This window comes from Gordionus sp. m RMFG-2023, chromosome 4 (genome assembly GCF_954871325.1).
Source record: "Gordionus sp. m RMFG-2023 chromosome 4, tfGorSpeb1-WG-v2, whole genome shotgun sequence".
In the NCBI taxonomy this organism is placed as follows: domain Eukaryota; kingdom Metazoa; phylum Nematomorpha; class Gordioida; order Chordodea; family Parachordodidae; genus Gordionus; species Gordionus sp. m RMFG-2023.
This window is the reverse complement of record NC_088778.1, coordinates 15,781,848-15,912,326: the sequence shown is the minus strand read 5'-3', so window position 1 is coordinate 15,912,326 and position 130,479 is coordinate 15,781,848. Positions and strand designations below refer to the sequence as shown.

Genomic DNA, 130,479 nt, shown 5'->3' with positions numbered 1-130,479 from the left:
TTCATTTTTCATTTGGATAGGCACTACCAAATATATTTATAATATATATTTGAAAAATCGTTATTTTTGGAAAGCCTCTATGGCCTAGTACGAAAGAGCTTGGTTTACTTATCCCATGCTCCCGGGTTCGAATCCCGGGATTATCATGTTTTTTTTCTTATTCTAACTTGGTGGTTCCATCCTTGGGGGGATAATATATAGAAGGCCGGACTCGACCACGTGATTCCGTATTAATATATTAAATAATAAGGATCTTATTACATTTTAATAAATTTTGGTCGCTATTTAGCAAATTAGGTTGGTATTTAGAATATTTCCATACATTCACTTGGTAGTAAGCATCATTAACCGCAATTGTGTTGTTAAAAATTTATTAAAAATATAATTTAAGTTAAGAAATTTTGTTGTAAATAAATTTATTATTGAAAAAGGAAGTCCAAAACTAATTTTACAAAATTGAAAAAAGTAACCAATATTTGCATTTGTCTATCGATGTTGAATGTCTCATTCTCTAAATTGTAGGTCAAGCATATTAGTTCTAAAGGAAAATTATGTTTGTAATGATAAAGGATTTTGGGATATGAATAAATATTAGAAGGAAGTTAAACGGCAAGAATCAAGCGCTTATTTGGAGTCGATGATTAAATTAAAAACATTTGCCAAAAATTAAATTGGAAATATGATTCTTTCTTCAAAAAGAATAAACTTATTGTAGAAACAGTATTAATCAAAAATCGATTATCTAATTTATCATTGATTTCAATTGAAAAAATTATTTAAAATTTTTTTAAATAACCTTTACAATTTACAGAGACCTGCAAGCCCGTTTCTAATCCCAGCCCCCCGGTCTAGTCTGGGTACACGGACCGTGCCTAAAAAATTTTTTAAAAAAAATCCGGGTCGAGCTGTGCAAATAGTACTTTTGAAGGTCTCTCATAATATAGTACATGAACAATTTTTTACTCAAAAGCAAAGACAAATTCGGCATATTTATAAATCTTATAAATAAAAATAAAAAATGTTTTTCTGTTTCCTAGTAGTGAACTTGATGCTTTTCCACTGTCACTATATAATTTTTAATCAAGATTTAATACGTTTAAATCGAAATATAAAATGAATAAGGTTGTTAATTCAAAGAAAATACTTATGTTACAGTCAGTTATACAAAATATAACAAATCCATTTGAATTGGAATGTTAGAAATAAAATATATGAGATCATTACAATTTTGAATTTCAGATTAATATTAATCCTTGATATATTTTTAATATATATGTGCATAAAAGGTTTTAATAGAAATTTATAAATAGCCAGAGTGACTCAGTAGTTTACAACCTCTATCTTATATCATGGTTTAAATTTTTCAATCTTCTCCTTTTTCTATCGACGGTCTATTTTTAAGACGAATTTAAATATTAGATGCGTAAGTTTAAATCGAAAAATATATTATTCTTATTCTTAATAGTAATCGATTTTCTAATATTTTATTTCACAACAAAAATTTTTGAACAAATATTTATATCATAAATAATAATAAAAATAAATCTTTCTAAAATAGATTTATTAAAAAGCCATTCTTTCTGGCATAACGTTTTTCTAATTATAGCCTATTTTAGAAACGTGCAATTTCTTATAATCATATTTATGCTTATAAAATGGTAGGGACCCGGAGTGAATAGGAATAAACTGCCAAACCGTTAGAAACCTTTATTGAGGGAGTAAAGAACCTTTATAAATGAGGTTAACCCGATTTGAACCGGCTTTAACAAAAATAATTTACTTTTTTTGTTTACATTCTTTCTCTTATGGTATTATATATTTTAATATATCCACGTCGTTTTGAGGTAACAATCTATTTTTAATTATTAAATTATCAAAATATTTGTTTAATATCCATATAAAGGGTGTATTAATTTTTTTCACTCTTACTTAAATTGATCCACAATATTTTAAATGCTACTTATAGTATTTGAGTCATATTTCTATTTTCTCTATTTTAGTATGCAAAATATCTAAATAGCCATGTGAAGATTTTTAATTTAGTTGCATTTATTTAATTAATTAAGAATAATATCACCACCTACCCAAGAATAGTTTAATAGAAGGATCATTTTTCCCATATACATTTCAAAATGACCATTTTAAAAGGTTATGATTTTATATATAATTTCTAGAAATTTGGCATTTGAATATATTTTAAAGTATAAGTTATTTAACCTTATTTATATAAAAAGATTTTGTGTTTATTGAAATACAAGTATTAACAAAGTTGTTTAAATCTGTATATTATTTCTTAGATGTTAATTTTAAAAAAATGACAGTACTTATGCGCGAGAGTACTTATTGTAAAATGTCACAAAAATTGGGCAGCAGTTCCGTGCGATATACTGCAAAATGTAATAAAAATCGCAGAACTTTCGTGCGACAAAGCTAAGTGTAAAAATAGCCCTAAGGTCACTTACAGATAAGAAGACTTTACCAATCTCTCTTTTATATTCAGCCGATTCATTTAAGAAGACTTTGGTATCTTTTTTCTATATTCAGCCGCCTTACTTAGGTGGACTTACTACTTCTTTTAACCCTTCGCACTTTTAATAATATATAAAGATGACACAAAATTTAAAGTCTTAATAATGTGTTTATTGATAATATTTTTCCTTACAAATTATATTAACAAATAACAAATTTATATATGCGGCAGAATAACAAAAATAAGATAATGATTTAATAATTTTAAACAAAATAATATAATGATGATTTTACCTTACTTTATGTCTTTTTTTATATCTTGCACATTTTGAAGAGTAAATATAGATTTATTAATAATTTTCTCTAATCATTAAAATAAAATATATTTAATTTGATAATGATGACTTGACAAAATAACAAAAAAAAAATAACAAAGAAATCGCAAAATTAGCTTCCCAAAAAAAATATTAATATATAAATGACAGTAAGTAATTGTACATCTTTAACAGTGTTGTTAAAATAGCGCGCTACTTTTTTTAGTAGCGGTAGCTATAGCGCGTTACTTTTTTTAAAAAATAGCGATAGCGGTAGCTCGCTATTAATTTATAAAGTAGCGAAGCGCTACTTTCAATTTTACATAATAAATACATCTAAAAATTATTAAAATATATTTTTTATAAAATCTAAAATTATAATCCTTTTATTTAATTTAATTTTGAAATTTATATTTAAAAATATACATTATTGTTATATATTAGATATAAACAGTTGTTAAATAGCAATCTGTATTTAATTTATATTTCGCGCATTCATTAAATTATATATTTTTGAAATTCCGTTATTGATATGTCCTTGCTTTTATCTTATTTTATATTTTATATTTCATTTTACATTTTATATTAAGCTTTATAAATCTTATTATGTGTGAGATTGTTGAAGATATTGAAATTTCTTTGGAAAATGAGCAATATAGATGATCCTTTCCCAAAATTCAAGAAATACTTTAACCTTGAAGAAAAAATTAATACTGGATATCGGTTTCGGTGCAAGATGTGCCGCAGAATTATCTCTTCAAATCATACGAGCAGCTTTAATTTGAAAAAACATTTAAAGGTAATATATTAAACAAATTTAATATCAATGTGTAGGCTAATCTTTAATTTTTAAAATAAATTAAAATCAAAAACCAATCATTTTTTTTTATATATTCATAAATTTTATCTAAATTATTTAAAACATAAAATAGTTATTTCAATTATTTTTATGTACTTATCTCCTACATAATTTTTATCCATGTATTTTATAATTTTAGACTGTGCACACTTCAAATTATAAAGAGATTGAAAAATATCTCAAAAGTTTTGGGGTAATGGAAGAAGATAAACCCACTTCCAAATCAAATTTAATACAAACAAAATTAACCAATTTGGATTCATCAACACCTGGTGTATCCCAAAAATTGGCTGACAAATTCATTATGAACTTTATAATAGATACAGTTCAACCATTATCTTTGGTGGATAATGATTCTTTTATAAAGATGATAAACACTTTTTCTCCACGGACCAAGATATTTTGCCGGCAGACATTGATGGCAAGAATTTTGGAGAGCTTTAAGGAAATGAAAGAATCTTTAATTTTAAATCTATCAGATGTCTCCTACGTCTGTACAACGGCAGATTGCTGGACTCACAATAGAAGGTAAAAATGTTTATTTTCTTATTTATAAAATGTCATATTTTTAAAGCTTATTTAGGAGTAACTGCACATTGGATTGATCCTAAAAATCTTAAACAAAAATCTGTAGCGTTAGCTCTAAAGAGAATAATTGGCTGTCAGACTTATGACATTCTAGCCAATATTATTGCAGAAATCCATAGGTCTTACAAAATTCAAAACAAGGTTTGTAAGATGATTACGGATAATGATAAATAATATTATATTATATTTAACCATTTTAATTTTTTAGGTTATGCAATATGTTGCTGCCTCACTTAAAATCTTAGAAGGGCAAGATAATATGAGCATGGGATATTATGTGCCCACACTGAGTATATTAATTACCAAGCTCAAAAGAATCAATAATCTAAAATTTTTCCAACCACTGGTAGAGTCTATGCTAAAAGGCATTGAGAAAAGGTCAAAACTTTATTTTTATTTACTATTATACAATTATATAAAATGAATGATTTATTGCTTGATTAGCCATAATTTAAATTGGCTTAATTTACAACACAATCTATAATATTAATATATATTATTAATTAATAGAAAATTCAAAATTAATATATTATTAATTACCTTGTGTATAATAATTATATTTTTAAAATTTTTATTTACCATAATTTATTGCTATTTTAATATTTTTTTTATAAATGAATCTAAATCTCAGATAAATTTAAATTTTAAAAATTAAAATGGTATTCTTCTTTTTTTATAATAAATACAATCGCTTTATATAAATTAGATTTCCAGATCTGTATGATGATGATAATGTAATAGCTGCTATCGTTCATCCTAGTTTCAAGTTAAATTGGCCTTACATTAATTTGACTGAATCTAAATGGCAACTTGATAGGCTGATGGTAACGTTAAAAAATGGCATGCCTAACCACGATACTATAGCAAGATCGAAACCGCAGCCTTCCATAGACGATTTTTTTGAAATAAATAATAATAATAATATTGAACCTCTAGATGCTTTTTTTAAATCTAAAAATACTAATTTAAATATTTTTGATGATTTTTTTCATATAAAAAGTTTGTTTATTAAATTTAATACTGCGTTGCCCTCAAGTGCTAGTGCTGAACGATTATTTAGTATGGCAAAGCTTATACTTTCTGATAGTCGCTCTAGACTTGGGGATGACAGTACCGAAATGTTATTATTATTAAAGTGCAATAAAATAAATTATATATATATATGTAACAAATTATTGTCATGTTTTTATATCAATATTTTATTTGTGGAAATAAAGTTACGTAAAAAAAAATATTTTAAAAAAAAATCAAAGTTACCGTAAAAAGTAGCTTTAGCTACTTTTTTTTTAAAGTAGCTAATAGCGCGCTACTCATTTGAAAACGATAGCGGTAGCGATAGCGCGCTACTTTTTTTATAAAATAGCGGTAGCGATAGCGCGCTACTTTTAAAAGTAACGTTTAACAACACTGATCTTTAAACTAAAATATCCATATGATGTAGCTTGCAAATTGATGGCGAATTCTAATTAGTTTATCAATATTATAATCATAGAATATTTGTTTGCTCTGATATATTTTATTTTTATTTATGCTGATAATATATATAAATTTATTTTATTTTCCTTTAGAAAAAATTTAAATGGCCCGCTCCAGAGTTAACCCAGTCCGTTCCTTTTTTACTTATACTATTCTCTTAATGAATTAGCCTGTAAAATAAAGTTAATCATACTTAAAGGTGGCCATAGAGCTAATTTAGAAAGCTATATTCAAAGGCATAATGCTAAAGAATCAATAACTTAAATAAAATTAAGGCCTTCCAAATCTATTTTGCGATCAATATCGAAATCTAGCCATAATATTTCTAAAGCAGTCATTAAATTATATGATCAGGGTTAATATGGATTAAAATACATTTATAAATTCTTTTACAGTGTTATGATTCATATATATATATTTTTTTAAATATTAAGCAGCAAAGTAGAGATCTAAAAAATGGGTAATTCCATGACATATCGACCAGCGATTCGGCCGACCATCTCAAAAATTATTGAAACTTGGCATGTTAGTTATTTATGTTGTAAATTTTAATGAAATCAAAATTTTAGAGTGCTAGCTCAATCAGATACAAAGATATTTATTATTCATAGACACTTATAATAAAAATAAATTAATTTATCTATTTTATAAATCAATAATATATTAAATTAAGTGATGGCAAAAGGTTTTATAAATAATATTCATATTAAAATCATATGTCATGGTGTTGCTTCAATAAAATTTAATAAAACCGTTGTATATAAACTTTTACAATGAACCTTTAAAGATTTTTCATAAGAACCGTAACCGAACCGTAACCATTATGAATTTTTATTTACTGAACTGTTATAAATAAAGTTTGGGCCCCTGTAAAATAGAGATTTAAATAATTTAGGAAAGCCCTTTTATATTGGCACTCCTTTTAAATGTATAATCTTACTATTTATTAATATGAATTTGTCATATGAAATTATTAAAAAGGAGCAATAATTAGAGATCTGCAAATCACGGCCGGTTCTATTTTTTTAAAAAATTGGTTGGGACTGCCTAGGGACTAATATTTTTTAAAAATTTCGGGCCGAACTAGTCGGGTTTAAAATTTTAAATATGATATCATTACATTTTGTCAAATAATGACACATTTAAAATTCTTGCAAGAAACAAGGAGCTAATATTTTTTTATAAGTAGAATATTTTTTTACTAAAAAAAATAAATTTTTTATTTAAATAAATTCGGGCTGGGCCGGACGTACATATAATTTTTATTTTGGGTCGTGTTTTTTTGGACAAATAAAAAAATAATTCTTTCGGGATCGGGTCGGACAAATTTTAAAAAAATTTAGAGTCAGACTTGAAATATCAAGCCCGATGCAGATCATAGATACTATCACATCATAAAAATTAATACTGCAGATACCAGGAGAAAATATATTTGATTACAGTTATTTCATAATAAAAAATTTAATTATGCATATTTATATAATTCTAAAATAACGAATAATTCGAATTAGATAACTCTGCTGAGTCTGGACCAACAGAAAGCCCAGCCATGAGCCGGGCCAGAGAATTATTGGAGTTTATATTGGGCCGAGTCGGGCAAACAAATTAGCAAGTGGAGAGAAATCAGTACATAAAAAATTTTCGAGCCATGCCGGACAATTTATATGTTAAACTAAGAGAACCTTGCAAATATCTGATTATTAGTAAAAATATGGGTCATCCTGGGTATTAGAATTTTCATACATTTTTGAATTTTAACCTAATATTTTGAATTTAATTAACACTCTTTGAATAATTTACAATATGCATATATCTTCATTTTAAGAGCTGTCTAACTAAAATATTAAATCCATAAATAATATAGTAAATTCACAAAAAATTAAACAACCTATATGATATGATCCAATTACATATATACATTAGAAATATCAAATACAATTGATTTATAAAACATTTTTCTAGAAAGAGATGGATAAATATAGAGGAGAGTTATAAGAACCGTAATTGACATTGATAAAAATTAGATAAAGGTTAAAAAATTAGTACAAAAAAATTAAACAGGCCGGAGCGTACTCAATTATTTCTTTTTTGAAATTATAATTAGTAAATAATTATGATTTACACTTTCATAAATTCATTTTGTTAGATTAAATTTTATTTTATATATATAAATTCCAATATTGGTAGCATTTTTATATTTTACTAATGTATTTATAGTCAGAGATATTTGATATTTATTTGGAGCTTGGGCTACAAATATGACTATGATGGGGAACATCATTCTTGATGTTGGGACTTTTGTTTATATCTTACGGACCATATTTTTTCAAAGGATTTAATAGCTTTCTGATTAGCTTGAATATCGTATTTGAGTTTAACGACATATAAATGAATACGAGGGTAATTTTTTAAACAAACCACTATTGGATTTTTATGTAGGTAAACGATTTAAAAATGATATAAAAATGTAGAATAATTCTACAAGATAAGAGGACTATATCAATCTAAATGTTATTAGAGCCGTAACCATAAGTTTTACTGGAAGAATAGTAAATTTTTTCGAAATTGAATCTATTAGGCCAAAATTATTTTTATACGAACCTTTAAGATGGATAAAAATAACTTATAAGTGTTCGAATTATTTCGATATTATATTTGTGCATCAATATCATTAATTGCATAAATAAAATAATGGAAAAACGACCATGAACAAAAATCCTATCCTAGATGAATTAGCTAAATCATATATTAATTTAAAACTCTTTTTTATGATATTTTGTTAATTTATTTTTATTATTTTAATGTTAATATGTCGGGTTAAATTAGACCTTATTCATTAGAATGAGGTTATATGATATGAGGGGGTATGGCAGTAAAAAGATTGGGAAAGGGCGTCAATTAGATTAACACAGTTTTCTCTGATAGAATTGATCATTTAAAAATTCCACAACAAAAAATTTTTTTTGTGTTTAGAAGTAAAACAATATATTGTGCATAATATTGGATTTTAAAACGAATATTATAATATATTATAAAAAATTTTGCTAAGACAGTTTTAGTTTTCATACTTATTATAAATGCAGAATTCTTAATATTGGGGGAAATATTTTTAAGAGGAACAAGGATTATAATAAATGAGTATAAATAAATTTTAAAGAATGTATTCTAATAAAAAGGATTCAAATTTTATTCACATATTTTTTAATTTGGAATGGAAAAAATATCAAGGAATAACACCACCTCATATCATTAGGTTTCTATTTATACTCAAGAACTTTGGGGGAGGAGGAAGCAATTAAGATGTTTTGACACAACCAGTACAATCCAGCCATTCTGATATCGTGATTCGCTTATCGGAGTTGATATCGCAAAAACGAAGAAAATTACGGACACATTTACGATATATTTTGATCTTTCCAATGGTTTTTCTGAATAATGGCCATTCCGCCTTGTCTAGTACCTTATCAATTATGATTTTTTGTCAAAAATAGAGCGATATCAATACCAAAATCTAATTTATTTTATTCAAGTATATGATAATAATAGGTATAACTTTTTTTTGCGTGGTACGCATTGAGGTAATTCATAATTTAATTTTAAAATTTACTCCATTTTTGTTTTGATCGATTTTGAAATATTTCCATCTCACTGATTTTTCTTCGAGTGATTGATCATCTTTAAGCCACGATATAAAGCTATAAAAAAAATTTTTAATTTAATTAATTATAGAAATACAAATGAATTAATTTATTTATTAACTAATAACTTTTTAGGGTCGCGAGTGTATTCCATTACCATTTCCTTTGATAATTCGTCAATAAGTTTAACGAGGAACTGCTGTTTTAAAGTGTTTAAGCAACCTGTAATCACAATATTAATAAGATAATTTTTAAATATTCATAATCATTTAACATGTATTTTAAGGAATTTCTACCCTTCGTGACTATTAAATCGAAAAATGAGTTTCTCTTTCAATATCTGGAACTGAAACCTGTGGAATAATCAAACACATACCAAGAAATTGAAACCCCTTTCTTAAAATTTCTAGGGATTGGAACTAGAAACCATTTTAAAATATAAAGGAGGCGGTTTCAACAAAAGTTTAACTAATTTATATATTATATTGTTAAAAAATGTTGTGTGATTCATTTAATGTGTTTCTTTAATGTTCATAATTCTTGAAATTTTATATTGCACATTAACAAAGTTTAAAGCCGGAACTAGTACATCTTGAAATCGTATCAAATCTAAGAACGGATTACCCCTTTAAATTTATAAGAATCTGAATTGGGACCACCTTTTAAAAAATATTTAGCCCTTGTGATGCTTGGATTCACATCTTTATACCACCACGTAAATCTTTTATATTTACAGTTTAAATTTGTTTTTAAATTAGTTTATACGCCTGTAGCCAGCATTTGTAGTTTATACCCAAAATGTTTAAAAAACATTTAAAGAACCTTTGATCTGCCTAACATTCAGTTTTTCTCTAGTTTCGCAGTTAATGTTTGAATCCAATCTCGATGTACCAGGTATGGGTCGACCATTATCCTTATTAGAGCACCAACAATATCCAGTGCCTTTGTGGCATTGTACCGAAGCGTATTTACCGTTGGTACAATTGGGAACAAATATTCCAGATCTGGGATTAAGTTCTTCGTCCTTTAAAGCTTTCAATCTTTCAGTTAGACAGTCGGGTTTTACTAAATTTTTATTTATTCAAGGTATGTTTTATAAATATACCATTGGAGATGAGGGAAAAAGATAAAGTGTTTCCTATATGTTCATTAATATTTTAGACATTTTTCCAATTTTTTTTGAAAGATATATTATTAGACCTTAATTAAAGATGCCAAATATGCAAAAAAATAATTTGCTTAAAAATGTAAGTTTTAACTCTGCTGAGACGCCATTGATTTAATTGTTATGATAAGAACAGTTTAATAATCATTTTCTAATTTTTTTAAAAAAATAGTGTAGTGTTGATAAAAATGATAATAATAAAAAATTAGAATTTAACATGATTGAAACTATAAAAAAATATACTATTCGTTTAGAAAATAATAATATGATTAAAATTAACCGTTAGTGGTTTTTAGAATAGTTGGCACCATCAGAGTTTTTTTGGATAAAGAGTCGAAATTCATTTGTTTGTGGTACAAGGATGGTCCGTTGATGATATCTATAAAATTTCATCATAAATGGAAAATTTTGCTAAAAATAAACGAATATTACCAACCATAGTTGTGGTTAATATTGCTATTTAGTAAAATAGAATCTAAATTAGTTTATCTCGCAAAATAATATAATAAAATACTACTAATCTTATTAAATTATAGTAAATAATGTTTCAACAAACTATAAAGAATATTATAAACCGTTATTATGATTTGAGTCTATATTTTCGTTAAAATCTTCTTCTTCAGTGCTAAGCGATAGAAACAAGCGGAAAGAAACTTTTAATAGAGTGATTTAAGAATGAAAACTAAATTTTATATTCTAACTTAGACAAGAGAAATGTATATTTAAACTTAATTAGTGTCTACTACATGAAAATAAATGGTATCGCTAGTTCTTATAATCTAGGCGATAACTATTACTAAAAAAAATGCTCCAGTGATTTAAAATATTTTAGGCGTCTCCTAATCAATCCAAGAGTGTCGAGGTTTGAAAATATAGGCCCTGCCTATTGAGGCTTCTCGTTGTATAATCCCTTGTTGAGATAGTCGGGATCTATAGTTCTCATGTTGATAACTATACATGAAAACAGTGTATCTCCACTTTCTTTTGCTATGACAGAGGATGATATATTCAAGTTCAACTTAGATGCAAAGTACAAAGTAAGCCTTTCGATCAATATTCAATTAGAAATTTAGTAATACGAATGGCAAATTATGAATAATAAACATAAAATTTTGACGAATAATAAATTTACATTACTTGTATCATTCGTAAATTTTGGAAAATTGCAAATTTGAGTATTTATATATTCCAATTATTTGTCAATTTTAGAATTTGAAAATCTTTATGATTAATTTTTTACACTTTATATTTTTTGGCATTTGTGATATTTATTTTTTATTTAAAATTTCCTAATAAATTATAAAACAAATATAATTGTAGGATTATGCAATCAGAAGGATATAAAATAATAGGGTTCCTACAACTTGTGACGTCTATTTTTATAGGCACAAACATATGTCTTTAAAAGAAAGCACAATTAGGAACCTTATTAAAAAAATCGAAATAATTATTAATTGCAGTTATTCGAGTAAGGCATGAAAAAATTAATATAAAATAATCCAAAATTTATTATCTTCAGTTATCAAGAATTTCCGGCCTGATGGACATACTTTAACTCCCTGGGATTTCGGGAAACACACGTATGGGATTTTATTTTTGTCCCATCTAATAATATTTATGACCCATTAAGGATAACGGAAAAAGAAAATTCTATAAAAATATTTGATCTAACCAACGACAATAATCGTGGTAACAACAAATTTTTCATTTGAAAAAGAAGCGAAATTTTTAATCAGACTAATCATCCAAAAGATTTCTAACAACAACTAATAAATATGAGTGATAAATAGATATTTTAGAAAGATCCTATTTATTTAAAGGGTCTTTTGATCAAGCAAAAAATCAGCTTTGAAATTTTACGCTGGCCGTCACATGAAGAGGATAATTATTTTTAACTTTTTTAAAGTTTTTTTTTTATAAAATATTTATAATATGGTTTTATATATGTTATTTACATAGTTTATAAATTCTTTTTAATTAATTTATATAATATCGAAATAAATCTGATAGAAAAAAATAATAATTATTCGATTCGAGATCTATGAATCGAACAGGAAAATTTCGTGATTCGATCAGATTTTTTGAAGGCCTAATATAAAGTAGATACAACCTAATCTTACTTTAGCGATAGGCCGTTTGACCAGGAGCGTCAGCACAGATTGAGTTATCGTTTAGAAGGCCCTAATACTTTCTAACCTCTAACCAGCCTATGATGATGATATTCCCTAATGGGTACCATGTGATGCAGGCACCTTCTGAGACTAACATTTATTTCAGCAATAACCTCAATAATTTAAAGATGTTTATATTCTATTTATTATAAAATATGATATGAAAATGAATATCAAATATTCCACACCTCCTGATTTTTTTAACTTTTTTAAATTCATTTTTTAATTATGATACAATAGAAAAAAAGAAAGAATGGGAAGAAAATATCCTAAATATTTTTCAGGCTCCATGCCGTGCCTACTTCTTATTGATAAGCTACGGAGCCTGCCCTGGAGGACTCTAGGCACTGAAGAGATTATTCACCATCATACCACAGTATTAAGATATACTCTATGACACATCATATTAGAAGAGATTTGGTGAGTAAAATAAATGATCAATTTTGTGATAAAGACTGTGCTGCCGCCACCAATATGTGGACTAATTCTTTCAATATATTATATAATTTAAACTTTTTCAACCCATTATACAGAAAAAAAACGTTATATAAAAATGTCTGATTCAAAATTGCTACAAAGTTTTATGTTAATTGGAATTATTCTCTATTAAGTAAAGAATATAAATATAATATTTATGGACAAATATTTTTTTTAAATAGGGCCGGGCTTGGAAATTAGATCTTATGCACACCTTTAGTCGTTAGATAACTTTTGCCCTTCAAGCAACGATGTCGCTGATATACATTATGTAAAAAATAAGGATTTATTACTTCTTTGATACAGATTAAGACATGCGTTCCATTCTTTAATAGATATTTCAGAATCCTTATTTGAATCGCAATCTTCGTCAAATATTCGCAAGCAATTTTTGGGTATCATGGCACGTTTCAACTTTTTTTTAAGGATTTTCAATTCTCTACGGGTAATTTGATGGTCGCCATCCGTGTCTACTTGATAGAATTGCCAGGTTATTATGTGGTTCTTTTTATTTTTCCCATACCTATTATTTTTGCGCCTTTTCATATGTGCATGAGGAGTACTTTGATCTAAAAATATAAAAAAATTTAGATGAAAAATAAATGCGCTTAAAGGGCGAATTTTCTACTCTAGACACAATTGATATCATTTTTTTGTGTAAAATTATTAAGGATCTCCCAATAAATATAATATATTATATGCTAAAATGACGACATCGTGCATAGTATAAAAATAAACATGGATCGATATCATATGTAGAAATTTTTACTTTTATGAGTTTTTTCGAATTCGTTGATAAAATATTTAACCACTGCTTTTATGAAATCGGCTCTGTCCTTGCTGTTGCATTTTCTTTTCCGTCTCCGTTTATTTCCACGAACATTTCGCGCCATCTTGACCTTAACTATATATTTTTTTAGATGTATTTATAATATAAAAAATAACGAATATATATATTTTGGAGATAATTTTTCGTGATCATGATAAGACCAACCGTACCCGTTGTTGGTGTATGCTATATCTTCTTAAAATTAAAAGTTTGCTCAACTCAATCTTTAAAAAATTGGAACCGCAACATGATGAAATTCATAATAAATTATTGGCACTTAACTTTACCCCTTTATTTCAAATTGAAGTTAACCAGAACAATACTCTTTATATTTAAAAATATAATACACCAAGTTTTAGTCCAAAAAAATTACCTGATATAAGACCAAGGTTAATTCAAGATATAAATTTATTTTTTTTAAATTCACTATTGCAAGAGGGAGTCTGATGAATTGTTGCCGTGCCTGACATAGGATTGCCGTTAGTGTCGACGCACCAACAATAACCGGTATTGAAATGGCACTGCACCTCACTGTATGAACCGTCACCTTTACAATCAGGAACGAATGTGTTATTTATACGATATTTTTCTATCAAAATAGTCAGCGTACTTTTTTCGCATATGCATTTGGGGTGTTTATCTGTCGAACCATATAAAGTTATTAAATGGAATTATATAGGGAATACAAATATTCTCAACTTTATCGTTGGATCGGAAATAATAAACCAATAATTTAATTTTTATGGTCTTGTAGAGTAGTGCGTGACAATTTTAGTCGCTGTATAATATAACTCTTATAAAATTATTAAAATAAATTATATAGAATAGGATATTTTATTATTAGTGCGAGTAATGGTGATTTACTTTAATAATGTGGTATTGTCTTGTTAAGTTTATAACTACAAAAGCTTATTTTAATATGATGAGTTTAGTTTGGGCCTGTCTGGTAAACTTAGTATATCGGATATGCGAACATCTTTTGTTGTTCTCTCATATTTAGAGCTAGCAAATAAAGAAAATTCCCAAAATTTGAATTGTAATTAGGTAATCGGATATTTTAAATTATTTCAGACTTAAATTATATTTTCAATATAATTTCTCTTCAAAAAGGGATGATAAAAAGATAATTCTTATAATAATTTATGTCGACAGCTGATACATCATTTCCAAACCTCAACATAAATACAAAAACCTACTGCATTATAATAGTATGTATTTAGTTTAAAGGAATATATAGTAAGATCAATTAAAGTTTTGGATATGCGAATTTAAAGATATCTATTTTAAAAGAAAAATTAGATATAATATTATTATACTATAACATATTATATATTTTGATAGAAGAACCTTAAATAATAGTAAAAATAATGGTGTTAGATTAGTGTTGAAAAGGGATTGAAGGAATTTGCATGGGAATAATGTATTTATATTATGAAAAAATTAATTATTTGCATTTTTTTTAAATCAAATTTTAAGGACTAATAAAAAATATATACTTTTGCAAGATAATCTGATAAAATTAACTAAGGATTCCTTAAAGTATGGTGAAGATATATCCCATTGAATACATTCTGGAATCAGGTTGGATTGACACGTGTCATTTAATATTAGTTTTTTGAATTTTCCCATTTTTGTTCGAGTCGGCTAAAATAAATATCGTATTTTAAGAAAAAAGTTTATAAAAAACCTAACGGGTAATTATATTCAAATCGAATTATTCAAATAAATAGCAAGTTTAATATATCTTAGGTATTACAGGTTAAAGCTGTGCCTGCATGAGCCAGGCCAATCCCTCAAATTTAGGGATTGATTAATAAGATTAATTTTGGAGTGAAGGAATGGAATATTTATATTTTTACACCAAATCTATTAATTTATTAAAGAAATATGATTAAGCCAAAAGACTATTATTTATATGAGTTCAAGAATAAGTAAGAGTATGAATAACAAATTATTTGATTCGATTTAAAGAATTTATAAATTCATTATTACAATATCATATTCAATTTTCATGTTGTTATACTTTAAGATTATTTTATACATGAATTTGTGTTATAATTAAAATAGATTTGATTTTACACATTTAAAACTATAAATCGAGCGGGTAAAAATAAGGTATATTTATTTTTGTTTATAAACTGTGTAATTCGTTCATCGCATATATAAAAAAGATGTTATTGGTTGAGAATCGGTATAAATATCTCGATGAAAAAAATAATTCAAATTATTATGCCTATAGAAGGAATCCATTTTGGTTATAATGATAGATATCCTAGACTTTTATTAAAATCATATAATGATGTTTTGCTAATAACTACAAAATAAAATTTAAAATTTACTTGAAAATTTTTGTTAGACATTTTTGAAAAATTGTTAAAATAGGGTATATATTTATAGAGGTTATGTTTCTTAGGTATTTTTGATCTGAATTTAACTAGAACTAGATAGAGTAAATCTAGTCTTCATATGCTCGCTCATCTGACTAGGTCCACGTAAAAAAAAATTAAGTGTTTTAATTTAAATATTACATATTATGATTAATATTACTATTTTTCAAGTAATTTCTTACAACTTTATAAAATAATTCATAAATATTATCCAATTCATATTCTAAGCTGCTTATTCGCTAATCAAATTAAATGAGAAACCCATTTAGTTATTATATTTGTTTTTTAAAGCTAAAAAATTAGTTTATTCCCGGCCAACAAAAGTCTTCTGACTAACTAATCAAAAAATATAATATAGAGGTTTGCCGAACTCAACCACATTAAAATAGCATGCAAAGCTTGGAATATTTTTAAATATTATAACCAGTTTTATTAATATCAGTGGTCTCTTTATTCAAATCTCGGGGTGAATAAATGATTGACTCATCTATCTTTAATATTATACATTTTATCTATATCTTCTTCTAGCACAATTTTTTCAGTTACTAATACTATGATTATCTCAATATCATGATTTTAATGGTGTATAGGTTGCATCAATAAGGTCTAGGACACACACGAAAATATGTATTTTTTTATTTAAAAATAGTATACAATTATCTCCATATCTAAATTTTAGGATTCTATTTTAGTAATAATAATAAACAAAAATATATTTTCCACTAAATAAATGGGTCTTTTAAATGCCGATTTAATTTTTCTCCCGTGAGAATATAATACATTATATTACTTCATATAATAAAAACTTGCATCTTAGCTTTAAGCCACTCACTTTAAGTTTTTATTATCATTCAAACATTTTTTATTTCGTTTTTTTTACCTTTTTTTATAACCCATAATTATAATTATTTTATTTTTTCTTCCATTATAAAATATACATATAAATATTAGTGTTAGACAATGTGACGCCTACAATAACATTAACAATTGTATAAAAGTATGCGTATGAATAAATTTATTGTCACTTTCATTTCAATAAATAATAAAAAAAATATTTTCCATTTATAAGAAATTTTTGAAAAAAAAATAAAGGTAAAAATAATATTTATTATTTTCATAACTTTAAAATAAACTATTGTTTTATTACAATTCAGTTTATTAAAAAAAATTTTTATTCTTTAATATAAACACAAAACATTTATAAAAGTAAAATGGAATATAGTGGGTAAGTAGTAAAATCTCACACGAAATGAACACTCAAAAGGGAAGCGGCTAAGTTTAAGTTAACAGTTCAATATATGGAACATATTTAAAAAAAAATTTTGAGGGTTTCACACTTATAAATAAGATGTTAATAATATTGTCAGAAATAATAATATGGATTTGAAAATATTGTTTGTTTTTTAAATCGAATAAACTTTTATAAAAAAAGGGAAAAGAAGAGAAAAATGTTAAATCAATTATTTCATGTTTCCTGATGAATATAGTGATCGCCAACCTTTGATTTGGAGGCGCAATGTTAAAACCTAATACTGGATCACAATATAAAGATCATATAGAACCCTAGTCCGGACTGTTTTTTATAAATAATCGAATTTAGGCATAACCCTCTTCCCCCCCCCCCAGCCTCTGGAAAATTTGGAAGTTTTCGTAAATATTAAAATTTATTACCATCCACAGATTCCCACGTCCCCTCTCCCTAAATACTACAAAAAACAGACTTAACGCCCTTTAAAAAAAATTATAGGAAGGGGTAGCGACCCAAAATATCCCCATTAGAAACTTATTACGTTAACACAAAAGTATCACTAAATAAACTTTTATTATCAGATAAGATGAGATCCTTTTAATTTTATGCCTGCTAGTCACAATACACGCGATAGATTGTATCAATCTGCTTGTTAACTATTTCTCTTGTTACTGAGTCATCTGATTTAAAAATATATTGTTCACAAGGAACTGAAGTTGATAGAATAATTTTTATTTTTGATTATTACAAAATAAAACATTCCTAACAAATATAATTTAATGGGTCCAGATCGAACCACTGAATCTATTTTGAAAGACCAAATCGCCATAGTTTAGTCCAATGGTTAATGCTGAAATACAAATCAGATTTTTAACCTTAACGCATTCTATAAATGATCTAAATTTTAAAAAATTGCTAACCTCCCCCCCCCCTTCTTACCCCGATTTGATAAACACGATACTGCATTAAATTATTGTAATCTCATTTTTTTAGGAAGATTAATTGGGATGAAAGGTCCAAATAATTTTAAAAATTATTTATGTATTTATCAAAAATTGTTGATTTCAAATAAAATATATATTGTTAATTATATAATTCATAATAACCCAAATGAGTATTAAAAAAATTATCGAATATTAAAAAATAAATACTAACATATTTCGACCAAATCAATAACTACCAGTAAAGTTTTCCTGCTTTTATAATTCTCTCTGATTTAGAATACCATAAATCTTATAATATAAGCATATTGGTAAACACATTCATGCTAACATTCATTCAAAAATAGTATGTATTAATAATAAAATTATTTATAAACTTTGATTTTTAAGGAATTTATTGATTGCTGAAAGGTTAATGAATAAGCCATGAATCCGAAAATAAATGAAATAACGTGGGGTTTAATATCTAACATCATTTCGACAAAAATAGGTTGTTCAGGCTACTATTTTTGGGGATGGAAATGGGCATGAATATGATTTATTTTTCTTTTTTTTTAAATTAATAAATTAAGTTTATTTTTAAAGTAAATTTAGGAATTATTAATTTATATTTTACAAAACGAAATTTTTTTTATAGTCATAGTAACATTGTAATATTTTGAAAAATTTATAAAATATTATAAATGATAGAAAGACGAATAATAAAAATTATTGCAAATCAAAAAAAAAATTAAATTATGAGTATCCACATCTCATCAACTCTTTTTCTTTTTATTTATAATTTGAAAAATAATAATGTTATAAAACAAACAATATTTTAATAAAATATCATTTATTTTATGTATCTATTCTAAACTATATAATCGCCGTAAAGTAACTATAATCATCACTACATATTTATCCTTATTTTATTCCTTAATTCTACTATGTGGTTTACGATATTATTTAAAATTTTAAATGGTTAAAGTATCGTTATACTGTATCGAAGTTTCTGTATGTATATATTTTCTGGCATCAAAATCGACGATCATTTAAAATTAATATAATATTTTTTTAAATTTAAAATAAAGATATTTTTTAATAGTTAAACCAAATTTTAAGGTAAAAAAAAATATCGGAAATGTATTGATTTTTCGATACATATACATAAAAATGTATTCCAATAAAACTACAATATAAAGATTACTTAAATTAAAATTATTAACATTAAAAAATAACTTGAACTTACATATATTAATGTACATAATACGAATCCCGGAAAAAAAACCCCTGGAAAAAAAACCCCGGAAAATAAACCCCCGGAAAATAAACCCCCGGAAAATAAACCCCCAAGAATTTTTTTTCATTTTTATAGAATTTAGTTAAGACCTAATAATATAGGTATATTTTTATTTGGCCTACTCTCCATAAAAAAATGCTTAAATAAGAAAAACTGATGTTTAAATTGGTACTGGGAAAAAATGCCTCAGTAAAATAACTATGTATTGTAAAAAAAAATTGCTATAGTAAAAATACAATACCATCTTTAAATATGATATTAAATAGACTAAATTTGACAAAACTTAGAAATAAGAAATGTTTATTTTATTGGTAAATCATGATTATGTATATACAAATTTTATAATTTATAATAATAATTATATGGGTTGACATCGAATATTGAAGGAAATCGCTCTTATAAAATCTGGAAGGCTTCGCACCCCATCACGGTATTCTTTGCAAAGTTTCTTTAGCCGAATCTGGTTGTTAGAACTCTGCGATTTTTTTTTCGATGTCCAACTACCTACGCGCCATCTTTCAAGTTTGGTTTCATCGGCAGCCACCTCGCATTTTATTTTTTAATGAGTACCCAGATTGATGGGTGTTTATTCCCAACCAGATTAGAAAAACGATGATTCCAACCTTCGCATTGATTATTTGTTCGTTCTTCATCTGAGAGAGTGCTCTGATTCACGTTCCAGGTTTCTGGAGGAAATCGAGGCTCAATTCGACGTGTTTGGGATTGAGAATTGCTTCTCATGACCTCCCTTGATACTCCATTGACATAATTTTTATCGAAATAATCAAGAATGTCCTTACCATTGCTCGAACTGATCTCAGGAATGTCATTGCATTGTCCATATCACATAACGGAACGCATGCTAAGCCGTCCATCATGCCACAAAAAAAACTTAGAGTTTCATCGGTCCTGTATTCGCTTTCCAAACCCAGCTTCTGAATTTTTCTATGTGTACTTTGACACAAATGGTAAAAACATCCTCTAATTACGATGTGATCCCCTAATCGAAAAAATAAATATAAATTATTAAACATATTAATAATCATACCAATGATACTCTTAACCGCGGTCATAGCAGACTTTTCGAAATCCATGTATATATATAATGGATCAGGAAATAAATCCCTTTCCTGACATTTAGACATTATAGTTTGAAATATTATTTCATAAGTACTTTGAGTTTTTTTCTGGAGTACACAATAAACCGCTGTGATCAAAATATTGTTTATTGCCACTCTAATCACATATAATTGTATTTTTTTTTGTCTTTATATACGGCATAAAGATCCAAATTATTATTGTTTAATTTAATTAATAAATACCAATTATAGCGTTTTTAATTTATAAACAATTTTTATTCTTTTGATTAAAAATAAATTTTAAAACATAATGATCATAATACATTTTAATAAGCTAAAAACTAAAGGTAGTTGCATATCAATGAGGTGAGAAATCATGAATAAATTAAAATTATCACATATATTCAAAATACCAAATGCAAAAAAATCGAGTATTTTCCCTTTGCATTTTAATGGTTTCAACTGAATTAAATTGTATATTGGGTGAATGTATATTTGTTTCTATTATAATAAATCACGAATTTATTTCAATATTCATCTTTAAATATGTAATGAATTAAGTTTCTATTTCTTTATATACTGGCTGCTAACAACCAATCAAGTTATATACAGATGTATTTCTAAAAATTGATTATCTGCTTAAATAAATTTGTATTTTAAAAAAATCTGTTTGGATTGGCCTATTTATGCAAGCAGTTACTTCTAATAATTTAGAATATATACATAACGTTTTAAGTATCAATAATAAATATAAATAACCCATCATATTGGGGGGGGGGTAAATTTGGATGGTGCATCATATTCATAGGAGGCACACCAACTCCAGCAAGGCCCATGACCGTAGGAGGAGGTGGGGGTGGAAGAAGCATGAATGGTCTATCAGCAAAAAGTTGATGAGGTCATAATATTTTTAACAAATTATTAACTTGCAATTGTCTAAATACCAATTCAATATAAATTATTGCTAGATTATACTTAAATATGAGAGTGTATGAAAATAATCCCAAGGGGTTTTTTTTCCTGGGCGTTTTATCCGGGGGTTTTATTTCCTGGGGGTTTTTTCCGGGGGTTTTATTTCCTGGGGTTTTTTTTCCGGGGATTTTATTTCATGGGGGTTTTTTTCCGGAGGTTTTTTTTCCTGGGGGTTTATTTTCCGGTAGTTTTCCAGGAGTTTTTTTTCCTATTACCACATAATACATATCATATTTATTCATAAAAATTATTTTATTTCTTCTTCAACAATTTCATTCTATTTTGCTAAGTTTATTATAATATAATTTTATTTGTTCATATGAAAAGCAAGTCTATTTTATAGCAATCTTAGCAATTTTCTGTGAAACTTGGTTATTATCACAAAATTCTTCTCTAAATTGGTTCAAATCATTCCCATTAAAAACTCAAAACACTTGCTAAAATTTGAATAACATATTTTATATAGCAAACAAATAATATCTTAAGGAGCTTTTTCTAGCTTCATTGAAGGTGGAGGGGGGGGGGTAGATTTAATGTGCTTGATAAATTTAAAGAGCCACCTAAAAATTTTGCATTTTTTGTTGCCTAAAAAAGTCCATTTTCAAAAATATTAGCAAAAAAAATATTGAGCCACCTAAGATTGTTAAAGCTTGCCTACTGGTATTCCCCTTTTAGTTTTCTTTTTGGTCCTTATAATGTTTCCACCAGACCTGTTTTGTTTTAACGAACGCGTTCGAATTTAACGTTCAATTTTAAAAATATTTTTATTTATTTGAAAAATTTAATCGGTTGTGTATTTCCTTTTCACATTTCATTTATTTTAACACATAGTTTATTAATTTTATTATTATTGTTTATATTTTAATTTAATAGATTAGCATAAGCATGGATATTATTATTTAATCCTCATCATCTGATTCTGAAAATCCAAAATCAGATGAATTATCATTACTATGGCCAAATATGATAAATGTTTTACATTAACATCATATATTGAAGGAACTAATCAAATGCTTACCAAGTGTAAAATGTGGCCAAAAAGTATAATATTGTCAAAATCTTCAGGTTCCAATTTAAAACGAAATATTAATTATTTGATTTTATACGATATAACTAAGTTAAATCATTAAATTTGAAGAAATAATGCATTTGGGATATTTGACCACAATAATGATAGTTATTTTAAAATTAAATATGGTCAAGACGCCGTATTAAATGGGATTAATAAAAGGTATTAAACCTATTACTCTCAATTAATTACATATATTTTATTTTTTTATGAACATATATATAAGGATCAATATGTTCTTTCTGCAATTATATTATATATCCAGTGTTCAAACTTCAATGGCCATGGATAAAACTTCAACAGAACGAACCTATTAAAAATAAACTTATAGCGTCATTGAAAAAAATGCTATAAAAATCTTAGAGAACTGTTAATTTCGAGATACCCTTTGAGAATGGATTGGAGGAGGATAACTTATCTCAATTTTTTGCAAATAACAAAACAATGTTTTTAATTAATTTTCCACGTCGGTTTTATGAACGTGAACGCGTTCCTTTTTTTTGAACATGAACTTGAACGTGAACGCGTTCGATTTTTTTAGAAATGGTTACAGCACTACCATTTTCCTTCTCCGCCCTCCCCCTTAATTTTTAAATCATTTTCTCTACCCGAAAACAAACATGTCTACACCCAAACGAGTTTCTGATAGTAGGATATTCCTAATACCATAACACTTTTTGCTAACCTTATTCCTTTCCAATTTTCTCTACTGCATTTGTAGGCATCACCTTCTAACATGCCAACTTCTAGCATAAGCTATCCATATTTGTTAATGAGACGCCGCCCTGCAGTTATAGTGCGATGGCATCGTTTTTACTCTAAGGCGAATTTATTAAAATATCTAAACCTCGTATTATCTTAAGAATCGAATGCGCAGAGAACCAGGCTTATTGGGTTAAATCTCAGAAAACCTGTTTACAACCAAAATCGGCAATCTGGATATAAAAGCACTAGCTATTCGTCAAACATTATGGTTCCCACTAATTCAAATTTACACACAGTTTTTCATTAAAATTATATGTGATATAAGTTTTCATTTTTGGCATCAAAACCTTAAATTTTTTAATATTATGATGTTTTACAACACCTATAAAATATAATTCTATCAGCCCTCAATCGCTCAAAGTTGGAAGAGACATAGCAGGTCAAACTTTTTTTTATCAAAACCGAAAATGATAATTTAGGCAATATGGAAAAGTTTCCCAAATTTCCTAAAATCCTATTTTAACATAGATATAATATTTTATTTTAGAGATAAAACCAGTTTATGTTGCACTTGATTGGAACATTATGCAATGAAAGATTCAAATTTGAAATTTTTAAATTAAACATCATTTTTTACATAAAAAGGGAATGGTAGAAAATATATTCGTTAAGGATGTTATTGAGGATATCTGTGAATTTTACTATTTAAACATGTCTGTTTCGAAATATTTATATTATAAGTAAAACGAGGCATGTTATTATTAGACATGTTTTGGAGGTTAAAGAATCTAAAGGTTTATCAGATTCTGAGAATTAAATTTCTTAAAATATTTATATTAATACATTATTTAGCTTCTTCTTCTGATGCTGATTCTAAGACTTATGATTCAGACTGGAAACGTTTATTGAAAAATTTTCTGCTTTCCCTAATTTATCAATCAATTTTATAAATATTTATTAACCATTCCTACTACCTCATGTGTTGCTGAAAGGGTGTCAAAAAATAAAGTTTTTTTTTTCGGAGGGGAGGGGGTATTTTGCTTCCATTGCTCAGAAAGCGTAGGGGCCTCTGTACATATATATACCAAACAAGTATCATCACTTGTTGAGACCTCTGCACAAACCTATCCTTCAGTTGAATTTAACATGATCTCAGACTCGGCCAGATGGAACCTTGATTATAAAATTTATTCCGGACAGGATTTGGATCTTCATAACATTTTAAATTAGTTTGATTTTTTCAATATTTAGCGTTTATAATTTTTACGTTTCCCTGAAATATCATGTTTCTTAAATTTTTCGTTCGCTCTACGTCAAACGCAAAACTTTTTTTATAGTACAAAATATAACCCACCTTTATATGCCTTTATTTCAATTTTACTATGCGTATATATTTTTTTAGAAATAAATTATATTTAACATTTTAAAAAAATCTCTTTAAAATTCGCCATATTGAGATTTATTCGTATTTTGTTTTTTTTCCAAACGGATATTTTAAAAATTCATATTTCCAAAAATATTCAAGTTGGTAAGATAATATTTTATACATATATTACTTAAATATTAATTTGTTATCTAGTTAATTCTATATATAATACATCCTATTTTTAATAATCCCACTAGGCAGAATGTCGTCAACTGATGAAAGTTATATAGATTATATTGATAAATCCTTTGACTTAGAAGATAATATGCCCCTTGTAAATTTTACATACTCCCTATTGGGAAAACGATCCTTGATTAATTCCTGCACCAACCATTGACTTTAATACACTTTATGGGCGGATACTAAAGAAGCTGATACTCCATATAAAATGATTCAATTATTTTTGAATTTTTGACATTTCAAACTAATTTATATGCAACATGGTAAAAAACATTTTTATATTGCATTAGCACTTATAGTTATTATTATAAATCTATAAAATGTTTTTTAAATTTGAATTTATCGATGGGATATCAAAAATTACCAGCTTATGTGGAATATTGGAGCACAATGCCCGATTACGAAGATAAACAAGTTTAAATGGCTGCTTGCCCATATCCATACAAATTACTTTGCCTCCTCAGATCCTCTGACTTCATTTAACTTTACAACACCCTTTTATGAATATCAAAGATTTTAGAAGGGAATTATTATATGGTAAGGAATGAAAGTTTATGTGGATAGCTTACTAGCAGAGCCAAGCCATTCAACACCATCTAATAAAAAGAAAAGAAAATATCCTTGGAGTTAGGAGATGTGCCATCTCATATTTACTTATAAGATCAGGAGATATGCTCAATGTTCACTAGTTATTGATGAACATCGTTCAGATGGATATGCTAAGTTTGTGTCGCAGCGCTATGTCTCAAAAAAAAATTGTTTAAAATCTTATCATGAATGATAAATATATTTATATGCATAGTGGGATAGCAGATATCTCACTTTAATTTTTGTATATATTTTTTAATCTTTAAAAATAAAATTATATGAGATTTTTTCTTTCTTTCTTCCTTAAATTTTTAGGATTGAATAGGCTGGTCCTGAAAAATAGGTCTATTATGGCTAGGGCTGTGCCGATATTAAATAACGGATCGAATCACCAACGATATTTAAAGCTTTTAAAAAATATCGGATCGGGCCAATACCTGTAAAAAATGACCCAATCCGATTTTTTTAAGTTTTTTTTTATGTAATATACAATATTTCCTGTCATACTTGAAATATCTAGACGGTATAATAACATATTTTTTATAAATTATCTAGTGTTGCTTGGTTGGGTTATGATTGTTTGCTTGAGTAGCATCTGATTATTTTTCAAACCTAACAAAAGGCTGGGTTTGTATGAAACCAGGTATTTTAAAAATGCTAATTTTATGTCTGTATTTATTTAGATAACTTTAATAATATTTATATTATATTCCCTGTGGATCCACTCTAGTGGATAATGCCGAAAAGTATTCAACCTTGTCAAAACTTGTATGAAAATATTTGGCGCCTCCTGCAACAAGTGTCACATCTGAGTCTATCTGTACGGCAGAGGATATAGATAGTCCACATTGTAGGAGCGTATTGCCAGAAAATCGAGAGGCACTGATATTTATTTAAAAAATCTAATTGTAATTTTATATATTAAATATTACAATTTTTATAATTCATATCAACATATATATATTATATTCAAAATAAAATGGATACATTATTAAATAAATATATATTTTTATCTATTGTGATATAATTTTTTTTTTTTAAATTATAGTCTTAATTATGAAAATAAAAATCCATAATATATATAAAAGCCTTGTCACACTTTCACAATTTATAATATATATTATATAAAATCGTTAATTTTGAAAGGTGTCCTTGCCACAATCGGAAAGAGTGTCGCTTCGAATCCCAGCAGTGTATTATTTTTGATCATTTTTTTTCCTTAATCTAACTTGGTTGTTTTATCCTTGGGGAGATGATAATATCTATAATCTAACTATAATATATATAAAAGCCGTGTCGCTGTGTCACAACGTAATAGCCAATAGTAATCTTTAAAACTATAGCCACCATTGTCACGAAAGCGGGATTTGACATTGGAATCAAAACCTAAATATTAAATAAAAAGAAATAATATACTAAAATTAAAAGAAAAATTAAAAATTAAAACGTAAATTTAAGTTAAAAATAATAAATTAATCATATTTTTCGCATTATAATTTCTCCATTATATATCCTTTTTCTTTAATCAACATTTGCATAGTCTCAATTTGTATCGAGATTTAATTCTTTTTTCTTGAGTAGATTTGAATATCTTTAGGCTTCGTAATTTTGTTTAAAAGTAATTTGCCTGTCTGGCGTTTTTCTTAATCAAGTAAATTTGCATGTTACCACAATTACAACACCTTTCCACTTAGATTAGTCCCACCATTCTGCGAAGGATCTCCTTTCTTCCGATTTTGACTTTACTGATCTTGTTTCTCCACCGAATCTATTCGTCTTAATCTTTGGTGTCTTCTAGTTTCTAACGACGGCGGTCTATTGTCTAATATTCTTAACTTCTAAGGACTGTTTGTATCCTATTACACTCTGAAATTCTTGATTCCTTCTGTTTCTTGTCAACCCCTTGTAAACGATTATCTCTTGATCTCTATAGGCCATTGACGACCTCGATACTTCTGTTATCATGATTCCCGATACATTCTTCTAGCTCTTTTAATTATATTTCGTTTTAATCCCAAATTATCCTAGTCTTTGCTTGTTTCTAACGGTTTCTAGTAACTAATGACGGTAAACGACTGACGATAATTTGTCTGCGAGTAACGATTGTTTACACGACTTCTTGTTTCTAAGATCATCGATTTTTTATCCTATACTAAAGTTTTGATAAGCAATTGGCGATAATTTGTCAACGATTAACGATAGCATCCTGGTCTTGACCACTTGTTCTACCTAGTCGCTTGTCAAGATATCCACGTTGCCTTAAGATCTCTTATACGATAATAATTTCTTGTATCTTTTGATCCAAAATAAAAATCCGATCTCTAATTGAGCTCGATTGCGGCATATATTTTCTAATGACGAAAAGCCGTTTCTCTTTATGAAGATTTTGGTTAATCAACAACCTGATATTTTGCTAAATATTATCAACTTAAATAACAGTTAAACGTATATCTTTAATAAAAATTTATAACGAATTTCTTTTAGCTACATCGATCACTTGTACGTATAACGATCTCTTGTGACGAATTCTTTTTAGCTAAATGACTAGTTCTATTCTTTTCCGAAATACGACCATTAATATTGATACCATTGTTTTATTGCTCTCCTTCTTTGTCTTAGTGTCGATACTCTTTTCATACATCCCCTTCCCCCTTTATTTAGAATTTCTTTTCAGAGTTAATTAGACTGAATTGTTGAAATTGCCCTGTCACCTCCACTCTCCAACATTATTGTAACATTTTAGTATTTTAAGTAAACTGAATATGTCCATAGAATATAATGTTTCGGCCAACAATTATAGTGGTTGAAAGAATTTAGAGAATAAAATAAATAGTATAAATAAATTCTAATACTTTATTAATTAATATAAATACTAATTACATAATTATAAATAAGAAATTAAAATAATATAATTAGTATTTATATTAATTAATAAAGTATTAGTAGTTAATTTATTTATACTATTTATTTTATTCTTAAAAAATATAATGAAGGAAAGTATAAACATGAAAATTTAAATATAATATCATAATTAATTATAATGTTTATGATTTATTATTTAATTTTGAAATTGAAATATATTTTCAATTTGTAATTTATATTTTCATTTGTATTATAAACATAAATCACGTGTTAATAATTTAAAATGTCTGCCTATGGATATCCAATTCGTTGAAAGTGATTCAGACAATGATATTATTGAAATGGAAAATACCGGGAAGAAAATGTTCTTAATAGCTATAATACAAATTTCCCATTCACTAGATTTGAAAAATTTTTTAAAATAAATATAAAAACCAAAACTGGCTTCATATTTAGTTGTATAAAACGTAAAAAAAATATTTCCTCAAATGAATCCAGTTATAAGCTCAAGAAAAACCAAAAGGTAAATTGTCATTTTTACATTCTAGTAGTATTTATTTTATAAGACTGTTCATACCAATAGCTTTAAGGAAATGGAGTAACATTTAAATAATTTTGGTATAGGCGACTCTAGATCCAAAATACTAATTCAATTCAAATAAATTAATAATCCAAATGTCAATATTTCTCAGAAATTGGCTGATAAAGTTATTGTTGATTTTATAATTGATACAGTTCAGATCCATCATTTACCATGATAATTAAAACTATCCCTGATACAACAATTTTATGTCGCCAGACATTAATGAATAAAATAGCAGATAACTTTAAAGTGATGAAAGATGCGATAATAATAGTTATCAGAGATATCATATATATGTACCACGGCAGATAGTTGGACACATAACACTAAGTAAAAACTTATAAAATGCAACAAATTACCATAAATATTTATTTTTATTACATAAATTTTTTTATAATCAAAACTAACTATATTTTAATATTTATAAATGTTGATTTTTTTATATTTAGACAATAACTTTATAAGCAAAAAATAAAACAAATTTGTTTCATAAAAAGTAGCTTAAAAAGTAGCTAAAGCTACTTTTAAAAAATAATAGCTAATAGCGAGTTACTTTTTTTTGACAAATAGCGATAGCGGTAGCGCGCTACTTTTAAAAGTAGTGATTAACAACTCATAGCTTATTCGGTCCAATGATAATATCATACAATCATTCATTTATTTAAGCTACCATTACATATATACTAGAATTCTTAGTATCAAATTTGTAATTTGTTTATTTTTCATTTGGACAAATTTATTTATAACTTATATTTAAAAAATCGTGAATTTTGAAAAGCGTCTGTGGCCTAATCGACAAGAGCGTCACTTACAAATCTGTTGGCTTTGGGTTGTTCCATCCTTGGGAGATGATATACAGGAAGTCGGACTCGACCACGTGATTCCATTATAATATCTTTTATCTATAATCATAGGTCTGTAATTTTGCAATTTGGTAAATCAATGGAATTGTTATCATGGCATGTGATGATATGTGATATTTTTAATGATGATTTTATATAATACCTCACCAGAATACAAAAAATATAGCCTAACCATTCAAAGGGTTAATATTTAGAATTTCACAGTATCAATGTTTAAATTATCAAATATTTCTTACAATAAAGATTTTATTGAAGAATGGATATATTTGAATTTTATACAATTCTTTTAATTAGGTAATTTTTATGCATAAATAAATATTTGCATTTATATGATTAATATTCGATAGTTGATCATGACAAAAATTAGAATTTTATGAATTAAATTGAAAGCCATGCTTTATGAATTATCACTTTCATGAAATATCATAGATCTGTAATTTTGCAACTTGGTAAATCAATGGAATTGTTATTATGGAAGCAGATTTTAGTTTTGTTATTTAATTCAACTCAATTGCCATTAGCATGGCTGATATTTTTAAAATTTTGCCATTTATTACCATATTGGCTATTTCATGTTATGTATGCAACTTTCAACTGAATACCTCTCATATATTTTCTGAAGATTTGCCTTTTTACATGCATTCCTTAGTTTTGTATATTTTCTCATCACTTTATAATTGTTGAATGTATGTTATTTATATAACTTATTATAACATTTTTGATTAAATGCATAACCTATTTTTAAACTTATATATAATTTGACTGATTGAAATTAACCTACTATTATTTGTTAACTTAGAATATCTTTTTATTTTTTCTATTGTAATTTAATAACCTGGTCTTAAATTTAATTTTTATTTTGTACCTAAGTAATAAATCATTTATTACTTGAAGGGGTGGTTGTCTGTTTAAAATTTAAATTAGGATGAACATATTTTCACTAATTTTTAAAAGGCATGGTACTTTAATATGTATACATGAATTTCATATAATTGTCAGGAGTTATCCAGTAGAATGATGGGTAGTAAATCAGATATTAAACCTTCATTTGATAATAAATTATTTTGAAAAATTTTTCCAATAATATAGAATGGCAAAAAAATGTAGTACATATTAGACAGATTTTATTCTTATAAACCCCTTACATTGGATCTATTTTTCTGGAAAATTTTTGCTGTGGGAAATATTTTTCACAATTAATATGGGCTTGGACCTGGTTTGGGAAAAAATTTTTAAAATTATTATGGTCATAGCTTAAAAAAATTTTAATTTCAAATATGGGTTAGACATTGGCCTGAAATTTTTTTTTGAAAACATGGTCCCGATCAAAAAACTAAGGCTCATGCTAAAAAAAATAGTATTCATTTTTGGGTTGACCTTGGTCTAAAGTAGGAGTGAGCGGGGTTAAAAAGAATAAAAAATAGAGATGGTTTTTAGAGATTTACCTATCACCAGGCTGGGAATAAATTTTGAAAATTACTATGGGTTGGCCAGGCTAATTGTTATGGGTTGGGCTGGACTTGGAAGATATTTTTATAAATTATTTTGATCTGGACTTGGGGAAAATTTTTCAAAACTATTATCAGCTTGGACGCTTGGAAATTGTTTTATTAACTATGGGTCAGACAGTAGCCTAAAACAAATATTTTTGCAGGCCTTGGCTAGGTCTGATCAAAAAACCAAGGTCCATAAAAATCTGATTTTGATTGTATTTTTAAATTCATTATGATTTTTTAAATATTTTACTTTAGTTCTCAACTAACAAAATTATTATGATCTTTCATTGGGCTTGGAACAATTTTTTCAAAATTATTATAGCGTACTTTGCTTGGGAATTTTTTTTTAATATTAAATATTAGGCATAGGTGATCAGTAATATTTAAGAAATGATATTGATTTTATTAAGTAAAAACTATATATTTTGACTCAAACCATAGAATTTACACTTAGTTTTAATGGATTGAACCTGGCCTGATGGGGGGGGGGTTATAAATAATAAGATATTATTTTCAAATATCAGGTAACAACTATCATAAAAGTAAGGAGGAAATTCTCATTCCCCGTCATTTTTGACGGGCTATCTACTAGTATTAAAATAAAATTAAATGCTTATTCGATTTTTGGCATAGAAAATATGGATTTTTTAATAACATTTGGTTAAAAGGGAGGATGGGGGTGGGGGGTAAAAAATCAATATAAATATCGGATCGGTTTTGAACAAATATCGGATCAGAGAATAATATGTGGATTAGCACAGCCCTAATTATGGCTTACCCCAACAATCAGCTACACGTTGATAAAAAAATAATTAGTTTTTATGTGCAACAAAATGCTAAATAAGCTTATATTTATAGCTGATTCATTATGTTAGTTTTTTTTAAAAAAAATGACAAATCAAACATATTTCATTTCAAAATAATTATATCTAAGCAAGAATTTATATGCCTTTATTGAATGTTTTCTAAAAGAATTCATTGATAAAACAAATAATAATTTTTGAAAATATATTCATCATAAAATTATTTGATTATCGATGTAATTATCTAATTTAAAATAATATCGAAGTGTCATATTAAAATAAAGTTTAAAATATACACGCTTTATATATTTTTCTATGGTGACTAAACGACTAAAAAGGAGTTCATCTAAAGTTGCATTTCTTCTAATTCTGAATCGGAATCTATTAAATATTAAATAAAACATAATTATTTTTTTTTCTTAAATAGGTTTTATATATAACCTTCGTAATGTATTAAATTGTGCGAATCTCTGTCAATTTGATTGACCATAATCCTACTTTCAATATCTTCTGTCCTGTATTGAGCCTATATATATTTTTTAATAAAATAAGAACATATTAATAAAGATTATAATTAATATTCAATTTTTTTTTAGAATAAATGACTCTATTAGGCTAAGGTCATACCAAATAGTTTAGTTCTAGCATTCGAGAAGTTTTAGTTGTAATTAGAAAAAAATCAAATTAGAATTATATAATATAATTAGTTTTATAAATCATACAGGGTAGCTTTAAATATATTATATTCGGAATTAATATAAGTAGTAGGCTTACGATAAAAAATTTAATGCGAAAACACTTGAAATATTTAAATTTAAAAAAACAGTACTTTACAGCGCTCGATTGCAGGCTTGGTATCTTTTAATATTATGCGCTCGAACGCTTTGGCATAAGCCCTTAGACCTGTCAAATGGATTGACATATAACCCGTGTTTTATGGATTTTAAAATATAATTTTTCACCTATAAGAGTGAGTCTACATGTTTAAAAAATCTAGTTAATTTAGTATAAACGGAATTTTGTATGTGAATAAAATTACTATAAATTCAAGGGCAGTTAAAATTAGATTCCGAATTTGACCAATGTATATAAGAACAGTTTATTCAAATCGTTTATGGTCAAATAAGAAGCAACGGACGAGATCGCCCATATGGGGTGGAGGTAAAAATAATTTTAAAAAATATGCAACGGGAGGTGAAATATTTTTTATGCACATAGAAGAGAACGACTTATGTTTATTAAAAATTAAATCTTTATTTCCCAATACTGCATATTTAAAAAAAAATTAATCTATAACCAAACTAAATTGGATGAGCGGGTTAGATAAAATTTATGGAATAGATGGACGGGGGAGATTTCTAGTTTAAATTGGAGAGGAGTCATTGTAAAAAAATATGATGCGGCTTTTATCAAGATAAAAACTTGTAATTTTGTTTGATTTATTATCCCTTTGAGCCTTAACATCTTAGGCATATATGACGTACGTTCGGAAAGTAATTCTTGAATAGCAAATAATCGCCGATATAATTCTGGAGTCTAGTTTTGTAATATATATTTCAAAAAAATAAATATTACAATGAAAGTTACAGGTTTTGTTTATAAAATTATCAATGACGGTTATAAATTATAGAGGTGGATAGTTCCAATGAAATGAGAATTTAAAACATTAGACTGACAATAAATTCATATTCGCAAGCTGTTAGAATTAAATCCGATATCCTATACCAACTTTAAATTATGGTTAATATAATAGTTTGGATCTACACTAATACATATGGTTATAATATAATGCAAATAGAGTAGTGTCAGTGGCTCAATCGCTATAGAAGTTGTTTGATGAATTACTTTATACTTAAACCTAGGTTCGAATCCAGCAAGTACCGGTTTTTTCTGAAACAAGCTAGGTTAGCTGATCGGAAGCTAATGTATAATTCCGTTAATATATATTTATAATGCGTTTTATGTATTTAAATAAAATTTGGTCGTTGTTTAGAAAATTACTATTTCCAAAACGGTATGTTTAACATATATCTATATAAATAATCCTCGAAAAAAGTCATTCAAATTTAGCAAATAGTGTTCTTTAAAAAAATATTAGCCCAATAAAAATCATTATAGCTTATTCGGTCCAATGATAATATCATACCAAATTAGGTTATATCATAAACATCTTCTACTTATAACATATATACTAATACAATCTTATATTAATATTACACTTCTTACATAATTAATACATATAAGTTTTTTTAGGATATACAACAGAATTATAGGAAAAGAAAAAAAGCAATGATATCCAACAATCAAGTATAATTTTTTCAGCTTCTTTGTAATTATATTATATAAATTAGATTTCGCGATTCATACTCCCAAAATCTACCATTCAACAAAACCCAAATCTAAATACAAAAAAAAATCAAGTTAAAAATTTTAATTTATGTTAACGAATATTTAAAATTTTTGAAATTAGATTACACGATTCATACTACCAAAATCATAAAACCAAGTTAAATTTTTTAATTTAATTACTATTTTATAATTTGAACAACATACCTTTCAACAAAACCAAATTCAAAAAATAAAAAAACCATATTAAAAATTTAAATTTATGTTAACAAATTATTTTGATTTATTCAAATAAAGTAAAAATTTCTAAACATATTTCATATTTAAAAAGTTCTAATGGTAAAGGAAAGGAGAAGGATGTTTGAACATTATTTTTAAATAGCTTAGAGTCCGTTAAGAATAACGCGCTTAATAATTTCCTTATTTGATGATGGATAAATAATAAATTCCACCGATGGGGATCAGAAATTGCCCAGCACATGTTTACAACAGAGCCGGGCGATCTCTGATTTGTTTTAATTACAAAAATATTAAATTGCATGTATAATTTTTAGCAGGCCTCAGATTTATTTTAAGTACAAAATTGTAATTACAATTAATATTATTTGTTTTAGATAGATATTCCTGCACAACAATCATTGTTACAAGAATTTTATTGTGGCTTACTCAACACTTAGTTCGAATATTGTGTTAAAATTTTTCTTTGGAAAAACCCTCAGATGGCAGGTTCAAGAATTGCTGTCATGAGGGTAAAGTTAAGATACCATCAATCAGATATATTCCTTTTATCAAATCCTAACAATGAATTTCATTTAATCTTTATGAAACATATCCGTTCTTATAATAGTTCTCTTGCATTTGCATCGATGGGTGCACAGATTTCTAATAGTTTGAACCCGGGCCCATATTGTTTAAGAGTTCATGGGCAAATTTCACTGGACATCTCATTTATATCCTTCCACTGGGATGCCTCCCAAATTTGCACAACTATATGTCCTTGTAATATTTAGGGTGGTAATAAGAGACATTGTTTCCGTGTAAAAAATCTTAATTATTTGATGAAATTTTTTTAAAATCTTATAAACGGGAGCAAGGTGTATATTTGTGTCCTTGCAATAAGAAAATGTCTCATGAACCGGGATGTCTCGACTATACTGAAGCAATGGGTAGCCCTAATATCTATCATCCTTTCATAGAATGGTTTATAATAGTTTTTTTTATAAGATATAAAAATAATCGGGGAATCAGAATTTTCTTCCTTATTCAATGATGGATGAATAATAAATTTTCCTATCTTATGAGATGTGATTCAGAAATTTGTATTTATTAGATAGATTATAATTTTCCATTATTTTTTATAAAATATGTTTATAAAGTATATATTTAGCAATTTTAATTTATGTGTACAATAAAAAATCTTTTAAACTAAATTTTTATTATTTTGTATTTGTATGTTATAATCTAAAATATTCTTGCTAGATAAGTTTTATAACTTATTTTCGATTTAACTTTGCCCCACAAAACTCTCTTCAAGCAAGAATATAATTTTTAGATTATAAATTACAAATGAATAAAAATTTATTTAAAAAAATTATTTATTTGTGCAAATAAATTAAAATTACTAATATAAATTTCTGAATAACATCTTATAAGATATTAAAATTTCTGATTCCCCGTCATTATCAGTTAGTTAACCTTATATTATTGGATTAATTAAAATAACGTTCAATTAGTCCTTTTCAAATTTCATATTAATAGTACGATTGCCATTTTAGTGATAAATAATATTGTCCATGGATGGTTGGTTCTGACAGTTTCTCTTATCAATAAAGACACATAATTCGACTATTTTTATAGAGAATATATTTTATCAATCAGAAAAAACTTTTTATTGATAAATATAAAAAAGATTCTAAGAGAAAATAAGAAAGTGCGTGAGTACATTTTTTTTAGTAAGCCTCCATAATATAATTAATAATCATATATAATATAAATGTATACCGATATGATGTAGGAAGAATGATACAACATTATGTTATCGAACCATAGAAGCATGCATTTCATCCTTAAAATGCGTAAATTAATTTTTTTTACTATAAATATCTTAACGGTGAATAAATTATTGTAAATAACTGTAAGTGTATTCTTTTATAAAAAATTTCAAATTTTAGTATTATATTACTTTTTTGAGTAGAAAAAGTAATGAGTAATGGTAACGGAATAATTTCTTAAAGTAAACTATACATAACTACAATATTAATTTTAAAATTTTCAATAAAACAAAAATGTATACATAAAAATAATCATTACTCTTTAGTCTTGCAAAATGAGAGTCTGTTACCAATCTCGAAGATAAAAGCAGACAACCATTTCAAAGGAATTCTCATAACCGTTTCCTTTATGACATTAAAGTTCGTCTTCATGTATAATATATTCTAATATATCAAAAAATAAAATAACGTGTAGTTTATTAATCAATAAAGAAAAACAACAAATATTTATATAAAATTAACCTCCCCCCCCCCACAAACAAGATATATTTTTTGAAAATTATAAACTACAAAAGGTTCTCTCAATAATGGATCTTACTTTGGCTTGTTACAAAATTTGTCAAAAGGGACTTGATAAAATGGTCAATTTGGGTTATTAGATTTTTATTCTTAAAGATTTCACATGCAAAATATAACATTAGCCATTCCCCATCCATAGTCACTACTAGACCGGCAATTTTAAATAATATGAGGTGGATATTTTAGATCGCTTGGTGGAATTTAAAACCTAAAATATTGCAGTGAACTTTTTGCACATTTCATATTTTATTTTGAATTTTCATAATTTAATTAACAAGTTAATTTATTTCAACGGTGTCACTTTTAAAAATTATAACACATTGAGCAAGACACCTCGAATGTAGAATTGTGATCATGAAAATAAAAAATTAAAATTTTTAATAAATTTTATTATTATAGGCTATCTATTTTACTAAGCATAAATCTGTCATTCTAGATGGTGCATTAATAAAATTAAAAGTATGCATGGTTTATTCATTAGAGAAGATAATTATATACAAAATCTCTTATTTCTTTCCCATTTAGTAAAATATAAAAGTAAATATGATTTCTTTATTTTTGTTTATCACCAAATTCAATCAACAAACTCCCATGATATTAAGTTTCAAGCAGTGGTGTAGCTAGGAATTTTCCTTAGTTGCTCGGCCTTCGGCCGGGTTTATCTTACAAATCATAACCATATCTTCGATAATATATAATAAATATATTTTTAAATGTATCAATAATATGTTATTATAATTTATTAGATTATTCTCAATGACTTTATAATAATACTATCCAGAATAATTTCAATAGTAATATAATATCCTTCCACAAACATCAAAACCAGAAAAATATAATTTAAATAAAATCACTTTTAAGTCTTTTGAACGTATAATCTAAAAAAAATTTTTGCTCTGGGAGGGATCCAAACCCGAAAACCACCACCGTAGCTACGCCACTGGTTTCAAGTATTTCAATATCTTCGAGATTGGCCATTCGAATTTCAAATACATAATAAATATCCGATATTTGTGTCGATTCATCTAAGGTTCAAGAAAGATTCAGTCATTATTATTGTTTATAAGGACTAGAAAGTATCCATCAATATTATATATATATCTAATAAATAATTTAAATATTATTTTATAATAATTAGAGAGGAATAAGAAGAATAAAGCATAGTTTAAAGCCAACAAAAACTTTTATTAAAATTTTTATATTTTATTTATTAAAACCAGGGTTCTGTACAGAGTTGTTAAACTCTATTTTTAAAAGTAGCGCGCTACCGCTATCGTATTTGTCAAAAAAAGTAGCGCGCTTTATTTTTTAAAAGTAGCTTTAGCTACTTTTTATAAAAAAAATTTACAAATAAATTTGTTTTATTTTTTGCTTATAAAGTTATTGTATAGTAAATATATAAAAATCAACATTTATAAATTTTAAAATATAGTTAGTTTTGATTATAAAAAAATTTATGTAATAAAAATAAATATTTATGTAATTTGTTGCATTTTAATAATAAAATTATTTCAATATTATCATCCCCAAGTCTAGAGCGACGATCAGATTTACCTTACTAAATAAACTTTCGACACTAGCACTTGAGGGCAAGAGAGTATTTAATCTTATATACATATTTTTAATATAAGATAGATTATCAAAAATACTCATTTGGATATTTTTTGATTTAAAGGCGTCGAGTGGATTTTTTTTTATACTATCTTTTATTTCAAAAAAATTATTAGTGGAAGTCTTCATGGTTGTAATTGGGCCATCTTTGAAGGAGACTATTAATATCAATGACACCATCATCTATTTCCTCCTCTTCCAATACATGTTGACTATCATTCTGTATCTCATCTTCAGCATTATCTTCACCAAATATTCTATATTCTTAAATAAGACAAATTAATCCAGTTTTTAATAGAAATGTGTAGTAATATTTAAGATGGAGTGGAAAAATTTTGGTAGGTATTCTAAATTTTGAACCTCAGGAATTATGATGTAATTAAGCAAAATATTTTATCAAATGAATACATTGAATTCCGTGTACTGTATATAAATTGATGGCAATTAATTAATAAGAAATAAATATTAAAAATCTACTATTAGAATGTAAAAATGACAATTTACCTTTAGGTGTTTCTTGAGGTTATAGCTACTACTAGATTGATTTGAGGAAATATTTTTTTACATTTTAAAAAAATAAATTTGAAGCCATTTTTGGTTTTTATATTTATTTTAAAAAAATTTTCAAATCTAGGGAATGGGAAATATGTATTATAGCTATTAAGAATATTTTCTTCCCTGGTATCTTCCATTTCACTAATATCATTGTCTGAATCGTTTCAACGATTTGAATATCCATAGGCGATGACATTTTAAATTATTAACACTTGATTTAGGTTTATAATACAAATGAAAATATATTACAAATTAAAATATATTTCAATTTCAAAATTAAATAATAATTCATAAAAATTATAATTAATTATGATATTATATTTAAAAAATTTTCATGTATATACTTACCTACATTATATTTTTTAAAAGTAGCTGAAAATTAAATAATTACAAAAAAAGTAGCCGCTATTAGCTATAGCTACCAAAAAAGACGCACTATCTGGTACTGTATTTGATCGGTCAAATACGATTCTGTCAATTGACCGATATTTGAAAGGTCAAATATTGTCAAATTAAAATTGAAGTTTTTTAAGACAATATTAACTTTATTTTGTATAAAATAGTAAAATGAATCTAAAATATTAATTTAATAATATTTTTTAAATTCATTGTCATTCAAATGTTTGGCTCTCCGTGGTAGAGTTTTATTCTGATTCATATTCAATATTATCATTTTTTCTTAATTTTCCTTTTATCGAGATCTTCAATCGATTTCTGTGTTAGTAAAAATATTAACCCAAATCGACCAATCTGAAGAAGTAGAACTAAGAATTGTTAATAAAATACCCAGGGTTGTGTATTTGACCGGCCAAATATGATTTTGTCAAATGACCGATATTTGACCGGTCAAATTCAAATAAATGTTTTTAATTTTAAATATAATAGTAAAAAATGAATCTATGTAATATTAAATTATATAATTAATGGTTCGCTCTCTATGGCAGAGTTTTATCCTGATTTATTCAATATTAACAGTTACTTTAATATTTTTAATCAATCCTAGGTTATGATATACTATTACTCTAACTAATTTCCTGGTTGTCGAGATCTCCAATCGATTTATTTTCTTCGTGTGAATATTCCCTCAAACCTACCAATTATTTTCTGAAAAAGAAGTATAACTAGGAATGGTTAGTAAGATATTATACACTTTTCTTGATGTTCAAGATAGGTAAAGCCCATTCCAAAAACTTGAAATCGAAATCTGATTGTTTTATATAAGTTACTGCTTTCCATATATTTTGGCTATTAAACATACCACCGCTTATACTTCTGATTTTTAAGATATCATTTCAAATATTTTGCTTATCATCATCTTGTAAAATGCCGAATTCTTATATTATATCACATGCTTCATCAAACTCACTACTAGTAAGATGCTCCTCTAATATTGGGCGTACAATAAATAATCAGCTGTGTGAGCACATGTATGGATTGTTTTTTTTTCAAACGTATCCTTAATTTTATTTTTTCAGGTGGATCCAAATTAAGCATCAAGTTTTTATATGTTGACCAGATTTGATGGAAACATTTCCATATTATTTAATTTATTTGAAAATAAAATTATTTGATCCATATTTTTTAATAAATTTGATTTGAAAAATTGTTAAAATAACATATTTATATATTCTTATCATTTTTACAAGTTAGTATTATTTAGAAACGAATTAAAAAATATGGAAATGTTTTAAATTAAATCTGCACAACACTATTCGAACAAATATCCAACTTTTTCAACAGCTGCTTTCTGAGATTTCTTGCATATTTGTATTTGCTCCTTACATTTTATTGACGATGCATATCATGTTTGGATAATTGAACATAATGTAACATAAATTGGCATAGTAATTTTCTCAAACCATGCTTTAGCAAAAATATTATACTTATTTATATATTGAGCCAATCTTACTGAGAAAATTTCATTTAAAATAAAATTTTAATATGAAAATCTTTTATAACTAAATCGATGCTTGTTGATATAAATATATATTAAAATAAATTGTAACCATAATTATGTTGATAAATATGCTATAAATATATATATTACTTATTTAATCAATATATTTTAAAGTATTTGACCATGTCAAATACACCTTTGGTCAATTGACCGACTTGCCAACCCTGAAAATACCACTTCACTTAATGAGCATGGTCAACAAAGCTTATTCTACTAACTTGATGTCTGAATCTGATTGTTTCTTATGGAATATACTGCGTTCCACATAATTTGCTATTAGACATGCCACTTTTACTTCTGTAATTATGATATCACTTGAAATATTTTGATCAACACCTTGTTCATTAAATTCACTATTATTAAGATGCTCCACTATAGAAAAAATAAAATATTGAAAACTGCAAAAACATTACTTCAAAAATAGTTTTCAAATATTAAAAATAAAACAATATCTTAGGAAAAATTTAATAATCGATTAACTTCGTTTGTTGCCAAAGGAATGCATCCATTATTAATAGATGAGCAAAAAGAATTTGTAAAAATGATGGAATGTAAATTTAATTTTCATAGCTTTCTCATATTACTCTCTTTTATTTGTCAATTTTTTAGAACTATTATCTTGTAATGGATTACCAATACCAATTTAAAAAAATTTATCGAAGATTCAACAAAAATAAAATTGATAGATGTAGTTATAAATAAATTTCAGCTATATTTTAAACTAGACAATTTATTTTAAAATAATTAATGGATGACGGGTGGATCAAGTATTTTTGCAATTTATTTGTTAATTCATTTATAGTAAAGATTTTAAACGTTTAGAGCAATCTAATTGGTGAAAATAAATATAATCACATTATTTTAAGATTCTTATCCTATTAGTTCAATGGATAGGATGATATAGAATAATATAATCCTTAAAACACACATAATACAATTTAATTCTGGGAATTCTTGGACTAAATTTCTTTTTATGGCATTTATATTAGGGGGAAGGGATCGATAGCGAGAATGGATCGATATTCCTGACCAATTATATATTTTGCTTTGTGGAAAAGATTAATAAAAAAACGGTGGAATATCCATAATTTTCAGTTTTAAAAAATGTGCATTAAAGCTTAAACGGACATGCTCAGTCATGTAGCGTTTTAGCTAGTGAACGAATAGAATATAAAATTTTCATATTTTATAATTATTTTATATACCCATAATTTAGTTTGGTCCCCGGATTGTAAATATTGAATAATAAGGGTGGCTAACGAATTTGCTTTGGGTATCATATTTCTATTATTGTTATTATTTTGATCGATTTTTTCATTTTCCGTGGTGGCTTTAGTGGTTATGTTTTGATTATTTTGCAGGATCGGAGTTTTATCGTGTTGTCCATCATTGTAAGGTGTTTGATGTTTTTCGGCCAAAATTTCTTTGATCCTTGAGCACAAAGTCATAGATGCCTATCATAAAGTAGGGAAAGAAAAATTCACATAGATATGCTATAAAGCAAATCATAAAAGTTAAAAAAAAATTTCTCATATCATTATAAATTAATGAGGTGTTATTCATCTTTTACCTTTTTACTTAATGAAATAGATATTTTCATTATCAATCCTAAATCCTTCGATTTCTTTTTAGTAGTTACCTATATATGGTGAATTCCATGAGAAATTATTTATTAATTGACAGAGGAAAAACCATTTGGTTTTATATTCATTTCCGGGTTTAAATTTTTTTCAAATTTTTCCCCAAAGCCCCATTTTACTGATTTTTAGAAGCCCATATCTCAGCAGCTGTTAGGAGATAGAGGCCAAAGTTTTATTTTTTCCTTAGTTGTAATATATGCAAACTCTAATAATTTTAAAATGTCCTTGGCGACACTATAGGCACTTCCAAAATATACATTTTTACCAAAAATTGAAAAAAATAGATGGTGCTATGCGAAACTACGGATTATGACTGAAAAATATTATTTTTAAGGAAAATGATACGTTTATAAGAAATGTGATATTTTCCAGTTCTGCCCACTACCACCATCCATAAAAAGTTTTGCATTTTTTAGATAGTGAATAACTTATTAGCTTGATAAAATTGTATAACAGCTACATTAGAAATAATATTTTATTAGGTATATTATTTTACAAAATAAACTGTTCAAATCGAGCCATCTCTCTATGCTTATTATTCTTAACTTGTCTGTTCAGATTAATTTTATATAATCCAACCCGTCTGCATGTTTATTATTTTAACTCGTGTGTTTACCAATAACATTCAGGATTTGGAGTGGAAAAACATCTATTCTAGGTGCAGATCAATTAAAATTTTATTCTATATCACAGATGGAATATTTATGCTGATGAATTTTCCTAAAATACTTTAAATGAAGATTTAATTATGATTACATAAAGGACATATTGCCCAACTTTACCAAATTTCTTTTTTGGTTATTATGCTCAATGAACTGAATCTTCTCATTTAAAGGCCATGATAAGTGAAATATTATATTTAAGTGATGTCGATTATATTATCTAAAATCACCGGGTAACTACAGATCGTACAAATCATGTAACTAACACTTCATCAAACCATAATTTTATAGAAACTCTTCTCGAAAAGCTAAATATTTTACTATTACACTCATTTACAATAACGCTGCAAGCATGATGAAATCTGTTAAATTTAATTTTAATGAAGGAGAATATATCGTTTACGTTTGCTGTAAATTATGCTTTTTTATTCAAAGCAACCTTTTGTGATTTGTTACAAATCATTTAATAATATAAATCATTTAAGTTACGCAATAATATCTGAAACTCTCATTCATAATACAATTGCTGTTCATTTATTCCAAAAATATTTAATCCGCTACTTAACAGAAATCCAAAAAAATTCTTCTACTTTTCAGATGGAACAGCTCCACAAAATAAGAATAGCAAAAATTTAATCAATCTTTGCCACCATGAAGATGATTTCGGAATAAAAGCTCAGCGGCATTTCTGGACTACAGCTCAGGTGTGACGCGGTCGGATGTAGTCAAACGTTTGGTGGCCAGGCTAGTTTATAAAGACCTGTTTCAGAACAAATAACTTGTCCTAAAGAGTTTTTTAGAAAATATTAAAGATATAAGTCTAATTTAATAATATATATTATAATTTATTATTAAGGAATAGATTTCTCCTATATTATAGAAGGCGAATATGAGAAAGAGAAAATAATTTTAGAAGAGATTCAATAAAGAGCGTATAATACCAGAAACGTAAAAATTTCATACTTTTCATCCAATTTCTCAGGATAAAATTGAAGCTAAATTTTATTCATACTCAACAGAATCGCAAATATTAAATATAACAGTTCACTCGAATATTAATGCTAATTTAATATATGAAAAAAATGGATATATAACATGTATCAATAACAACAAAACGATGGCATATGTTGTAGAAAAAAAAATCGAAAAAGAGGTGTTGGTTAGTTTTTTGTATGTTCAAGGACCTTTAAATCCTTATGCATATCCTTCCTTGATTGACAAATTGTGGATACATAAATAATATATTTTAGATGTGGCCAGTCCTTCAATTGCTACCGAATGAACATATACATTATATAAGATGAGACAATTAAAACTATTCAACTTTTTAATTTATTTGCTTAAATATATAATTATTTATAACTAGCCGGGAAAATTAGGAGAAATAATGGAAAATTAAAAAATAACCACAAAATACACTTTAAACCTTCAATATTTTTGAATAAATTTAGGGAACTAAGGAAAATAATATAATTAAACAATAAGACAAAAATACACTGCAAACATTTCGTTTTTTTTGAATAACTTTATTATTACAAGAAGCATGTATAATAAATTACATTTAAAATTCATGGGATACTAATGAAGCATTAACATCTTCATGGGATGCACTTGAAATATCATCATTATGACTTGATATTGATAAATAGGAATCTGAGCTCTTTTGATGATATCCCGAACATGATGTATTTTTGTGATCGTTTAAATGTTGTATGTTATGCCTAATTGACATTAATTTTTCGATCTTTTCATTTATTATTCTATTTCTCGTTTTTAAATGAATTTTTCCAAATTCTGACCAGACTCTTTCTGACGAGGCACTTGAGGGAGTGGCGTCACTAGGGGAGGGCGAGCAGGGGCTCGAGCCCCCTGAAATATTTGAATAGCTCCTTGAAGTAAAAATATTTTTTTTAACGGCTCCTCAATATCCCCTAGAACTAAAATAAATTTTTTGATTTATCCCTGAACGATTTCTTTTATAATTCAATTACTAAATATATATATTTAATTTTATAATATAAAAGACTATCTAAATTTTCATTATATCAATACTATTTTAATTATTAGATTAGATTAATATATAAAAATTATATTTTCACAATGTCAGCTTGCAATCAAATTCTGTGTTAACAATAGAATATCAATATCATTCACTAAATATTAATCTAGCATAAAAGTTGAAGCATAATTGACTTTTATTATTTAAATTATTATATACAGTAATAGATGTAATAGCACAGTCTATACCTCAAACAGTCCCGTGGGATATGATATTTGCAGATGATATTGTAATACTGGCCGAATCCAAGGATGAAATGAAAGATTAGTGAGTTGGATAAATATCCTAAAAAACCATGGACTAAAAGTAAATAGAGAAAAGACGGAGTATATGGTGATAGGAGGAGATGAAACAGAGAGCATTGATATAAATAAATGGCAGATATCGGCAATTGAAAGCTGCAAGTATTTGGGCTCCATTATACAAACAAACGGCACAATAGAGAAAGATATAAAGAGTAAAATTAATCTGGGTGGTTAAAGTGGAGATCTTTATCTGGACTGCTCTTTGACAAAAGAATTCCACAGAAATTGAAGGGAAAAAATACAGTTCCATAGTGCAACCAACTATTCAATATAGTTCGGAAACATGGACAACTAAAGAATCAGACGAGAGAAGTCTACAAACTATGGAGATGAGAATGCTGAGGATGATTGCTGGGGTAAGTAGAAAGGATAAAGTGTGCAGTACAAGAATACTAAGTAGTTTAAAGGAAGTGCCAATTAAGACTAAGTTAATGGTAAATAGACTTAGGTGGTATGGGCACACAATGAGAAGGCCTATGAACTACATAGGAAATAAGGTTGAGAGTTTGGAAGTGATGGGCAAACGTAAAAGAGGAAGGCCAAAACTTCAATGGGGAAGTTAGAGCAAATATAAAGAAGTATAAATTAGATAAAAGAGATTGTATGAATAACATAAAGTGGAGAGAGATGTTGAAGGAGCTTACCACCAGTAAAGGTGAAAGCTGAAGAGAAAAAAGAAAAAAAAATATAACCCTAATTAAATAAATATAATCATTTATTAATTGAAAATTAACAAATTTAATGTTATAATTAGCCGAATAAAATATTTTCAAGGTCCAAATAAGTATACGAGATTTCTTTATAAAAAGTAAGTAGACATAGTTTATAATCCTCTATTATATATAGTTGGTTATAAAATATTAGGTAAAAGGCAATTTTTCAGATGTATTTGACAGTTTTTACTAATAAATGCGTTTGATAATAAATATAAGCAAGAATTTGCATTTAATTATTTAACGCCATCTATTTATTTAAAAATATTATTACAAATTAAACATCTTATTATTCATCCCACAATGGATGTAATAAATTTGATATCTTTTCTTCTCTTTTTTTACGCGTTTTTAGGAAAGCTACCTTTTTCTTCTTTGAAAAAGAGTTTTGAGTTAAATTTTTAATACGAATATATTTTTGATATTATTACAAACTACTATTATTTTAAGATATAATATACCAATTAGTGGTAGTGCGATAATAATGTATAAAATCTTAATTGTTTTCATCATATCACTCTGGTTCTTATTTTATAGTTACAAAATTGTGGCATCCTTGCCGTGTAAATAACTTATGGCTTCAATATATTTGCATAATTTCTTCTAAAGATTTCTAATGTTTTTGTTTTAACAATTTATATAACATAATAAATTCTGATATGAGTTAACATCGTGTGTGTCAATGACCGCCAATTAAGCAGCATCTATTATTTGCGTAGTGATGTATGTTAAGATTATTACTACAGCTGTTGAAAGCATATGATTGCATATTTTAGATAAGCAATAATGATCAAATGTGTAGTCGTTTATATATCATTAAAAATGGAAGATATTTTTATAGAAATTTAATATCTCACAATAATTCTCTCGATTACTTATCTAGCTTAAGTCAGTAACACAGCTGTATCCGATTCAACAATTATAATTTTGTTATAAATGAATTTCAAAAAAGTCAGTAGAAATTTTAATTTATCCCAGTATCCTTCTTTGTTTAATATAATACGCCTTCTTTGTGTCTATAAATAAACTTGAAATTGCTATTTCTTGCAAAACTTCCTTATTTTTCACAAGACTTTGCAATATTATAACCAAACCTTCTATATCTTGTCGGACTTGGAATTTTTAAGGAAGATTAATATCCTTTTAATATTTGCCTTTCTTTATAAGTTGCTAATAAAATATCATTAAATTTTATATATTTAATTATTTGTTTAATTTTTTTGACGATCTTTTCAATAAAACATATTTGGGATAAATCTATAAGTAGATTCAAACCATGTGCGGCATATCCAAAGCATTCAATATAATTATATTTTGGCCTAACAAGAACTATCCGGGATCATCACGGGTTTTAAAGCGATCCCTTTAAGAATTCAATTTTTTAAAGGATAAAGAACTTTAAGGTATTATCACGTTTGAACCATGATAAAGAAGAATCTTTATTTATAACGCGTTTTCTTTATTTTTTAAAAAAATGCATTGTTATTTATTTTCAATGTTATTTTTTTGGCCTTATGAAATAAGATATGTCTAATAATATAGAGTATCAATCGATAGCTTCAAAAATTCTATTGAACTAGAGATCAATCTCTTCCCCTTAATGGGCGAGTCTAGTTCTGGTTGGTGAGGTATATTTTTATCAAAACAAAATATCGATATGGATATCAAATAATAGCTAATTTTAATATCTTTTGACTGAAAGCCTTCATTCTTGGTCTTGATGGGTAGGACTTGGGCTGAGTGGTGGATGAAGGGGGGGGGGCAAAAGAATAATTTTTTTGATATGGGTATCAAATACAAGGTAATTCAAATATTTTTTATTTTTATATATAATAATCACTCAAATGGGCGGATCTAGGACCTGGAGGGGTCAGGAATATTTTTTAACATAAAATATCGATATGGGTATCAAACAAAAGGTAATTTAAATATCTTTTGACTAAAATATTCATTATTGGTCTTGATGGGTATGACTTGGTCTGGATTAAGGAGGGGGTTAAAAAATAATTTTTTCTGATAAGGGTATAAAATAAAAGATTATTAAAATATTTTTTATTGTAATAATAATTAAACTCTAAATGGGCTCTAGGTCTTGGAGGGCTAGGAAATTATTTATCAACATAAAATATTGATATGAATGACTATAAAATTGAAGCGAATTATAATATTTTTCTACTAAAATAATAGTATTCACTCTTGGTCTCTTAATGGGTGGATTAGGTCCTGAGAAGGGAGGGTTTAAAAAAAATAATTTGATATGAATATCTGATTTAAGGTAATGGAAATCTGTAAAAACTATAAAATTAAATAGTAGTAAATGGTCGGGTCTAAGAATTAGGTGGTCAGAATTTGTATAATTTCATAATATATAAATTGAATATGGTTATTAAATACTTGGGAAGTCCGTTATTTATCAATCAATATATTCTACATATTATTAAAATTAACTTTCACATAAAATTATAGATAGATCGAAATTTAATATATTAATGGTTGGGGTGGCCTACATAATATAAAATTAATTTGATTAAAATCATTCTTTTATGCGTTTATTCCTAATCTCCCTTAGTATAAATTAAGATTTCGGATATTTATAAATTTTCTGTCAAAACACAAACCACGTTAAGAATGACTTAGCCTTTTAGTCAGGCCCTCAACATATTAACAGAATTTCCACTTGGATATTTTAAGAAATAAAAAAGAATAAAGATAAAACAATTTTTTAAATCTTTTTTTCGGTTCCAATCCTGAACCCGAAATATTTAAATTGCAGTGTTCTTAATGTAGCGCGTTATTCTATAGCTTTTTTTTTAGTATCGATAACTTTAGCTAAAAAGAACGATAGCGATTGCTAGCTACTAAAAAAATAAGCAAAAATTATTATAATAATTTTATAGTTAATTCTAAAATCATAATCATTTTATTTTATTTTGAAATTTAAAAATATGCATTGTAAATATATTTTTCAAAAAAATAAAAAATTTTAAATGTCGACATTAGAGATTGATAATGAAGATAATCTTGGTAAAGATCATATCGACAAAGTAATATCCCTGTAAAATGATGACGATATGGAATTTTCTTTTCCTAAATTCACAAATTATTTTAATCTAGATTAAAATAATTAACACAAGGTATAATTTTGCTGTAAGATGTGGCTGAAGGTTTTATCATAGGGTATAGTGATTGCTCACAAAATAAAAAGGGGAAATTCCTACGAATCATTTTACAATATTGAATATTCGGAGAGAACGAACCATAAAATAGGTAAAACAATATTAAGGAAAGATAAAATAGCATCGAAAATATTTTAGCTAGACTGCCTTCGTTTATTGCATATTTAATAGATAGGAATAAGGAAGATAATGTTTACAAAAATAAAATTATCCTTTGGGGATCACGTACTGATCCCAATAAATAAAAATGATAGATAAAATCTATGCCCTAAAATTATTGAAGCCGAAATTATATGACGGAGGGCGAGAAACTATGGGTTGGAACTAATTTGGGAAAAATTGATTCCCCATTTTTAAAAACGAACGTTCATAAATTAACAAAATTTACCAATTTAACCATTCCTAATAAAACCATCTACATAATAACAGCATCAAGAAATGCATCTTCTTAAGGTAATTGTAAATCAATTTGCAATTGCCAAAAAAGTTGCAACAATAAGAGATGTTAATGTTTTAAAAATGGTATTAATTGTTCTACAAAATGTAATTTATATATTATTTGTGTAAATAATAAATAATAGTTCCACAAAATGTCATTTAAATATTATTTGTGTAAATAATAAATAATTTTCAAAATTATAAATTTCAATTATCAAAATCAAATCAAATAAAATATGGTTCATTATATGTTAAAAAAATGATTTGCTTGTATAGAAGTATAATCATTTATAACGGTAATAAGAATAATTTATAATGTCATTATTGAATCGATGGTTTCAAATATAGCCTTCCGAAATTTTAAGATTTAAAAATATTACATATAAGATTAAGTTGCGAGCAAAAAATTTTATCATTAAGGTACAATGAGTTTTTAAAGAGCATTAACTATATATGACCGCTGCTTATAATGATATTTAATATTGAAGTCTAAATATGTTGTATTTATTTGATACCCATATTGATGTTTTATGTTAATAATAATAATCATGAGATCTTAACACGCCTACTTAGCTTGATAAATATTAATATAATCAAGGCTTTTTATTTACTTTTTATTTGATGCCCATATCGATTTTAATTTTTATCCGGTTGATTAGATCTTATGATTAGCTATCGAATGATACCCTATATTAGTAATATCTTATTTCACAAAGCCAAATAAAACAACATTGAAAATTAATAAATAACAATAAAATTAAAAAGAAAATATGAAACGCGCGTAAAACGTTTTTAAAAATAAGATTTCTCTTTATCATGATTAAAACGTGATAATACAGTATTATCATTCCTTAACTTAAAACTTTTAGTTATCCCTTTAAAACTTGTGATAATCCCTTTAAAAATTATGACATATAAAAATTTAAAATATCCTATTATTGCTATTAGCAACAAAACTTTAAACATATTCCACTAAAGCGCCATCTATTTTCTTTCAAAATATATATTCTGGAAGAGACGATAGCATCGCCAAGGTTATGGCATCGTATATATATAAAGGCAAAAAAAATTTTCGAAATAACTCCCTTTATTGCTTAAACACTGGTAAAGCAACTTAGGTAAATAGGAAGTTAAAGACTGAAATTGGCGCAAATTTATTTTTGATAGACTTTTAGAAATTTTTCCATACAATATTATATGTTTTTTACTATAAATAATTTTTGAGATATAAGCATTTTAAAAGTTTTACAAATTCCAAAGTGGATCTTTTCTGCACATATGGGCCCTATATCTTGGGACCAGGTATGCTAGAGAGCTAAAATAAACGGATTCTCATTTTTATACCTATCTAAATGATTTCCAAAAATTTTTAACAATTTTAAAAGGGGTCGGCGAATAGTGATCGATTTGAAATGGAATAGTTCCAAGATAAAATAAATATTTAGAGTTTATGATTTTTCCCTAAATAAACTTTTTAAAAACGAGACTAAATCTAAGATTGTAGAAAATTATGATTTAAAAAAAAATTAAACCTCGATTTTTTATCAAGTTTTATAAAATAATAATAATGTTTTTATGATGCGTCCTTGGAAAAAATAACCCCTATTTATGAACTACATCAATCCAGTTATCTGTGAAATTTATGAATAAAATAATGTTAAGGTAATATTGGATTGACTAAAAAACGTATCAAATATAATGATAAAATTTAATATTTGCCTAATTTATTCTAATTTTGATACATTATAATTAAAAATAATTTTATGACAATGTTTAATTATTTTAATTTAAACTAATATATTATTTTTATATAAATCTAGAATTAAAATTTTTATATAAACGGATGAATTAATTTTTATTGATAACAAAATATTGAATATTGATATTTATTTAAAAAGAGCAATTTAAAATAATAATGGAGATTATTCCTTAAATAATTAAAATAATTTCAAATTAATTTCAGAATTGTCTCAAATATAAATTGGTTTTTAATAATATTTAGCAATTTCAGCTTATATGCAAAATATAATATAATAAAATAATGAATAATAAAATGTTTGTATTTAAAAATAAAAAACTAATAAAATATAAATTGCAAAAAATTGATTCAAATTACGATTAAATTAATTAGACCATGCCCTGTCTAAATAAAAAAAATGCCTAGAACCTGCTGGGCTGAAATAAAATAATTGATTTATCAGATATCTACTACAAAATTGTTGTTTCGGGGGGAGTTACAATTCATAAAATACGGTATTTTCTATAACAAGGTGCCCATTCTGACATCAACTTTCCAGTTAGTTTTTAAAACCCCTCAAGAAAAAGATAATTATATTTTGTCACAAGAGACCTTTTAATTACATTTAATATATCCAAGGATATTGCTTACTATTCCTCCAACACTTTTGAGCCATTTATACATTAAAAATAAATTATGTAAGTAAAAAATATAATATACTTTAGCATCGATAACGGTTTTTATCTCGGATATTTGATCGTCTGATGTATTTATAAATTTGGGTAATATTTCTAAATTTCGATGGTATATGTTTTCAGATTCTTTTAGGTCGGATAGATACTTGATTACGTTTTATTATCAGTAAAAAAAATATGTTTGAAAAAAATATTATTTGACATAATGTTGCTTCATTGGGTTTTAAACTACCTTTGGTCGATATTGAGTTAGGGTCAAAATATTATCTGGGTCGTTTTCAATTCCGTAAGAAATTTTTTAAAATAAACGCCTTCTTATGCTATACAATATAGTTCCAAGGGGATTAGGCAGCTATTAACTAATTATAAAAAATGAAAGAGAAAGTAACTATAAAAATATTAATTTCATTATTGTTTCTACTTCTACTATTAAAAATAATTTTACATAACCTCTTATTTTAAGTAATTAATCTTTTAAAATAAACATATGATATATTATTAACCATTGATTCGAACAGAATAGGCCTGCAATGATCTAAGCGCATCTCATTTTTGTTGACTTTTAAACCATCTATTTTACGTTTTTTATCGGGAGATTTTGACATGTTCGAAGAATTGGTGGCATTACGAACTAAATTTCCATAGCCCAAATGTATTTTAACCGCCAAACTGGTATCGGTGTTCGAGATTTCAGTGTCAAGCTTAGCGAATATGATAGGTAGGGTTATGGTGGCTTCGGTGTCGTTTGCTGAATTGTTACCGGGAGTTATAAATTTACGTTTGAAAGCGATCGAATATTGGGGGTATAGAGGTTTGTTGATACGATGTCTTATGAAATTATATAAAGATGAATAAAAATGATGTACATTCTTAAATTAGAATTATTAAATAAATATATATATATAGTATTTAATTGGAGGGAGCATTTAGAACAATAATTTTTTACTCAGATTAAAGAACTTTTATGTTGACTAAAATGTAACTTACCCTGAGTAGCCACTAGGTATAAAAAAACCCCGTTTTTATCGGGAAAAAAACAAACGTTGATTTTTTTGTTTTTTAAAAAAAATTATTTGCTACGGTATTAATATTTGGTTGAAAATTTATATGTAAAACTTTAAAATACAATTAAATTAACAAATCATGCAAATAGACAATCAAGTATTCAAGAACATTCTTTCATTAAAATAGTGTTGTTAAACAGCTCGATTTTTAAAAACTGCTAACAAATATTTTGTCCAAAAAATATTGCCTAAGCCTGGAGATTTCGCTAATAGATAATAAAATTGAGCCATTTATGAGCAATATATTCCGGCTTGCGTAATATTTTTCTGGATAAAATATCAGAGTTGTTAAAAGATACTTTTTAAATGGATCTAGATACAGATAAAACGTCTAAAATAATATATAGATACAAATTATTTAATCAAAAATCTATCTAGATACAGATACCACATTTTTATATCTAGATATAGATACCACATTTTTATATCTAGATCCTTTAACAACTCTGTAAAATATTGAGTTAGTCTCTAAAAATCACCTCAAATCGAACGGTTTTTAACAAAACATTGAAATATAAATTGATTGTATTATTTTGTGAACAAGATGGTAGGGGGTTGCTCATTAAGTTGATGTCATATAATTATCTGCTATGAGCTTAAAAGTTAAAAAGGCCATATCTTTCTAACATTGGTCTATATTAGATGTTTTCGTTACCATATGTTTTTTTTGAAACCAAAAAAAAAACGTAATTTGCAATGTAGTTTCGTGCTACTTTTTTCAGCAGCGTTAGCTCTAGCGAGCTAAATTTAAAAAAAAAATAAGCTGGCTACTAATATAGAAATAACGTGCTACTTCGTTAGTTTCAATTTTATATAATAAAAATTGTTAAAATATATTTATAATTTTACAATTAATTCTATAATCATAATATTTTTATTTTATTTTATTTTGAAATTTATATTTTAAAATATGCATTATAAATCTAATTTTAAAATGTCGACAACAGATAATGATATTGAAGAAAATTTTGGTACAGATCATGTATGCTAAATAATTCCCCTGGGAAATGATCCTAATATGAAATTTCCTTTTATAAATTCACAAAACATTTTAATCTCGATAAAAAATTAACACAGGGTACAAATTTCGTTGTAAGATGTGCTAGAAGGTTTTATCATTAAACAAGACTAGTAGCATCCACTAAAATTTTATCAATGTTTAGCCCAATTACTATACCTACCCTAGCAAGATCAAAAACTCCTCCTACTATAGATGATTTTTTTAAATTTAAAAAATACTCAAATAATATTTTTGATGATTTCTCTTTTATAAATAATATGTATATTAAATTTAATACTGCATTGCCCTCAAATGCTAGTGTTGAACGTTTGATATGGCAAAGCTTATACTTTCTGATAATCGCTCTAGACTTGGAGATGAGAGTATTTATAAATATTAATATTGAAATACAATAAAAAATAAATTATATGTATATGAAATTTTAGTCATATTTTTATACCAGTATTTTTTAGTTGTGAAAATAGACACATAATTATAGCGGCAGTGTAGAGCGCTACTTTTAAAAGTAGCGTTTAGCAACACTGGAATTTTGTCAAACGTCTAAAATTTTATTTAACAATAATTCCATGACGATATTATTCAAGCCACTGGTAAAAGGTTAGTAAATGTATTCATACTGAATTTTTTATACACTCATTTTTTAAAATAATATCAAGCAAAGCAGATGAATTAAATATTAATTTTTTTTTCTTTAAAAGAATCTAAAAATTGTAAAATTTATATTTTGGGAGGAAAACCTTAGCCAATATTAGGCCTTAAGACATACCTAATATATCGCCACCAACTCACACTAAGCCTTGGACGAAATGTGAATCAATTTAAACAAATATAAATAATATTTCACTCAGTTGCTATTTACCGGCACTTGCTGCATGCAGCATAAATGGTCAGTTAGCTGAGACCTTTGCTAATTATACAATACAAATATATTTAAAAAAAGAAAATATATTATTCGTCGAATAATTTTTTTTCTATTATTCGAGATTATTCGACTAAAATAATTTATAGTATTATATTAATAAATGTTGAAAAATAATTATATATATATATATATATATTAGATAATTAGGAATTACATGAAATCATTCTTATTTAATAAAATTTACTAGTGGAATATTGAAGAAGCATTTTATATTTTAAAAATTTTATATAACTTCATAATCCAAAACAACTTCAGAAAATTCTTTTATGGACAGGTATTTATTTTATCGAATTAATTATACATACACAATTATAATAAACTAGTAACTATCCCGTCAAGAATGACGGGCGATGCAGATATTTCTCATTTGTTTGATGATGGAGAAATCATAAATTTTACTTTTTGCCTAAATTTTTACCACTTTATTTGTAAAATATTGCTAGATGTGAGTTTTGTATTTTTAGATCGCATAGCTTTTTGACAATCTATTATTTCCTACAATTATTTGTACTCATATACATGGTACTAATAATCTATTAACTTTTTTAAAATAATGTTGGGGATAATTTATAAATTTTATGAACTGTTTTTATATTAAAACTATAAATCCAAATTTTTGTAAAAAATATTTTATAAGTAAATCTGTATAAAATTTAATATAAGTACATGTAATAGTATTTTTTAAACTTATATCAAAATTCACTAAAATATGTGTTATCATTTTGTGATAAATTTTTTAAAAGCTATTATCTCATCTACATTTGGTGATAGTATAAACTCCGAAGTAAAGTTTAAACCTTTGTATTTGATTAATTGGTTGTTGTCAGATATGTCCTATACATGATATAAATATTATATTTATTTTTCTACATTATGTATAAATATACTATATATGTATGCTTCTATTTTATCTTACTAATAAAATTGGTTTGTCTTTTATCCATAGTTAAATTTTACAAAATAAATTTTATAATCGAATCGAATATTCGACGAATCTAATCGAATAATCATTTTATTATTCGTACGAATACGAATAGTGTGCGATTTAAACGAATACGAATAATTCTATTATTCATAATGCAATTATTCGATTCGTACTTTTGTAGGTATAATTTAGACATGTTCGGATATACTATTTTATGTGTACCTAAATTAGATTTATAACTAGTGTTGTACGCGTTCGTGAACGAAGTTCGTTTTTTTGAAAAAAATGATGAATAGCGTCCCTTTTACTCGAAGAACTTTGAACGTGAACGCGTTCCTTTTTTTTGACGAACGCGTTCGTTCGTTCAATTTTAAAAACACATTTTATTTTTATTTGTATGAAAAATTTAATATTAATCCGAACTTTTTTAGAAAAAGTCAAATTTTTTAATCAGCTGCTTTTCCTTTTTCACATTTCAATTTTTTTAACACGCCGTTATTATAGTTTATTAATTTGAATATCATTTTTTATATTTTAATTTAATAGATTAGTGTAAGCATGGATATTATTATTTCATAATCATGCTGTGATTCTGAAAATTTAAAATCAATGAATTAACATTACCATGACCCAAATATGATAAATATTTTACAGTAACATCCTATATTAAGGGAACTAATTCAATACTTACCAAATCGAAAATGTGCTCAAAAAGTATTATATCGGTTTCAATATCTTCAAGTTCCAATTTAAAACGACATTTGATTTTATTAATTATTTTATTTTATATACTATAACTAAGTAAATCATTAAATTTGAAGAAAATGTACATTTGGGCTATTTGACCCTAACAATAACGATAGTTATTTAAAAATTAAAAAAATTAGTGGGCTAAAATATGGTCAACCATTAATAGACGCAGTATTAAATGGGATTAATAAAAGGAATTAAACCTATCATTATCAAATTAATTATATATATTTTTTAAGATTAGAACATATATATATGAAGATCAATATGTTCTTACTGCAATTATATACCAATATTCAAGCCTCAATGACGATGGATAAAACATCCACAGAAAGAACCTAATAAACTTATAGCGTTATTGAAAACTTAGAAATGATAATGCAAGAACTGTTAATTTCGAGATATTCTTTTTTTTGACGAGGAAGTAGAGGATGGATTGGAGGAGGCTAACTTATCTCAATTTTTTGAAGCAAAGGACAAAACAATAAATGTTATTAATAAATTCCCCGCGTTAGAAGAGTTGTTTATTATATATAATACAGCAATCGCCTCATCTGCCCCTGTAAAGCGAGTTTTTAATATAGTTAATGTCGTATTAACTGCCAAGCGTTTCTGTCTATCAGATGAAAATTTTGAAAAACAATTGTCTTAAAAATTATAAAAAAAAATTTTTATAAATAAAAATATGTTTCATTCGTTATATTATATTGCATTTATAATTATATTATAATAAACCTATATTATTTTTTTAACATGGCTAATATAATATGTTAAAAAATATAAGACATATTAAATTATATTTAAAAAAATTTATCATAAATTTTGAACGAACGTGAACGCTTTCCTTTTTTTGAAAGTGAACGCGTTCGATTTTTGCCAATGAACGGTGAACGCGTTCGATTTTTTTAAAATGTTTACAGCACTATTTATAACTACTGAGTAAGCTTTTGTCAACTCCCTTTATCACCAAAAAATACTATGTAATAATGGTTATTTTTAAATGATTACCCGTTTATATGGGTCGAGAATATATTTAAATATCCATTTTTGAGAACGACGGCTAAATATGATGAAGCAGCCTATTGATTTTATAAAAAGATGGAGGGTATATTTTAATATATCAATAAAATAAATCTAATTACAGTAGCCAGTCAGTGTGTCAGAGAATAAAATTAAATGTCTTAACCAATGTAAGTGATTAATATCAGAAATATTGTGAATATAACTATTGGATCTAGGTTCTTCTTAAAAATCAGGTTCATTATGCAAAAACAGAGATTGAAAAGTAATTATAAAAAAAATTTGATCAAAAATCTATTTTTTTAAAAAAAATTGATTTCATCTTGTATAATTTTTTGTGTATATCTACAAAATATATTTGGCATTTTTAGGTAAAATTTGATTAAAAATCTTTCTTTAAAAACGATTTTCGCTTTAATAATTTTTGAAATTTATTTTTTTCAAACTTTATAAAACATTAGAATTGTATTTTTTAGGTCACTGTGCAAAGTAGTGTTGTTAAACAACCCGATAAAAAATTAGCTTAAATAATATAATGTAAACCTCGAGATTTGGAAAATAGAGGTCCAAACCTTTCTGCCATATATGAGAAAAATCTCCAGGACTATATAAATATAATATTATTTTGACTAAAATCTTAATTGAGCTCTTTTAAAAAAATCGACCCAAATCAGGCTGTTTAACAACACTAGACAGTAACAAATGCCAATCTAAATAATTTTTTGAAAAAAACTCGATTTGGAGGAGGGTATCAAACAGTTATGTATATACAGTTAATTGGTTTTTTGTTTATAATTTAAATTGTTTAGTTCTGTTCCAATTATTTTTTGGTTTGAAAATTTTTTGATTTATTCCATCCCAAAAACTTGATAAAAATATTTTAAAACTTTAAAATAAAAACTAAATGAATTTTTTTAAAAATAGGCTAAATTTATTTTAATTATGAAATATGAATAATATAACAAATTAAATAACATAAAACAGGCCAATATATGTACTATTTATTTTTTTAAATAGTTTAAACTATGCCAATCATTAATTAAAATATATAAAATTATAAACCCCAGTAAGCTGAGAACTTATGAGACTGCCGGTCTAGCAGGCTTGGGTTTTTAAATTTTTTTTAAGGGGCTTAAATCTAAAATTATTAAATTTATATTTAGCTTATTTAAAACAGTCAATAACTTAAAGAAATATTGCCATTTTTTTCTTATAATAAATTTCAGTATTTTAAACAAAATGATTGCTTAAATACACATAAATATTGTTTATTTCTATTAAATAAAATATATTAAATTTTTGGATATGGGTTTGGGCTGGTAATGGAAATTTTTTTTACTGCTAGCCTGGGCCAGGGTTGGTTAAAAAATTAAGGCCCATGAAAGTCTCTTTGTTTATTGTGCTTAATACAAATTTATAATGGTTTAGTTCTTCACTTTTTAGATTTTATCATGATGGTTTGGAAAATTATATTGTTTATGGTTTCTTGATTCAGTTTAGTTTGACACCCTGTTATTTACAAAAGTTTTATAATTGTTAAATATTTAACTTTTAAAAATCCTAAAGAAAAAATAAATAACCATCAAAAGATATTAATATTGGAAATAATAAAAAATGATAGAAAAATATTATGTATGATAAAATATTAATATTTTTTTTAGCATGTACTTCATATTGAAATTTTTGAGGTATTAATATATCCACATATTTAATAGCCGATGAGGTAGCAAATGATGCTATTGGCAGAGCTTTATCTTTATTTAATTCTTCACTTATGTTTGCGTTCCTAATGATATAGATCCATTAAAAAATAAAATATTTATTAAAAAAATTATATTCATAAATGTTAGCAATAATGTGTTTTCCAAGTTAATTTCTCTCTATCAATTTACACAATGAATAAATTATCATTTTGATGGAAATGTATTGCAGCATGTGTAGAAATCCTACTCTTTGCTATAAACTTTTAAACTTAATATAATTTTAGTTGTATATAAATTATAAATGGCAAAGGATATGTAAATGTCTGAAATTCATAAAATAAGTACTCAAAACAACTAGAATATGAGCCATTCCACGTCAAATCGACCTAAAAACGAGATTTGTATGTTGTAAACGTTAATAAAATTTAAATTTTTAAGCGCCAGCTCGACCAGCTCCAAATATATACACCTTCAAAGTGGAAAATCGCGTAGGGGAGACCGGGGATATAATGAACCCGGGGTTATAGCGAGACGTGGCTTTATTTTCTAGAGTATTAAACTCTAAGGGATAATTTTTTTACCAAAACTATATAATTATATAATGCATATGCGGCAATAATTTTTATTTCTATCGGACAGCTTGAAGAATTTTTATAATACATTATATGATTCGTACCTGCAAAAGTAACTTTTTAAAACTTTATAATTTTTCAAAAATAAAGATTAATATACATTTTTAGCACCCAAAAATTATCTTATATAAAATCCTATTTTATAGAATATCAATTTACCAGAACAAAATTGATATTATAAACACTTCAAAATATGATCTTAATCAAAGTGGTGGCATTGGGGCTATTTTTACGAGGTTAGGTCGAACCTTTTTCTCCATTTTTTTTAAATTTTAATTTTAACATGGTTAGAAATTACACACCCAAAAATAATCAATATTAGAAACATTACAAACCTTAGTTATATCATAGTTAAGAGATATAACTTAAGATTATTTTATCCAATACAAGACAGATTAAGTATTTTATCAAAGTAGCAAATATGTGCCTTAAAATAAATTTATCAATAAATGTTATTTGTTCATAATATATTTTAATAAAGGCCAGAAAATTAGCTTATCAACTTTCATGTAAATATAATATAAAAAAAGTATCACAATCTTTAGAAAATAACAAATCTGCTGGTGAAGATTGGTTAACATATTAATTTTAATAAGGATAAATGTAGAAATTTTTTTTGATAATCTTAAAAATATTTTGGATGCTCCCAGACTAACTACAAATGAGATCTTTAATATGGACGAAACTGGTAAAATATTAATTTATATAAGGCATATAAGAAATGAATATTTATTAAAATGTCAGAATAAGGCATAAAATTAATGAATTTATATACAAATATAATCTCTATAATTAAAACCCGACTTTGTAATCTACGATTCATTAATATTTTGAATAGTAATATATCACTCAGTAGTGATTAAAATCTTGGCATTTAATTTATCATATGTTCTCCATATAAAAATCTAATTTAATTTTAATTAATATAAAATTACAATGCTATTATATGAAAATATTATTATTATAGGTTTAAAAACCGTACAGAAACCAGCTAAAGTTTTAGCCATGAAAGTCCAAAAACAAGTTGGAGCTATCAAATCAGGTGAGAGGGGAACTCTTATGACTTTAGCAATTGCAGTTAATGCACTGGGAAACTTACCACAATGTTTATATATCCTAGGAAAAAATATTATAACCACTTTTTAGGAGATGGACCAGTTGGTGCTATTGGTATGGTTCAGACTGGATGTTAGAGGATGACTTTTTAATTTTCTTAAATCATTTTGCCAAACATGTTAAATCTACAAAAGATAGAAAGGTCCTTATTTTATTGGTTAATCATATTCTTATTAATTCTTTTGTTAGGAGGAAGGGATAATATTATTAACTCTCCCACCACATTGTACCCATATATATACTACAACCTTTGGATAAAACAGTGTTTGGCCCATTAAAGAGATATTATAACTCTTCAGTTGAGACTCATGGATAAGAACTAATTATGGTTAACATTTTATAATCTATGATATACCAGGTATAGCCAAGAGTATTTTACGTAGCTACAGTTCAAACTGGTATTAAATAATGTATAATTTGGCCATTTAAACCTATAATTTTTATTGATGAAAGTTATAATACATTCATGAATAATTTACCCAATTCTTTAAATTATGAGTAAACCAATGATAATAATAACAATGTTAATTTTGAGAATATTGATAGTAATGATATGTCATCGAGAATTAGACAATATGAGTCTGAAGTCAACCATTCTTATTCAAATGAGCAAACAACCTCTAAAAATTTTGAATCAGAAAACAATATTCTGCTATTTTAACTTCTTCGCTATATAAAACAAAAGCAATGGAGAGCGCAAATAAAAGAAAAAAAAATGTTATTAATAAGAAAAACAATTGTTTAGTGTGCAAAAAAAATTATTACAAGCATCATAACAATCAAGACTGGTTTCAATTCGTAAATTTAGTAATTGGTCAGATGGAAGCTGTTGCAATTTTAATCCTTTTTATTTGCAAAGATTGTGAATAAGGTCCCCATTATTTTGTTTATATGATTTTATATATTACTTTTTTGCTTTAAATTATTAAATATATTGTAATAAAAAATATATAACTTTTATGTGGAAAATAAAGCAGATCTTATAATAGCCTCGAGCAAAAGCTCATTCGTCCCCGGATAGGGTTCACTCATTCCCAAAATCCAGAAAAAATAAAATTTTGAAAAAAGTAACATGTATTTTTGAAATTTAAACCTACCATAAAACTAATAGAGCTGAACAAAATGAGATATTTTTTGTTAAAAATAATAAAGTACTTTTAATTTTATTAAGGTTTGCTTTTAAGGGTTCGCCATAACCCCGGTCTCCCCAATGCATGATTTCATTAAATTGTTTTTTTTAAATACCTAAGATAGAATTAAAAATAATATCATTTTATAGCCCTGAAATTTTTACATTGAAAAATATTGAAAAAAATAATAAATTACAAGTGGTTTTGTATTTCCGGTAAAAATAAAAAATTAACATTGTTAGGAAAGGATTTTTTTGGGAGTTGATATTTTCTAAAAATGCTTATTACCTTTATATTAAACTATTTAATAAAAAATCTAGATAGCCATTTTTGTTTTTTTAATTTTATTAAATTTTTTATTTTTTAAAATAAATAAATAATATAGATGGAGTTATATTCAAAAATTATTATAATATTTTTAATAAAAATATGAATTGTATTGGGATTAAAATAAAAAAAATCAAAACAGTATAAACAATACGATGTCCTGAGGCCATATGTAAGCAGTCAGCCCATATCCATACAGATATGATTATTATTAGAACGCTAATTTGAAAATTTTATATTTAAACTATGATAAAAACATATCTCTTATATATATATCGTATTATTTGCCTTTATTGATAGAAATTCCTGAGGCCATAATTTGTAGATATATCCTTCACTGTTATGAATCTACTATCGTTATTTTTTTGATTAATCAGTTCAGCAAAAAGTCAAGTAAAATATATTATTGCTCTGACGGATCATCTGTGCAATATAAAAACATAAAATATTTTATAAATCTGTGTTATCATGAATCAGATTTTGGTGTAACAGCTGAATGACATTTTTCAGCTATATCCCGAAAAGGTCCATGTGATGGTCTTGATGGAACTTTAAAAAGATTGGCAGCACGTTTAAGCCTTCAGCGCACCAGTATTGCATGCATATTAACACCAGTGAATTTATATCAGTTTGCAAAACAAAACATGCCATGAGTAAATTTTATATATAAACCAACGAATAATACAATTTAAAAGAGATTAAACTATGAGAAAGATTCAATTTAAGTCTCCCCATTCCAGGAACTCGGATATTTATATGCAGAGGACTTTCAAATTGACTATATCTCAAATACCGATAATTTGTCTTTTGCCGATATTAAGGATACGTAAGATGTGTTATACCGATAATTTTTCTTTTGCCGATAGCGGTTAACCACAGTACTAAAAAAGAATAAAATTACTGAGGAGATATAGATTTCCTTTTTACATCCCTATTCTTATTTTACCCCACAATTGAGGAAAAGATATGGTTGCCCTTTAATGATGTAATAACGTTAGTAGATAGACGTACCTTAAAATTATTGACCCAGGAATTTCTATTAATAAGTGCAAAATGGAATACGAAATATGTTTTTATAATAGTTTGAATATAAAATTTTAAAATATTTTTATTTTACAATATAGCCTAATAATAATCATATCTGTATGGGCTGACTGCTTACATATCGCCTCAGGACATCATATTGGTTATATTCAATTGATTTTTTAATTTAAATCCCAATACAATTCATATTTTTATTAAAAATATTATATTATAATGATTTTTGAATACAACACCATCTATATTATCTTTTTTATTTATAAAAAATTTAATAAAATTAAAAAAAACAAAAATGGTGATCAAGATTTTTCATTAAATAGTTTAATATAAAGGTAATTTTTTGAGAACATCATCACCCAAAAAACCCCTTCCTAACAATGTTAATTTTTTATTAGAAATACGAAAAATTTGTCTATAAATTTTTTTTTTCAATATTTTCTAATGTAAAAATTTAAGGGCTATAAAATGATTTATTATTTGTAACTCTATCTTAAGTATTTTTTTAAAAAAAATAAGATTTAATGAAATCATGCATTATGTGATTTTTGACTTTGAAGGCATATATATTTGGATCTGGTTGAGCTGGCACTTTAAAATTTGGATTTTATTAACATTTATAACATATAACTAACATGACAAGTTTCATTTATTTTTTAGATGGTCAGCTTAATCACTAGTCGATTTGTCATGGAATTACCCATATATTTCTCACACAATCAAATATTTAAAAAACATGCTAAAAAATTAATTAAAAGTTAAAAATAACATATTGATGTAATATATAAATTTAGATTATAAATAGCAATAAGATACTAAATAATTTAAATTATCAAGTATAGATTTTAAATATGAAAAAATAGATAGTTGTTTCAAAAAGATTAAAAATTGGATGGATTTTTAATTAGGCAATTCAGGCCCAAAGTCTAAAAAGGAGTTATATTCTAAAAAATATTTTTCTATGCTATTTGGAACAGTTTTCCTGATCTAAGTATCTAAATTGATTACCAGAATATATATAATTTATTTTATACCATGCTTTTACTATATCTTCACTAAAAGAGGCTGACACAAAATAGTTACATGAGGATGAGAAATAAGGAATATCATGATCATTTGGATCAACCGGATTTGATGAATCTCTGTGATATCCATTTTGTACCTTGATATCATCTGCTAAATTATTATTTTCTAAGCCATTTATCTTAAATTTTTTTTTCTTCTTATGATAGTTATCTTTGCTAGGACCTATAGGTGTTTCTTCTTTACTATTATTTGTTTTTGTAATACCATTCTGAATGTGTTTACAAGTTATAGACATATTGGAAGGTGATATAGGATCACAATTATGCAGAATTGAAAAATTTTTAAGGTAATTAATTGATTCGATGTGCCCCACAAAATTCTTAAGGATTTGTTAAATAAAAAAGAATAAATTAGTAATTATAATTAATAATATTTTACTAATATATATAAATAATATAAAATGAAAGAACTTCATTTTTTATTGTTAATATGAAACAAAAAATTATTTTTCTATCATAATTATAAATAGTTTTATTGAATTAAGAATCTATTTTATCTATATTTGCATAAAAAAAATAGGTACCTGAACAATTTGTAGAGATTCAATGTGCCATAATTTAATATTTCTACTAGCCGTTAATAAATATTTCCCATCATCAGTTAATGATATGCTTTGAACCCCATAATCATCAGCCTTCCATTTTCTATAAATTGGGTATATAAAAGAAAAAACAATAATGGATACTTAAATAATTTGCTTTGATTTACATCCCATATTATAATGTTATTATCATTTGAACATGAAAATAAATAACTATTGTCATTATCCCAACAGAGGTCATTGACAACATCAGCATGTCCATTCTCCTTTATTTATTTGTAAAATTTTATAACTTAATATAAATTACTAATTTTCCAATTATTTCACAATTGAGATAGCTATAGATATAAATCAATCCATTTTGAAATCCTATGGCTACCAAATCAGATACATCAAATTTGTGTGCGCTTTTTTTTTTATTTCTAAATATTCCTTTATCACTCTAAGTAATATAAAAAAAATATAAAATGTGATATTAAGAAAACTTTTGGCCATGCCCATTTAATAACTGAAATTTTAGATGATAAATAAGAAGGAATAATACATTCTTGCGTAATATTGTTCTGGTCGGTGTCAAAAAATTGCAATTTATTATCAGGTGTTGATGAGCAAAAACATTTAAAATTCGGACTCAAATTAAATTTTTCCATACCGTCTTCACGGAAAAAATATGAATGCATGAAATATTTAAATGTCCGGGTGGAAATTTTTTGGATATATATTAAAAATGATTAGCAATTATTAATTAATAAAATATATTGATTAGATATAAAACTATAAGGAATAAGGTTTAATTAAATATATCAGTAAAGTATTATAAAACAAATTTATAATAACGCTCAATAAAATTAATAATTTATATTTAGTTTAATTTAACTAAAACTGAAGTATTTAATCACCCTACATCAGAAAGGATTATGGCAGAACTTACAATATTAATAATCTACAATCAATTCTACCTGAGAGGTTACTACCTGCTAAATGATTGACAGCTGCCACATTTGCACTCTTATCACTTACTTGCGGTTACGACTTGTTTTGATGTTAAGCTTTATTACAGATCCAGACATATCTCAAACTATTATTTTAGGAAATAGCATTATTGGTGTTAGTATATTAGCTCTTCCTTATTCTTTCGAGAAGGTGAGCTTGTTTATTAATTTACCGTAATCATTTTATATAGAGCGGCATTGTATTATCTTGTTTTTTATTTATTATTGCATCCTGGCTTAATAAAACATCATGTTACCTCTTAATAAAATCAGCAACCTTAACTAAAACAAATTCATATGAAAATCTAGGTTTAATTTTTATTCCCTTAATTGATTTTTTTTAAATTTAGCTACATGTATATTGGGTCCTACTGGAAAAATAATTACTGAACTTAGGTAAAATAAATATAAGTATGATTATATATTAAATTTTATGTAGTATAGTAGGATTTTTATTGGGTATATGTTCCGCTTACTATATAGTTATAGGAGATTTAGTTCCCAATATTTTATCTAAATGGCTTTTCATAGAAGTAATTTTTTAATAGTTTAGGAATATTTCACTGTATTCTTGTTTAGAACAATAAATGGCTTAGAACCTGGACACTCATCATCTTTGCATTCTTTATTATTTTACCATTAAGCTTAGTTGACAGAATTGATAAATTAAATCGTATATCATTCATTTGCATATTATTCTATATCCTCTTTGCTGTCAAAGTAAATATGTGTTATCTGATATTTTTGTAATTATTGCATTTTAATATAATGTATAGATAAATTATTTTTTTACATTATTAAATTTGATATTTTATTCTTTGATTTTATTTATACACTTCTAAAATTTAATCATTTTATAAATTTTATGCCTGACCCATAAAAATGTAATCCTCGGTTATCTAGCCTGGATAGAAAATCTTTTTTATTGACCTAGCCAATAGGCTTCATACTGGAGCATCATGTCCTCTAATAAGTATCTGAGACCAGGATAGACAATTATGTTAATTAGCTAACTGAAAAATCATACAATGGATTATTTGGACATTCTCATATTTTCAACTTTTCTTTGACACCATTTTCAAAATTGACCAAAATAATCTTAGGTGTGCAATAAAATTATATGATTTTAAAAGTAGACCAAAGTCTTAGAAAATTTTAACCAGGAATTGTCAAAGAACTAAAATAAATTTAAAACCTGATAAGCTTGAAGATTTTTAAAATATTGGCATCTCATTTATTAAATATAAATTTTTATAATATAATATATAGCTATTCTTTGAAGCTCTACCTATCATTTTAGACTTATCCTGGGTAGATGAATTATGTTACTGGAGAGCAAATGGAATATTTAATGCTATTCCAATCATTTCCTTATCATTAACGTGCCAAACGTAAATTTAATTCTATTAATATAATATACTCTTTTATTCATACTATTTTACTAAACATTTATTATCCTGCTTCATTTTTATAATATATTTAAATTATTTTTTGAATGATTATCTTTTACATATAAATCTTATTGATAAATTACAATTATCTTGTACTTTCAAAAATTTATTAATTTAAATAATATGTTTTTTCTTCAGGCAAATATTTTTAGTGTATCAAGCATTGCTAGAACCAAATCAGAAACGGATATCTAATGTTTATAAGAATGCCATTGACATCTGCACATCTCTCTACATAATCGTAATTAAGATATATTATATTCCTAAATATCATATCATTTTGTTTGGAATTAAAAATAAAAATTTGTTAAATTTGTATTTTATGTGCCTCTATTTCTTTACCAATTTAAGTGGATCCCCTACTATTTTTTTTTAGGGTGCTCATATATTTTTTATTTATTGTCTCCCTCTACCCCCTTGTGAATATTGAATGCATTTGCCCTCCCCTTTTGAATGAATCCTAGAGATAAATACCCCCAACCAACCAGAATTTGAATAGATTTTTTATATGCTTTGATAGGGTAATTTATTTAGAACACTTAAATATTTGAAGTAATAAATTTATGATAATCTGGGACTTAGTTTTCTATAATAATATAGTAAATTTATTTTACCATTTTTTGATATATATATCAGGGCTTCGAACTGAACCGAACCGCCAAACCGGAATGAACCGTTATGATTTTCTGAACCGTAACCTTAACCGAACCTTTATAAATATTTTGAACCGGTTCAAAACGGTTTTAAAAAATAATCAATTTTAAATTATTAACCTAAATTTGATATTTTAATTTTCCTTGGGGGAATTTTTTAAATTGGTGATTTCTTTTCAAATTAAATATTTTTATATTATCAACATTATATATCAATTAATACCTAGTTTATTGTTTTTTTCTTTAAATACTTATTTTATTAGAGATTAGGCTAATTATCTGTTAATTAGATAAGATATCTTAAAATCACACATAATATTCTTGGCTAAATTAACAAGTTTATATATATAAGTTATTAATAAGCTAAAATTAAATAAATCTACTATTAATAACTAACATCTAATAGAAATCAAGTACTTTTTACATTCATTTTTATATTATATGGTTTACTTTTTATCTCATTATAAAAACTTGGATCATAGAATTTAAATGACAATAAATAAAATGGTCAACAATATTTTAATGATACGATAATTTTTTATTTATAATCATATTGTTTTTTTAAATTCAGAATTCTAATATTCATTTAAGTCATTATAAATTATTTATTATTAAAATAATATTTTTAACATTTGAAGAAAGAGAGATCGCCAGAAAACATCTTTGTAAAACTTGGAACTTGATACAAAGTCTAAATAATCAGAATATTGAAATCCTAAATACTATGCCTACGCGTTTGCATTCGAAAAATAATTTAGATGATGATTTTGTAAATTTATTAAAGTCGCATAAAAGTCTTAATAAGAATAGGGCATAGAAAATTAAAATAAATGTATAGAAATAGAATATATAATTCGGTCATTTGATAATATAGAGAGATTAGAAAAAGATACTAATCTTTTGAATTATTGGGAAAATGTAAAGAATAGTATGCCAGAACTTTATAAGTTAGTTATAAATGTGCTAGCAGTTCCAGCTATGCAGGTATCCATAGAAAGAGCATTTTCTAGCCTTAAGTTTATACTCTCTGCGCAGAGAACTAAATTAAATCCTGAAATATTAGAAAATATTTTAGTCATCCGTTCTAATTCTCTTTTTAAACATAAATAGTATTGTCATTATATTTATGTGTTATTTTATTCCTTATTGTATTAGTGCATGTTTGTTTTTATCTTATTTATTTATGAAATAAAAAAAAATTAATTTGTCTAATTTATATTTACTAAGTTTAATAAAAATATCTATTAGATTGGTTAAATTAAATAAGAAATTATAAATTGAAAAGATTTTTCTCTAAAATTAATATATACATGGTTAATGATTAATTTTTTTTAAATCAAATTTATAAAAACCGGAACAAACCGAAATGAACCGTTATAAATTATAAATCGAACCGAACCGATATGAATTTTTTTTTAAAAACCGAAATGGAACAAAACCTTTATAAAATTTTAAACTAAAAACCGGAACAAACCGAACCGTTATGCTTAACGGTTCGAAACCCTGATATATATAAACTATCCCCATATTGTCCTGAATTTAAACATTGACTAAATTTCATAATATATTAACCTTACCCCATCCATACTGTATTGCTGCCACATCTATAACTTTGGAGCAACTGCTCATGCTCAGTTACTTTATTAAAGTGTTTACTAAAAATGAGGACCACTGGGAATCAAATGTTTAAATACGAGATAGCTCAAATGCATTAACCTTGCATCTACACCAATCAACCACTACGTTGTTTTAAAGACTGAGTATTTATATTTTAAATCTAACAAAATTTTATTAAATCTTTAATTTTATATTGACCTTCCCCTATTTTCATGCTGACTTACTGTCATCTTTCTAACTCTCTGCTAATGCTAGTGCTGGCTTTCATCAGAAAAAAAAGTTCCTAAAAACGGGTCTGATATAACCTCGCCTTGTGCTTTATATCATTAGGATGGTTAAAATTATTCATAAAAAAATTATTTTAAGATTTTAACCCCTTTTTTTAAATATATATTAACCATACTCCCGTAATACTAGCTCAGTACTATCTCTAACCTTTGAAAACTGTTAGTGCTGTGTACCTTGAGAAAAAAGGGGTCCTGTTGGGAATCAAGCGGATAACCTATAATAGCTCTGACGCATTAATCTAGTATTTTATCCATTACACCTCTAAAGTTTTTTAAAATAATCATTAAGAAATGAGTATTTTAACAATTTAATGGCCAGATTTTTTAAAAATATTTAAACGCCCTCCCCTTATACTTTCTGGCTAGCTACAATTTCATCAATTCTTTATTTATTACTTAAAATAATCATTAAGAATTGAGTATTTTAACAATTGAATGGCCAGATTTTTTAAAAATATTTAAACGCCCTCCCCTTATACTTTCTGGCTAGCTACAATTTCATCAATTCTTTATTTATTATTCGTACTGACTAGCTTCAGAATTAGGAGTACCAAAAATAGTTCCCAATGGTAATTGAACTACCGACCCTTCATTACACTTGTAATTTTTCAATCCATGAACTCCCTATTTATTAATTATTTACTAAACGATATATAATTTTCATTAAAATAAGTTTTCTTTTATAGTCTCACGATTTTTTATAAAAATATATTTAAAAAACAGCGAATGCACATTAGTGATGCACATTCCCATTAGCCAGTTTTTTTTAGTAAAGATTGATATAATGTTGTGGAAGTTATTAAAATATTTTTTAAAACTTTTCTTTTTATTAAACATTTCAAAATATAATTTAAATTTGGGAATTTTTTTCTGATGTCCTTTTGTCCACTATATTTTGTCTGCTGGGTCTTTATTCAGGACACTTGATCAAATACCGATTAAACTGCTGGAAGCAAATTATTATATTCAAAAAATTATATTTTAAGTTTTGACAATCAGTCAATTTCATTAATAATATTTGGGTAATTGACCAAAAATAATTGACTCACTCAATGTCAATGGTATAACTAGGTTAAATCAATTAAGATTAAAAAATACCAAAAAGTTTTTTTTCACTTGATCATAAGTGTATTCTTTTATATTTATAAATCACATATTTTATCATTATTTTCTGTGATTTTTAACTTTTTTTACCTTTTATCACTTAAATTAACTTTTTATGATAAATCTTTCTAACAAAAAAATGAAGGGTATACACCAAACATAATGTTGCTCTATATAATTTTTTTTTAAATTACCTTAAAACCTGTGCACTTCCTCTAATATTAAAGCCAACAATATCTTACTAATCGTTATTTGATGAATCTCAAGCATATGAAATAATACAAGTATTTAGAACTCATATAATAAAAATTCGAAAACTTGCATATTTAACTTAACAGGCAATATATGTTGAAAGCTGTTAATTTCATAAAAATTAATCAAATTTTCACAGAATTGCTGACATCTTTTGAACAACATTATATGAGATTAAAACTATCACGTTTTGCCGCTTCTATAGTGAATATTACAACCAGAAAATAAATCACAAAATTGCCACACAAACCTTTTATTAATTAAGATTTTAAATTTTTAAAACATAAAATAAACGAATTTTTACAATTTTTTTATAATTTAACTTCCCTTTTATAGGGAAGCTATGATTTACCAAAAATAATTTTGAACTAAAAATACATTTCTTAAAAATTATAAATCCCCGAATCATAATTTAATTATATTTAATTAAAAATTGTAAAATATAATGACTTAACCAAAAATAATTTTTACATATCTAAAAATATAAAGCTAACGCGATAAAAATAACTCAAAACGAATTCATCATGACTTTACCAAAAAAAATTCAATTATGACACCTCCCTTTTTTCCCCGCCTTCGGCGACTCCAATAGTTGCCTATATTCTTCACCTACCCTTAACACTGGTAAAATGTGGACAACTCCTCTTGGTTGCGATTATTGAACTCCCTTCTTTTTTTTCCTTCACACGTTCTTGGAGATCCTCCATATTGTTCCCTTGGACATCATCTTCGTATATGCCCTGCCTTTCCACATCCATAACACAGGTTTAAATCTTTCGCCTCCCTCCACGTTTATCTTGTTCGACTCCGGGACCTTGCTTCCGGTTTTCCCTCTCGGGCCAATGCCCTCCAATCGCTAGCTAATGGTTCCACATCCTTGAGTAGTACGAACTAGATGCGCTCCTAAGTCTATATATCTATACACAGATTTAAAATTAAATACCCCCCAAAAACGATTTAACTTACATTCGGAAGATTTGTAAGCCTAATACCATAATCCTAAATTTATGAAAAATTGAATCGGTGCTAAGATTTAGAATGAAAACATAAGTTTTTTCAAAAATTAAAGTATCTCACTTCTTAATAGTCTAGAAATTTTTAACTTCAAATGCTGGAATAAATTTAGGATCTGGAATTCTACTAAACAATAAAAGCAAGAAAACATCAATCTAGAATTTTACTTTATTACATTTAAGACTACGTCTAAACTTTATTTTTTGTTTTTAATTCTATTGAATTAAGATACAACTGTCCTGACTTGATTACGTTTTTTAAATTTTTAGATGTAAAAATAAAAATAGTTATAGAAAATTTTTTAAAATTCTTATTTTAGGCTGCGTCCAAAATATTTTTAAAAAATCCTTAAAATTTTAATATTTTCATAAATTAATAACAAAAATTCTTGCGATTGAAAAACTGAGATAAAATAATTCTAATTGTTGCGACTGCTAACGAATATAAATTGTTGCGAACGCTAAACTCAGATAAAAAAATTCTTTATTATATATTTTTCGAACAAAATTATTTTTTTTTTATAAAATAATAATATCGAATATTGATAATTTTCTTTATATTTTTATAACACAAAAAAAAATATTTTTATTTGAAAAATATATAATAAAGAATTTTTTTATCTGAGTTTTTCAGTCAGTTTTTCAGTCGCAAAAATTTTGGACACATTTTAGTTTTAAAAAAATTAAAATAATTTAAATGCATGATATGATTCAATTATTAGTTATTTATTATATAATATTTGAAGATAGGACTGAATATAGTGATCATATATCAGGTTATTTTTTTTCCAATTTCCTCCCAAATTTTCCTATTTTCTACAGAATCTCTGAATTTTTAGTCATTTTTGTGAGGCTCCTATGCACTCTTATGCTTTCCATAAAATTATATTCTGATACTAAAAAATATATTAATATAAAAGGCTATAATCGTTTGGGTTGATAAATTTATAAAAATTAACAGCAGTACTTAGTAATTTTTTATAAAAATTTCAAAAATAAATTTCGAATTTATTTTTTTTAATTATTTTAAAAAAAAATAAATTCGAATAAATACCGAAAAATAAAATTGTACATCATTTTATTTTTACATTAAAAATAGCTTATGTTATTTTTTTCTTCAAAATTTATTTTTTTATTTATTTATATTTTTCATACCTTACTTTTTTTTCTTTGTAAGTGATTAAGTTTGAATGTATAATAATTTTTTTTTACTTTGACCATATTTGTTGGCTAAAATTTTTATCTAAATGTTCAATAAATAATAACACATCAAAACCTTTGAATAAATTATCCAGTTTTTTTATATATACCTAGATTATATATTTATTAGAAATAAACTCATACTTTTTCCCGTTTATTGTACTGATCCAATTAGTGTTGTTAATTAGTCGAGTTCTTTCGACTACCACTAATAGTCGTAGTCATGGAAATCGACTAAAAATTTTAGCGACTAAATTAATAGACTAATTTAGTCGACTAAAACGACTAATATAGTTGACTAAAACAACTATTTTAGTCGACTAAGTTGATCTATTTAGTCAGCATAGTGGGCCCATTTAGTCTACATGCTTATCGATTAATTTAGTCGACTAAATCAATTTTTGAGCCTAACCGAACCTGACCACTGTATAGTTGGGGATAGTCTAGTTCTTCCTACTACTTGAGATATCAGAGAAGATAAACCATAGAAAAGTCACAAATCTCATATTCGTTATTTTTAAAAATTTTTGTTTTTCTTAATTTTTTTGGATCAAATGGGCAAAAATATACATGTTAGATTAAAATTTAAATTAGGATATATCATAGAAAAGTGACAATTGTCATAATCGTTATTTTTGATGTTTTTTGAGTTATTTTAAAGTAAATAGGTAAAAATATTTATTGTAAACATGTTAAGTTAAAATTCAGTTAAGATGTACCATAAAAAGTGGCAATTGTCATAATATTTATTTTTCAACTTTTTTGAATTTTTTAAATAAACTTGTAAATATATATTGTAAACATGTTAAATTAAAATTTTAGTGAAGATACCACAGAAAAGTGACAAGTATTTTTAAACTTTTTTGAATTTTTTCAAAGCAAATAGGTAAAAATATTTATTGTAAACATGTTAAGTTAAAATTTTAGTGAGGATGCACCATAGAAAAACAATTGTAATCGTTATTTGTGAACTTTCTTGAATTTTTTCAAAGCAAATAGGTAAAAATATTTATTGTAAATAAGTTAAATTAAAATTTCAGTGGAGTTAGAAAGTGACAATTGTCATAATATTTATTTTTCAACTTTTTTGAATTTTTTAAACAAACTGTAAATATATATATATTGTAAACATGTTAAGTTAAAATTTTAGTTAAGATGTATCATAGAAAAGTGACAATTGTCATAATATTTATTTTTCAACTTTTTTGAATTTTTTACTGAAACGAGCTGATTTTTAGCTTACGCCCGTTTATCTTATTGGGCGAGCTAGCTAAATAATATGGACTGGTTAATAATTTTTTACTTTTATTTGTTATGTTGAATGTGAGTCTTTTGGGACCTAAAAATAAAAATAGAAAACAAATATATATATAAAAAAGAAATTAATAATAATTAGGAATCATGAAATCAATTTAAAATTATAACATTATCAAATTAACAAAATTATAAAAGTAAAAATAATAAAAAAAATTAATAAAAATAAAAATAAAATACAAAAAAGTTAATAATTATAAAAGATGCTCGCGAATGGTAAAAATTGGAGTTTTTATACTCTTTTCAATCTTCTTTATAACTAATATTCATAACTTAAATTATTTTCAGTTCTCACTATTCAAATATAATATTTTTATCCCGCGTTATAATAATAAATCCAAAAGAACTCTTTATGCAAATTAAATATAAAGTACAGATTTAACGAATCTAAAATTTATTTACATATTACAACATATTTAAAATTTATTAGGTAAACATTAAAAAATATATGCTTTAAAATTTTAACATTTTTAATACCAAAGTACAGATAACTGTTGTGTATGTTATATTTGGGAGAAGCTAATGAGATTGAAAAACTTCTTGGATTTGATTTGCATGGAATAATATAACATCGACGTGAATAAAAATATGATTTCACCCTTTTTCCAAAAGCAAAAAATTTAATTATTAAATTTTCAATACAATGTTGAAATAGGTAGCATCCACGTCAAGATTAAATCACAACAGAAGAGTAGATGAGGTTAAGAGAAGAGAGCACACTTTTTAATTACATAACCATTTAAATTTGAAAGTAAGGAGATTGATTTGTAAATCTACACGTATAAATAAATTTATTAATTTGAAAATTATATAAATAAAAAAGATTAAGTTTTGTTAATTGGTTAGTTGTGTAACTCTCAAACCCGTGGTTTGGGTATAAAAATTGACTAAACCAGCTCTGATCACGAGCCCTGGAAAAAGACCCTGGGTTCATACCCTTAATCGCCACGATTTTTCACTAAATTTTTCTCGCAATTGGTCATACAAACCACGTTTTCTTTGAAAAATCAAAACAAATCTTTTCCTCTTTTAATATTTTTTTCAAAAAAGCAAAAACATAGCCATTCATGGCACATTTCCCCTATATTGTCAATATTATTTTTAATTTCATATAATAAAATATCGAATCCTGTTCCTGGATAAAAAACCCTTGAAAAATACACTGAAATTTTTTTTTCGAATTTACTTAAGACCTAATAATATCGGTATATTTTTATTTGGATTTAATAAAATATTAGTCGTCTCAACACTAGATCCAAAATTTGCCGATATCGCCTTACCATTATTATAGAATGATTTATAATGTTTACCTAAATTTCTTCATTCACTCATTTTGAATAAGTCGAAAATAATATAAAATATTCTTATATCATTTCATTCATATTGATCACTAAAAAAAATCCCTAATACATTTTATTAAATTGATTTTAACCAATTTACTTAAAATTAGCTCTTGAAAACAAAATTTAAAAAATTTATGCTTAGGTCGGTTTATTATTATTTTGTATAAAAAAGTCAATATCGGCTTGGAAATACCGATATTGATTTCGGTACATCTCCAATATTCATATTAGTTTAAAAGATGTATTTTTTTTATAGGTAGGTAGCCTAGGCTATGTGGCATTCTACAAACCAATCAATTCATTGAAAGGCGATATTTTAATCAATCTAAACCAAAAAACATTATCCCATTTTTCGCTCTTAACCGATCTCATAACGTTAGGATTTGCAATGAGCAGCGCTCTCAGTTTTCCTCTATCCCTCCTACCCTGTAAAGAAAGCTTGAAACAAATATTCTATAGTTCTTCAAAAAACTTGGATGACAAAGTTTTCATACCTATATACAGAAAAAAATATTATATTATATTATACAAATAAGTTAAATTATATGATTTAAATTTTATCTTAACGAAGACGAAAGAAAATTTTTTGGTGCTCTAATTAAAAGTCTAATTTTTGCAATTGGTTTAGTTTATTTATGCCAGTTCACCAAAATTTGATTCCGGGGTTCATGAATGTTAGTTATTTTTAAAAATATCTAAATAAAAATACCAGTGAGGGATTCAAAGGGTTAGAAGTATAGTTGGGTAATTACTATATTTTTAGCGGCTAAACCAAGTTTTTAACCCAATCACTTTGGCCTTAGGATTTTTCTTAAAAAGATAGAATTTGGAAGAAACTATGTAAATTAAAACGCTATAATTACGAATCTTCTCCAGCATGCGCCTGAAGATTGAGCCGACATTTAGCCATTCCCACAAATATAGTTAGAAGTTATCTACCCTTTTGAATAATAAAAATAATTAAGAAAAGGGTAGAAAGGAATCCTTTATGTTTCTAAGTTCCTAAATGTTAAAACAACATTTTTTTCCTTTATCTTTTTCACTAGAGATTATTTTCAAAATTCTATTAGCCTTTGTAACTTCATATTTTTTACCTTTTTAATATTTTGGGTTTATTAATCCTATATTAAAGCAATTTTTTTCCTCCATACATTGATTATTTTGTCTATTTATTGGGGTAACAAGTCAGTCATTTGACATAGGAATATTTGTATGCAAAATTCTAAAATATTATTTTGTGATTAAATATATCACATAAATATTGTAACACACTTTGATGGAATGAAATAACAGTTTAATGAGTGTATACAGCCTGACCTTGGTTATTAGTTCGAATCGGATGAAAAACTGAATCAATGACAAGTGTTTGACAGCGGACAATATTTTACTTCATCGAAAACGATTAGAGGTCGATTTTGTAAATTTTTGACCTATTATTATAAAAAATAAACACATGCGAATTCTTCATTATCTTACTATAGAAATCAGACTATATCATTCACATTTATTGTTATTAATTAGCTCACGGTTGGCTTCCTCTGTAAAATTTGCAACAGAGTTCTAAAACTTTTGAGAAATTGTTATAGTGCTTAGGAGAGATAAATGACCACACCTTAGAGAATGAAAAATTTTTATGCTTCATCTATTAGCTATAAGTCATTGTTATGAAAAGGGGATCCCTTTTAACCCACTTAAAAAAGAGTTGGTCTTTCCACCAGAAGATGAAAAGATTAAAAACGTGTTTGAAATAATTTAAAAAATTATCAATGCAATTACCCATTATGTTACCTTCTTATATTATATCCCCAGACCATATTTTATCGCATAAATATCTGTCAATTGACCGATTATATTTGACTGGGTACATGAACACATTTGGTATAAAATGTTGAAGTATCAAATTTTAAACGGTATATAATATAAGAATTAAAGGTGATAAGTATGAATGATTACTTTTTTATAAAATTTTTTATGTAATATGAATCCGAATCCTTTAAAATACTTCTTTGATAAGGTTTCATAGTCTATGAGTTCAGATTTATAAAGAATCTCACTGAACCCGTGTTCACAACTTTCTGTTTCGTTTCTTCCTTTACTCAATTTTGACATTTTCCAAATATAATTGCAGAAAGAAGTTCATTATTTTTAGGATAATCAAATCTATTATTTTCACCTGATTCTTGTGGCAAAAATGTTGATAATTTATAGAGCATTTTATTTGGGAAATAAAAAAACTACTCAATGTTAATTGTTTACTCTGCAAAACCTTTGTGTTATCTTTATTGTTTTCCTATATATTATCAATTTCATTTCAAGTTTTAGACAAATCACTAAGTCATTTTTCATATATTTCCTTCAATTCAAACGCGCGAAATGTAATGTAAAATTGTATTATCACTGATAATTATGGTGCTTTATCTTATTATAATTTCCAACTTACCATAGATGATTGTATGAATTAATATATTTTTTATAACAAAATCTGGACTTTCTACATTTTTAATACTTTCATGTTATACGATTGTGCCGATATTCAATATCGGATCGGTACCGTATTTAGCTTTTTCCAAAAATATCGGGTCGGGCCGCTACCTGTAAAAACCCGATCCGATCTTTTTATATTTCTTTATTTTATGTTATGTATATTTATTTTATATTACTAGCTGATAGCCCGTCAAGAATGACGGGGAATCAGAATTATCTCCTTATGGATAAATAATAAACTTTACCTTTATTTGACGATGGATGAATTAGAATAGTCAAATGAGAGGAATAGATTATCCGTATTCATATTATGGAAAATATGGAATAAAAAATATGATTTGTGAGTTGATATTTATTCAATTCTTTTAACAAATTTTCCACAACCATGCACAATGGTTTCTGCCCTAATCTACTTTCATCTCAAAGAATCATTTAAATGCTCTTAAAACCTTCCTAATTACTCTTTTAAAAAAAGACCTGCCATTATAGATTCGAATCAATTATGATCTTATATTAAACACTCTAAATATTAATTTAATTTGAAATTTAAAATAAAATTAAAATCACAATATACTAATGATTTAGAAGCCTAATCGAACCAGTTTTATATATTTTTTAGATTCCGATTTAAATTATAAAAATTTTTAAAACTATGGCAGACTCCGTTCTCAAAAAAAAGTCAGGTTCGTTTTCGATCTTTGGATTTATCTAATCTTATACCATTTCAAATACGTCTTAATTAACATATTTGACCCCGTAAAATTAATTTAAATATAATTGTAAATATTACAAAGATTTTCCTTACTTCATGGATAAATTTTTTTTTAGAGAAAATACTCTTCATTTGATCTCAAGGAAATGTCTGAAAATGATTTAACGCAAGAGGATAATAAACCACTCGTAGATTTAGAAATGATGGATAATTATTATAACGGTCTGTAAGCCCTTATTTTTAGATAAATAAAAAAAATTATTTTTTAAAATAAAATCTAGAGATCTCTAAATACCCCACTCACTGAACGTGTATAAAAAGAAATCTTTCTGATATTTTTTCCCTTGTATTTATAAATTAATCACATATTTTAATTAAAAAATTCCATTTATAAATTTTTTTTAAAAAAATCTAGTCAAATTCCTTTTTCACCCTCCCCTCTTAATACTCACTAAACATGTATAAAAAGAAGTCCTGCTGATAATATTTTCCCTTTTATTTAATGCTTACCTTTATATATTTTATTAATTGATCATTCAAATAAATATTAAATTTTAGGTTGAGCTGGATTTTTATTTTTAAACCTAAGGCTAGACCGTGTTTTTTAAAGAGTATATTTAAAAAAATTAGTATTGGTAAAAAAAAACAAATTAGAAAAATTGTCAATCTAGAAGGGAAAAAATTATTTCATTTAATGAAAATATGATTTTGAAATATTTAGTACCTTAGAGACGTTATATTTTTTTGTGCATTATAAAATAAACATTAAAAACAGAAACACTTGATTCAAACTACGATTCTTTTAGTATTAGAAAGAGAAGTCCGGATGATTACCTGTGTTCTTCGAATAATTTTAAAATAGCTATAAGCGATATAAATGAATCATGTTCTCGAGATAGAGTCTTAACTCTGGGTATCGTTACACTAACCCTTTTGATTGGCATATTTCTACCCAATAGTAAATTTCAATATTTAATTAGATTGATTTGTTGCTTACGCATTATTTTCAAGCAGTGGCGTGATTAGGGAAGGGGGGGGAGTGGTGTTCTAAAAATTAAAAATATTTTTTGTTCTTTACATATTTTATCGTTTAATGAAATTTATATAGTTTGGTGTGATTACATCATTAATTTTTGGCAATTTCTTTGTTATTTGACTGTTTCTTATTATTAAAATTAGTTGAAGTGATGCTAGGTCTTGTAGGATCTTTGATGGGTACTATGATATGTAGTATTCTCCCGGCTTGGATATTTCTCAAAATAAAAGCTAATAGTCATGAACACGTAACCTCCCATTTTTATGACATCAATTACCATGTTAACTATAAAGATAGAAGGAAAGCCCAGGTTATAAAAAATATATATTATAAATAAAAATAGATCAGTATATGCGTTTGGAGAACCTTCAACATAGGGTCTGGAGTCTGACCCAGGTTCATGGCATAAACTCTAACTGGCCCCCTTTTTTCTGATTTTATAATATATTTCATTTAAAATTATTTTCGTATCACATTAACATTACCTCACATCTGGGACAGACCCGCGTTATTAAAATCTTAGTGATGCAGCTATTTTTTAATATATTCAAATTTTTGATGCATTAGCTCAAAAATGGAAAATTTTCTGGTAATTGAATTTTTAGGATTCTAGTTTATGTACATTCATTTATGAAATCTTTTTTTAAACCAATAATATATATATTTTTTAAGCACATTTTTATTTTAGGTCGTTTTATTATTTGGTGTCGTTATACTAATAGTCGGAACATTAAATTTCTCATTCGAATCAACACATAGTCCCAACTTAAAAAATCTTAAAAATCCATCAATTCATAGTAATAATTTTTCTATTTATTTATTTCAGAATGTTAATGATTTGAAAGTTTTTCTAAGATTTTTGTTATTGCACATTGATTCATAATTTTTTAATATATTTATATATCACTAAGGCAATCAATTAACAATAATCAATAGTTTATCGATGATTAGGGGAGAGGATTCGTTTCAAGCAATTTTACCCGTCAGCCCAAAATCGCTCACTAGTGAAAATGATATGGCAGATAATATAATAGATACATTAAATAATCCAAAACTAGATGATCAAGGAATGTATGATACTGCTATTAATCAAATTCCAAACAAAGACAAAATTATTCAAGAAACAAAATTGCATAAGATAATAAATGAAGATATTAATCCAGGCCGTATACTACTGGAAAGTAAGACGCTAGTTGGAAATAATGATTCCTTAAAATCATTAGAACCCAATTTTGTTTTGCTTAATTTATCAACCAGTAAGAAGATAGAATATATGTATAAAATAAATCTTTCCTCAAAAAATGATTCTAAGTCTAACATGATTATTAGTTCTTGAACAAATAGAGCAATTATAATTAATAAATTTTCGGAAAAATGTTAGATGGTTGATTTTTAAAAACCATAATGGGCAGCAACAATTATTTTATTAAATATTTACATAATATATTGATTTTCCCTTGTTTTATATTGTTATAAATATAGTAAAGTACGTTTTGTATAATCTGCAATATTGAATAATCAGAATTTTAATGAAATGGTTATGAAATAGAAAATCTAAACTTATATTTTATAAGTCAAATAAAAAATAAATTATAATTTTTTCATTTAATCAATAGTCGTTTGTAAATCTTCATAGCGAATTTGGTGAAATTTTCTGGAACGTTTTCACCGTTTATGTCAATGGCATTAAATTGAGTTTCTAAACTAGATTTATTGTTTTTATACCATATTTGAAAGGAAGGTAATTCTGCGTTTGATTGATAATCCTGGTTACTTTAATATAGTATAACATAAATATTTAATAATTCAGATAAATTAATACAATAAATGTAGTTAAATCTGCAATTATTTCGTCAACGGGGAAGGGATAATAATTAAAAGAACGTTCTAACTGTAAATATATTTCGACAGGAAGTGTCTTAAAAAGGCCATGTGAAAAGTGGTGATGTGTAGAGAATCTATAAAAAAAATATAAGCAGGTTATTATTATTTTTTAAAACTCGAAAGATAATTATATTATTAAGGTAAAATTTAGATTCATTAATTATTTATGCAGTTAGAGTACCTAATTGTAAATACTTAGTGAAATGACAGAATAGCCTGAACAAGATTTTTTCAGAAAAAGACACCTTAATAGTAATAGAACCGAATTTTTCTTATTATTAAAATGTATAAAACAATTATTTAATTATACTAGAATTTTGGGCAATATCTTATAAAAAATTATATTAATTTAGTTAACATCGTGAAAATCGCATAAAGTATTTTATTAGAGCTTAAAGAAATTTGGTAACCCATCTTACCTTTTACTTCTACGATCTTTATCACATTACCTTTAATTTCTAACTTCCTCAACTATTAATGAAACATATTGGCCCAGCACTCGTCTATCTAGGATTTTATACAAATATTAAGAAGTATAATGTCTATCTGTAAAAGAAAGAAAAAAAAGATATTTTTATTTTATACCCATTTCCGATTTTTGGTAATAGACATATTTTAAATATAAATTTTTATTATATTAAAGGGCTATAGCTTAATTACTTTTTGAGATATTTTAAATTAAATACTTATAATTCATTTTATACATATTTTTAAAAGGTATCGAATTGTTTTTTTTACTTTGAAGATCCATCTTTAGATGTATTTAAATTAACTGCGTCAACTGATATTGCATCACGAGCTTCCCCATCATCAATGACAACCTTTTCGTCAGAATTCTTTTTGTCATGAAAGATAAATCTTAGCATTGTTTGCCCCATGCTTGACTGTGATTCTTTTTTCCTCTTCACATTATCATTTACAATAGTTTCATGTGTATTATCTTCATTAACTACTGTATCATAACTGTTAACTGCTTTCTTTTTGGTAGGCTGTTTAAAATTAAAAATTTGAGCTTTAGATTTTTATTGACTTTATCATAAAACTATTTTCTAAATTTTTAAATTAATAAAAGTAATTAGTTATTCTTGTCGCGAAATATTTTAAAATTATGAAACTAAGGGTGTCCTCTTGATCGATTTATCTCTCAAAAGGCTATTAAAAATGCTTATAAAATATTGATCAAAAATTTCTAATGTTGATTTTAAAAAATATAAACGCCTTAGAGTGATCACCTTATGGAGGTCTACAAGGAAAACATTAAAATGTTTTTCAATGCTAAACCAATATAATATTTTTATATAAAAAAGATATTGATAAGTTATCAGAATATATAATCAAACACATACTTTATTGGTTTTAACGACTTCTTTATTTTTCCGCTTAGGATTTACTATATTTTTTGTGTGATGGTCTTCTTCATTCAACGATAACTTCTTGTCTATAGCTTCTAATGCAGAAAAACTATTGGTCATTTTTGATGTGTTCTTTGTTATATTGCATAATATGCAGATAGGAAAAATTAAAAAAGATACAATTTTGAGTTAGAAATTTAATGCGTTCATAATTTCCAATAAGTACAAATACAATTTAAACCATTAAAAAAATGTATAATAAATAAAATAAGATATGCCAAAGAACTGCAGAGAGCATATAATCAATTAATTTAAGCCCTAACCAGTTACGAGAAAAACATGTTTTTTAAAAAATATTTGAAATATGAAGAAAAAAATTTCAAAATATAACTTTAAATGGATTTGGAAGTAATTTTCTTGAATTTGGTGAATCAAATTTAGCATTTTTATCAGGTGGAAAAATAGTTTGGCGAATGAAATTTTCTTTTTTATTTTCTAAATTAGGATGAGTGATGGTCGATATTTCTGAAGAATCTTTGGTATTATTATAATCCTTGCTAATATCTATAGATTTATTTTTACCTTGAATAAAAAATTTAATGTTTTTTATGGTAAAATGATATACATTCTAAAATAACTTATATTTAGCAACTTTAAATTAGGTGGTCATTATAAAAATTTTTAGTGCAAAATTATCAGCATATTTGAGAAGGAAATATTTTTCAATTCTATTATGGTTAAAATATTTTTTAAAAAATAACCTTTATAATCCATAGAATAGGAAGCGGTTTCGTTATTCACAACGCGAATAGTAGGTGTTAGATTCACATTTATAGGATCATATATTCTGTTTCAATTACGATAAAATTTTATTTTACAAAAAGAATTTTGGTTTATAAATTGATAAATAATAATTACAACACTTATGCATTTCATTATACATGCACGTAATAACCATAATTTTTATTAGGGCAAAGGGGAGGGGGATTTTAAAATTTATTAAGAACTAGTAAATTAAAAATAGACAATTACTAATATCTAACTAAATAGTCTGTAAACTAATTTTATCCAAAAAATGCTGTTGTAAATTATTAAATATATATGGTGAATTCCATATCAAATCAATCAAGGGTTCAACCCGACCCCTTTCAATTTTTTTTAAATTTTGCATACTGGTAGTATATACTATAACTAAGAAAAAAATGAAATTTTACCTCCCAAAAAGGCTTACCCGCTAAGATATGGGCGTTTAAAGCGCGGAAAAATGGTACATTTTTGACAAAAAGTGCCTCATTTATTTTCAAATATCTCGAGAAATAATTAAGTTAGAAAAATAATATAAATTTTATTATGTAGCTTAATAATAGTTCTTTAATATGACATAAAATATGATGAATGTCCAAAACCGGATGTATAAAACCGGAAATGGCCATAGAAAAAAAAGGTATTTTTTTCGAAATTTTTTTTCTGTAGATAGATATAACACTGTTTTATATTTGTGCCAAATCCTAGCCTGGGATGAAAAAGGGTCTAGGAGTTATGACTCTTTATATGGCTTAAATTGATCAAAAATATCTTCATTTAATGAATACTTATGAAATAATGTTTATTTAAAAATTATGTCTAAATGAAATGCCCTTACTTTTTTTTATTTATTAGCATAAAACAATCTATCATAATTAAAATTCAACAAATATCATCATATTTAATTGATAAATTCACATTCATATTGTAGTTTTCGTAACCCCTAATGTGTAAGCTCTATAACTTTTACTTCATCTTAAAATCATAATCACAATTTTCATTTATATTAAAGAAAAATGAATTCTCCGAATCGAAAATAGTATTCTTAAACGGAAAAAATAATAAAATTATTATATTATTGGGAAAAAGAAACTATATTATTATAAACTAAAAAAATAATAAAATTATTATATTATTGGGAAAAAGAAACTAAATTATTATAAACTAAAAAAATAATAAAATCATATTATATTATTGATCAAATCGACCATTTAATTATTTTCGACTAGAACAGTGCTAATATTTTGAGTGGAGGTTAAAAATAATAACTTAATCATATTTGGGGGGACCATGGTTACTAGTCCATAAAAATTAAGGTACAATAAAAAATGGATATAGTAAATTTTTCAAAGACTAGAAATTAATATTTAAGAAAAAAAATCTACTATTTTTTTATTAATATAGAAATTTAAGAAAAATAAATACCCAAGGTATTTATTAGCCTTTCGCGGTATGTATTGTAAAGGTTGTTAAAACGACCCAATTACGATTTTAGCCAAAATATAATGTAAGCCTTTAGATTTGGCAAATAGAGGTTCAACCCTTTCTGTCATCTATGAGCAAAATCTCCAAACTTACATAATATTATTTAGCCTATATCCTTAACTGGGTTGTTTTTAAAATCGACCTGAATCAAATTTATAGATTTTAAAAAAATAAATTATAAAAAAATGTTTAAAATTATTTGAGAAATTTTATGACCAGTGATAACACTATCAATATTTTTTTTAAATTTATAAATTCAAAATAAATTTTTTTAAAATTATTTTGTATGTTTTTAAATATCAGTAGTATCAGTCTGAAACCCAGCACTTTGAGATATGGGAAAAAATCGGATTTATATTAAATGAAGAATGATATAACGGATATAAGCTACATGAAAATATAAATTCTAATTGAATACAAATTAAAACTAACCTAAAATATGTATATTTCAATTTTTTTTATGAGTTTTTTATTTTGTAAATTTTTTTTAACTTGGTAAACTATTTATGAAGATGGATCATTATATATTTTTAAACATTATCATAGTTGCACCTGATACCAATTTTTTTTTTCAAGGACAAATGTAGGCTAAAAAATATTAAATTTATGTTCATTATCATTTTTGGGTATCGGTTAAAATAAAATTGAAGGTCTCCAACAGTATCGATCGATACCAAAGTTTATGTGCATTCTGAATATAAAATTCAAAATAATTTTACCTTTTGATCTTGCTTTCATTATATACGGCAGAATTATTTAAACCATGACCTTTATTCGAGGAAAAGTTTTAACATTATAGATATTAATTATAACTACCTTTAATTAACTTTTCACTATTGGAAAACTTAACATTATTATCAAATAATGTATGGTTATCGAAAACAGATCCGAATTTATTTTCTTCTATCAGTTGAATGAGTCTCTTTGTCAGAATCGTTTTTCTGCTTTTGGTGGCATATTTAAGGGCCAATTTTGCACTTTCGAGAGTAGGCATCATTTTGCAAACCTCGTAAGCTTTAAAGTCTTTATCCGTTTGGCAATACAGCTAGGAATTATTTGAAATATAATATTGCGCTTACAATAAATAGATATTAATTTAATGCTACCTTTAGAAATTATAAGTGTAACAAATTTTGAGCCATTCTGATTATATTTTATATTTGCCTCAAATAAAATGATTATCTAAATTTTTCAAAATAGATAAGTTATACTGTCTATAATTAAAAAAGGCTACTTAATTAAATTATCATTACAATCATGTTTGTTGAAATTTTATAATAATTTTACCCATTAAAAAAAATTACATAATATTAGTTTTAATTGTGTCACTTTTCTTGTAAAAATAATATTTTTAAAAATATATTTAAAAAATAAATATTTGTATTTGTATATATATTACAGCAAACAATTTGATCAAGTGATTGGACTGATTTGCTATGGCTCTTTTGAATTCATCATCATCTTCTGTAATCTTGTTTCGACTTGTATACCACGATAACCAATAATCGTTCTTGATTTGTGATACAAATTATTATGTATATAATTATCATATTAGGTTTAGATTTGTCATAAAACTTCATTATAGTGCTTACAAATTGAGCCATTGCGATTTATAGTGCGATTTAAGAGATATTTTTTAAAAGTATGCAGTCTTGTCTAATTTAAGGCAATATTAAAAATTTAAAATAATAAATGAATAGCAAGCTAATTTGCAACATTTTAATAATATATTTTAAGCAATGATCGAATCACGCTATTTGAAGGATATCTATCATTTGAAATTCAACATTTGAGATTCAATGCAGCTCAAAATCGTGTAATTTACCTATACTATATCATTTTTTTTTAAAAAAGAAGATTTAAACATACTCCTATCTTTATTTTTAAAAAACCGTTTTACAGTAAGGTATGGAATTTTCAATTTTAAGCAATTTGACAGGGGTCGTTGAGGGGAGGGGGATTAATAAGAGAGGGCAACATCAGCTCGGTCTGTACAAGGATCTGCATATATATTCTATAAACTCTGACAATCTATTAAATAAATATCCTAAATAAACCGAAACTAAACCGAACTATTAAACCGTTAAAATTCGGTATTTTTTATCGAAGCTAAACCGCTAAAAATTTTCCAGCCGAACCTGAACTGAAACGCTAAAATGCCTCTGAACCGGTTCGAGCGTCAAGATTTTATGCTTATTAAATAATGTATAAGTTATTATTAGTATATTGCAAAAATTTTAATTATATTCGAATTGTTTTAAAGATTATAATCAATCACATTTGATTGATAAGTGTCAATCATAACTTTTATTAACTCTAGTATATTGACATTTTGCAACATTTTTTAAATATTTTAAGCTTATAAATTATTTGATTGATAAGTGTCAATCATAATTTTTATAAACTCTAGTATATTGACATTTTTTAAATATTTTAAGCTTATAAATTATAATGCCTAGAGAAAAATTAAATCCAATATATAAATTATTTACATAGTATTATAAATGACACATCAAAATGTAATATTACTGATTGTAAAATAAATATGAAAGGCCATCATAAAGCAAATCTTGAGCGTCACATAAAAACAAACCAAACTCTATCACAACAAAGGCCTAATGAAATAAATAAGTAAGATGTCATCAAGCTAACAGACGATAGAAGAAGCATCAAACAATATCAGTAAAACTAAATAAAAAAATAATAATAGATCTGTACTGAATTGGTCATTTTTAATGGCAGACCATTCAAATTGATCGATGATAGCTCTTTAAAAAAAATCTTAATCCTATATTAGAAAGTATGGGTAATATTAAAATTAATTCTTAAACTATTCAATCTAATGTTGCAAAATTAGCCTTAAGTATTCGGCAAAATATAATTAAAGAGATAAATGGTAAGTTATTATCTCTAAAAATTGACTGTGTTACTCGTATAAACAGGTCCATTATTGTGATTAATTTTCAGTATATTCAGAAAGCAAAAATTGTTCTAAGAACACTAGCATCCCACTGCATAAAATTTATAACTCTTTTTAATAAAAGTATTAAATAACTATAATAACTGATAACGGGGCAAATCTTATTAAGATGGTAAAATTATTTATGGAGGATAATGAATATGACAATCAAATGTCTGAAAATGATGAAGAACAAATACAAATTGTCTGATATTACACTAGCAATGCCGGCCACCCAAGTTAGTGTGAAAAGATGTATTATCAAAATTTAATTTATACAATCTCCTTAAGGTTGTAATTTAAGCGAGACGAATCTTGAAAATATATTAATTTAATTATGCGGCTAAAGATAAAAATTTTAAGTAATAATCTGTGAATTCGCACTAATTGTTCATATTAAAATTAATTATTGATAATTATTTGTTATATTTATAAAGTAAACATTATTTTATAATGTGCAATAAATAAAAATGAATATGTTCCTTTATTTTAATGGAGAAATAAAAAATACATTATTCTCTATATATAATTCGAATGTAGGAATACAAAAGTGTTCAAACCGGATTTTTGAGGTTCGAACCGAATCGGTATTTTTATTTTTTACAAACCGAACCTGAACATTGAACCTCTATTTTTATCCGAATCAGAACCGATATTCGTTTCGTTTAATTTCTGATTACCATATCATTAGTATATGGGAATTCAAAAAATTTAATATTTAAATAAAAAATATACTTGTAATTTAGTATGCTCAAGATCCGGCTCATTAAGTGGCAATTGAAATGGTAGAATTAATACATTGGGTTTAGGGAGTGTTAAAGGATAATTTGAGCCTTTACAAAGAATAGCCCTATTGTTAAAATGATTTCTTTAAAATGTGCATCGAGTATTTTCCATCTAAAAACTCAATAAACCCTTTCCCTCAAACTTTTCCCATCAACTTATATATGTTGTATTCCATATTAAATCAACCAAAAAAAGTCGATTCTCAACCCGACCCCCTTCAATTTTTAAAAAAATTTGTATGTTGGTAGTATATACACTAACTAATAAAAATGTAAAATTTTACTTTTCAAATCGGCTTACTTCATGAGATATGGCCATCTTTATAAACGCGAAAATTCCAAAATACAGTATATTTAATTTTAAATATCTCAAAATTTAATAAAGCTTAAGGCATGATTTAAATTTTATTAAATAGCTCTAAAATAGCCCTTTAATATGATATAAAAATTATTTTATTAATAAAAAGTCTATTACCAAAAACCGGAAATAGAAAACCGGAAATAGCTATAAAATAAAAATTGCTCTTTTTTTTCTTTCAAATTTTTTTTACAAATAGACATTATACTTCTTAATATTTGTACAAAATTTTAGATTGGGACCATTACTGGGCCAATAGTTATTACGCTTTAAATATAAATAGTATGGCTTAAATCCTAAATTATACCAAATATATAGTAATTTACGAAACAAATAAAAAGAAAATTCCTTTATGATCGGGCAGATTATATTTTTTTATAAATGTTTCGGGCTGTGAGCCCACTAGTAGACATTATGTCAAATTTAACATATAAGTTTAGCGATTTTATTTTAGAGAGAAAATAATTGTAAAAATATTTATAACTTTATTTAGCTAATTATTTATATTACATGAATATCAAATGGAAAATTAATATTGTTATAAACATATTAAATTAAATAATATCATACATTAAATTATCTAATGAATTAGAATAACGTTTGACTTTCATTTTTCCATTAACTTTCATTGATATAAAATTATTCATACCTGGCATAAGTCTGCTGTTTTCGTCAGAATTATAAAATTCTATTACTTTATTTGCAATGTCATCCGGAATTATTATACTTGGTTTTATGATATTTGGGTTTGACAAAACATCCTTTTCTTCAACTAATTGTTTAGCTGTCCGGGCCATAAAATTTGTGGTTGAAAATTCCTTTTCAATTTTATCTCAAGAGTCCAAGATTTTGGTAAAACTGCTAAAATTTGTATTTTTTCATTGCGAGAACTTGTAGCAAATTTTTCTTTCAGTTGATTTATGATTTCGGCTTCATCTTTTTTTTGCTTGATCCTCTAGATTTATTTTAAAAACTTTTTTAATTTTTCCCTGAATTTTCAAAAATTTATTTACAGGATATTTTTTTTCATTTAACCTTTTCTTTTTAATAGGTGTCTCCCCTAAAAATGGCAAAGTTTCATTTAAAGTTGAAATTGAAGTATTAAAATCTGTATAAGAGTCGGGATTATTGCATGGTTGATCAGGTTCAGAATCGCTAAATGTTTCATTAATAGTTGAGGTAGAAGGTAAGTTAGAAATAGAAGGTAATGTGATCGGGATCGTAGAAGTAAAAGGTGAGATCAGATTTGTTGAATATTTTTTTAATTTTTTCCGGAAAGAGCTACAAATTTTTTGATTAATTGATAAGCTAGAATTAGTTCTATCATTCATTGTAAAACATTTCTAAGATCGTAACGTACTGAATGAGATTTTATTCTAAAGGGATTACAGCACTTTACTGGAATAGAAATATCTTTTCTAGACATTTAAATTTTTTGGTAAGGAATAAAAGATAGCTATTAATTTTATATAATTATTTTAAATTAAAAATAAATTGGATAATGAATACCGATAATTTAATTTTCTTAGAAAAATGGCTTTATAAAATTAATCATGACGGCTGTTGCTGTTGGAATTGAATTTGATTTTTATGATAATTATTTTATTTGATAATTAATTATAAGTAGAAAATAATCTAAGTGAAAATATATTTCTGACGATCACAAAGATAATTTTTTATCCGGCAAAGAAAATAATCTACATAATTCACTCATAAAATTGCCAGGTCAAAAATCTCGAATTTAAGAAGAAATTTTTTTTTAGGGGGGGGGGGGAATATAAATCTTAAGATAGGGTTTAGATTTCAGTTTTAATACTATTATTCACAAATATTATAACTTTTGTTAAAAAAATAATTACTCATTTCGTATAATATAGAATTTAAGCCATACTATTTATATTTAAAGCGTAATAACTATTAGCCCAGTAATGGTCCCAATCTAGGATTTTGTACAAATATTAAGATATATAATGTCTATTTGTTAAAAAATTTTTAAAGAAAAAAAAGGGCAATTTTTATTTTATAACCATTTGCTGTTTTCTATTTCCGGTTTTTGGTAATAAAATTATTTTTAATATAATAAATTTTATATCATATTAAAGGGCTATTCTAGAGTTATTTAATAAAATTTAAATTATACCTTTAGCTTAATTACTTTTTGAAATATTTAAAATTAAATATGGTGTATTTTGAACTTTTCGCGTTTCTAAAGATGGCCTTATCTCATGAAGTAAGCTATGTTAAAATTTTATATTATTGCTAGTTAGTGTATATACTACCATCATGCAAATTTTAAAAAAATTGCTAGTTAGTGTATATACTACCATCATGCAAATTTTAAAAAAAATCAAAGAGGGTCGGGTTGAATCTTCAGTTGATTTGATATGGAATACAACATATATATAGATATTTCCCATTCATTTCTTAATGAAAAATTGGCCTTATTTTATTTATTTCTCTAATTGTGGCTAGGTTAACAATATAATTTATTTATTTATCGTAATTTTATATACCATAGTAATATAAACTGATATTTAAATTTTTTCTAACTATCAGAATAAAGATTACAAAATTTTACCTGATCTGAGATGGGTCATCTTGTATTGACACGATCCAATAATTATCCGATTTATTTTTAACAATGGATTTAGTATTAGCTATAGATAACCAGGTTGCGCCACGGTCTAAAAGCAAACTAAATATGTGTCCACTTGATAGGGCGATAAAAAAATTATTTCTTTCGGAAAATCTAAAAGTATATATTTTTCTATAACTTTTAAAATTTATTTATAGCCAATTTTAACTATTGTGGTACCTACTAAAAATGGTTCTAAATATTTATTTTAAATGTAGTTCTGATTTCGTTTAAAGAGGTTATGGGTTTTGGCTCTGGTTATTAGATTGGATGGGGTTTCGCAGCCCTAAACTCTTGTTTTAATTCAAAGTGAATCTGCACTGGCAACTCAAAATTTAAAATGATAATTTTAAACAATATTATATTTTACAAGATTTTTTTCCCAATTTATATGATAATATATAGATATCTCATCAATTAAAAACAGATTGATTAATTAAATTTGCGATATTTTAATAATACCCAATCCAAGTAACTTTGTTATTACGAGAATCCTTAGATGGCACAGGTATCTTATAATCGCTCATGATGGTAGCATTATTCATCACATCGTATAGATAGAGGTACAAATTGACCGAATCTTTTATATTATTTTAAACAATAAATTGAAATAGTGTTTTATGATAAAGAAATAGATTTTCAAAATATTAGAAAAAAAGATATAAAATATTTGATGATGAGGTAAGTCCTCAATGCAAGTTGTAAAAAATTTGATAAAACTCAAAATAAAAGGATAAATTATTGAAATGCAATAATTTGAGATCGGTGTCATTGAGGAAAAAAGAGAGTAGATCTCTGATTTATTATTTGAATTAGTTTGAGTGGGGGTGTCTCCTCTATTAATGTAATAGCCTTAGAGTTTTGGGGAAGCTAGCAGTCAGTGTACAGTCCCAGATATAAAGTTAAGGATTTAAATCGAATCAATCCTTTAAAGATAATAGATTATCAATAAAATTTCCTTCTTGGATGTCCTCTTAGGATTGTTTATATAATATGATGACCGAATTGTAAAAATTATTTCCTATGGTCGAAATTAAATGTAAATGGATAACATGAAGGAAAATAAAAATAATATGGCAGATCTAACGTGGTTTTGAAACAATTTACAAATTACTTTTAAAGAATATTTATATAATTGTCAGTGGCTGGGCGTGTAATATTGTTAGAAACATGAGGTTAAATTATTTTTTAGATCATAAATTAAAAATATGCATGTATGGAAATATAATTAGAAAGAGATTTTATATAGATTATGAAATCAATGTATTCAAGAAGTAGTCGTGATACACTCTTTCTAATCTTTAAGTAGTCAAAAATGAAATCCTGACATGAGACTTTTCTGTGCCATTCATCCCAGTAATAGCCAACACTCTTGGCCATATAGCCCCAAAATTCAGAGCCGCCATAGGAAAGAATTTAAATTTTTGTGCACTTAAATTTTCTCATTTTATAAACGATATTAACATAAAAATAATCTGTATCTTTATTTCCCAAACCCTTACAAATATTAGTTTATGTTTATTAAGGTTAAATGATCTTGTAGAAAGTTTATGATCTCATGAAAATTTTTTATAATGAATTACCAGTGTAAATAATGGCTAATAAATTATCCCCCCCTTTAAGAGACACAATGTCTCCAGGAACATAAAAAGGTAGCCTTTGGATTCCTACAATATGGTATATTCTTATCATTCTAGCGTCTGTGGCAATGGCACACCAATTATGACCCAACGTGATCGCCTTAAACATTTTTAAAAAAATATTTTTTACTTAAAATCATGGATATCATCTGTTAAAAAAATATAAGAATTCAAATTTAATTTATACTGATATGTCAATAATTAACATATTAATATTCTAAACTTTTAAGCAGAGATGGATAGATGCCGTTTTTGCCGATATACCCCGATAGTGGTGAGTATTGGGCTGTTATCACCGATACTTATATTTAAAAAAAATTTTAAAAACTGATTACACAATAACTTAAGCATAGTTTATTGCATCCATTTTATAATTTTTAAAATAAAAATTAGTTTCTCAGTAGTATCTGGAAGAAGATTTTTTCTTCGTCATGAATAATCAATGTTGCTAAAAGTCATGGAATATTTGTTCAGATATAGTGAGCTGCCAATGATAGATTAAAATTATGAATTTAAGATTTCCTTTCTTTTCTGGATTGATAAGTTTTTTTCCATAGAATTGACTAGTGTTTTGAATCATTCCTGAAAATAAATACAACTTTGTACATTAGTAAGATAGGTTCTAAATTTATCCAAATTTTATTTTGAGAGTTCTAGCTCGAGAAGGTTATATTTTATGATGTTAAAACTTACTCAGATTTATTACCTTTATATAAATAATTAGCCGGTATTATTTTATTTTTTTTGAAAAAAAAATGAATAAGCTTTTAAAGCTTTATTTGAGTTTTTTTGAAACTTTAAGAATAAAAAAATGCTTATAGATTGAGTCTAAGAATTTTATTGTTATTTTTTCAATAAAAATAAAAACTTCACATTATAAACAACATTAACATATATTAAAAAAAATATCAATTGTAGCCGTTTATTTTGGTTCTACCCTATTCAAACACAAAATAAAACCTCATATTAAAGTTATATTTACTTCATTTTGTAAATATAATGTTAAATTCCCGATAAGATAATTTGTATGTGCATCCTGTGGCTGTTTTTAATTAACACCACGATTATATGTTTTTGAATAAAATAATGAGAATGATGTTCATGTGGGTTCAGAAAAGTTAGATATACTAAAACATTGCTGTATATGGGCATTTCTGTCATTGATCTGAAATATTTTCTTATGGAGTAAACTGATAACAGCAGTGTTTTTAAATTACATTTATTGTGTACAGATTTTTTTTAATGTTATTTTGAACAAAAATTTTTTTTTAATCTAAGAATATCTCAAGACATAGAGATCGAACTGCATATCCATAGATCTGTGCCTTTATAATATCAACTGTTTGTTTTTAATTGTAAAATTTTTGCATGTGGCCAAAAATCGCATTTTCTTGGTCGTTTTTAATATTTAAAAAAGGAAGGTATTTAAATATTTTAAATTGTTCTTCAATATTTTGAGTTTAATATTTGAACTAATTTCTGTGATAGTTTTCATCCTTTTTAATTATTATTTACATATTAAATATATTCTTGGATTATATATTTTATACTAAAATCTTAGTTGTTTTTATTCTTTAATTATCAAATACACAGTTTCAATTTTATTTCTCTAAATCATATTTTTATTAAAAATAAATTATATAAAAAATGCAACAAAAAATTATATATATCTGTTTAAAAAAATATATAACGCATATAATATATTTATTTATAATAACAACCAAATAATAATTTTTCCCTTTAACAAATGAGCGAAAAATACAAAAACATAATTTTTTTTATCTCTCCATAACAGATTTTTCAAAAGTGTAAGTCACACGGAATACTAAAATTTTATTTTTTAGAAGAGAGCCAAAAAGTAATAAGAGTATTTTTAAAAAAATATCGGTTCGAAAAAAACGGGTAAGCACGAGAACGGCATTTAAAAATTATTTTGTTAAATAAAAATGGACAAAAAATGTCACAATTTTTACGATAAATTATAAAAATATTTTATAAGAAAAAATATTTTCCAAAAAATTATTCAACTAAACTTTATAGGGAATAATTTGGCATCTATCAGTCAGGTACTTTAAAAGGTATTGGTGCATCTCTGCTTCTTATCGTAATTATATATTTCATTTTATGGAACTAAATATTAATTCATAATATTTTATTGTAATTATACTTGAATATTTTCGCCTTTAGGAAAAGTTACTTCCCATTCTTTATTCATATCCCAAGATGAGAAATGTAGGCATTTCAATGTGCTAATTTAAATAAATTCATATCATTTAAAAAATAATAAAATTTGAATAATAAAAAGGAGGAGATTCATCTAAGAAAATAATATCAGGTTGTTTCACGCTTCTAAAATTTCCGATCATAAAATGGGTTTAAAGCTGACAATTATAATATATCTCTACCACAAAATTTCAATTTCTTATAAATATTTTGGTTTTGTAAGAAAGTGTACATGAAATATCATATTAGATATAGTATAATACTACTGATCATCCGAATTCTGATAAGCTAAAATAACAGCTTGTTCCGACATATCTGCTATGGAAATATTGTCATTTTTATTAGCTAGCCTCATGGAATGATGAATAGATTTGTCAAAGAATTCAATTTCTATAGTATTATTTTGATAATCTTGACTATCTTCATCGGCAAAGGATTGAATCATTCCTACACTGTTCCATACCTTATTTTATAAAATATATATAATTCAGTAATTAGAGGTTAAAAGAAAGAGCTTAAAAAATGAATATATTTTAAAGTAATTGCCAATTGCTCGGGAGGGACAAATGTTTGCAACACACCTAAATTTATAATTAATATTCTCTATTTGGGTAAAACTTATTAAATCATTTTTATTTTTTAAACTAACCAAGTAATGATCCCCTAAATAGCCTGGAGTCGATCCAGGTTGAAAAGCTTTTTGATTGATTCTGCTTTCTCTCAGTCCAAAATTTTTACCTCTACCACTTCTATCATCTTCCTTGCTACCCACTATAATATCATCATTACAATCTTTGCAAATTTTTTTATCCAATTTTTCCTCGATGTAACTTATCACGGTGGCCTTATCAATGGTATTTTTTTCTATCACATTTTTTTTATCTATGGTATTACCATAAGATGATTTTAATGTTTGATAATATTTGGCCTTCACTTTGCCTATGTCAGAAAAATCGTTATCATAATCGATATTCGCTTCTTTATAATTTTTTTGAAATGGGGTTTTGGTGCCATTATCTATAAACTCATCTTCGCTTATCAAACCGATGGGGTTCATTTTGGATGCCTCTTTAAAATAATCACCAAATTTTTTGGGACTTTGCTTGGATGAAACGGCTGTATAAAAAAGAGTATTTTATTTATATTTTAGAATTTATAAATTTAAATATTTTCTTAAGATCGATATGTCAAAATAATGTCTAAATTTAATATCCAAAATATAATTATTTCCGTTTTTTAATTTAATTATAATCATATGTACTCATTTTTTAAACATAATACTAAATTATTTTTTTAAAAGCATTTTATAACTAATTTTACGATTTATATCCTGAAAATTTTCTGATTCTTGTTCTGTAGGAATGTTTAAATCTGTATCTAAATCTTCCTTTTCTTTAATAATTGCATCTAAGTCATCTAAATCGTCGTATTCATATCCCTATTTTAAATATATAATCTATATTCATTCATTAATTTTTAACATGGAAATCAGATATGTTCCAGGATCAGAACTTTGCTAAAAATATGAGAATTTCTATTTAACTTATTACATTAATAATAAATGTAATATTTATAATCCCATAAATATTCATTTCTAATTTTTTTATTGCCAGGTTGTTATACCCATTTATAATTATATATTATAGGTATGGGATTTAAAATTACAAAAACATTATTATCAAATTTATATTGATATTACATCCCGGCATGTTAAGCTATTTTGTCCAGTCAGATCCATTGAGATTTTTTATAAAAATTAACCTAGCCCAATCCGTAAAACAAATTATAAATCAATTTTTTTTGGCACTCTCGTATCAGCCAAAGAAGTCAAAATATTATTTATTTTTTTAATTAATTCTTTTAATTCATTTTTTTTATTTAATAAAATTTTGCATCAGCCCTACCAATTAAAATATTTTGCATGAGTTGCCACGCATTTAAAATCTACATAAACAAATAAATTTGATAACTATCTACTACTGTATTACACTGCTTACAGATTTAAAATTTAGTTGGAGAATTTACATGTCCTTAAAAACAGAAATCTTACAAAAGTGGAGTTATATTTTGTTAACAATAAGAAAATGTGTTATTGCTGGGGATGTAGCTTCATCTAAAAGCATATCATGTTCCTTTTTTTGTTTTCTAAATATATGTTACCCATCTATTTTTAAAATAAGGATGTGAGTTGCTAAAAACCCTCTTATACTTTCCTTCTAAAATCAAATGACATGTAGAGGATGTGGGCATTGTCAGTGTTACAGATTCACTAAAATATACTATAAACATGGCTCAATAAAAAAAACTCAGTGGAACTGGAATATATTCTTCTTCTAGTTCTATATCATTATCTTCTTCAAAAAAATTAATATTTATTTCTTTGGTTTCTCCTGCTCATTTTAAAAATAAAATGGGATTGGATATTAATTTTTCGCTAACTCAGGTCATTAATTTACAGGCTCGGCCTCAATACACGAATCATATAATTTAAATAAATCTGTGTCATGCCCCGGGTTTGAAAATATAAAACCCGGACTAGGATTTTTTTTAAAAAATCCGTATAATGTGGATTTACATTTAAAATTCAATTTATAATTAGAAAAATTAGAAAAATTATTTCTATTTATCTGAAATCTTAATTAATATAAAATACTTTTATTTAGTAATTAAAATAAAAGTTCAAATAAATACTAAATACAAATAAGAATTTTTATTGATTATTTTAAAAACAAGTATTCGTGTTTCTGCCTAACCCTGATTAATAATAAAAAATATATGTACTATTTGAATTTTGGGATTTATATAAAAATTATGATTGAAGAGATAAAAGGAAAACAATTTTTTTTTATATAAACAGTTCGTACTAGTGTTCCTTAATCGGCTAAAAACTACACCTTAATTAGACTAAGACTAAAAATCGGCTAAAACTACATTTGTGATGTGCACGTCTAAAATTTTAAGCAAAAAATATTTTAGTTCAAAAAGATATTTTGATTTAATAAGAATTTTAAATCTTCTTTGTAAATAAATTTGTTTTTGAGGAATTCTTTTGCGCATTTATTTATATAAATAAACAACTTTTAGGTGAAATTTATCTTTCTTTTTTTTAATCATTTTTGTTATTAAAAGATGTGGTTTTTTTCTAAATAATTTTTTAAAAATATTTATATTAAAAATTTTTTTTATTTTATAATACTATTATAACGATAATATTTTAATGTCACAATTGTCATATTCGTTATTTTTTAATATTTTTTGACACAAAAGGGTATTTATATTGTAAAGATGTTAAATTATAAATTTAATAAAGATGTTCTTTGGAAAAATGACAATTGTCATATTCGTTATTTTTAAAGTTTTTGAATTTTATTGACGTAAATGGGCTAAAATAAGTTTTGCTAACATGTTTAAATAAAACTTTAGTGAGGATGTACCCTAGATAAGTGACAATTGTCATAATTATTTTTAAAGTTTTTGGAATTTTTTTGATGAAAAGTGGTAAAAATATAGATTGTAAGCATGCTAAATTAAAATTTCATAAAGATTATATCATAGAAAAGTGACAATTGTCATAATCGTTATTTTTAAAGTTTTTTTGAATTTTTTAGACGAAAATAGGTTAAAATAAATTTTGGTAACATTTTTAAATAAAACTTTAGTTAGGATGTACCCTAGATAAGTGATAATTGTCATAATCGTTACTTTTAAAGTTTTTTAATTTTTTTTGATGCAAGTTGTCTCAAATACTCCACGACCCTCCTCATGTTTACAGAGAGACTGGGATATTCCACTCAACCAAGGTTCCGTCGCTTACCTAAAATCGAGCCTTCACGACGACGATCTCAGTTTTTCACTTATTGAACCAAGGATCCGGTTACAAGTTTCTGGAAACCATACCCTCCAGCATCCTCGATTTGTTGCTATTCGCTGACGAGCTAAGATTTGCTATTGGACTACGGCTCAATTGCGAAATTGTTCTATCGTACCAATGCAAACATTGCGAAATTAGCGTCGAGCGCAAGGGTAGACACTGCCTCCATTGTCGCTTTTATCGTGGCCGTTTTTCACAGCATACCAAATGCAATGACATCATATTACGCGCCCTCAAATCAGGCGGCATTCCATTTAGACTTGAACCAACCGGAATTTTTAGAACCGATGGGAAACGTCATGATGGAATGTCCTTGATTCCTTGGTCAAGGGGTCAGCTTCTGGTTTGGGATTCCACCTGCATTGACCCAAATGCACCATCAAACCTTAACGTCGATGCCCTCGCCCTCGCAGAATCTCGGAAAACCACACAGTACAGTTCCTTAGACCCTTCTTTCCTATTCATACCCATCGCCTGCTCCATTCTCACCATTTTCGGCAGCAAAGCTCAACGTTTTTCCAAAGAATTAGCCAAACGGATCCGCGAAAAACCCGATCAGCCTAAGGAATCGCTATTCTTACGCCAAAGACTTGCTACCGCCATCATCCGCTCTAACTATCTAAGCTTCATCTCTTCCATTGAATAACCTTCCATATTCCAAACTTCCTTTTTTTTCCCCGTAAATTCTATTTCTACATTTTTCACCTTTATTTATTTTACCTTTTGAAAAAATTAATTATTTGTTACTACATTTTGACAACATATATCAGTAAATATTCAAATATAGTAACCCATGACCGAAAAAAAAAATAAAATAGATTGTAAACATGTTAAATTAAAATTTCATAAAGATTTACCATAGAAAAGTGACAATCATCATAATATTTAAAGTTTTTTAATTTTTCTTGACGCAAATGGGTAAAAATATAGATTGTAAGCATGTTTAAATTAAAATTTCATAAAGATGTACCATAGAAAAGTAACAATTATCATAATCGTTATTTTTAAAAATTTTTGTATTTTTTTGACGAAAATAGGAGTTATCTAACATGTTTAAATAAAACTTCAGCGAAGATGTAAACTAGGTAAATGACAATTGTCATAATCGTTATTTTTAAAGATTTTGAATTTTTTTTGACGCAAATGGGTAGAAATATAGATTGTAAACATGTTAAATTAAAATTTCATGAAGATGTACTATGGAAAAGTGACAATTGTCATAATCGTTATTATCAAAATTTTTGATTTTTTTTGATGTATCTATTCTTTTTTTTCTAATTTACTATCTATTCTTTTTCTCTTACTGCACTTTTAAGCTTAACGCCTTTTACAATACTTTCTTATCAGGCACGTATGCAGCGTGGGGGGGGGGGCAAATTCCCCCCCTCCAAGCCAAAAAATGCAGATGTCGGAATTTTTCAAAAATATTATTGTTTATATTAATTTATATTTGTTAATATTTATTCTTATCTCATAAATATATACTTAATTACATTTATTTATCACATTCATCTAATAAGTTATTTTATCTATTAATTTTGATTTCAAGTTTTCCTTGGCGTAATATTTACTTATTATTTTCAAAATTTTAGTGGCGTATTATTTATCTACCATTTTCAAATTTCTAGTCAAATAATAATTATTTCTGAAATTGTCCAATAGGGAGAAATTAATTGCAACCATGTCCAAAGAGATAGAGTCTCCGCCATAACAGCTTTTATGGAGTTAGAAGAGCCGATTATTTGCTATTACAGAAATACACAATGGCCTGAAAGAAATATTTCCTCAGAAGCAAGAAAATTATTGGATTCAGTGCTTATTCCAAATATTTTTTTCTCATTAGAATGTATTATTTAATTGTACAACTATTTTATGTTTTACTTTTCAAAAACATGACATTGACTTGATTAAGAAGATGAGAATAGTGGAGAGCATTTAGAATTCAAGGAAATTAGGGCTAATGTTGATGAAGAATTTCATATATATGTTATTGTTGAGTCAAAAGCAGAGCTATACGTGTTTAATATTTGTCTCGCTCGCCTTGCAGCAAGGCAAGCTCATAGTTAAAACATTAATATAGGATCAGTAGAAGAGTATATCTTAGATACAGATACATTTATAACCCAAATAAATGAATGGTTTTTAATTCATCATGCAGCACTCAATTACTGTTGTAATATGTAAATTTACTTTGAAATAAAATCGAGAAAAAAGAAGTAATATTCAAATCGACTGTAAAACCGAAAAACGAAACGAATTATTATATTATTTGAATAAAGACGATGTAAATGATAGTATAGAAAAGTATATATAATCGAGAATATTTTTGTTAAAAATTATTATGAATTAGCGAACATCATTTTTAATCTTTAAATTTTAATTTTTTTATTTTAGTTATGATTATGTAATTACAATTTATATTAATTAATAAATATAGTAGTTAATTTATTTATACTATTTATTTATATTCTCTTTAATTCTCAACTACAACATTTGTTACCGAAACATTATGTTCTATGGGCATATTCAGTCTAAATAACTTTTCATTATTTGACAATTACTTCCACAAAAGCCTTTCCAACCTTTTTCAGATGGTGATAGAAAAAAAAAATATTTGTTAGATTTTATCAAGAGAATGTTAAAGTATCTTATGATGCCTTATTAGCTGAATAACTATGTTTATAAGATTAACTATGGTTGATATAGTTCCAAAAAATACTATGGATGCTCTGCATTATTTCAAACACATTTTAGATTATATTCCCAATGTATTAAAAGGGTTTATATATATTAGCAACTCTTGCTATTAGGAAACTAATGAGAGAACATTCTCTTTTTTAAGAGGAATAACAAAGCCCTGCAGAGGTAGCATTTGCAGGGCACGGCCCGGGTTTTTTTTAAAAAAATTTTAGGCCCTGTCCGGCCTTTTTTTTAAATAAAATTTTCAGGCCCGGCACGGATTTTTTAAAGTAAATTATATTTATTTTTGATTTTTATAGCTAATAATAACGATTTCAAATATAGGCTGTTTTAAAATATACAGCCCCCGGCCTGGGTGTTTTTTTTTAAAAAATTTAGGCCCAGCCTGGGTGTTTTTTTAAAAAAATTTCCGGCCTGCCCGGTCATATTTAATTAAAATACAGTCCGGCCCGGGGGCGGGGCCTGCAGGTCTCTAAATTACATACCAAGAAGTACAACTTCTGAAAGTAGATTGAAAGGTTTGGATCTTAAGAATATTCATAGGCATTTGACGACAAGCAAGGATGAGATAATTTAAAAATCAGCTCAATCCCAACGAAGATTGGATTTTACATGGTAAATATATAACATACAAAATACAATTATTTCTAAGAAATTTTTTGTGAATTAATTTATATTTCCAACATTTAAATTTTTAATACTTTATATATAAATTTTAAAGGCTCATAAAATTCCTATTTTGAGTCATTTAAGTGATTCACATTAATTTAAATTAGTGTATTAGATATAACTATTAGTCCTAATATTAAGCTTGATATTTTTTAAAAACAATAATATTTCTTAAAAAATTTTATTATGCCCCCCCCAAACTAAATTTCTGCGTACGCGCCTGTTTCTTATTTTTCAAATTAAACATATAATTATTTTCTTACTTGTAATAATTTTTTCTTTCTTCTTTTCTTTTGAACAAAAATTTAATTTTTTTCTCTTTTGAACCAAAAAAAAAATTTCTAAAAAAATAGACAACAATATTCAAATAATGAAGAAAATCTGGAAAAATGACAACTGTTTTTTATTTCGTTTTTATCTATATACATATATATCTACTGCAAAAAAAATATAAATTGATTAATAATATAATTAATCTAAAAAGAGCAATTTTTATATAAATCCTTTAATAATAATATTTTAAAAGAATGACTGCGCAAAAAAAATCAAAAAAATATTCTTCATAGACAAAAAATGACTATGCAATTTATCATAAAAATGACTCTACACTTTACATAAAAAACGATATACATAACACTAACATGTTTAAATAAAACTTCAGTGAGGATGTACCCTAGATAAATGATAATTGTCATAATTTTTATTAAGTTTTTTTGACTCAAATGGCCAAAAATACAGATTGTAAACATGTTAAATTAAAAATTCATGAAGATGTAGCATGGAAAAGTAATTGTCACTTATCGATGGTATTTCTTCATTAAATTTTTTATTTAACATGCTAACAATCTATATTTTTGCCCATTTGGGTCAAAAAAATTCAAAAACTTTAAAAATAACAATTATGACATTTTTCACTTTTCTATGGTATATCTTCATGAAATTTTAATTTAACATGTTTACAATCTATATTTTTACCCATTTTAAAAACTTTAAAAATTATCATTATGATAATTGTCACTTATCTAGGATACATCTTCACTGAAGTTTTATTTTAACATGTTAAAAATACATATTTTTGCCGATTAGTGTCTAAATAAATCTAAAATATTTAAAAATACCCTTAATGATTGTCATTTTTCCAAGAAACATCTTCATTTAATTTATAATTTAACATCTATAAAATATAAATTATATTTTTACCCTTTTGTGTCATAAAATTTCAAAAATGTTAAAAAATAATGAATATGACAATTGTAACTTTAAAATATTTTTCTGAAAAATTTTTTTATTTTTTTTATGATATTTTTTTATGATAATTCTTTTTATATTATTTTTTTTTGAAATAAAAATATCAATTTTTTATTGAAGATATTTTAAAAAAGTTTTTTCTACATATTTTTATTTAAGATATTTTAAAAAAGGTTTTCTACAAATTTTTATATTAAAAAAGCTTTTTCTATAAAATTTAGGAGTAAAATATAGAAATTTTTAATTCCGTAATTTTTTCAACAAAATATGGTATTAGGAGTAAAATATAGGAATTCTTAATTCCGCAGCGTATATATACGGGGGAGGGAGTGGGGTTGGAGAATTTTGCCTACGAATTTAATTTTTTATTTAAGATATTTTAAAATAGATCAATTATTTCCACTATCGGGTCAATCATTCGCAAAATTTTATTGATCCACATGACAGATCAATCAGCTCAGCACCCAAGAAGTCGAAAGGCTTTGGCGGGATCTAAAAGCTAACTATAAAAGGATAGGGATAACATTCATGAATATCTACTGGAATATAGATATTTTAGAAAATATCGATTGTTAGATCGTTTTGATATTTTTATTCATTTTATAAACGACTGTATAAATTTCAATAATATATTTCAATTTAATGAATAAAATTGCGTTATTTAATACTTATATCGTGTATAAATTTTAATCCTATATTTCGATTTAATCCTTCACTACAAAGGTTAAAAAAAATCACAACTTCAAAGGGTCTATTTCACCCCTAACAAAATTAAATAAAACATATGCTGCGGAATTAAGAATTCCTTTATTTTATCGCTAATACTTTTTTAATATAAAAATTTGTAGAAAAAACTTTTTTAAAATATCTTAAATAAAATAAAAATATGTAGAAAAAACTTTTTTAAAATATCTTAAATAAAAAATTGATATATTAATTTCAAAAAAAATAATAACATAAAAAAAAATTATCATAAAAAAATAACATAAAAATAAAATAAAAAATATACCCCCACCCCGTAAGTGGCGATAACCTATTTTTTTTATTAAAAAAACCATCAAATATATAAATCCATTTTCATTTCATAATATAATAGTAGATAAAAAATATTAAATCATATCATATGTTTATTTGTTGATGATAATAAAATATTTACATTAAATATAAATAAAATATATTATTTTACTAAAAATAAATAAAAATTAATGCTAGGCATATCTCATGGAAGGCTGACGGACGATTAGCCATGCAGAATTTTTGACTAATTTAGTTTTAGCCGATTTTTAAGCTTAGCCTAATTAGGATTAGCCTATTTTTAGGCTAAACCTAATTTTAGCCGATTTTTTCATCTAAAATCTGGGTTAAGCCGTTTTGTAGTCGGCTAAAATTAGCCGATTACACAACACTAGTTCGTACTTTTAAAAGTAATGTAACGGTGTTACTCTTTTAAAAAAATAACTTTGTTGAGTAGTGTCGACAGCTCAAATTATAAGTTAAAGTGTTATATAAATAAATATACTCCAATTTCATCATCTCGATGTGGGATGTCGCGAAGTTTAATTACATCTTTAATATGTCCCAATCCCCCCTAAAAATATAATATGTAATTGATAAATTATATATTCAATAAAATATTTACATTCATATCAGTCAACGCTATATGGTATGATTGGCTAAGAAGATCGTTAATCCACCTTAATTCACAGATTGGTATTTCTTTATTCAAGTTAAAGCTAAAATTATTTTTAAACATAGAATTGTTATTATTCTTTATGGTAAAATTTTAATATGGAACTTATTTTATATTAATATTTTTCTATAATCGTAACACAGACCAGGTTTTACGTTCAAGAAAATTAATTAAATACTCTAATCCTTGCATATAGACATTTTTGTATCTAGACGTTTGAAAATTTCTATTTTCAATTATAAAAGTATTCTTGTTATTACTTTACTTAACAATAGCTCAACCTTATAGCTTGAGACAAAAAATTCAGCTTATAACCGTTTTAAATCATAATCAATCCATCTTATTTTGGTATCACTTTTCCAAATCACAAAATATTTGACTACTTTTTTCGGTTATCGCTACTAAATTATAAGATATCAAGTCCACCCCCAAAGGGAAATCAAAATTTTAGCCAAAATATTACTAAGCCTCAAAATTTCGCCAATAGATGTCTAGTTTTCTGTTATCTATGGAAAAAATTCCAAAGCTTGGATAATTTACTTTAGGCTAAAATATCAGAGACATCGAGTCTCATGTTGATTTTTATAATGATGATAGTAAATTTTTTTAAGAAATTTCGTTTATTAATTTTTTTTATTATAATTGCTTTGGTGCTTCGAGATTTTTCATTCTATCTAAAATCTTGATAATAATTTTAGTAATTTCATATTTTGATAACCTTTTTATTTATACTTACTTAACGGATGGAAGATTAAACTCAAATGTATATACATTGACTAAGAATTAGTGTTTTCAAAAGTTTGACAAACTTTATGTTTATTAGAACTGCATGTTAATATGGTTCAGATTCATATTAAATTTTTCAAAATAAATATTAGCATAATAAAAAAATATAAAAACACTAAGTATCAGAGACCTGCAGGCTCGGCCCTAAGCCCAGATGCACATGGGCTGTATTTCAATATTTTAAAAATATATACAGGCAAGCCGGGCCGGGCCGTATATTTTCAAACCATAAATCTAAAATCGCCATTATTAGCTATAAAAATTATAAAATATTTTTTAAAAATCTGGAACAGGCCTGAAAATATAAAACCAGGTCTCTAATAATTATATTAATTCTTTTACTTCTATATCTATCAAATAACCCGAAATGAATAACCGATATATATAATGATCGTAGAAGCATAAGATTAAAAAATATTTTTAATCGGGGAAAAAGAAACCTAAATATATTTTTGATTCGTAATTTTAAATCTAGAAAAACTGATTTATGAATTAATCACCCAAATATTCACTTCTATTATGTTTGTTCTCGCATGAGCCAATTTTTTCTTATTTTGCCAGTAATGTGGTGTTCTTTAAACAATCTACTAAAGGATTGAACATTAATGTAATAAATATGCACTCATTATTGATATAAGTTTCAAAGTTAATATTTACAGAAGTTTGCTTGATTTCACGCTTAATGTGATATATATTTCATTGCTTATAATATGGTTACTTTTATGGGTGGGGAAACTGATTGAAGTATTAATAAGTACTAGTCATGTACTAAATATTAGCTCAAACCAGATATTTAATTTTCTAAATTTTCCATATTTATCGTGATACCAATTTTGACCATTTTTCTTACTTTTGCTAATAACCTTTTTCTTTATATTTTCTAGCCAACGGATTAAAATAATATATAATTAACATGAAACATTAATTAAATTTTCAGAAAATATGTCATTAATTAATCGTAAGGTTAACCAAAATTTTGTTACTAATAATTTTTCCTTTATTTGGCTACTTATTGGTTAAAGCACTCATTGGGACTAAAGCAACTGTTCAGCCAACTTTAATGGCAATGATATTCAGATATTACCTATAAAATATTAATCATCAGGGGAAAATCAATAAAATCTAATCTAATTTTTTTATAGGAGGCCAGACAATAAAGGTTTGGGGATGAAGCCCTAAAAATTTGTCATAACCCCTTTCTTGGATAAATCATGACTACACTACAGCACCTATATGTTTAAAATTATTGGTCTTCTCCACAAATATGTACTTTGACAACAATTTATTTTATTGTATTTCCATGATTCGATTGTACTGTTTTATTTCATATTTTTGGACTTAGTTCCAAATAAAGAAACTTATTAGTACAGAATATTATTAATCTGAAAAGTATCAATTTTCATGAAATTAAGCAAAAGGACTTAGTTCCAAATAAAGAAACTTATTAGTACAGAATATTATTAATCTGAAAAGTATCAATTTTCATGAAATTAAGCAAAACAATTTTTTATATTAGATAAAATGTCTAATGATGACTTTAACAATAAGGTCTATGTTATTTATAATTTTTAGCAAGTTATTCCCCAATTTTCTACAGGAATTTTTCCGATAATTTTTAGTTTTAAGTTCTTTCCCGATTTACATTTTCCAGTGGGCTCTTTCCTAAAGGTTTTTTTCAGCGGCTTTTCTTTTATTGATTACGGGAATTTATACATATATATATATTTATTTTTAAAATATAACAAAGAATTTAAATACTCTTTTTAAAATATAAATTAAATTCTATATTTAGATTTCATTATAAAATTACTGTTTAATGCAATGTTTTGTTTTGATATCAAAAATCACTATTTTTCCTAAAATATCACCACAGGCTAGATATTTACCACAATGCGAAAATCTAACAACATTAATAATCTATAAATTTATATAAAATTTTCTTAATATGCAAAATTACACCTACCGTTTTGAGAATTATATGTCTAAGGATACAATGTACAGTCCAACTTTGTATTTCGTACAATTTAATTTCATTTTCAAGGGGTATAGCTAAAAACTTAGATAAATAAGAGTATATAACATCAGTACATAAATTTACTAAATATATTAATAGAGTAATAAATATATTAAATCTGAGAAATTGTAAAAAAATTCATTTCCAATCCTCTCATATACGGTAATGACATTACTATTAACATAGACTGATTATTTATTCATTAGAATGCATTAAAAAGTGTATACACATTAAATACCATAATTAACAATATTCATTTACAATATTATATAGATACTATATTAACCAATAATATTCCTGATTGACAAATCACCAATTTACAATATGCAGTGAAAGGCATTTAGACGAAAATGGATTGAGTTTTATCATCAAACAAGACTAGTAGCCTCAACTTGAGGAAACATTTAAAAGTAATATATCAAACAAATTTTATATCCATGTGTAGCCCAATCCTTAATCTATATCATGAAATTTGAATCAAAGCTGTATCTTAACAGTTTTTGCGCTAATGAGTTTATGCGAAAGTTGATTTTCTAGCCCTGTCCAAACATAGTATGTTTAAACTGTCATAAGATATATTATAAATTAAAAATATCAATAATTACTATAAACATCTTATTTTATCATAAGACTCATCTAATTGATGGTCTTTATTTAAACACTCATCTATTTATATATTTATAAATTTACATCAAAACATGCTAAAAATATTTATTTTAATCCTTTCACATTTTAACCAATTTTGTGAGAAATTGGTTCAATAGAAAAAAAGTTAAAGGGTGATGTCCTGACCATTTGGCAAACATGCCCATCCACTTATCCCTTATATAATTTTTATTCTAACTATTAATATTAGTGTTGTTAAATAGTCGAGTTCTCCCGACTTCGACTCCGAGTTTTGAGTCGATTAGTCGAGTTTTAAGTCGATTAGTGGACTCATTTTTACAACTCGACTTCTGAACTTGAGTCGTGAACTCAAGTCGCGACTCGAGTTATGAATTTTAGTCGTGAACTCAGCAGGTTAACTTAAATTTTATGAAACTCGATTACTTATATTATTGTTGTTAATTGTTGGTTGTTTAATACCCAGACCTGGCACTTGGCTCTAAAATCGACTGGCATGAACCCCGAGCACAGACACATATATTTTAATATTTCTTATTGAACTTATTAAAGTATATAAATATATGGTTATTAGAGGTATAAATCGATAGATAATTTAAAAAACCTATTGAATAGGCAACAAGCCAAGCGCTACCTCTCGATGGGTGAAGCTATTACTAGGGGGGGGGGGCAGGATTAATTTTATGTATCAAATAAGACTAGTTCTACCTTAATATGGTGAATATGAGTATAACCTGATGGAGGGGGAAATATTTGATATAGTTACTCATATAATTGAACTCATAGGCGTAGCCAGGGGAAAGGGGGGACAAGGGGAAATTCCCCCCCCCTTCAGAAATTTATCACTTTCTATGAATATCATTTTAAGCTAATAAAAAATATCCCCCTTAGTCCTCCCCCCACTCCCTGACCCCCAAAAATGTATGCATATATCTTAAACAATAATTTGAAAGAAAGAATGTTAAAGTTGATATTTTTTTATAAAACTATTCATCATAATTTATACATTTTTGGAAACATTTGTATATAAAAAAAAGCAGAGTTGTTAAAAGATACTTTTTAAATAGATCTAGATACAGATACATCGTATAAAATAATATCTAGACACCGATATTTTAATAAAAAATATATCTAGATACAGATACCACATTTTTATATCTAGATCCTTTAACAACTCTGAAAAAAAGTGAACCAAAAATGCTTTTTAAGAAATAGAATATAAACCAAAGATAAGTCTTAAGACAAAAGTGAAATGTATTATAATTATTAATAATAGATCCATAAAATTACTAAATAATATAATATATCAAATATAATTTTTTATAAAGTGAGTAATTTTAATTTATTTATCTTCATAAAAGTAAAATTTAAATATAAAACGGGTTTGACTAAACTGCAAATGCTAAGGTAAACTGCAAATGCTTCGGTAAAAATTTTTTATATATATTCTATTAATTGGAGTAAGATTCATTTTCTTGTATGTATAACTCATAAAAATTATATTATTAGATATAACCAATAAAAAATTAATAGATATTAATAGTTCTATTTTTTTTAGCTCATAATAGTTTAAATCTATTAATATAATTATCTTAAAAAAAGTATTATAATAACATTTTAAATTATAATAATATAAAATCCGCCAGTTGGCGTATTATTATTTAATATTTTTTCATGAAATAATATGCCAACTTGCGGATTTAATATTAATGAAATTTAAAATGTAATTATAATTATTTTTAATTTAATTATACTAAAGGATTTAAACTCTTTATTATGAGATAAAAGGAAATACAACTATTAATGTCTATTCATTTATTATTGAATATATCTAAGAATATAATTTTTTATAAGTTATTTATAGAATAAGAAAATGAACCTCGCTCCAATTAAGAGAGAATATAACAAAAAATTTTACCTAAGCATTAACAGTTTACCTTGGCATTTGCAGTTTACCTTAGCATTTGTAGTTTAGTCAAACCGTTATAAAACTATTGATAGAATTAATAAAAAAATTAAAGCACAATACAAACAGTCGAATATTATATGTCGTAGATTTATAGTATATCTAATTTTATCAATTATCATATGACAATCAAGTAATTTTTACCAAAATAGCGAATTATATATTTTACAGAAAACTATAAAATATTGATAAGGACATCAGAAAATATCTTTTAAAGTCATTGTGGGATGATAAAAATTAATTTTTAATATCATTTTTTATTTAAAATAAATAGAAATTGAATGCAAATTGTTGCTATATTTATTGTCAAGAGCATTTTAAAATGTTAACTGTAATATTTTCTCTAACTGTCAAATATGTCTATGTAAGTGGAATTTTACCTAGTATTTTGAAACTAATTCTATATAATAGAGGAATATCAACTATATGTCTACTTACTTTTTATAAATAAATTCCTTATACTTGTTTAGAATAAATTATTACCATCCTTTTGTATTAATGTATATACAGTAATTTATTATATTTTATATAAACTAATAAAAATATATTTCATATTTGTTCAAGGCTTATTTTTTTTATAAAAATTAACCTCCTATATTGTAAAAATATTTTATGACTATATATAGACTAAGGTAACTCGGCCGAAGGCCGGGCAAAAGCGTGCCGAAGGCCCCCCCCCAAATGGGGTCTGGGGGCGAAGCCCCCAATAATTTTTTAATTTCCCCCAGCCCTTATATAATATTTTTAACAAAAAAATATTAAAATGCAAATTTTATTAATTCAATATTAAATAATTATAAAAATACTAAGGCCAAATATCTTCAGGTATTTTTGTTGCAATTATAAACGTATGGGTAGTGTTGTTAAAAGTCGAGTCTCTAGTCATTAGTCGAATAAATCGACCAACTCAAGTCGTGAAATCAAGTCTATAAACTTGAGTCGACTAGAGGACGAATAGTTCTATAAACTTACTAGAGGACGAATAGTTCTATAAACTTAGTCCACCAGAGGACGAATAGTTCTATGAACTTAGTCGACTAGAGGACGAATAGTTCTATAAACTTAGTCGACCAGACGAATAGTTCTATGAACTTAGTCGACCAGACGAATAGTTCTATGAACTTAGTCGACTAGAGGACGAATAGTTCTATGAACTTGATTAGCTATTATTAACTAATAAAACATTTGTTCTGTTTTTTTTTAACTTTAGACTTTCAACTTGAGTCGTGAATACGAAATATATTTTAAGTACGAGAGGACGAATAGTTCTATGAACTTAAGTCGACTAAAGGAAGAATAATTCTATGAACTAGAGTCGACTAAAGGACGAAGATTTTAAATTAGTTAGTATTAATTATTAAAACATTTGTTTTTTTATTTTTAACTTTAGACTTCCAACTTGAGTCATTATACGAGTTATATATTTAAGTCGACTAGAAGACGAATAGTTGGGTCGTTTTTTCGAGTCAGACTCAAATATCGGGTCGTTTTTTACGACTTGAACTCAAAGTTGTGGTCATTTTATTTGATCCGATCTAAAATATGGGTCGTTTTTTAAAGGACTATCTATTGTTTGGGTTGCTTTTTTTTCATCTGACCCAATATCCAGATCATTTTTTCGACCAAAAGGCTTTTAAGGTTGACTTCATTAAATATAATAACAACATTTAGTATAGAATTATGGGCGGGTAAGTTATTTAAAGCTTCTTTAAATTATAATATTCTGACTTACTATTATTAATGGAATGGCTCATCGTTATTTTTTTAAACAGTGATGATGTAACATAAAAAAGTGACAATTGTCATAATCGTTATTTTTAAATTTTTATAAAGCAAATGAGTAAAAATAGATATTGTAAACAAGTTAAATTAAAATTTCAATAAAGAAGTACCATAAAAAGGTGACAATTGATTTTAAAAAGTGCGAGTGACCGCTTAAAAAAATTTAAATGAGGCATTTTGATGAAATAAATAGTAAAGGTATTTATGAAAATGTCTTGGAAAAAAGACACAATTCGCAAATATATTGAGCGTTAAATTACGTAACGAATTGTGTTGATTTACCATTATATTCAAAGATTTAATAGCAGAATTAAATGAAATGGACGACGATATCATATGTACAAATGAGGAGTTAAATGAAGAAGATGGACAATATGATTTGATAATAAATGTAATAAGTGTTTAATAGGCGTGTATGAAATCATTAAAAGTTACAATATGCACAAAAGTGTATACACTAATTTATTTTTGGCATATGATTATATTTTAATTTTGTCATTTGCGGAGGTTAATTGCGAGAGAACATTTAATAAATTAAAAAATTATAAAAAATGCTAATATAGACCAAGAAAAATTACAAGCGTTTTTAATTATGTCAGTTGAACGAGAACTATTAGGGCAGGTTAAACTAGAAGATATTCTTGTTTATTTGCTCAAAGTTAATGAGAGATTTATTAACCTAAAGATTATATATTATCTTAATTCTTTTAAATCTTATTTATATATATTTACAATATGATCGGTGCCTGATTTCATAAGTGCAGCAATTTTAATTTCTGCGCAATATTGTACAATTGCAATAATTTTATGTATTGATTTTATATATTGAGAATGTATTCTTTTATATTTAACAAAATCATTTGCACTTATTTTCAAAAATAAGAATAAAAATCTTTATGAAAAATAAAATATTATCAAAAATTTATTTACAAATAAAAAATAATTACTTTAAAAGAAATAAATATTGTTAATGGTGAAAAAAACAAGAAAATTTTACTTTTTTATAACTTTTTAAAATATAGCCCAAAATTTATTTTAAAAAAGATAGATTTATTTTGGGAGAAAGAAACAAGGGGAGAGATTGGTTATTTATTTTCTAAAATAATAATTTTAAAAAATATACAAAAAATTTGTGGTGCCAGCTAGGCGCTAAATTCATTCAAAATTAAAATAAGAAACATAATAATAATGTGTATTGTGATTTGATTTGTGACTAATGAATTGAATTAATTTAAATGTATTATTTTTTTTTAATCTTTTTTTTAAATATAATTGTAGAATTTTTAGAATAGAAATCCTTTATTTCCAAACAAAGGATATTAATTTATGGAATTTCGATTAGTTCATGTTAACAAAATTTCCGTTAAATAGAGTTTAAAATTCCTGAACCCGAATTAAATCCTAATTTGGCAATCTAGCAGATATTTTTCTCTTAATATTGTACAAAAGTTAAAAATAAAATGTTAAGATCTAAACATGTCCATTAAGAGAAATAAGATGGTCAACAATTTTATACGAGTAACCATATTTATTTTTTACCCCCGCTCCCAAGTCAAACTTATATACACCATATTTAGGTAGAACTAGACTTATTTGATACCAATCTATCATATCAATATTTGGTGCCGATAATGATCCTAGTCTACGTAGTAATTGAGAGAGGTGGGGCTTGGTTTGCTAATTATTCAATAGTTCTAATCAGCTATCGATTGATACCTCTAATAATCATATAATTATACCTCCATAATAAGGTCAAGAAAAAACAACTCAAAATATATTGGTTGTGCTTGTGGTTTGTGCTCATTGCTAGTTTAGTCGATTTTTAGACTTAAGCCACGGATCTGGGTTTTACACAATTAACCAATAAATAACACTTATATAAGTAATTGAGTTTCATAAAATTTAATATACTATTTATTGAGTTTAAGATTCAAGTTCATAACTCGAGTCGCGACTTGAGTTCATGACTTAAGTGAAACTCGACTTGAGTTTTGAGTCGAATTTTTTGACTAAAAACTCAACTTGAATTACTATTATAATTTTAGACTGACCCTCGCCAGATCAAAAACGCCACCTAGAATAGATGATTTTTTTGAAATAAATAATAATTAGGGATGTACCGATATTTTTTATCGGATCGGGCCGATATTTCACCAATTTTAAAATATCGGTTATCGGCTAATATAATTTTCCGATCCGATCCGATATAAAATGGCGTCTTTAACAAAATAAAATGTTATAAAATTTTTAAAAAAAGTTATATCTAAAATCATTTATTTTTATAAATAAAATCGTTTTATGTATATTTTTTTAATAATAATAATTAATTAATAAACATTCTGTCATATTGTTATTTTTTGTGAATTTTGTTTATAAAAGTGTGCGATAATCTCTTTAGAATCTGTTTTTAGTGAAGCTGGTAATATTGACAATTACTATCGCTGCAGGCTGACTTCTGGTAAATTGGAAATTTTGGTATTTCTAAAAAGAAATCCTCAATATATTAATGTTAAATATTTTTTAAATATTTATTTCAAATTTCATAATATATTTGTTTATTACTTATTATGTATATAGATTAATTTTACTTATTATATAAAAGTGGTTTAACAATAAAAATACTTTATATACTTTTAAAATTGCAATTGAATTGAATATAAACTATAACTGATCATTGTAATATATTTAAATGACATAAGCTATGGTATAGTTAAATTATAGATATTATACTAATAAAAAGTATATTAAAAATTAATTGGTATCTTTACAGAATATAAAATAAGATATGATATTCGATCCGTAATCGTCCAATATCAATTTAATATTGGGAATATCGGATTGGCTTCCAAAAAGTGGTATCAGTACACTTCTAATAAAAATACTATTGAAAATCCTTTAGATACATTTTTTTAAAACAAAAAATACTTAAATGAATATTCTTGATGATTTTTCTTATCTAAAAAAAGTTTAATTTAATACTGCATTCCTCTAAAGTGATTGTGTTTAACAACTATTTAGTCAAAACTTATACTTTCGATCATAGCTCTAGATTTGGGAATGACAGTATATAAATTATATTAATATTAAAATCTAATAAAAAATATATATATTTGAAATTGTAGTCATATTTTTATATCAATATTTTTTATTTCTGGAAATAGAGATATGTAAAAAATAGCTTTAACTATTTGTTACATCTTTTTAAAGTAGCTAATGGGGCACTACTTTTTTTCTAAAATAGGCAATAGTATGCTACTTTTAAAAGTAACATTTAACAACACCAAAGAATAGGCAAAATAGAATTTATTTCAAAAAACAAAGGGAAATAGGTTTTTAAAAAACAAACTTTAAAATGAGTTGGACAAAAAAATATCTTTGAGCTTGACTAAGTTTTTTTTAAATTTAACTGGACCAGTTTTTATCCAGGTCTGTAGGTTTCCAAATTTAATAAAGATAATAAATATTTGATAAATCAATCAAACTTCATTAGTAGGATCCCAGTTTAATCGACATAATGATTTTGCTACCCTATTATTATTTATTTTACAAGATAAAAAATAAAATTACTTCAAACTATTATATTTAGGTAATATGTTAAAGGTTTTTGTGCAATTCATACTTAAACAATCCCATATTTTTACAGTTCCATCACAACTTGAAGAAGCCTTTGAATAAATAAATATAAATTATATAATTTATATAATTACTAAAAATTCTGATTCATAACTCAAATCAAGAGATAAAATTGGAGCTTTATGCCCATCGAAAACTTTATGCAAATGAGTTTTAACATTTATTTGCTTTATTGAAAAATCACTGTAAAACAAAGCAATTATAGAGATAAATAACTAATCCACTCTAACCTAAATCCAACTATTATATAATTGAATATTTCATCTGGACACATATAACTAATATTATAGTTGTAAAGGCCAATTTGTTTTTGAAATTCTCCATTTTCTATACTATAAGAATTTATTATATTTTTATCATTTGCAATTAAAAAATTTCCATTCTATATAAAAACTATATAAAGTTCTTTAATTTAACATCTTACTAAAACTGTTAATGCCACAAGATTTTCGTTTAAATCATATTTAATGTTAGTACCATTAATATTTTTAACATGTACTACTCCTCCATTACCACAAGTTAATATAGAGCTTACCATTCATAAATATAAAGAAAGCAATTATGATAATAATACCTTTTCCTTATAAATAAAGAGGTAATACCTTTCATGTGTAATTCTTCACTAATTATCATTTCAAATTTTATTTTTTTCAGCGGGTAAAAAATTGGACCTAACTTAAAAGTGTTAATACATTTATTATATTATTTTTTTGAGTATAGAGGGTATAGAGTGCTTTTTAAAATGGCCATAAGGATTTATTAAATTATCATGTCAATATTTTTGTACATTCATTTATTCTCTAACACATGTGAATTAATATATCTAATTATTTATATCACTGAAGAAGTTGATTTTCTTATATATTTTTATCGATTTCTAAATCCTATGGCGAATAATAATACTCATGAACAGGGTTGCCATGTCTCCCCCCATCAGTGGGAGTCTCCCACAATTTTTTAAAAAAATTTCCAGAACATGACCGATACAAAGTTATATGATATTCTTGGTGTTAACAAAAATGCTTCAAAAAATGAGATTAAAAAGGTATATTTTAATAAATAGATTTAAATCTTTATTAATGATAAAAGCATTATAGAAAATTAGCCAAGGAATACCATCCAGATAAAAATCCTCATCATGGCGATAAAGTATAAAATATTTATTAAAAATATTTTCTCATTAATGACTAGTTTAAAGAACTTTCATTTGCGTACGAAGTATTGACTGACCCAAATAAAAGAGAAGTTTATGACACTCATGGTCTCCAAGGATTACAGGAAGGTGTTTCCTCATCTCACTCCCACAAAACTCCCACAATTAGAAATCTCCCACAAAAAGCTCCTACAATTTTTTAATTTCTCCCACAATTTTTTTTTTAGCATTTTAATGTTTTTAATATATAAATAATAATTTTGAGAGATAGTTGTTGTAAATATTTTTATTTATTAATCATAATTAATATTATTTTTTTTTTGTGTGAGTCATGAAATATTTTTTTTGGAGTTTTGTTTTTAATATTTTTTTTTAAAGTTTCGCGAACTCATCGTGACTAGTGTTGTTAAACGGCTCATTTTGAGCCGATTTTTTAAAACGGCTAACTCAATATTTTAGCCAGGAAAATATTGCCTAAGCCTCGAGATTTCGATAATATATGCCTAGACCTTTGTTCCTTCTATGAGCAAAATCTTGAGGCTTGCGTAATATTTTTCTGGACGAAATATTGAGTTAGCCGTTTTTAAAAATCAGCTCAAAATGAGCCATTTAACAACACTAATCGTGACCATTATCATAAATATTTTTAATATTTATTATAAAAAAAAAAAATAATAATAATCAGATATAAAAACCTGAAAAAGGTTAAAAAATTGTCATTATTATAATTATATATTTTTTTAAAAAAATTTCCTTTGAAAAAAAAGAAAATAAAGACGTTATATTGTAAAATCATTTGTTTTGAAAAGGTAAAAAAAAAATAAAGACTGTATTTTAAAATAATAAGAACTACCAAGTTGAAAGTTTCTAGCCATTAGAACTTTGAAATTGGTGCCGTGTTTACACAAAACAACCTGGTTAATGCGGTTGTCGTTTGAGTCTTCGAGTGAATTTTACATCGTCTTCATCGTCTACATCTACGGTAAAATATCATATAGTGATATTTGAGTCTTCGAGTGAATTTACAGCGTCTTCATCATCTACATCTACGGTAAAATATCATATAGTGATATTTGAGTCTTCGAGTGAATTTACAGCGTCTTCATCATCTACATCTACGGTAAAATATCATATAGTGATATTTGAGTCTTCGAGTTAATTTACAGTGTCTTCATCATCTACATCTACGGTAAAATATCATAGAGGGATATTTGAGACTACGAGTGAATTTTACATCGTCTACATCAACGGTAAAATATCATATAGGGATATTTGAAACTACGAGCAAATTTTACATCGTCTACATCAACGGTAAAATATCTAGGAAAAGTGTTAAAGGATTGTAAAACACATTTTTTTTTTAAAAAAAATAAATACACAGAGTGGCTAAATTGGACGTAAGTGCTGTCCATTTTTTTTTCTCTTTCTCTTCTCTAAAAAGTAAAAAAACTCTTATCGTACGGAAGTGCTGTCCGAATTTTACCAGTAGTGAATCTGTTACACAAAATTTGAAAAAAAAAAAAATCTTATCGTACGGAAGTGCTGTCCGAATTTTACCAGTTGTGAATCTGTTACACAAAATTTTCCCAAATTTTTGTCGTATCTTTAGACTTATTAACTGTAGATGTACATGTGTATCATTGGATTGTTTACACTCTTAATAATATCGTATCTATTGACATTACAAATAACCAAAATTTTTATTTTGAAATTAATTATAAATTTTTTATAACGTCGGAATGAAAAGTTTAAAATTTGTAAAATACTGGGAAATACAGTATAATATTTTTGGGACATTGGTTATATTAGTAATATGGATGTGTAGCTTAATATGGGGAAGAAAGTTGAGAAGGAGTCGAAGTGTGAGAATAAAGGGGCAGACATTGACGATAGAAGGACATAATGGAGAAGAAGATGTTATGGGAAAGGTAACATGGTTCCCGGTGCATGAGATAATTAATGGGTGGACGGATAGCGAAGTAGATAAATTAACCTATAGGCCTGAAAGGAGAGATGCATATACTAATCAGAGATTGGGGACATATAGGGGACCTAGAGAAAATTCTCAGGGAAGGAGAGGAGAAATGAGACCCAACTTTGATTCTAGAGTAAGGGGGAGAATGAATTGTTATAATTGCGTATGACAGGGACATATGGTCAGAGATTGCCAAGAAACAAAATGTTTTGAATGTAGAAAATATGGACATATAGCCCCGTTTTGTCCAGGAAGACGTGATAAACTACGATGTGCAGGTTGTGACCGATTTGGTCACAATAGGGAGGAATGCAATGTGGGTAATTTCAATACTAGAGGCGGTTTTCCACAGAGGGACATGGGGCAAAGTACTCCAAATGTTAGAATTATTAAAAGTAAAAAAAATAAAGAGGTAGAAATACCATTTTTGGCTGTGAATAAAGAGCAGAATAGAATCTGTTTCCGATGCTGGAAGGAAGGACATGGTGCGAGAGATTGCGAGTATTTGTGACTATATGATGGCAAAGAGCATGCCACAGAGGTCGGGGGGCTTTGGGCGAAAGAGATGGAAAGATCAGATTATAGTGAGAAAGATTGGGAATCAAAGGGCATAAATATGATACAAGAGGAAAGGATACATGATCCTTGCCCTAGAGTTTGGATAAATTTGAATGGAAATATGGTATCCATGTTATTTGATACCGGGGCAGCCATATCCGTGATGGGATATGAGAAATATCAGAGTATTTGGTCCGAATGGATAATTAGACGGGAGGACATCAAGATCCGTCTGGATGGATCAGAAGTCGCAGTGATGGGAAGGGTGGAGTTAAAGGTGGTATTAGAGAATAGAGTGGAGATTTTGGACTTATGGATAGTAGATCGAAAAGTAGAGTCAGTAGTGGGATGGGATTGGACCACCCGAATCGGTCCAGATTGTGGTTTTTGGGGGGTATTCCCATGGTGTAGTGTATTTCTACCTGTTGCAAGATGTGAAGAAAATAGAGATATGAATTTGTGGTATGGAGAAAGATTGCCAGGAATTGAGACCTTTTTGGAAGGTGAAAGGAGAGGAGAAGATGATGGGGTTGTTAGAGACTATAGGGGAGGTATTGGGAGGAATTATAGGGGAGATATCGGGGGGAATTATAGGGGAGATATCGGGGGGAATTATAGGGGAGATATCGGGGGGAATTATAGGGGAGGTATTGGGGGGAATTATAGGGGAGGTATGAATTATAGGGGAGGTATCGGGGGGAATTATAGGGGAGATATCGGGGGGAATTATAGAGGAGATATCGGGGGAATTATAGGGGAGGTATCGGGGGGAATTTTAGGATTTGTCGCGACTTTGGGAGAAAGGGAGGAAGAAATGATACCGAAGAACAGAAATAAATTCATGATCAAGGAAAGTTTGAAGCGGAGTTGGAGGAATTGGCAGATGGGAAGATAGTGTTGCCAGAAGAAGAAACTAGAGAAAATGATGATTTGGAACAAGGAAATACTAAGGGAACACATAGCCAGGAAATGGAAATGGATGGAAAGGAAACGAGACGACGGGAAGAGAGGGAATTGCGGAATAGAGAGATAGAATTTGGTATGATCAAAGTACAAGAGGGAGTGCGAAACTTGATGAAAAATTACAAGGAGATCTCTGATGAAAAGTTGGGTTGTCTCCGAGATTATGAAGTGGTTATCAAATTAAAGGAGGGATATGTGCCCAAGTTTTGTGCATTACGACGGATACCGTTCGAATGGCGAATTGAAGTAGACAAGGAATTGAAGCAGTGGGTGTAGAAGGGCATTGTTTGTCCAGTGGAGTATAGCGAGTGGGCGACACCGTTAGTACCCGTTAAGAATGCTAATGGAAAGCTTCGTTTATGCGCCGATTTTCGGGTCACGCTAAACCCGTGGGTCGTGGAGATAAAATATCCGTTACCTCGGATTGAAGAAATATTAGCTAATTTGAAGGGCAGCATATACTTTTCAAAGGTGGACTTTTCGAACGCTTACTTACAATTGAAGGTGAAACCCGAGGTACAAAAGCTATTAACGATCTCCGAAGGGATTGTACTTCTGTAGATTGCCGTTTGGACTTAGCGTGTTGGCTCCAATTTTTCAACGAACGATGGCGGCAGTGTTTCAGGGACTAGAGGGAGTATTTTACTACATGGATGACGTATTGGTGATGGGAGAGACTCCCGAGCAATACGAACGAAGATTGGAGGAGGTGTTCAAAAGGATCAAGGATAAAGGATTGCGGGAAAGCGTTGAAAAAAATGTGTTGGGAGTATCAGAAATCGTATAGGGGCATAAAATCAATAAGAAATAGGTCAGACCTTTGGACAAAAATATGGCAAATATAACAAGCATGGTGAAGCCTAATAATAAGGTGGAAGTACAAGCTTTCTTGGGAATGGTGAATTATTATCACCGTTTTGTGGAAGGTTTCGCGCAGATAGCGGCGCCGTTGTATAAATTGTTAAAGAAAGGAGAAAGATTTGAATGGAAGATTGAACAGGAGGAGGCTTTTGAGGAGTTGAAATTGAGAATTGGAAGGGAACCAGTACTAGTGTGTTTTGATAACGATTTGCCCACGCTTCGAATAGGGGTGTGGGTGGAGTGCTATTACATTGTATAGACGAATTGGAGAGACCTATTTTATTTTTTTCAAGAATTTTTAGAGAGGCCGAGACAAGATATTCAGTGATCGAGCAAGAAGCGCTAGCGGTTATATTTGGATTGACTAAATGTCGGGAATACTTGATCGGACGTCTATTTGTCATATATACGGATCACAAGCCCTTGGTTCATCTTTTCAGGAAGGACAACAAGGAACTCATGTTGTCGCCTAGGTTGCAGCGATGGCTGTTGCTGGTAGGCAGTTTCGACGTGCAAGTGAAATACCTGCGAGGAAGAGAAAATTACTTACCGGATATTCTTTCTAGATGTGGAGCGGGAGAGGATTGCGAAACGAGTAAGTCGAAAGATATGGATGAAGAGGATGAGCACGGGTTGATTAGAGCGATAGTCGGGATATGTAAAGGAGGACCAGTTGCGTGGGAATTACTCAAAAATGCTACTTTAAAAGATCGCGAGTTAACGAGAATCAAAGCGTGCATATTGGGTCGAAAACAATGGCGAGATGGGGACAAAAAGTTGAGGCAAGTGGAGAAAGCGCTAACGATAGTGGACGAGGGTGTGGTACGAGGAAGTCGGGGAGGGAGGCAGTAAAGGCAATGATCCATGCTGGGCATCAGGGTATGGAACGAATGAAACAATGGGGGCGGGAATACGTATGATGGCCTGGCATGAATAAAGAAATCGAGAATATGGTGAGAAGTTGTGAAATGTGTAATTCATGGGCAAGTATGCCTCGAAAGGACAAGAAAAGTATTTGGCCTAGGGCTACTCAGCCATGGGAAAGAGTGCACTTAGACTTTTTCGACTTCGAAAATAAAATATATCTCCTCGTAGTGGACGCTTACTCAAAATGGGTAGAGTATCAAGAAGTAAAGGGGTTAACAACGCAAGTAGTAATTAAGACGTTAAAAGATCTTTGGGCAAAGTTTGGGGTAGCGGAAATAGTCGTGTCGGATGGAGGACCCGCTTTTATAAGTAAACTATTTAAAGTTTTTTGTACTGAAGCTGGGGCGAGACACATTTTGGCGTCTCCTTACCACCCAAGCTCAAATGGGCAGGCGCTAAGGATGGTGGCGGTGGTAAAGGGTTGGCTGAGGAAGTCGAAATATGGGGGTAGAGAGATTTGGATAGCGGTTGCATAAACAATAGTCGAAAGGGAGAGGAATTGTCCCCAGCAGAAAAGTTTTTGGGACGTAGAACTCGTATTCAGTTGGATTTCTTAAGACCCAAACCGGCGCAGGAGGAGAATTCAATGGATAATCAGTGTGAATTTGTGGTTGGTCAGACCATATGGGCGAGAATTTTTGGAGGTACCCGAAAATGGGAGTCCGGAGTAATTATACAGAACGTGGGGCATAAAATGGTGAGAGTAAAATTCGTCGACGGAAAAGAAGGAGTTAGACATGTAGAACAGATACGGAAGAGAGTAGAGTCTGAAAGATTAAGGTCCAGCCATGACGCTGCGAGAAGAAAGGGGTAGATATCTGAAGAAATCCGGGATTAAATCAAATTTAATTTTTAAAAAAAATCGATAATAATAATTAACCCAAGATAGTAATACCTCCGCAATTACGAGATTAAATCATATTAAAAAAAAAGGGATCAATAATGATAATGATAACCGAGGGCTAAAGGAACATATATAAAAAATAAAAAAAAAACTTTCATGATTCTCGAGTTAAAGTACATAGAAAATAATATTACCAATAGTGATAATTAACTCCAGATAGTAATACCTCCGCAATTAGGGGATTAAATCAAATTTAATTTTAAAAAAAAATCGATAATGATAATAGGGAAACGACGCGCCCCAGAAGCCGAAGCCCGGGAAGGAGCGACGCCCGGCCACTTATGACCATTTTGCCGCCTTTAACGATAGGGGTAATATCACAACAGGATCAATCCATAACTGCGACGGGGCGACCGGTGGCGATTATAGAGCCGTTACGAAAAGAAACGGCGGAGGCGAGTCCCAGGGCCTATTACGCTGAGGAGTGGCCTATGGTCGATTTGTCACCATCTGAGATTCAAGAGTTGTTGGAGGATGTGATGGGACCCGAATAAATATTACATTTTTTTTTTATAATAAAACAATTTTTTTTTATCATTTTCCTTAATAGAATTTCGAGAATAATTAAAATTCGATATTAATATATGAAATAAAACTTTTAAAATATTTAACATCATAGTATTTTTTTTATTTATGTGAACATGTGTAGAATAATAGATGATTACTTTTTATTTTTATTTACGAACCCCCCCCCCCTATTTCGTCTTTGTAAAACAACTTTTTTTGGGGTTCAAAGGTTTTTATTTAATGGGGGCGTGTTGTAAATATTTTTATTTATTAATCATAATTAATATTATTTTTTTTTTGTGTGAGTCATGAAATATTTTTTTTGGAGTTTTGATTTTAATATTTTTTTTTAAAGTTTCGCGAACTCATCGTGACCATTATCATAAATATTTTTAATATTTATTATAAAAAAAAATAATAATAATCAGATATAAAAACCTGAAAAAGGTTAAAAAATTGTCATTATTATAATTATATATTTTTTTAAAAAAATTTCCTTTGAAAAAAAAGAAAATAAAGACGTTATATTGTAAATTCATTTGTTTTGAAAAGGTAAAAAAAAAATAAAGACTTTGTATTAAAATAATAAGAACTACCAAGTTGAAAGTTTCTAGCCATTAGAACTTTGAAAATAGTATTTGATTATTTTTATATTTTTAAAATAAATTTTAAATATTTATTCGAAAAATATGTCTAGTTCTTTTATTTTATTTTTCCGCTCTAAAATATATTTTTTATAAAATTCTCCAATTCTCCACTCGACATTTTCAAAATTTTTGTGTTAGAAAGAATAGAAGTTAGAACAGTATATATAATTATTATAAATATATTTTAAATTACTTAATATATTTTATATCGTTATACCTGCCATCGAGAGAATTTTAAAATTTTACGAACCCTTAAAGAAATACTTCTTAAATAAAGATTTTAAAAGCTGTACTAAAATTTTGAAAAATTTTTTCGAGGATGAAATGTCAGAAGCATATTTGGGATTAGTTTCACATGTAGGAAATCTACTTCATGTAGTTAATATTCAGTTGCAATCAGAAGATTCTTTATTGATAAAGATTCACAAAATCATGCTACAGCTCTTTTCATCTCTACAGTTAAAAATAGATAATAAATTTTATGGCGCTATTGCTAAAAATATTATATTAAAATGTTCAAATAATACTCTAATTAATACATTTTTAAATGAAGCAGATATTTTTTATTAAGACAATTTTAGAATATTTACAATCAAAATTTGATTTTAATAACTCTATTTACAAATGTTTAAATATTATGACCTTGGAACAGAAACCATCATTTGATGGTTTTTGTAATTTAATAAATATATTAAAATTACCGATAGACATTGATATCTTGTTTGAGGAGATTGTAATTCTCTCTATTTTTTATGATTCGCCAGAATACTTAAAGTTAGATGGTCTAAAAGCAGAGGAGAAATGAGTGGAATTTTTTCGTAATAACGATAAATCCCCATGCTTGGAAAAAATTTGCGAGTATGTTTTCTCCTTACCTAATTCTAATGCCTCATCTGAGCGCATTTTTAGCCTGATGAGGACTGCCTGGAGAAAGGAGAGAAATCGAATTGCTTTAACAACATTAGAGGCCGAGTTAATGGTTAAACAAAATTATAAAATGTCATGCCAGGAATTTTATAAATATCTTAATAACGACGGTAAACGTTTAGTTCCATTATTTAAATCTCAAATAAAATATAATTAACTATAACTATTTGACTTTCTATATTTTATAAAATCTTATTTATACATTTGCATAAAATCAAATAAATTTATTTTTTACATTGTAAAATTAATATTTTGAATATTTTGGCAAATCATAAAAATAAAGAAGCATTACAATCTCCTCAAACATGACATCATATTAAATCTTATTAATAATTATCCGATAATAGTAATAATATTCTTATTCTGCAGCATAATTTAGTGAACCTTTATTAAATTATATTCTTCTGATTGCAACTGCATATTAACAGCATATAGTAGATTTCCTATATGTAAAATTCCTAAATATACTTCTGCCATTTTTTTTCAAAATATTAGGACAGCTTTTATAATCTATTTATTTTTTAAAGGTTTGTAAAATTTTAAAATTCTACGATGGCGTGTATTAGGAGGATTCTGTCAACCAACATTATGCTGACTCAGTTCTGTAAATACACTCTGGTTTTTGCCAAATTCACTGAGGAATTATCAGATCAGAAAGCTGCCATGCAATTTATTGGTAATGCCAAATCTGCCATATTTACCATTATATATGGTTAGCTATGTCTTTGGATATTTCATATCTGGAGAAATTTTTTTTAATAGTTTTATTGAAATGACATTAATTTTGTTGAAATAGAGGAGGATCAAGGGAAATGTTTTGATATCTCCTTATTAGATGCATCTGTTAAAATTGCATATGTTTGCACATCTTTCAAATCGTCAAGAATTGACCTTCTGGATTTATATCCTAAAACATTGATGATAGCCTTGCTCATTTGTGTTCTACAAAGTATAATTTTCATTTATATTAAATATTATGGGGAAAGATTCTACATTGTGATGTTAAGTAGCTCTCTGAATGTTGTACTGCATGATAGGTATTTACCATTTCCGCAACTGTAGTTGCATCTGTATTATTTCTTATTTTTGAAGAATATTTTTGTTTTGCAATAGATGTTGATAGACTGCCCTGTACTGATTTTATCTTTGAAGATTTTTGATGCCTCAAAATATCATATTCCCTTCCCCCATTGTATTAACTAAATATTGTAGAACAACTTCCCCACACTGATTATAATTATTTTTTACATTGTAAATTTAGAATTGTTTGTTTTTTATAAAATCTTATTTATACATTAGCATAAAATATATTTTTTTACATTGTAAAATTACAATTTTTTTATAAAATTTTATCTTGTTTACATTCTTTTATATTTAAAAAAGATCGTTGGTTATTATTTTTAAACAAAATTAATATATAATAAATCAATATGTTATTTTAATAATAAAGATAGTATTTAAGAAATTTTGTGTCGTACTATAATTACCTATTTTGGAAAATAGTTACCTATTTTATTTTGAAAAATAGTTGGATATTTTATTTTGAAAAATAGTTGGCTATTTTATTTTGAAAAATAGTTGGCTATTTTATTTTGAAAAATAGGTGGCTATTTTATTTTGAAAAATAGGTGGCTATTTTATTTTGAAAAATAGTTGGCTATTTTATTTTGAAAAATAGTTGGCTATTTTATTTTGAAAAATAGTTGGCTATTTTATTTTGAAAAATAGTTGGCTATTTTATTTTGAAAAATAGTTGGCTATTTTATTTTGAAAAATAGTTGGCTATTTTATTTTGAAAAATAGTTGGCTATTATATTTTGAAAAATAATTACCTATTTTATTTTGGAAAATAGATTCGATTTTATATTTATAAAAAATAATAAGCGGATAACTAAGTCAATTCTAAATCCTGGTCGCAGGCCGGGCCATTGCGGGCCGAAGTCCCGCATAATTTTTTTTTTAGCAATTTTCATATTTCTCCCACAATTTTTATATTACTCCCACAAAATACCGAATTTCTCCCACAATTTGAAAATTTTGACCTGGCAACCCTGCTCATGAAATATTTAAATAGTTTATTTGAATATTGAGTTCTTGTGAGACAACAAATACGTTTGGTTATCCATTATTTGTCAGCAGATACATAGTATTCTATAAAGTGATTTTCTATTGGAAAAAAAAATCGCATCCCATATCAATTTCATGGGATTTTGGTTCCTTCTAAAAAGAATATCTCAAACATGATAACCAGTAATGTAGTTTCGAAAGAGACCAAAATTGTTT

General features: G+C 26.3%; 7 protein-coding genes across 8 annotated transcripts; 3 read left to right on the top strand and 4 right to left on the bottom strand.

The window, feature by feature from the left end:
• Window positions 1–9,001: 9,001 nt before the first annotated feature.
• On the bottom strand, window positions 9,002–20,583 carry LOC135928668 (SPARC-related modular calcium-binding protein 2-like). The gene is made up of 11 exons (XM_065465124.1): window positions 20,413–20,583; window positions 15,483–15,630; window positions 14,414–14,626; window positions 13,927–14,061; window positions 13,451–13,726; window positions 11,085–11,162; window positions 10,790–10,888; window positions 10,167–10,409; window positions 9,473–9,566; window positions 9,314–9,401; window positions 9,002–9,166 (listed from the first exon to the last, which is right to left on the bottom strand). The coding sequence occupies exons 1-11, from the start codon at window positions 20,581–20,583 to the stop codon at window positions 9,002–9,004; spliced, it is 1,710 nt and encodes a 569-aa protein (XP_065321196.1).
• A 12,034-nt stretch (window positions 20,584–32,617) lies between these two features.
• On the bottom strand, window positions 32,618–66,888 carry LOC135928667 (uncharacterized). Its single transcript, XM_065465123.1, has 16 exons — window positions 66,694–66,888; window positions 66,516–66,650; window positions 66,353–66,474; window positions 66,191–66,311; window positions 65,872–65,986; window positions 65,616–65,829; window positions 60,304–60,421; window positions 58,624–58,694; window positions 53,437–53,761; window positions 52,959–53,078; window positions 42,713–42,961; window positions 37,125–37,249; window positions 36,816–36,879; window positions 33,891–34,004; window positions 32,910–32,994; window positions 32,618–32,849 (listed from the first exon to the last, which is right to left on the bottom strand). Exons 1-16 carry the CDS (start codon window positions 66,886–66,888, stop codon window positions 32,815–32,817), a joined length of 2,208 nt encoding a protein of 735 aa, XP_065321195.1. The 3' UTR covers window positions 32,618–32,814.
• Window positions 66,889–67,174: 286 nt separating this feature from the next.
• LOC135927963 (solute carrier family 38 member 10-like) lies at window positions 67,175–83,129 on the top strand. Its single transcript, XM_065464250.1, has 13 exons — window positions 67,175–67,351; window positions 67,392–67,509; window positions 67,551–67,596; window positions 67,640–67,733; window positions 67,780–67,920; window positions 68,470–68,591; window positions 68,790–68,892; window positions 77,691–77,918; window positions 80,747–80,852; window positions 81,406–81,588; window positions 81,810–81,976; window positions 82,355–82,463; window positions 82,578–83,129. The coding sequence occupies exons 1-13, from the start codon at window positions 67,190–67,192 to the stop codon at window positions 83,000–83,002; spliced, it is 2,004 nt and encodes a 667-aa protein (XP_065320322.1). The 5' UTR covers window positions 67,175–67,189; the 3' UTR covers window positions 83,003–83,129.
• A 45-nt stretch (window positions 83,130–83,174) lies between these two features.
• LOC135927964 (uncharacterized) lies at window positions 83,175–85,862 on the bottom strand. 2 transcript variants are annotated; one of them, XM_065464252.1, is made up of 5 exons: window positions 85,664–85,862; window positions 85,294–85,484; window positions 84,897–85,034; window positions 84,289–84,539; window positions 83,175–83,439 (listed from the first exon to the last, which is right to left on the bottom strand). In XM_065464252.1, exons 1-5 carry the CDS (start codon window positions 85,674–85,676, stop codon window positions 83,268–83,270), a joined length of 765 nt encoding a protein of 254 aa, XP_065320324.1. In that variant the 5' UTR covers window positions 85,677–85,862; the 3' UTR covers window positions 83,175–83,267. The 2 variants fall into 2 exon arrangements, with proteins under 2 accessions (XP_065320324.1, XP_065320325.1); XM_065464253.1 differs by lacking the exon at window positions 83,175–83,439 and adding an exon at window positions 84,035–84,057.
• A 1,887-nt stretch (window positions 85,863–87,749) lies between these two features.
• Window positions 87,750–111,109, bottom strand: LOC135928666 (WD repeat and HMG-box DNA-binding protein 1-like). The gene is made up of 16 exons (XM_065465122.1): window positions 111,056–111,109; window positions 110,719–110,811; window positions 110,566–110,672; window positions 107,919–108,012; window positions 107,799–107,867; window positions 99,112–99,229; window positions 98,441–98,907; window positions 98,055–98,254; window positions 97,736–97,817; window positions 95,512–95,668; window positions 94,391–94,508; window positions 93,872–94,042; window positions 90,886–91,000; window positions 88,591–88,701; window positions 88,008–88,236; window positions 87,750–87,959 (listed from the first exon to the last, which is right to left on the bottom strand). Exons 1-16 carry the CDS (start codon window positions 111,107–111,109, stop codon window positions 87,907–87,909), a joined length of 2,238 nt encoding a protein of 745 aa, XP_065321194.1. The 3' UTR covers window positions 87,750–87,906.
• An 8,641-nt stretch (window positions 111,110–119,750) lies between these two features.
• On the top strand, window positions 119,751–120,130 carry LOC135928665 (dnaJ homolog subfamily A member 2-like). Its single transcript, XM_065465121.1, has 3 exons — window positions 119,751–119,819; window positions 119,864–119,923; window positions 119,966–120,130. The coding sequence occupies exons 1-3, from the start codon at window positions 119,751–119,753 to the stop codon at window positions 120,128–120,130; spliced, it is 294 nt and encodes a 97-aa protein (XP_065321193.1).
• A 1,950-nt stretch (window positions 120,131–122,080) lies between these two features.
• Window positions 122,081–122,413, top strand: LOC135928664 (CCHC-type zinc finger nucleic acid binding protein-like). Its single transcript, XM_065465120.1, has one exon. The coding sequence runs from the start codon at window positions 122,081–122,083 to the stop codon at window positions 122,411–122,413; it is 333 nt and encodes a 110-aa protein (XP_065321192.1).
• Window positions 122,414–130,479: the final 8,066 nt, after the last annotated feature.

Bases quoted from the DNA above. Each gene is read 5' to 3' on its own strand.
- LOC135928668 (XM_065465124.1), bottom strand. From the start codon at position 20,583: ATGAGAAGCAATTCTCAATCCCAAACACGTCGAATTGAGCCTCGATTT. The intron at 15,631-20,412 runs GTACTCATTAAA...TATTTATTTTAG, and splicing joins ATAAACACCCATCAATCTGG to CCGACTCGAACAAAAATGGG. The intron at 14,062-14,413 runs GTGAATTTAAAA...AAAAATATATAG, and splicing joins TCAGACTCCCTCTTGCAATA to TTAAGGTCAAGATGGCGCGA.
- LOC135928667 (XM_065465123.1), bottom strand. From the start codon at position 66,888: ATGCATTCATATTTTTTCCGTGAAGACGGTATGGAAAAATTTAATTTG. The intron at 66,475-66,515 runs GTAATTTATATT...AAATAAATAAAG, and splicing joins GTGAAATAATTGGAAAATTA to GAGAATGGACATGCTGATGT. The intron at 53,079-53,436 runs GTTAATAATATA...AACGTAATCAAG, and splicing joins CTATTCTGTTCGAATCAATG to TATCTATCCGACCTAAAAGA.
- LOC135927963 (XM_065464250.1), top strand. From the start codon at position 67,190: ATGATTGACAGCTGCCACATTTGCACTCTTATCACTTACTTGCGGTTA. The intron at 68,893-77,690 runs GTAATTAAGATA...TTTTTTTTATAG, and splicing joins GCACATCTCTCTACATAATC to GTAGGTAGCCTAGGCTATGT. The intron at 81,589-81,809 runs GTAAATTTCAAT...TATTAAAATTAG, and splicing joins TGGCATATTTCTACCCAATA to TTGAAGTGATGCTAGGTCTT.
- LOC135927964 (XM_065464252.1), bottom strand. The intron at 85,035-85,293 runs GTTATATTTTGA...AATATAACAAAG, and splicing joins TACTTCCAAATCCATTTAAA to AACACATCAAAAATGACCAA. The intron at 83,440-84,288 runs GTAAAAAAAACA...ACTATATTAAAG, and splicing joins TCTAAAGATGGATCTTCAAA to TAACCAGGATTATCAATCAA.
- LOC135928666 (XM_065465122.1), bottom strand. From the start codon at position 111,109: ATGCCTTTCACTGCATATTGTAAATTGGTGATTTGTCAATCAGGAATA. The intron at 107,868-107,918 runs GTAAATATTTTA...TTATATTTTTAG, and splicing joins TAGCGTTGACTGATATGAAT to GGGGGATTGGGACATATTAA. The intron at 94,509-95,511 runs GTAATTCATTAT...ATAATATAAAAG, and splicing joins ATTAGCCATTATTTACACTG to ATTCGGTCAATTTGTACCTC.
- LOC135928665 (XM_065465121.1), top strand. From the start codon at position 119,751: ATGACCGATACAAAGTTATATGATATTCTTGGTGTTAACAAAAATGCT. The intron at 119,820-119,863 runs GTATATTTTAAT...TAATGATAAAAG, and splicing joins CAAAAAATGAGATTAAAAAG to CATTATAGAAAATTAGCCAA. The intron at 119,924-119,965 runs GTATAAAATATT...ATTAATGACTAG, and splicing joins ATCCTCATCATGGCGATAAA to TTTAAAGAACTTTCATTTGC.
- LOC135928664 (XM_065465120.1), top strand. From the start codon at position 122,081: ATGGTCAGAGATTGCCAAGAAACAAAATGTTTTGAATGTAGAAAATAT.